The 144,179-nt window shown below is 38.9% G+C and overlaps 2 protein-coding genes across 3 annotated transcripts in view; one reads left to right on the top strand and one right to left on the bottom strand.

The window, feature by feature from the left end:
* Positions 1-52,539: 52,539 nt before the first annotated feature.
* HTR7 (5-hydroxytryptamine receptor 7) lies at positions 52,540-133,354 on the bottom strand. 2 transcript variants are annotated; one of them, XM_088791959.1, is made up of 3 exons: positions 132,185-133,354; positions 61,625-62,388; positions 52,540-54,226 (listed from the first exon to the last, which is right to left on the bottom strand). In XM_088791959.1, exons 1-2 carry the CDS (start codon positions 132,727-132,729, stop codon positions 61,626-61,628), a joined length of 1,308 nt encoding a protein of 435 aa, XP_088648085.1. In that variant the 5' UTR covers positions 132,730-133,354; the 3' UTR covers positions 52,540-54,226; position 61,625. The 2 variants fall into 2 exon arrangements, with proteins under 2 accessions (XP_088648085.1, XP_019594676.3); XM_019739117.3 differs by having other exon boundaries at positions 61,630-62,388; positions 132,185-133,353.
* An 8,261-nt stretch (positions 133,355-141,615) lies between these two features.
* The window catches only part of RPP30 (ribonuclease P/MRP subunit p30), a 26,725-nt gene continuing 24,161 nt past the window's right edge, over positions 141,616-144,179 (top strand). The window contains exon 1 of the mRNA XM_019739136.3: positions 141,616-141,757. Within this exon, the coding sequence (XP_019594695.3) occupies positions 141,676-141,757 (82 nt within the window). The 5' untranslated portion in view covers positions 141,616-141,675. The remainder of the gene's footprint in view (positions 141,758-144,179) is intronic.

Here is a 144,179-nt window from a genome sequence, read left to right as displayed (position 1 = left end):
AAAATGCTGGCAACACAATACACTGTAGAGTATGTGTTGTTTTCCCTCATGACCACATGGCTGGCTGGGAGCTGCGGCTTGCTACCGCTGCCCGGCATTATGAGATAGTATCATACTGCATATCATTAGCCCAGGAAAAGATCAAAATTTGAAGTACGGTTTCTACTGAAATGCTTATCACTTTTGCACCATTGTAAAGTCAAAAATTCCTAAGTCGAACCATTGTAAGTCGGGGACTGTCTGTAGTTACTCTGCAGCCTTGGTTAGTTTCCTCCATTTCCCTGTATCCTGTTTAACCCTGACCAGTTTAATTCTGTACTGGAGGCAGGAACCTACATTCAACTCTGATATTTTAACGCACCACTCTTAGGTAACACTTCTCCCCTCCTAAGTCAAAAGCCTCTTTGTCAAGGTTTCTGCTGCATCCTTGTGGGGCCCTGGGCAGGGGGAGTTCGATGCTTCTGGTCCCTTCTTAGGGTAGCAATGTTTCTCCTGCGGTTTCTGATATTTCTGAGTTAGCCTTAGAGGACTGTCAATGCCAGAACTTCGGGAGATAAGGGAGGTGGGGTGAACCTAGAACCTCTCCACCAAGACTGTTGCAGTGTATGCAGCAATAGGCGCTAATTCAAGGGCTGCCAGAACACGAGGTGGAGGAGGCAGTCCTCAGTGCTGAGTGTTCGTGCGTGAGATGCTTGCTGGCCAGCTGACTCGCCAGTTTTCTTTATTCTCCTGAGGAAAACAGGACTTCCTCTCCCTCTGCCATGCCGCTATTGTTAGGACCCCGAACCTCAATGCGGCTGGGACAAGAAGGGGGGAAAAAAGGATGTTTGATCCCTTTCTATGAAGCCTCAGTTATAAGGAGAAGGGAGCCCACTTCCTTCTGATTCCATTAAACAAAATATGGCTCAGCAGTTTGCTCAATCTGAATACATCCTGGGAATTTTCTCAGCTATTTTACCACTTTAGTCTTCCAACCATCCTTTCAAGACAGGTGTGACAGGAACAGTGCAACCTGTGTGTCTCTCCAGTAACAATAAGTAGAGAATTATGATAGATACAGGAGAGGCATGCTTTGTATGTGTCCCTATTGTGTTTCTGAATTTCTAAAGTTAAGATCCTCGTCTAAAATCTCAAGCAGTGTACATAACAGCCTACATTGGTTTTCTAGTGCCATTCCAAACACTTGTGGGAATAAGCGATGCTGATAAGTAAAACAAATCATTCAGTTAGTTTTTCTTGGTGTGTGAGAGATGTTCTCCATCACTTAATAGGTTTAAAAATAAAAGGTCAGCCCTTCACAGACTGACCCCTCTCTCAAAGGCCTACGTCTACAGCTGGTGTGTTGGCCAGACCAAGTAGGTCCCCATTTGGTGTGAGTAACTGAGAAAAATGAGATAAAGTTTACTTCCATGCTTCTTGATGAGTTTTCTCTTCAGAAAAATCATTGGAATAATAATGTATTTAGTTATCTAAACAGTGTTCATTAAGCATAACTATATAACAGCAATAAAAGCAAATACTTTTAGACTACTTACTATGAGCAAGCAGGTATTATTCTAAGCATGTTACACATATCAATTCATTTAATCCCGACAAAACCCCATACAATACATGCTACTATTAATCTCATTTTACATATGAGGAAACTAAGGCACTTAGAGATAAGTAATTTGCCTATAGTCCCAGAGTAAGTACATTGAAAAAGTATTGAAATAAAGACAGGTGACATATAGTACCTGTGGTCACATTTATTTCCATCACCACTTAATTAAACCTTGGCTCAGGAAAAAAAAATTTTTTCTCAAAAAAGAAAAAACTTCCTTGCCTTAAGCCAGGCCTCCCCTCCTAGCTATTTGCAATTTGCATATTTTAACACAAGGCCAGTTCTAACTAGTCATGCCAAAGGTAAAGGGAAGTAGTCTCTGTTCATGTGGACTGTGTTACCTGTGGTGATTCCACACTCTTTCCACATCAGAAATAGAAAAACTGAGACTTCTGAAATCCCCAAGAGTTTCACCAAAATGGTCATTGTGGCCGTTATCAGTTCCCAACCTAAAAAATGTATTAAGGAACCAAGCTGCTAGTTTATTCAAATAGCCATCCGCCCCTTCCCAAGGAGTTCTTGCTGCAGAACTTGATTCTGTGCTTAGCAAAGAATTCCTTACTGGGACCTTGCCCCTGGAACATTTAAAAGCACCATTGAGGAAGAACGGTAGCTTGTAAATACAGTTGCGGTACATACTGCTTCCCTCCTTAGGTGCAAGTGTCTTGTGAATTTAAAGTGAGCCTTTTACCTAAACCAATTATACAGACCACAGTCTCCAAAATAAAATTTGCTGCATTTTAAATCCTAAGCAAATTCAAGGTAATAAGTGGCCTCAGGTTCCCATATGTACAAAAAGGAAAATGTATATCTCCTCAGCTTATGTTTTTAGTTCCTACTTTCCTCCCCAAATGATGAGGCTAATTTATTTAAAGACTCTAGATACCCAAAGCTTTTAAAGCAATGGCTCATATAGTGCTGGCAACAGGAAACAACACACACCATTACTCTCCCTTTCCCCACCCCCACCCCCACCCCCACCTGCCCCTTGATCCTGAGGATGGGAACGTCTTACAGACAATCCCCTGGTGGGTTAAGGAATAGAGCAGGTCAGAGAATTCTCAGACTAATCTTAAGGACATGGCTTATTGAAGGGACCCACAGCACAGGTATTTGTCTAGGAGGATGCATTAAAGAGAAAAGTCAGGATGATCAGAAGTTTCACAACATAATGAACGAAACCCATAACCAATGACAGCTAACTTGGATTGAATGCTCACCTTTCTAAATGCCTTACTTGTTTTGACTCACTTATTCTTCATAGGGAAACGATGAGATAGGTACTATCCTAACCATCCACAGATAACATGAGAAAATTGAAGCACAAAGAAGTTAAGTAACTTACCCAGTTTATACAACTAGTTAGAGGCAGAGCTAAACATTTGAACCCAGGCATTCCAGCTTCAGAATCCCTGAGCTTAACCACGATATTCCAGTTGCCTCTGAGAGTAGAAGTTTTATGCTCACTGTCCTCCTTTCCCTGGCCTCAGAGATAAACAGTCAGCAATTTACCTGGGGGGTTCGTAGAAGAGGGTGGATTTTAGAGAACCCTATTTTGGGGGGGGGGTTGTTTTATTTTTAAGGGACCCATTGTTTCTGATACTGAAAAAGACTCCTTATAATAATTATCATAATGTTTTCCTATTCTTTGGACACATTTATCTGACTTTCCAGGGCAGAAGTAAACAACAGTTAAGGCCCTCATTTGTACTTATAGCTGTGACACTGTAAGAATGGCTTATCGGGGGATCACTTCGTAAGTCATATAAACGTCTAACCACTATGCTGTACACCTGAAACTAATATAATATTGAATGTCAACTGTAATTGAAAATTTAAAAAAAAATTTTTTGTTGTTGAAAGAATCCAGTGAATACCGAAAGCACCAACACGGGTCACGAATGATGTAAGTACAGCAGCATCCCTAGCGGGTAAGTGATTTCTGAGCCTGTGTTAATCCCACTACAGCCAATCATTATAAATTGGTTGATAGAAACATTTCAGTTTCAACCTTTTCAATATTCCTAACATTTTCCTGGACTCGAGGAACAAAGAGGACATTTCAGTGTAGTCTGTAAACATAAACATGTCATTGCATCATCTCCACTGCAGAGTTTCAAACTAGCAACCTCTTCCTCTTCGGAAATTTAGGACGATTCTGGAGCTTTCAGAGCCTCGAATATAAACCAGGATATAAAGAGAGCCTGAACCTTATTTATCTTGTCCCCTAATGTTTTGCAGGTGTCTAGAAGGGTACCTCCTGCAGAGAGCAGGCACTGAATTCACTAAATGAAAGTTGGCGAATGGGTGAGTTGGGCCAACAGAGCTCTCTTACAAGTCTGGTTCCATTCCTGCTTTGAGGGAACCAGGTAAGACCCTCGTTCAAATTTATTCTAGAACTCCTTCTGCAGGATTTGCAACTGAAACATAGCAGACAAGGAAAATTTTTGTTCAAACTTATACCTCTTAGACAATTTGAGTAGCCCCAGGAGGTGTTGACTATAATACCAGTATCTGACCACTGGTTGACAGTAAGGGCCTTCATCCACCCTAAGCATGTACCTCAAACTCACTTGCAAAGTGATATAGTATAACGGTGAAGACCTTGGTCTTTGGGATCAGACCTCAATTTAAATCTGAACTCCGTCATTTATCAGCTACATTTTGAACCTCTCTTAACCTCTGTTTTCTCATCTTTAAGATCAAGGTAATAGTGTCTACCAGAGCTGTTGTAAGTATTATATACCCTGAAGATTTCAATCTAATGTGTTATTCTAATGTTAACATGTAGAGAAGCCTGTTAAGACTCGCGTAGTCCCATTCAGGAATTTTGCTTCTTATGCTGAGGGAATTTGAGTTAGTCACAGAAAATATTTGTGCTTATTTGGTGATATGAGCCATAAAATATAAAAAACATGTGTTCCCTATAATAACATTTAATTAGCTTAAAATGATTATTGTTATCACTAGCAATGGGATCCTAAGAGAAGTAGACTGTTGGATTCAAGATGGAAAGGCAGGAAATAAAGCTACTATTTTAAAATTCATACAATGTACCAGAAGCTAGGGTATTTAACAACCAGTATTTAGTGACCTTAACATGTGCCAAGCTCTGTGCTAAGCACTTTTATGCCCACGCTCTCTGATTTAATCATCACACCTGTTCTTTGACATTGGTAAAACAGATCCATTTTCCAACTGGGAAAGCTGTATCACTAAAGGGCTAGCTTGCCCAAAGTTCCTTATCTACGAAGTGGTGAGTTAAGAACTTAAACCCTAAAATCTGGATCCAAAGTCTAAGATTTCTTACACTACCACCACATATTCTCTACAGTTGACTTAAGCAGATGGTAAAATCTTGACCCACATAATTAGAGCAAGTAGGGGTATAGGATCTAACTTTCTGACTAATATACAGCAACAGATACTATCACATAGGAGTACAACTTTATGGCTTCCCTATACCATCGAGATGAAGATACACCCCAAATTCTCTGTCAAATGAGAAGTAAGCTAGATCTTGATCTCTCCAGAGACCAACTGGTTGTAACCAAATTCTGAAATTCTGGAGTCTCCACGTATGATTTTGTTGTTTGTATTATGGTCCAATTTCAGATGAGCGGTTATGTGAAGTAAGTTTTCCTCACTCACTCACCAACTTCTCCTAGCTCATGGCTTTTCCTCCAAAACCTTTTCTGTGTATTTTCATAAATAGATTTCATAATCAGAAATATAAAGAAAATCATAGCAATGCCAATTCCACCCCCGGGACTGGCTCCTGAAGGCTTGCTTCAGACCCTTCACTTGCTTTTCAGACAAGAGTGGAAATAATTGGGCTGCACTAGTTCTATTTTTATGAAATTATTCTGAAGAACAGTCATTATGTTGGGAAAATTTTATCTTAACCATCTCCATGGGTCTGCTAAATGAGGACAGTGGTTTGTGAAAAAGAAGTTGTAAGCTTTTAAAATCACCACTTTTCATACAGTAGTTGGTTCCTTACATACTTCAGTGGGCATAGTCTCGAAGCCCAAACTTAAAAAATATATATCCATCAGTAGCTCTAATTTAATAACAATTCTTCTCTATAATGGCCAGAATTGTATTACCTATTCAGGGAATGAACTATCTTTATAAACATAAAAATTCACGTCGTAAAAACAACGTCATGATTATTAAACTATGGGCTAGTCATAGTTTATGGGATAAACTATGGGATTATTAAACTGGTAGATATTTGTTTTTATGATGGGTCCTTAAACTGTTTTCAAGTGGGAGGTGGACTTGTGCAGCATATGGTTTCCCAACAGAGCTCTTCTGTATTCTGAGATTTGCAGAGTTACTTCATTAGCTTCCACATATGCAAGTGGTTTCAGGCAACTGGAAGAGTTTCCAGACCAGAGATGTTGGCTCTAATCCTGGTCCTACTGGTAGAATTCACTGCACTTAAATAAATCTCCTCGTCTCCAAAAATATGTGGATTAGACTGGATGATTTCTAAGGTCCTCCAGAAGCCTCAAGACCTAGAGACTCCTTTTCTTCCTCCCTCCACCCCCTCCACACACAGGCTCCTTCACTTCTTCCTCTCCCACTGCAAACACAACTGGAAGCCGGGGTGACTATTCAGGTTGGTCTGATTGTCAGAACCCAGGACATCGATGAGGGCATTTTCAGTACTGGGCAGGTTTCCTGTGCAGTGGACTGCACACTTGGGAGTGAAATGCACTTGGAAGTGGTTCTCTTTTCTTGCTCTCATCCATGCAGCTGAAGTGGAAAGTTGGCCTAAGGTTTATTTTCTGCACCACTTTGCCCTCTCTTCTCTGCCAACAGCCAAGCCTGAGCCCATGGCTCCAGTTGCAGCCTAGGTCATCTTAGGCTTTGAGTTGGAAACAGTTGCATTCTTTCTTACTTACAATCTCCATGTCCTTCTCCCTCTCTCTGTAGTTCCATTCCCTTGCAGCCGGCTGGTAGGAAAAACGATTATGCTCATCCAGTGCGGTTAGTTTTACTGGAGCTCTATGGACTGGGACCTCAAGCCCAAACCCAACTGTCAAACATGTAGCTTTTTCTGTGTGTTCCATAAGGGTGTACCTGCCCAGAGAATGTTCCAGGGAGGATAGGATAGGAACAGGACCTTGGTGGGAGGCAGATGTTCTGAATTCCTTGCCTCTAACACTCTATTGTCACTAACAATGCCATAGCCATGAGATAGTTTGGAGAATACTCTTTGATTTCAATAACAAACAACAGTTTTATCAGAAGTTAGCTTATACCCTAATTAGTGTATCATCTGCATAAAATATAAGCTCTTACCTGACAAGTGTGTAGCGAAAATTCATTTGTCTGAATTTGTTCACATGAAGCCCAGATCTCTCTCTCTTAGAGTATCTCTAGCTCTCTCACTTTCTGTCACTGTGTTTCTCTCTCCCATACACACAGACACACACACACCAGTATGACCATGTAGGTACATCACTGTATCACACTGTCCACAGCCCACATACACACACAACCCCAACACACACAGCATCTGGCTTACACCTAGTGTTTTCCCACCCACTGGGAGCTGTGCTCTTCAAGTAAGTTACTGCAACTGGACAGTGAATTCTCAAGGACATACTCTCCGCTCTGAGAAAATGTGCGTGCAAGAAGCGGCTACCCTCTAACCCAGTGGAGCTCAGAATCAAACTGAACTCCCTCTGGCTTTTCCTTGAGGGCAGTGACTTACAAACAATGAAACTTTCCAGGTCTTTAGCCTCCATCCTTTCATGAGTGTCTTATCATTTTCATACCATTGACCGGAGCCTAAATGCTGCTTTGGGTATAGGAGGAAAAACCAAAATTGAAAGACTATTTAGCAGTGACCTCCTTAGGCAGTTATGAACACTCAGCTGAAAGGATTATGTCTGGCTTCTCAGAGAAGAAAGGAGAAGGAGGAAAGACAAAAACATTCAAGAATTGTCAAATTCCAGAGTGTTTTCAGTGAGTACTTTCCTTCCATAGAGTTGACAAATGCAGGCTATGTCAAAGATTTTTCGTTTTTTCCTAACACTCCCTGAGCAATTCTCAAACTCTTGCCATTAAGTGAGTCTAATATTTTCTAATGCACAAGCACATTTTATAAAAATGAGACATGGGATGCTTCTGAACGTTCCAGAAACTTAATGTTGGAGCCTCGTAGAGGAAGTTATGGCAGTCGTCTCAGTTACATTGGCTACTCTGCTGCACCGTCTTTTTTTTCAAGAGGAAGGTGAGACCTGGGGTACGATGATAGGCTTGCGACAAACCCAGGAGCAGAGCTGGCTCCCCAAAGAGCCCAGAGAGCTGTGCCAGGAACTGCCCTCTGCACTGCACCATAGCAGGGGAGAGAGCTCTGGGGAGGGAAAGTGGGAGAGAAGAGGAAAGATGGGAATGGAACTGTGTTCTTTATAGGCTTTCCTGTTTCACCTCAGGGCTGACCAAAGGTGACAGTGCATTCCTTAGGGTGGCATGAGGTTAAGAAGTCCTTCTTTCTGGAAAGATCACATGTGCTCCTTACCCTCTTCTGGCTTCCTCAACCTCCCGGCACACACAAATACCTAGACTTCCGACATATAATTTGCTGCCCTAGTGAAGACTGGAATCCCAAAGATTACATTTGTTATATATTGTAAACATATTACGTATTCAGAGTAAAATCTTTAGTTGCACAAAATGATGTATGGTAAATGGCAAAATTCCTCTCCTTGTTACCTGATGCCCTATGTGCTCTCACCACAGGTAACCATACTCCACAGTTTATTTTATATCCTTCAGGAAATAATTTATACATATGCCACTGAATCTATATATAATACTTTTTAAAATATTCAGATGGGAATCACACAAAGCATACTGTTCCATCACTTGCTTTTTTAAACTTCATGTATCTGGACATTTTTCCAGATCAGTACACTCAGATCTAACTTGTTCTTTTTAAGAACTGAATATTGTTTGGGCAGACCATAATTCATCAATCCTCTCAGAAGTGATCACTAGGTAACTTCCAGTTGTTTATTATAAGCCATGCTCCAGTGAAATTATTTGTACATATATCTTTGTATATCTGTGCAAGCATATCTTAGAAGTGGGATCCTTGGCTTAAAAAGTATGCAAAATTTACATTGTAAATTTTGATAGATGAAATCAGCTTGCACTCAGCAATAATTGAAATTAAAGTGTTTGCTATACCACATTCTTGCCAACACCCAGCATTCACCAACATGTGAAAATGGTATTTTATTGTTTTAATTTCCATTTCCTTGATTATGAATAAAATTGGAATATACCCACTCATAAATCCCAAGTGTGCATTTATAATGCTCTATTTGTACACACAGAGATACACACACAGAAACACATTTTCTCTATGAACTACTTATTCAGATGCTTTACTTTTTCTTTTTCTAGTGTTCATTTTTTCTTGATTTGTAAGAATATATACATATATATGAAATTACTATATATTTATCATATATGTTCACATTTTTCCTACTTTGTCCTTTGAATTTTTTTACTTTGTTTATAGTATTATTATAATACTGAAGTTTATACATTTAAAAAAAAGAGAACAACCCAACTTGTCAACCTTTTGCTTTATAACTTCTGGGTTTAACCTAAGAGCTTCCCCACTACAAAATTATTTTTTAAATTATTGGTATTTTCTTCTAACACTTTTATTACTTAATCCTTTAAGTATAAATGTTTTAATCATTTGGAATTTATTTAGGTGTAAGACCTGAGGTAAGGCTCTAGATACATATTGTTCCCAAATTTCCAGTTGTCCAAACATAATTTATTACCTAATCTAATCTTTGCTGATTTCAAATACCATTCTGCATGTCAAATTACAAAACATATGCAGGTCTATTTCTAGACTCCATAATCTGTTTCACTGATTTTCTATTTCTACCTTGATTATAAACTGAATTACTCTAATTTTATTATGTATTTTAGTATCTCGTAGGGCTAGTCTTTCCTCATAATTTTCAAGCAGCAAAATTTGCAAGCAGACGCTTGCTTCAAGGGTGACGGCTTGGGCTTGCCTGAAGGATGACTGTTCTTTAGTTCTGTGAAAAGCCACGAGTGGGTTCTATGGTTATGCAATACCCACCCACACTCTGGGGAAGACCTAAATGTAAGCGCAGATGCAATCTGTTCCATGCAAGCCAAGAGTTTTGTTTCAAAATGGAAATTGGGCAGATCTTTTAACAGATCTATGTTTCTACAGTTTATATAGCCAATAGAGAAATGTTTCTTCCCTAAGTGTTAATTTATGTCCTACTTATATATGAGTACATGTGGCAGAGTGATGTATGTCTCTGTCAGCATTTGTGTCCAAGAGTTGCAGAGATGGGATAGAAGAGCCAGCATCAGAGAGAGGCCTGTATGGAGTCCTAATGTTCTCTTCACCCTATAGAGCAAGAGAATGTAAAAAGAAATTGGCTGGGACTGGTGCAGCCCATCCTGGGCCTGGGCTCTTTATTCCACAATTGGGGTCACGAACAACTGAACACTCCGAATTAGGAAAATGTCTATTGTTAACCTTCAGAGTTCTGATTTATTCTAGAGCCTTCAGAGAAAACCTATTCTTGTGGCCTTTTTCCTTCAGGGAATGACTGTTCCCAGTAATCCTGGAAGGGGAATGGGGAACGTGAGTGTTTGGAGTCCTTTATGGTGTGGGAGCCTAGACTCCAGATAAGAGAGATGTGCTCCAGGGCTCAGATGGAGGGGCTTTGAATGCTGCAATATTTGGAATCCTTTTTGCATTCTCTCTGCTGTGGTTCCCTTCTGAATCCCCAAACCTTCATAATGTCTTGGACCATCTAACAGGCAATTATGTGGGATTAGGGGAAGTGGCTGTGCCCACCTGGGGGAAAACAGTCAAGGGACATCAGCTGAAAGATGAAGAGAGCTGGGAAGCAGCAGGCTGAGGGTGCGTGGGCAGGAAATGAACAGACGGAGGGCAGAGCCACAGCTAGATGGCTGAGGCAGCCACACACACCATGAGCAATATCTGTAATGTGAGCATTTCCCGGGGAATCCCAGAAATCCTCAGGCAGGAAAACCTGGAATACCCTGGAATGTCTACAGGCAGTCAAATTTGGTGACAAAGGGGAAATGTGACCTCACACCTGTTGAAGAAGGGTCATTTCTGTAACGAACGTTTAACTTTTTATAAATTTTAGTTTCATTGCTTAAGGTGAGGTAGCCTTTTACGCATTAAACTAAGTTTTTCAAATAGGCCGAGCTTCAATGTAGGCCTCACCTAACGGACACAGTTTTCAAATAGTCCAGGAAATCCTATCAAGGCAGGAAGATTCTTTACCCTAAACAAACACATGAACAAACAAAAATTAAAACCCAGCTTGTCCAGGTAGTTACCTCAACTCTAATCTTACCAGACTGAAGACTCCGAGATCCCTCTTGGTTGCAATCTTTGCTGGTGAGCAGGGAGAGGCCTCCAGGGATGGGCAGCTCTGACATTTTCTTATGGATATGGGGAAGGACTTGCTTTTGCAGGAATTGCTAAGTAAAATAATTAAAAATTGAGATTCCCCTGAGCCCACACTATCCTTTCCCTCCTACCCCTCCTCTACCTAGGTGAGCAGATCTAACCTCCCACCCTTCCATGCTGCCCTGAGACTATCTTCTGAGTCCTTATTTCAATACAAGTTTCCTTTGATACTCCTTTGAACTCAATTAAGACCAGACATTAATTTAGATTTGGGGATATTCTTTTATCCCCTACAGACTACTTTATAATGTGATTCTCACTCAAAGTTCACCCAGTCCTTACACAGTCATGAAAAACCATCATTTGACTCAAGTGCCATTAGTCTCTATGAGTTCACTCATCCATGTAATGAGCACTTATTAAACATGTGCTTATTGCATTCACAACTCTATATCATGGAAAATAAAGACGTTGATGGTAGTATTAGCTTTTATTTTCACAAAGTTGCTATTTTTAAAATAATTTCCAAATGCATTACTTCATCTAATCCTAAGTAAAAGAAATGCCTGGGCCTTCAAAGAAATTTAGATTTCTTGGGAAACAATACGTTCCATGCCGATGTAAAAATATAATAAACTCTATACTTTCCGTTATATTTTACAAAATATGAAAATTAACATAAGGTCATCTTAACTTTAGGGAGATTCTTGGAGGGTATTGACTCAGAGTAACTTTTTTTGTAATTTTGGGATGAATACAAGTGAATTTTTTTTAAGTTATTTTTATGTAACCAGAGCATGAAAATTTTGGAAAAAAGAAAAATAAAGCACCACTATCCTAATTGATATTAACACGCATAGGGAAAAAATGGAATGGAGTATATACTAGAGTATTTCTTTCCATTAATTTTCTCTTATATGCTATATATACAAATGTATGTATATCTTTCTATATATGTGTGTGTGTGTGTGTGTATACACACACATGTATATGTGTGCATATATATATATATATATATATATATATATATATATATAAAATTTAATATCCTGATTTTTAACATTAGGGCATAAATATTTATATGCTACTGCTTAATGTTTATAACCATCACTTTAATATTTATATCATATTACAGTGAGTGACTGTATGATAATATTTCATATAAACATTGCCCCATTACTAGATATACAAAGTTTTCCAACGTTCCAACTATTTTGTGCAAAATAGTCTTTCCATTTTGTTGTTTTCTTAAGATAGTTACCTACAGGAACCTACTTTAAATAATCTATATCTTCTTTTGAGTTTGGGCTTTCTTGCTGGAACTATGGACAAGTTCTTGCAAAATTAAAATGATTAAAACCTTCATAAAGATTTTTGCTGCAATTTTCATTTATTTTAATCTATACCCATTCTTGAGTGACTAGTCTTTCTCCACAGACAGTTTTTCTGACTGCTTGGTGCCTCTGCAAGGCAAATAACATATTTTTGTCAACTTTTTGTTATACAGATGTGGAACCATTAACATCAATAAGACACTAATTAAAATAAAAGCTGTGGTATCTTTAAGAACTAAACATAAAACATGAATCAGTAGCAATATCAAGTGTTGTCTCTGGGTTGAATTAAATAAGAAAATATTTTGGCCCCGTGGAATCACTCCTGTGCACTGAGGACAGATTTAGGAACACATTTTCCTAGGTAATACAGTGGATTTTCTTCTGCTTCTATGTATTTTCTCTTTTTCCCCTAAGCCTGTTTGCATGAAAACAAGAAATGTTCCTGATTTCCCACCTGTATAATACTGGGTAATACCATTCTGGTATTCCTTTAATTGATCAGTCCTCTTGAAATCACCTTTTATATTCCTCCCACATTGTTCTAATTCTACCCAGTGCTTTGCTAGCATCCCATTGGTGGTAGATTTTATAACAGAAAGCAAATCAACACTTCTGTTACCTTTAAAGTTTCACATCCAGAGATGTTCCCTGTGGGTTCCCTGCAATAACTTAGACGTGATTTTCTTGCAGGGACTTTCAATGCAGATCATTTAAAACATGGAGAAATATGCAGTTATTACAACTGTAGGACCAAATTCCTCCAGCCAAAAATATAAGAAGTCCACAGGACACATGCCTTTTTTAATGTCTTTACATACATCTCAGGATATGATATATAACTAGGAGCACTTCATAAGGTTGATTAGCTATTTAAGCTTTATATACATAGAAGATTGGAGAAATTACAAACAAAAAACGTTAAAGTCTTTTTTATGTTCAATGTTGTTACCAAAGAAATGCATGTATGTTCACCGTAAAAATTCTCAGAAAAGCACAATGAAGAAAATAAAATCCACCAGTAATCCTTTACGTCGAAAGAACCACAGTTAATATGATAGTATTTTTTAAATAAAATTAGAATCACGCTTTACATCCTGATCTACAATCAGGCTTTTTTTTCAATTAACTGTATACTGTGAATAACTTCCTGTGTTATTAGTCTCCTAAACCATGATTTTTGTCATATTTTATATATGACTATACCACAGATTATTTAATTCCTGGTTTTTAATGGTTGTAGCGGTTTTTTTCTATTATGAGTAACCGTCATTTTTGACTTTACATACATTGCACATTTCTTGTTATTTCCTTAGGAGAGATATCTGGAAAAATTCCTCATTTTGCTGGTCAAAAAATGTGAACAATTTTAAAGATTTTCAGTAAACATTGTTGAGTTGCCCATGAAGGACATTGCATTTTTGATCTATGAAAATGTACTGCATTTATTGCTTCCCACATTTAAATTTTTAAAAATCAGGTGTGATATTGTTAACCAACTTCTAAAATAATCTGTGTGCCTATGTATCCCTCCTTCAGTGCATTTATACATTTAATCCTTTCGTTTCTGTAAAAATTATGTAACTAGAGAAAAATGGCATTTTTTCCCATCATGCCTATACTTGGGAGAGACCTACAGTTTACTTCAACCTTAATGTTTATTCTCTTCAACCAAAGATGGTGCTCTCCCAGGAAGGGATTTATTAAGATTAAAATCATTCTTCTGATGAAAAAAAAGTCCTAAAGACGTTTAGACTCTAGGGTGGGTACCTAATGTTTTAGCTGCCCAGCATCCCTTCCTTTCTTGGTCATTTATTATTTTTGGTGGGAGAACGAGAGTCCCAACACATGCTCCATTCTATCTGATTACAGAGCAGTTGCCAATTAGCGTCCTGCTCCTGGTCACAGACATCCGGTCATCCCTTCAATAATTATTCATTGAGCATCTGCTTTGTGTCATGCATTCTTTTAGGATCTTGGAATTCGGTAGTAAGCAAAAGTGAAAACGCCCTCCTCTCTTGAAGTTCAGATCCTAGTTGGGGAAGTTGGCCAACTTAGACCAATTGGAATTATTTTCTAGGATTTTAGATTCAGATAATGAGAAAAAGACTCTTTCTTTGATTGAGAGCTATAATGATTATTCTAGAACTCCCAGCAGCCATGTCCTCTGCCAGGTGAGGGCGCCACAGGCATGAGGCAAAACTATTGTAGAAACTGAGACAGAAAGCTGGAAATCAGAGGAGAGCCACAGTCTTTATGCTGTTTTGCACCCCCAGACCTATCTCTGTGTTTCCCAGTGACAAGAGATAGCATTGTGCCCCCTCCCTTTTTGTCCTTACCCTATTTGTCTAACACAGACTCTGGTCCCACACTGGTAAGTGCCTTGTTTTCTTTTCTTCTGTCTTAGAAGATGGGATCTAAGAGTGCTAGAACCAGGAGACAGGAGAGGAGATGGTAAGCTTATGTTTATGTTTTTATGTTTCTTTCCTCTACTGTCTCTGTCTCTAGTACTAGATCTAATTAAATCTCATTCATTCATACATTTCATTCACTCAAGAAATATTTATTGAGCAACTACTCTGCACCGCATAGTCTTTGAGGTACTAAGGACACAGCTGTAAACAAAATGCATGAAAATCCCTATTTTTTAGAGTGGAGCCAGACAGACAATAATCAAACTAACAAATAAAATGAAGGTAAGAAAAAATAAGCAGGAGAGGAGAACAGGGAGTGCTGAGAAAGGGGAGGTAAGGGGTTGTTATTTTATAAAGAACAGCCTGCGAAGGCCTTGCTTTTCAAGGGGAGGTTTGAATAGAGACCTGAAGGAGAGGAGGGAGCAAACCACAGGAGAGTTGTGGGGGTGTGATTCGGAAACAGAGACAGCAGCTCAGGGATGCTGTGACGCTGCACAGATAAGTCACCTCTGGGTGCCTAGTCCCTGGGAAGAATCCTTGATTCTAAGACAAGAATTAATTTTAAGTAAGAAGGAAGGTGAGGGGGAAAAAGGAAAAGGTGTTAAAGGATATTGTAGATTTAGTTTACATTGAAAGCTTTTATTTTTTTTAATATCACCTTTAAAGGAAAAGTTTATGAAATATTATTGAAATTCCTGTTCTTTTGATAAAGAGGGAAAATTCTATAATTAAGGGTGGGATATCAAAATTATCCTTTTGGCATATTTAATAAGAGCTCCCCATCCAAGTCTCTGATGTTGTCCAATCCACCTTCCCCCACAACTGTCCTTGCCTACAATCAGTAAGGGGTGAAAAAATCTAGTTTACACTAGATTGAAATCAAGAGTGGTGAGTCCTCAGCTTAGATGACAAGAGATACTAATGCCACAAAATCAGGCAACATCCACAAGTTCAGGGGCAGACATTATTAGGCTATATTCTAACATGTATGTATATGTTAGTATATATATAGGCAACATACATTATATATATATATACATATATATATATATATATGTATATATGTATGTATATATATATATATATATATATAGAGAGAGAGAGAGAGAGAGAGCTAAAAAAATGTATACACATTTTAAGAAACGAAAAAACTGTATTAAAATTGTAACACTTGTTGGAAGTAAAATTGATCATTCCCAAAAACATCTTTTGAGCGAACATCATTTCGTGTTTCCCCACAAGTAAGACCTAGCCGGACCATCAGCTCTAATGTGTCTTTTGGAGCAAAAAGTAATATAAGACCCAGTCTTATTTTAATATAACATAAGACCAGTCTTATATAATATATAGGACAGGGTCTTATAGTCTTTTTGCTCCAAAAGACGCATTAGAGCTAATGTTCCGGCTAAGTCTTATTTTGGGGGAAACACGGTACTACCCATTGCTACCATAATTCAATTCAACTTCAAAAAGTAATACATAGATAACATCTCTTAAAATGTGGGTATATTTTTTTGGCACTCCAGTATATATATGTGTGTGTATATATATATATATATATATATATATATATATATATATATATGTTTATATATATATGTTTAAATATGTTTATATATGTATATGTTTATATATATATGTATGTATATATGTACATATATGTTTAAAAACAAAATTCGACTGAATAAATTTTAAAGATCTTATAGGCTTTATTCAACAACTCACGAATCAGCCAGCATCCCATCTAGCAAGTCAAAAGGATCTCCGAGGAGCAGAAGGGAGCAGGAACAAGGAAGTTGTATTGGGCAAAAAAGTGGGTCAGTTATTGCAAAGTTACTTTCCTTTGGGAGATGTCAGGGGTCTGTCAGGCAGATGTCCTAACTCAGCTGACCAGGTGATTCAAGACTGACTTGTTTAAGATCCCATTTCTGGGAGAGCTGAAACTATACGTCTTGCATTGGAAACGTGGGGTTTAGCATAAGCGACTCCACTTTGGGCCTTTTTTGTTTGTGTGTGTGTGTGTGTGTGTGTGTGTGTGTGTGTGTGTGTGTACTAGCATGTGTGTATACTAGCACTGAGATCCAGGATAAACTGAAACAACGTTCCTTTCTCTGTCCAGAAGAAACAATTCCATTACTAATTGAAACCCCAACCTACTCCCTTCAAAAAAAGAAATGAGTCATGAATGTGCCAGAATTTTTGCCCTCCCCTTCTCTGCATCACATTTTTATGAAACAAAAAGGAGGTCAAATTATAGTGCTCAGAGAGCCATCAAGAGATACCTGGATTTAAAACCCTGGAGAATCTCAGAACCAACCCGTGCAGTGATATGTCTTATCGTATGGGCCAGCAGACCCTGTGAAGGCAAGCCTGTGAGACTGGTTAATCAGAGAATCATAAGAGCCTTTTGAAACTTAACCTCTCTTCCTTTCTTCCTATTTGGAGTCTCCTCTATTCATGTGCACCCAATACCCTCTTATTCGCCATTTCATGCTTGGCCTTCATTTCCTCACTTATAAAATATTGGATCAGATTTTCATAAGGACCCTTTCAGCTTGGAGCAATAAATTCGTTTGCTCTTCAGTACCATGAACAAAACGATCACCCCGTAAGGAAAACTACACTCCACAAATACTAAAGACTGACTGTGCTTGAGGGGAGCTCAAAAGAGCTCCCTAGTCTATAAACAATACTTTTTAAAGCTCTTTCTACTTCATTTGAAATTTTATGTGTTCAGAAGACAGAAATCCAGTCTCCTTTTAAAAAAATCTTCTAGTGAGAGGAAAGAGGAACCATTTTTTACAATATCGGGAAATTGTGATGTAAGATTAGAAATCCTGTGGTAAATGATAAGCTACCACTCCCTCTGTGATGGACTTGTGGATAAAATACCAGGAAATCCAGAGACGAAGTAAAAATAGCCCACACCACAGAGGTTTGGAACGTGATCAACATCTGTTCCTTAGGGTAGGCTAATGGGGAGTGGTCCTGAATGACAGTTTCAGAGCCAGGCAGGAGAGCCATGCCCTGAGGTGCATGGAGAACTGATAGAGCCCAAAGGGTACTATCTGTTATTCTACTTCAAGCTACTTATGGTAGTTCTTGTTTCTAAGGTAAAGTTCAAGAGACTAATTTTGTTCTTTTTAAAAAAATACGTAACATTTTACATAAAAGGCACAAGGTAGCAGATTATATTCTTGCCCCCTCAAACATTTCTATCCCATAGAAGCCTAATGCAGACCTAGGTTTTACACAGAGGATACACAAACGGTCTGAGAAGAGAAGTAATGCTGGGAGGGAACATCTTCACTCTGGTGAGCTTAGCCTTTCATCTCTAACTTGCCCCACAGTTCTCCAGGGGGTGGCATAAAATGAAGACTGACAACTCCACATAGACCTACTGACTCAGAATGACTGCGGGCAGGGCCCAGGAACTTACACTGCAGTAAGCAGGCTAGGTCAGCCTTACACACACACAACTGAGAATGACTGCATTGACTGACAGCAGAATCATATCATAGGAAGTATCCAAATAGAGGCCATGACATCTAGGTTCTCGCCCAGGTTGTCACTGTTAGGTGTGGATTTAGGGAAATCACTATTACGAAGGAACCTCTGGTTCGATTTTCTACACAATGGATTTGAACATCTTTATGGTCACTTATACTTCTATTGTTATTTGACATTTAAAGACCAAATCTTAATGGGATAATGACTCTCTTGGGAGAACATTTATTATATTCACGGCATAGTTCCAGGCATTTAGAGCTAGCAGGAGGAAGAGGTCACCTGCTTGCCCCTGAATCATGTCACATGGACAGCCACTTTGTATAATAGGGCAGGCGTGGATCCAGCTGTCAGGCCCTCACCGCCACCTCTTTCTTGACTGTCTAAAAGTTCTAGAATCAGCCAGCACCTGGGTGTGCAGTAGGGTTACCTCTGAAAAGAGGCAATTAAGGTAACTTGTCTGGAATATGTGCTGAGTCTTATTTTTTTTCTCATTCTTGCATGTTTTAAGTGCCCGTTACGTGAAAGAACCTGTAAGAGTTACTGGAGACACCAAGTCAAATAAGACATAGCTTTTTCCTTTCCTTCAAGAATCTGCAGTTTAGCAGGAAAGACAGACAAGTTCACAGGTGAGTAAAGTACTAGGTCACATGAGCTGTAGGATAAGTGAGGACGGAAGACAACTGGAAGCGATGGCACCTAAGCCAGGGAGGGAAGAGGCAGAGAAAGCTCCCTAGAGAAAAGCATGCTTCCTCTGAGCTGTGGGGATGTAGAATAGCCCGCTAGGTGAATTAGGTGGATAACAATATCAGATACACAGAACCGCAAATATATGAAGGTCAAAGGCAGAAAATACCATGGCACCTTCAGACAACTGCAAGTGATTTAGTTTGGCTGGACAAAGAGTACCTAAGTGAAAAATGAGCCTATGGAGGAGGTAAGAGCCCACATCTGGAAAGTCTTCCATGCTAAACTACTGAAAAGTAGAAGGGGACTCTGAAAGAGTCTACATATGGAGTGCCATGATTAGAACTGTATTTTAGAACAATCCCACTTAGCACTATAAAGGGTAGGTTGAAGGGGGACCAAAATGGAGGCAGAGAAACCACTTAGCAAGTTGATAGATGGATGTATCTGAGAATTGCACAAGCTTGAACCAGGGCAATGGCAGTGGGATCACAGAGCAGAATGGAGACACATTATTGAAAATATGGGCCATACAGGGCTTGTGATAGGTTGGATACGGCAGTTGAAAAAGAGAAGCACACATTATTAAAAAAAAAAACTTCAATAAAATTTAAAGAAAACAAGAAACTTTGGGTCCAAACATGTTAAATCAACAGTTTGATGAATCGCATAGAGCTGTCTTCTGTTGCCACCCTGAACCTCTCTACTGGACAAGTCCTAAATCTATGTTTCAGGAAGCTAATCTCTTGGACATGGACCTGCATGGCAAAACCTGGAGGGGGCTTAGAAAAGCGGCTCACAAGAGTGCTCAGGGCTTCATACAAGTGAAAGAAAAGCTGCCAGACACTCATGTCACGTTGCTGAGGTTTCTTCCAGAAACGCGATTGGCCACTTCACTGTACTCCAGGCCTAAGCAGCCATAAAGAAAGAGTGAAATGACTCCCTCGACTACATCAACCACCGTCATCCATGTCAACCAAGAGCAGGATCAGAAAAGAAAACAAGAAACGGGAAGAATATTCCAGAGAACTTCTTATCACTGAGAAGCAAGGAAACAAGATTAACTTGATTAGTAACAACAGAAATCAACAAAAGATCAAAGAATAAATTCCCAAAGCATCATGCCCTCTCACTTTTTCAATCCCTCCATTCATTGTCCTCACCAAATACTTTGTGGTAAAAGGTATTGGTGTATTTTGTTTTATTCCAAAATAATTGATGCTTATGGTATTGGTTAAGCACACAGAGTTTACGATAACATGAGAAACCCCAGGAAAGTCATTAATGCAAAAGTGTCAGGAAATTGTGCCACAGACCACATCAAGGGCATGTGGGCAAGATCCCAGCTCTGTTTTGTTTAGACTCTCTAGCAACAGTAAGACTCCTGCCCAGTGACTACACTGGTATAGGGACAGGGTACTGTTAGACCATATTTAGGCCAGGAACAGGAACCTTCTTATCTTAAAAGCCATCTTGTCTTGCTTTGTACCTTGTACCTGCTCGCTTATGTTTGCCTTAGGCCTGGAGAAACTGCCTGGAATGTAGAAACCATCTTATCCTGTCCTGTTTTGTACTTTGTCTCCTCAGGGCTTGTGATCAGTGGGCCTGGGCAGCCCTGGGTGGTCCGCACAGAGGCCTGGGGGCCAGGATTTGGAGCCAGAGAGCTTGGTCATGCCCCGAAACCCTTGGTTGCTAGAGACTAATGCAACGAAAACCCCCTGAAGCATTGAAGGGGGAACAACCTCATTTATTCCCTCCTATAAAACTCCATAGCCCTTTTTGCTCAGAGTGGTTATGGTCTTTTCTAGCCTGACTCCCCGAAGCTCAGACACGCCAAATAAATTCTAATAGGCCAATTTTGGTCTCCCGTGACTCATTCCTCTGGCTGTGCCTAACCGGTACTCCACTGAGAGACAGAATAGTGGGCACTCAGTCTCAGCTGTGTCTTGCAATCTCTCTAAGCCTTGGTTTTCCCTAATTTGTGAAAGGAGAAATTCATAATTCTTGCCTTGTCAACTTTAAGGGGCTCTTGGGAGGATCACAATAAGATAAGGTAAATAAGAAACCTCTTTGTAAATTATAAAACACAACAGTAACATAAGCTTGTTTAATTATTATTCCTCTTATTATTGTCATCAGATGAGGTGGGTAATTTAGACCAAATCTATCTTCATTCCTGATCAATCCCCAAACTCTCTTAAAGTGAATCACTATTGTCTGTCATTTTCATGTAAGAAGGATGATATACGTGGAAACCAGTGAGAGCTCAGAACAGTAACAAATTTGTTCTAGAGCTCATTATGCTTTGTTGACCTCAGATGGATGTTACTGAAGATGTTTCAATTTTATATCAGCTTGTAAAACAAATGGAACAATAAATGCAATGGGCCACGCTACTATAAACTTGGCACAGCTCATTATTTAGAAACTGTCTGAACAAAATTCTCGGAAGAAGCTTGGTTTATCCATAAGAACTAATGTGTTTGCTTCTATTTTCTCCTAGTTTATGGTACTTCTCAATATGTCAGTAAGTCATCTGAATGCAAAGGCCAAAAATAAAGCTCTTGGAAGATAATGTAGGAGAATATCTTCAGGGAAAGACTTCTTAAACCACATACACAAAGCAACAGCTATCAAGGAAAATTAATTAAATTTAATTTTAATTTGTATTTTTCGGATGACATACAATGTGGAACATCTTTTGATATGCTTATTTGCCATCTGTATATCTTTCGTGAAGTGCCTGTTCAGATATTTTCCCATTTTTTAAATTGGTTGTTTGTTTTCTTATTGTTGAGTTTTAAGAATTCTTTGTATATTTGGATACAGGTCCTCTATCAAAATATGTGTTTTGCACATGTTTTCTTCCAGTCTGTGGCTTGCTTTTTAAAATTTTCTTAACAGTGTCTTTTTTTTTAAAGTTTTTGAATAAAAAAAGGACGCCTAGAATATTTGAACATTAAAACTTCATATTCAGGTTGAACAACGAGTGAGAAGCACAAGGAAAGAATTAGTGACTAGAAGTTAGATGTGAAGCAATTAGCCAGGATGCAACACAAAAAGATAAAAACACGGAAACGTAGGAAAGAGGCAAGAAAGAAAGCATGAGATCCAAAATATGTCTATTAGGAATTCTTGAAAGAGAAGGCAGAGTCAAGAAAGAAGAAACACTATTTTTAAGACACAATGTTTTAAGAACTTTCCAGAAGAGATAAAATATACCAATCCTCAGATTCAAAAAGCCTAGTAGGATAGACACACCTTGGCGTAACATGAATAAAGTGCAGATTCCAAAGACAACGAGATCTTAAAGCCATCAAGAAAAAGGCAACATTGCCTAGAAGTGACTAATAATTAGACCATTTCCCAGCAACAATGATAGAGGTCCTATCACTATTGAACATTTCAGAGTGCTGATAGACATACGAGGTCTGACAATTTAGTTTGTGAACTTGTTGCAACGATGTTGCTAAGCTTTTTTGATATCAGAGGGATTATTCATTATGAATTTGTACCAACTGGACAAACAGTTAACCAAGTTTACTATTTGGAAGCACTGAAAAGGCTGCATGAAAAAGTTAGACGATCTGAACTTTTCACCAACAATTCATGGCTCTTGCATCACGACAATGCACCAGCTCACTCGGCACTGTCTGTGAGGGAGTTTTTAGCCAGTAAACAAATATCTGTACTGGAACACCTTCCCTACTCACCTGATTTGGCCCCAGTGACTTCTTTCTTTACCCAAAGATAAAGGAAATATTGAAAGGAAGACATATTGATGACATTCAGGATATCAAGGGTAATACGACGATACCTCTGATGGCCATTCCAGAAAGAGTTCCACAATTGCTTTGAAGGGTGCACTAGGCACTGGCATCAATGCATAGCTTCTCAAGGGGAGTACTTTGAAGGTGACTGTAGTGATATTCAGCAATGAGGTGTGTAGCACCTTTTCTAGGATGAGTTCGCAAACTTAATTGTCAAATCTCATAACTGTCAGCCTAGAATGTTATATCTAAAAAAACATTTTATCAACAATTAGGGTGAAACCAAGACATTGCTAAACAGACAAAAACTGAGAATTTTCCATTAATTCATTTTCACACATAAAAAAAGCTTAGGATGACAAGAGGAAAGGTCACTAAAATAAACCAATGCCTTCATTGCACATCTTTTTGCTGTTTTGTCAATTATTCATCAGTGGTTGTTAACATTGTAAAATAGTCAGATTGGGATACACAAGTAATGTGTTCCAGATCATTCAATTCCAAAATATTGCTATTCATTTTCAGAAAAATTGGAGTCTAATCTATGGCATTTGAATATTCTGCATCGAAAAAATTCAGGACTAAAGCCTGAACAGTAGGGATAAGGCATGTTGGATCACATGTAATGAAGTGCTGGACGGCTTCCCTGAGTTGATTTTCAGGAGAATGATTTATTTGCTTGCTTGCTTATTTTTACTGTAGACTGAAAAAGTTGGTCTTTTCCTAAGTGCCTCAGAGGAAAGACTAGGAAAATAGGGCCACAACATGTTGTCTCAAATCTGGTCCTCTTTTCCCCGGGCAATGTCTACACCTGAGATAAGGATCTTTGCTAGTATTCCAGGGAATTTATTTGTCATTCCTATTTGGACAGAGGTATTAGCAGCAACAGTCATAGAGAAGTCTCTCTTTCAAGGGGCTTCCTGGGCAGCAAACACTGATGAGAGTCCGGACAGAAGATACGGGAGAGTTTACAAGCACATGGAGAATACCCTGGGAATTCTCAAAAAAAATGGGAGAAGGACTCTGTCAACAGCAGACAGATCCTGCATAAACAGAGGGGGCCGAAGTCAGTGACGTACAGTAACACCTCTGCAAATGCACCTGCACACAGAGGGCACCTGTAAGAGAAAGCACCTACAGGGTACTCCAGCTGGTGACTTCATGTGCCACTGGTCATTGGACCAGCTCACACAGGCTTCCCTCCCTCATCTTGTACTTTGTAGCTTCTACTAAAGATGCTTTCAATTATTCCTGATAACCAAGAGCAAGGAGGTCTGTCGGGAAGAGACTGACTCTGGTGGCATAGTCCACTGTATTAGTCCTTCCTGGGCAAAATGACAGGCTTTCCTTAGGAGTGAGGGTGAATGGCCCCATCGCATGAGTGAGAAAATAGAAGGAAAAGTCCAAGAGGAATAAATTGAAGGCAGAGCATGGAAAGCAGGGCGCCACACAAAGGGCAGGGAGTAGTGGGGGGAGGAAAGAAGCAGAGAGCAGAAAAAAACAAAAAATAACAACAAAGGGGAAGAAAGTGAGGGAACAAAGAGAACAAATGAATAGAAAGCTGATCATGAGACAGAATATTTCCTAGTGAGAGGAGGTCGCCTCTAGGACTACAGCCCAACGAGCAACAAGAATAGTGACTCTAGGAAATCAGAGCCAGCCAGCTCCATAGGAGAAACCAGCTGAATTGGCTAACAGATGAGGAGCTGGAGCGCAGAGACCAAGACCCACTTCCTTGGTTAATCAGCTGTTGCCAGCTCCTTAGTGATGTAGGTACGAAATTCAGTGTTTCTGCAGGTCTGCCTATAGATAGAATGGCACAACACATTAGGAGTCAATTTTGTATAATTCTTTATATGTAAAGAGTAGAAAAAAATGATGATTAATTTTATGAAATTATACATTCTCACAAAACAATTCTAGGAATATCGAATAGAAAAAATCAATAAAAAAGTACCCAAATCCTACCTACCAGAGATTAGCATTGTTACTACATGGTAGACATTTCAGATAAATCTCCTCTCTCTCTCTCTCTGTCTCTGTCTCTCTCTCTCTCTCTCTCTCTGTCTTTCTCTCTCTCTCTCTCTCTCTCTCTCTCTCTCTCTCTCTCTCTCCATATATAGTATATATACACATATGCACATATTATATATAAAGACTATATAATGACATAATATGTATATACATGTGTAAATGTGTACATACATACATACACATGTATACATACAAGCACATGCACCTCTAAATACACACACACATTTATATTTGTCACACACATAAAGGTAGGCATGGTTGGATGAACAGAAGGATGTACTGAGTGATATACAAATAAATGATAGGAAAACAGGAAGGAAGGAAAGGAGAAAGGAAGGAAGGGAGGGAGGGAGAAAGAAAGAAGATGGATGACAGGCTTTTTCAAAATGGACTTACACTGTCTACAATTTTTAATAAAAATATTTTAGTGAAGTCACATTACCTTAAGCATTTATTTAACTCACACATATACAATCACACACTTATATAAAGAGACAGAGGAAAGGTAAAAATGTATATAGTGCAGACAATTCAACTTACATTCCCCACACACATGAGCAAGAGAGGAGATTTCCATCTGCTGTTCCTCATTCACTTTCAATGACAATGTACCTCTTGTCGGTTCGAAAACTGGCCACACTGTACAAGAGGGCAAGAAGAGACCAAAGAAAGGGAGGCCACACCAGATTTGTACGTGGCAGTTTTAATAAGGTTTAATAAGCAAGGGAACTTACTTACCAGGCTTGTCTTGACGCCGCAAGATCGGCAAGTCTCTGCACCCACCTGCCAGAATCTTAAAAGTTTAGAGGCCTTCATGGGGTTCAGTCAGGTATTCAGTCCAGACAGTCTCAACAACGCCTTACTCTCTCAAGGCTGAGCCTTTGGAAAGCTCTGAGCTGTGTGAACAGTGGGCACAGCATACTTTCAAGGACTGGGAGAGGGTGAGGAACCTCCCTTTGATGGGATCCAGCTCGCAGGTCAACCAGCAGTTACGTCCTAGGATGACGTCCTCCATTACTTCTTGTAGTGCAAGCATCTCGCTGCACTGAGTTTGTGCTTTGGTATTAAAAAAGAGGTATCCTTTGCAGAATATGGTTCCAACACAAACTTAGCACCTTACCTAGTACAGTAACTCTTCACTTAACATCATCCATAGGTTCTGTGACTTTAAGTCAAACGATGTATAAGGAAACCAATTTCAGCACAGGCTAATTGATATGAACAAGAGTTAAGTTCCTAGGGGATATTTCCGGTCACAAAAACATCAGCCAACTTCTAAATAAAGACCCAAAACGCTTCTAATATTAAACATTGAAATAAATGTGAGCTACATATACATTTAAGAAAGATTAATAAAATATGAACATTTTTTTCCCAATCCATCTATTCCAGTTCAGGGTCACAGTGGCCCGGCAGCTCAGGGCACAAGGCAGGACCCAACCCTGGACAGGATGCCCTTCCATCACAGGACACACTCACAACCACACCCACACTCAGACTGGGACGACATAGACACACCACTCACCTCACGTGCTCATCTCTGGGAGTCCCAGAGAGAACTCACACAGATGAGGGAGAATGGGAAAACTCCACACAGGCAATGGTTCCAGCCGGGAAATTGATTTTTTCTTCTTCTCATCGACATTAAAACAAAAGGACATTGAACGAAACAATGTTATTCGAGGACCTACCATACACACACAGAGTAAACAGTGATCTCCACAGCTGAAAATTGAATTGACTATGTTGAACTTAAATACTAAGCAAAAGTGACCTTCTCCACACCATGCACTTTTTGAGGAGAACTTCACAGAAAATTTTGACTAGATGTAATATTCACATTGTGGGATCATTTTAAAGTCTATATCTTAAGCAAGAGTCCATGTTTTCACTTTAGATTTAGGTTTTTTAATTTACCAGAAGGTTCTGAAGAGCAACAGAAAAATCACTAAATCTCAAATTACTATACATTTACAAGAGATTTCATTTATAAAAAGTGTCCCAAAACAAAAGACATGGAGCTATTTAAAAAAAAAAACACAAAAAAACGATGCTTAGAATGCATTTTTAATTACCTATGTTAACTTTAGTTAATATTTATTTTTTTAATTCCTTTCTTTGAAAGATATGGAAATCAATGCTATACTTTCTCCCATCATCCCTCCCTCAATTTTCACTTTCTATTAGTCATAGAATTATTTCACATTGTCAAGATTAAACACAGCCTGTTCTATAGACATAATGTCCACTGTCATTTGTTCTCTATTTCCCTGGGTTCCACAACTACTCCACACATCACAATATCAGCATTCATCTCGTGATGAACTAAATTTTGTCATGGAGTAGATTTTTCAAGATTGGCTCACAGCGAACACATAATTTAGAAAGGCTGTTTTATAGCTTTTCACTTGCATAACAAAACCACCAGATATTGGTAGATACCACTCCATTGTCTTTAGGCACAGAGTGCTACTATTAAGAAGCATGGGGCCAAACACATTTTTCCCTTATATAAGATCTTTCTCTTATGAAATGGGTGGGAGGGGAGTCAAAAGAGAAAATAAATAAAAAGGAGGCAATCTTCATAAGGTCAAGACAGAAGCACTTCCCAGTCCTTTGTACAATTTTCAGTGAGTTTTAAGATAAAACAACTCATTCAGATCTAAAACAGACTGCAAATTAAATGCCTGTAGGCAGATAACTCAAATGCAAAACACAGAACATGTTTCAAAAAGTCCAAGTACCAGAAATATAATCTCAGCATAAGCAGTTAGCAAAATAAAATGGAAGGAATACTGAATGCTACAGTTTTAATCATAGGAATATTTAATTCTTAAAATGTTTCTTACATGACGTTACTGCTTTGATTTGTACTCTGAAACCTGACATATTTCTATGGCACCAAAATTTTAAATTCAGGAATAATTCCAGTTTTTGATCCGCTAACTTGGAGCAATATTTATTTTTAAGCAGTTTCTCAGTTGAAAAGAATGGTACACAAACATTGGTACTTATTAGCAATGGGTAATATCTCAGCATAATTTGTACTTTTCGGAAAACAACTCCTAAGATATTTGTGGAATTCTGGTTTCTAATATTATCCCATTTAATTTAAGTACAATGTAGTCCTAGAAAAAAAATTTTCATTTCTTATCCTTAGAATTTTTTATTCCTAAAATTTAGTAATTTTCCCAAGATATGTCAGAATTTCAATTATTCTATATCAAGGTGGTGGTTGTTGTTTTCTTTCTAGGATAAACTATGTCTTCTTATTTGCAGTTTCATGTTTTTATTTAGTTCAAGCAAGTTGTCTTTTATGTTTTTATATAATACTTTTTCCCCTATGTCTAGAGTTACATAATAGGTATACAATAAATATTCCTTGAATGCATAAATATGTTTGAATATTTTTGTTTCATTTATTGTTCTTTTCTTCAGAAAATCAATTATACTTATATTGATTACGCTTACTCTGTCTCCCAGTTTGATCACTTTATTATACTCTTTTTAATATCTTTGTATTTTCCATTTTGTTTTTGTGATTCCTCAAACCTGTCCAGCACTCATATTTCTGGCTGTGTTTTCAGCATTGTTTATTTTTGTTGCTTCTAAAGTGTTCCATGTCTGTACTGATTTTATTTTCTTGCATTTCTTTCCTAAGTTCTACTGACACTACTTGATGTTCATTTTCTACTTGATGTATTATAGTTTCAGGATCCTTTGAGCTCCCTTTAACAAAACACATTGCCATTTTTTAAAAAATATACAGACTTATTTGTTTGAACTCTTCCTATGTTTTGGGATGATTCTTTTTGTGATGTTTTCTTTCTACTTTTAAAATGAAACAGTGATTCCTCTTTACATGGAGAATAAATTTGGGGGGGGAGTGATTTACAGCACTGCACAGTGTAATTTCAGGTGTATGGCTCTGGACAGTCTCACCGAGTCTGTCAGGACCTGCTACAAACTCTGGTGTATATGCTAAGCTAACAGCTTTACTCAGAATAAAAGGAAACAGCCATCTGGAGCTCTTCATCCACTTCAAAAGGGTGCCCATCTCCAACATTCCTTGCTAATAACACACATAAATAACAAAAGCGATTGGAATATGTACAGCCCCTCATGTGGATCCATCACCCACATCAGACAGAGCCCTCTCTTTTTCCAGCCTTCCATAGGAGTAAAAGGCCCTGAAGGTAACACTTCTGCTTAGTGTTGTTCAGCATCACAGTGGAATATTTCCTCCTCCCCAGTGAACGAAGACAGTTGGTAATGAAGACAGTTGGTGAATAATAAAACCAGGGCAAAACTGGTTAGACCCAAAAGATGTATAACTGAAAGGGATGCTTGGGAGAGGGAGAAAGGGGATGACTCATACTCAGAATTATGCAGGAGGCAGAATTAAATGTATAAAACATTCTAATATTGGGATTTAGAGTTCGAATATTGCAGAATGTCAGAACCAATCTGCACCACTAGACAATCAATTAAGCTCTGATTACCCCTTTAACCTAAAAATGAAAGGCCAAAGCAAGAGGCAGCAAGCATTTATTTAAGATCCAAAAGAATAGCTATTCAGGAAGCACTGGTTTGGACAGAAACCCCAATAGTGTTCCAATTAGGGGGTGAATGCAAGGGGTTTTTATGAGAAAGGGAAGGAAAATAATTATTTGAATACAAGGAAAAATTTCTATTGGTCTTAGTAAGTCAAGGAAGGAAATTCTGTACGTGCAAAAAGCTAAGTTATTTTTTAGGTATATGTGGTAGTGCTAGTTCTAAAGAATGTCTTTAATTTTCAGTTCAGTAGTCACAATATCTACTTTCCTGTGAGCTTTGCACAGTTGTTTGGAACACAATTGGGCTTTGACCCAGTCCAAAGTTGGTTTTGCCCAGTTTAAACATTCCAAAGATTTGAGGAGTAACATGTGCAAGGCAGTTCCTCTGGGATGACAGCTCCAACTCTATTTTGAAGTGGCTCCATTTATGTAATTTTTCACAACCCACATTCATCCTCCTGACTTACATTTCCAGTACCTACATGGAAAAGCCAAAAGCTGAACAAATATTAAAATCACAACCCTGACTGTTCTGCTCCTTCCCAAGTGCCTACTCTTGCCATTCCTGCAGAACTAGGAATTGAGAAGCCTTGGATGAGTCAGACCAGGAGCTGAGAAGCCTCAGGGAGGGCAAAGTGGGGTGGAGAGAGAGGACTGATGAGGCTGCTGAATTCTGCCAGAGGTCAAGTTCAGAGGCAGGACACCAAATGCTTTCCCCTGGAATCTGTCTCCTTTGTCTCTGGAAGCTTAATACAGCTGTCAATCAAGTCCTTTCCAGGTTGTGAGTAGATGAACACCATTCCCCTGCTCCCCTTTATCCTGCTGCTAGTCAGAGGGATTTAGACAACAACTACAGTGTCAGTGAGGTTTCTCTTTCAGAGATGCCTCCCTGCCATTAAGAATTATTAATCTGGGTCTCCACAGGGGCATCCCCACTCAGTGACCTGGGTCCTGTTCCACAAACATGCTATGAAGCTGAAGAATTGTAGGATGGATCTTTAGGTCTGGGACATTTGAGGGAAACCTGGCTCAGCTCTCAGGTCCCTCTTTGGGTCCAGAATACAGTTTGGTAGAGAAATGCCTCATAGATTGCAGGGTGGAGTGTGACCATTTTATTGTTTGAATATGAAAGGTTCCCCCCCCCCCCGTTTTCCATTCTTTTTGTTGCTTTTGATGAGTTTTAAGTGAGAAAAGAGGAGTAAAAATGTTTTTATGAGGACATTTAACCATACACTCTATAAGTTTGATTAAAATATTTAGCACATTTTGATTACAAATCACAGTGTACATGCAGAGGAAGTTTGGTGGCTTAGATCATGGAGTTTCGAGTTGGTTTAAATCCTGTCTGTATCACTTATGAGATCTTGGACCAGTGATTTAATCTCTTTATGCTTCAGTTGCACCATTTGGAAAAAAAAATATGGAGATAATATAATCTTAATGATAAGGTTATTTTCAGGCTTAAACAAAATAACCCATTTTAAACATTAAGCATATAGTAGGGGCACAAAAAAATGCTACTATTTTTATAAATTTTCCTTAAAGTGCCAATTTAAAAAAAACTAGGAGGCTTTGGCTGATCTGTCATACTTAAACCTAGGTAGACACTATTAATCATCAAATATTTATACTTATGTCTAAATAAGAAAATGCCAGACCAACGAAATAGAATCGAAAACTCAGAAATAAACCTACACAAATATGGACAAATAATTTTCAACAAAGGTGCCAAAAAAATACAATGGAGAAAAGAAAGCCTCTTCAATAAATGGTACTGGGAAAATTGGAAAGCCACGTGCAAAAGAATGAAACTAGACTGTTATGTGTCAACATATACCAAAATTAACTCAAAATGGATCAAAGACCTAAATGTAAAACCTGAAACAATAAACTGCATAAAAGAAAGCATAGGTACTAAACTTAGGGACCTTGGGTTCAAAGAGGATTTTATGAATTTGACCTCAAAGGCAAGGGAAGTAAAAGCTAAAATAAATGAATGGGACTATATCAAACCAAAAAGTTTCTGCACAGCAAAAGAAACCATCAACAAAATAAAGAGGCAAACAATCGAATGGGAGAAGGTATTTGCAAACAATGCCTCCGATAAGGGGTTAATATCCAAAATACAGAGGGTGACAAAAAAATGCATACACATTTTAAGAAAGGAAAAAAAACTGTATTAAAATTGCAATACTCAATACATACCAATAACAAAAGATGAATACAAGTCCTGTGTATACACTTTTTGGCACTTCAGTATATAAGGAACTCATACAACTCAACAACAAAAAGACCAACGATCCAATTAAAAAATAGGCAGAGGACATGAACAGAAACTTCTCCCAAGAAAACATATAAATGGCCAACAGATATATGAAAAAAATGCTCATCTTTACTACCTGTTAGGGAAATGCAAATCAAAACCACAATGAGATATCACCTCACACCTGTCAGACTGGTTATCATCAACAAGATAAATAATAATGAGTGCTGGAGAGGCTGTGGAGAAAAAGGAACCCTCATACACGGTTGGTGGGAATGTAGATTGGTACAGCCTCTATGAAAGGCAGTGTGGAGCTTCCTCAAAAAATTAAAAATATTATTCCCATATGACCCAGCAATCCCTCTCCTGTGTATATACCCCAAAAATATGAAAACATTTATCTGTAAAGATATATGTACTCTGATGTTCACTGCAGCTTTATTTACAGTGGCCAAAACATTTCAACAACTAATGTGTCCTTCAATTGGATAAAGAAGATGTGGTATAGTGGTATATATGTATATATATATATATATATATATATATATATATATATATATATATATATATATATATATATATATAGTAAAATACCACTCTGCCATAAGAAACGATGAAATACTGCCATTTGCAACAACATGGTTGGATCTTGAGATTGTTATTCTAAGCGAAATAAATCACAGAGAAAAAGTCGAGAACCATGTATCTTCACTCATATGTGGGATATAAAACTGAAAGCAACAAAGGAACAAGACAAACAAAGAAAGAAACAAAAACTCATAGACACAGACAACAGTTTAGTGTTTACCAGAGGGTAAGGGGGAGGGAAGATGGTAGAAGAGGGTAAAGGGGGTCAAATACATGGTGATGGAAGGAGAACTGACTCTGGGTGGCGAGCATACTTGTATAGATGATGTATGATAGAATTGTACACTTGAAACCTATGTCATTTTACTAACCATTGTCACCCCAATAAATTTAATTTAAAAAAACCCTTTTTTTAAAAGAAAATGCAACATTCTTTTCCCTGAAGGAAAGATATGCAACACTTTCTTCTATTTTTATCCCACAAATATATCAGTGGAATATACTACCAACTCTTGATAAAAGTATGGCACTTCACAAGGCACGTGTATAGTCATTATTATCTTTGATGCTTCAGTAACACTCTGAGACAGATATATTATAACTCCTATTACGTAGATAAGAAGTAGAAGTGACTTGCACAAGATCTCATAGTAAGGATCCCAATTTAGGACTTCTCTTTTCCGGTCCTCACTATGACACATGAACTCTAATCAGAGAAGAGCAGAGGTGGTGAAGGAGCATGAGTCATCCTCTGCTTCCCTAAGGTATTGGCAGAAATAATGTACCGAAATAAACAGAACCAGCACACCTCTCCTCTTTTTAGCCATGCAGCTTAGGAAAGCTTGGAAATTTTCTCAAATCCGATATGGAATTAGGGAAGGAAGGAGGGAGGGAGGAAAGGAAGGAACCTATCTCTGCTCTAAAAAAAACCTGACAGCCAGGGCCCCCGCCTGGTGGCTCAGGCAGTTAGAGCTCCATGCTCCTAACTCCAAAGGCTGCCGGTTCGATTCGCACATGGGCCAGTGGGCTCTCAACCACAAAGTTGCCAGTTCAATTCCCCAAGTCCCGCAAGGGATGGTGGGCAGCGACCCCTGCAACTAAGATTGAACACGGCACCTTGAGTTGAGCTGTCGCTGAGCTCCCGGATGGCTCAGGTGGTGGAAGCATGTCCTCTCAACCACAATGTTGCCGGTTCAACTCCCCCAAGGGATGGTGGGCTGCGCCCCCTGCAACTAGCAACGGCAACTGGACCTGGAGCTGAGCTGCGCCCTCCACAACTAAGACTGAAAGGATAACAACTTGAAGCTGAACGGCACCCTCCACAACTAAGATTGAAAGGACAACAACTTGACTTGGGAAAAAAGTCCTGGAAGTACACACTGTTCCCCAATAAAATCCTATTCCCCTTCCCCAATAAAATCTTAAAAAATAAAAATAAAAAAAATAAAACCTGACAGCCAATCTTATACTTTCATAGATCTGAATAATATATTTTCAGAATTTTATTTCTATAATCTCTGTGGAAGCAATTTAAAGCCATGCCTGACAGTACAAATTGATTTAAAACTTAACTTCCCCCTGGTATCTGAAAAAAAAAAGGATGAAGCTTGACGAGATGAGAAATTAGAAATGTAAGCCTACAAATTGTTCAACATCAGCCTATCACTGGAAACTGAGAACTATTCCACTAATGGATAGCAGCCAAGACTGGCTAGGGCAGCGCTGCTCATGAGTTTAAAAAAAGAAAAATGCTTTATAACTGTCCTTTCCACTTTGGACTCCAAAAATCTTAACGTCTATAGTCAGTGGGTTTCACTCAGAGTAGATAATCTGTCTGTCACAATAAATGGAAGCGTTCTTTAATACATGCCTTTACAAAAATGCCAACAATTTTATTAGAATGACTGATCCCAACTTCTAACGAGATCCATGTACAGTTCTGCAATACAGTCAATAAGCACACGAACATGCAGATGATATTTAAATGGGTTTCCCACCAAAAAAAGGCGCTCCCTCTAGCTCTCTTATCAATTTTTAGCCCATGTTCCTGCTCTTATTCATTTTACAGCACAAAGAAAGGTTTCATCTTTTAGTTTTGGAGCAAGAAGCATAACTTTCAGATTGAGTTTGAGTTGAAAACAGCAGTGGCTGTTGAACATCCTCCCTGGAGGTCAGCACTTTAAATGGGTAACTGTCCATTAACCATGCTCTTTAATCAGGAAGACTAACTATAGACCGTTTTAAGAGCTACAGACAAAATAAGGGTCCCCAGTAAGGAAGATCCGTTTAGGATACCTAAGGACACCTTTGTTGGGGACTTCTCTTAAAACAACTAAGGAAATGAGCTACAGACACATTGCCAATAATATTTAATTAGCCAAATATTTCTTTTAATTGAATCTTTTTTTGTCTTTACCTTTTTATCTCTTAAACTAAGTGAACAATGTCTCAGAAAATAATTAGGCATAGGCACCATGAAGTTATTCATCTTTAAAACGTCTGCCTGGCAATTTGATACAGTGTCAAGACAATTTCAGTATCTTAATATCCTTCATATAGCAATCACTTAACAATTAAAACAAATTTTTAAGTCATATCCTTCCTTATTTATTCATAATTATCCCATCAATTGAAGTACTTTCTTGTAACTTCAATCATAATATAATAAGTGCTTTAATCAGATAAGTTTAAAGTTTAATCAACTCAGACTTCCATATCTATGGTAATGTTTTAGTAATCTAAATTAAAATCACCTCCGATAATTCACTCACTCTTCTCAGTGGTATTTGGTAGTTGAAGGAGGGAACTCATGTTACGGGGTTAGCATTCAATGGCTTTGTACTGCATTAAGCAAAAGTCATTTCCTTTCAGCGTAATGTAAATTGCATTTTAATAACTCTATAGATTTCCGTATTGACAAGAGGAAAGCACAGCATATTTACTATATAAATTTGAATGGAATTGTCCAGTGTTATTAATGTTCTCAATTCCATATTTTAAGGATCTGAGTTTGCTTGCTTAAAAATGATCTGATAAAATTCTAGTGCTTGTATTTTGAAAGACAGGTAAACTCGATTTCATTAGAGTCCATAGTGACATAGTCAAGGTAAGCATATGCAATTGTTTGTGCTTTGGAAATAATCTACTCTATTGTAAAGAAATGCAATTATAATATGTATATTCTACATTCAAACACAGATATACATATACATGTATATCTATAGAGCTATTGGAGGCCAAATTCTATGAAATCAAGGAGCCACTGCGGCAGACAGTCTCTCAGTACACAATATCAAATACTGTGAATTGATTAATGACTTTTTTCCAATTATGCATTATATTGGCATTTGGAAAATGCAGGAAATTGTAAGGAAAGGGACAACAATAATCGGTAAATCCCATTTAATATTCAAAATGTACTTACCATTTTGAAAATACAGAAAAGTACAAAATCGAAAATATAGAAAAAGTATAAAAACATTTTTAAAATACAGAAAAGTGTAAAAATCACCTGTAATGTCAACATCCAGAGATAACCACTTTTAACAGTTTGATATGCACACATACACAAATAAGCACACATGCAAAGACTTACATATACATTTTTTTTTAATTGGGATTTTACTACTACGAATGCAGCTTCTTACCAGAAGTTTTTCACTCAAAACGGTGCCATCAGTTTTCTTTTCATATTATTAACTATATTTCTCCAACATGTTTCTTGTTAATGGCTGTAAAATATTCCCATTAGACTGTAAACTCCATGAGCACAAGGAGTAAGTCTATCTTAGTCATGTAACCAGTAACGCGTATACCATCATTGAACCATTTTCTTATTGCTTGGCATTTTAAGTGGTTTTCTAATTTTCACTGCTACCAATGTTATAATACTATTAATATATTAATTTTCCCAGACTTCCGCCATTGCCTGACAGCTATTTAGTGTCTATCTCTCTCTCACCCGCAGAGAGGAGTTCTCCCATTTTGCTGGCTGATCCTTTGAGTTTTTGTGATGCAGATTTGGAAGGAAAGAGGTGAAGCTGAAGTTGAAGAATAAGAAACATGTGAGCTAGGACTGGAAGAAGGATTGTCTGAGAATTTTGGAGGACAAGACATGGGCATAGCTACGTGAGGGAATTAGATGGGAGATGAAAAGTACTGCAATAGTCTATGTAACTGCTTCACTGTGTTTTTTAAATGTAACTACACAAACGAAAGTGGAACCAAGTGTTTTGTTTTTCAGTTTTTGCCTGCCTGATATTCATCCTTGAGTTTTAAGGCAGCCTTACTGCGGAAACAAAAATTCCCCCAAATCTCGGTGGCTTAATTAACATCATTAACGTTTGTTTCTCACTCATGTCATGTCCAATGGGGTGTTCAGTGGGTGGCCTTCGTGTGGTGACGTAGGAACTCAGCTCCTTCCATCTGGTGGATTTGACATCTCCTAGGGGCTCTGAGTCTTGCACTGGTCCTTCCACATTCTTCCTGAAGATGGGGAAACAGAGAGCATAGAGGACTTGGCAGGAGTTTTAATGGGCCAGACCCAGTGGTGGTGACCATCACTTTCACACCATTCCACTGCCCAAAACTCAGTCACATAGTCCCCACCTGGCTGCAAGGGAAGTTGGGAACATAGTTTACTGTGTCCCAGAGATGGCCAATCTCTGCTATCACTCCCTATTCTCTAAAGTCTTGGTAAAACTTTTACTCGCGGTATCTGTGTTCCCCTGACCAAATGGTGGACACAGGGCCCAAGCAAGGCTATTTGTAATCTCTTTCCGAAGTATTTGTATCTCGAGTAAAATGACAAAAGAATGGAAAACTGGGGCTGGTTTATCCTCACGGTGGTGACCTGTAATGACCACTCATTTCTTCCTGCAAGTGGGAACCTCACCACAGCTTGGACCCATCTTTTACAAGAACCAGATATTCAACTTTTCCTTCACATCCATGGTCTACCCACACCTTCCAACAAATTCCTTTGTTGCCTAGTTAGCCAGAGTTGTTTTTTATTGTGTGTAATCAAAGGACCCCAACTAATACAAAACTTGAATTATTTTGGGATTCTATTCAGTTATTATTGTTATTAATCTGTGTTTCTTTGATCATATCACCACTTTTGGATGATGGCATTTTAAAGGTCACAGAAATAATGTTGAGATAAACTGATTTGTACATAAACCTTTACGTTATCTCTTACCTTATTTTCCTAAGCCAAATGCTTAGTTCAAATATATTTTTAAAAGCATTTTAATACTAACTATGTATTTCAGTCATTTAAATTTCAACACAAAATCTTTTTATATCATAAACATTCCATTTTGGCTTTAGAACATTATGTTTTCATCATTGTAAGTAATAGCAAACACAAGAAAGCAGTCACCACACAGTCTAGGGTTAAAGTTAGATTATGAATATAATCATTAGTGAGGAAACTCTGGATACAATATGAACTTTCCTAGAAAGCTGTGCCCTTGGTTGCAAGAGGAAGGTGGGGAAAGCATGACTATATCATCATTGCAACCATCTGCTGCTTGTTTGATTCTGGTTGTGGTCAATTCAGATCTTAGTTTCAGTGAAAGCCATTCCTTGTCCCCAGTCATTCTTATTCTTGTCTCTTTTTCTCTATACTGTGATGTCTTTTAGCCTCCATCAGTCCACTAGAGGTTCTGCCACATCAGTCAGGTTTTCATAAAATTACCCATGAGGTATGTTATTGCATGAAGACAAATTCGTTCAGAGAGGATTGGTTTGTTTTCTTGGCTTAGGAAAGAAAATGGAAATTTTTGTGACACAAATATTCATGTATCCCAAAAATGGAAATAGGGAAAAAGCTATTTAAAAAAAAAAAAATTCCTAAAAGAGGAAAAGCTTTTTGAGCCCTGCATATCTAAGGCAATTCTTATATAATAACATTCAACTATAAAATTGGAGTAGCTGCCATTGGTTTAAATTTACCTCAAGTGTGGTCAACCAGCCAAGTATTTTGTTGTCCAACTTGTACTGCTTGGAAAATACGTTCTTTATCAAAATATAAGCAAAAAATGTTTAATTAGTATTTAACCCAAAATATAATATATATTTAAAGAAAAACAAACAAAATTAACTATAACAGAGCAATGCAAAAGTATGAGTAAATACTTTTAATAAAATTAGATTGAACAAAGTCTTTCTTAACTTGAAAACAAGGCCAGAAAAAAATTTAAAAAGCTACCTAGAAAAAGACCTGGTAGGATTTTACAAGCAAGTTTAAAAAATCTATATGGCATAAATTTCTCTACTGATCCCTGGAACAGTTTTTTTTTTTTTTTTTTAAAGAAATATTCCAAATTTATGTTATAAGCAACATGACACTACTGCCAAATCTTACTAAAAGAAAAAAAAAGAAAGCTACTAACCAGTCTCACTTACGAATACTGACCAAAAAAATCCTAAACAAAATATTAGGAAATAGAATTGAATGAGACACTGAAATGATAGTAGATTGTGAATAACTATAATTCATTCTACACTCTAAGGAGAATTGGATATCAGTAAATAAATTAACATAATATACTCTCTTAGCTGCCCAAAACATTTAATTCCAAATGTATTTCTGATTTTAAAAATTGTAATGTATAATTGAATGGATACTGCCTGAATAGTATAAAACAATTCATATTGTAAATGTAAGGCCAGTATTAAGCTTAATAGATAAATAATGGAAGTATTTCCATTAAAGTCAGAAATAAGATAAGGACATCTTAGATCATCACAATTATTTAATATTGCGCTGAACATTCAAGACAATGCAGTTAATCAAGAAAATGAAAGAAGAGGTACACATATTTGAAGGGAGGAAGAAAAATTATCATTATTTCCAGCTAATATAATTTTATACCTGTGAACCCCAGGAAAACAAACTGCAGAACTTGTGGAACTGTTAAGAGAATCAGTAAGGCAGTTAGATTCAAAATAAATATTCAAAAATGCAATTGGTCTTTCTACATACCAACAATAACTAGTGAGAAAACTACCACATTTACAATAGTAACTAGCAACCAAAAAAAAAAAACACCAAATAGAAAAAAACTAAAAAGAGATACATAGTAATAAATATTATAAAACTCTACCAAGAAATACAAAAGAATTATTGAATGAATAAAAAGACATACCTGTTTCTGGACAGAAAGATTTGGTATTGGAAATATGTAAATTCTCTTTAAAATAGGTGATCAATTACATGTCATCCCAATCAAAATCCCAATAGGATTATTGTAGAATTTAACAAAATTTATCTTAAAATTCATCTGCCAAGACCACAACAACAATTATGAAAGGGGTAGGAGAGAAGGGACACACGCTTTTCCTATTAAATAGCAACATCATGGATTTAACCATTCTGGTAATAACAACAAAATGCATGATACTAGCATAGGAAAAAAAAATGGACTGCCAAGGGGCAGTGTAGAAACAGAAACAGGCTCAAGTATTATGAGAATTTAGTGTATGATAAATGTTGCATTTCAAATCACAGGGGAAAGATCTGTTTTTCACTAAGTAATTTGTGGCAACTGGCTAGCCACTTTTGGGGGGAAATTAAATTTCATAAATTAAATTCCAGGTAGAGTACATTTTTTCATAAATGTAAAAAGTGAAACAAATATAAGTAAACACTCCTAATAATAATAGAGTGAAACAAGTCTTTCTTAACTTGATACCAAAGTCAAAAACCATAGAAGAAAATGAATTTTCATAGAAATGAAGTATTTCCTGGCAACAAAAATAAAAACAAAATATCACAATTCTTGAAAGATTTAGGAAAAACTATTTAGTAACATACATGATGGAAGAAGAATTACGACTACTACTGTATGAAGAGCTCTTACAAATCAATTATAAAAAGAAAATGGTCAAAGTTATCAATTCATAAAAGAAGAAATTAAAATGGACAAAATATATGAAGACATGTTCAGTTTCGTGATTTTCTAAAATGAAAATAAAAACAACAACAAAAAAAATAAATTATTTTAAGCCATAGATTGGCATTAGATGAATGACAAAAACCAAATGTTACTGTAGGCGAGGCAAATTTTTATCTCTGCCCTCGTAAGAGCTTTGCCGGGGCCTGAGAATTAAACTGACATAAAACAAATTAACAAAAGAGCATGTACATTTACAAGTTTTACATGACACAGGAGCCCTTATAAGGAATGAAAACCCAAAGAAGTAGGTGTTTATGTTTGCTTCTTTATTTGTTTACTGTATACAGAGCATGGTGCTTGAAAAAATATTAATGGGAATTCTTTGAAGACGAGGCTTAATATGTCTTCCTCCAAAGAGGATTTGCATCTGATTCTTCCAGGTGCCTGTAAGCATTATAATTCACTCTGAATCACCTCAAGTTAAATTAAAAAGTGTGGGGTTCCTTAGACTACAATTAAGCTTTTCCCCCCTTTTTCTCCCTTCTCACCAACGTAAAGCAACCTCATCTGAAGACAGTAGGGGTATTGAAGTACGCAGAGCCCCATGGGAACTGAGGTACGGGCTCACTGTATAAAGCAGATTCTGATTCAGTCGGGGATGGAACTTGAGGTTCTACTTTTCTAACACGATTCTATGTAATGACAACACTGCTGGTTCCTGGACCACACTTCGAGTAGCCACAGCTTGGGGAATTCTGAAGTAGGAAGTAAGAAGCCTGGCTGAAACAACTCTTCACAGCAAGGCGAGAAGAAAGAGCATTTTTCTTGGGTGAGGAGTTTATACTCCTAGCATTTGTTATGGCCGAGATGTGTGAGATTGATCTTGGGCAAAGTAGATGACGCAGGAGCAGGTAAGCTTGAGTTCCCTGGAATGTCTCACCCAGGACTGCACACCAGAACCAGAAGAACACCAGCAGTAACAGGTTGTGCAGTGGCCACGGGGGCAGGAACTGAGGGTCTTAGGACATTATCTAGAGAGCACAGAAGCTACATCAGAATGGCTATGTCCAAAAACATGACCCAGTAAACAGCCAGCACCCAGACACCTGCCATATCAGACAACCACAAATGATACCAGCTAAGCAAAAAGACTGTTGTCTCTTCGCTTTGTGTCTTCCTTCCTTATCCTCTCACCCTCCCTCTCTTTTCAATCAGAGAAAAGACAAAGGATGAGAAGTGTAAACCCAGAGACCACACCCTCTTTCCCACAGAAGGTCTTTGAGTTACAGACCTCAGGTTAGCACTGAGCTAGGGGGAAGAGAAGATGCAAACTGGATTTAGGATTAAAGGTTTCAGCTGGATCAGAGTGAACTCTTTAACACATTAAAGTAAATCCTAATCATGGAAAAGAAATTTTCGTATCACTGCAAGTTAACTAGAAAGTGTCCAGCTTGGTTGATATCCAGGGACCAGGAAGAGAGATCTGATCATCAAACTGAGAGTGGTAGAAGGAAAATTAAGGCCATTTTCTGTATCACCCATGAGGTTCAGCCCATTTCATAAACCAGTTATTTTTCAATGGCTCAATTTATGCCCACAGCCCTGGCCTAATTAGCTCCTAAGCCAGGGATTGCCTGTATTTCAAATAATTACTCAATACCTCAAGAGGGAACCCTTTTCCTAAACAACTTCATGTTTAAAATCAAATCTTATTAAACCAATAAACATGACCCTAGATTTTTAGTAAGGTGACAAGTTGCCTTTATTTTATTTTTTCATTTGTTTTGTTACCTGTATATTTTAGCCATTTGAAAATATATATGATTCTCATCATGTAGTCAGAAGTTGTCCACATAGTTCAATGCTTTATATGGGAAGAAAAATCGGCAGTTAATTCCTATAGTGAAAACCCTCTAGTAACAGAGCAAAAAACATCAACACTTTGTTAAAGAAAATATTTTTGGCTAATTAAGAACTAGGTTGAGAATTAGGAGAGTAAAATAAGTTTAAAGGTGTTTTCCCCAAAATAAGCACAAAAGTCAACATGCTGTAAAAAATAGTTCCCTACATTACAAATATGTGCATTAACAGTTGAAACATAGGCAAAGATATGAAAAGGTATTCAACAGAAGAAGAAATACAGATGGCTAGGTAAGCAACACATGAAAGCAAGTTCAACCTTACCAGTAACCAGGGAAATGCAAACTTAAAACTACAAAGTGATAGCAATTTACACCCCTTCCTGGCAAAACCTTAAAAGTTGACAATACTAAGTGTTTGAGAAAATATGAGAATTCTCATACACTGCTAGTGGGAGTGTAAAATGGGGTAACCACTTAGAATTTGGCAAAATCTACTTCAGGATATACACACCCTCCTCCACAGCAATTCCACTTTGGGTGTATCATAGAGCTGTTGGGCATCTACATTTTTTGTGCGTGTACTCTATACAATAATTTTGAGAAACTATGCAGCCACTTGCAAAGTTTTAGATATGTAAGTTTCTAAATCATAAATACAAATAGCTGCAAAAGGTGTAATTATGCAATTGTCATAAATACCGACATTTAAAAAATGAAACTGTGAAGTCATTATTTTACGAGGTCTGACAATTAAGTTTGCGAAACTGTTGCAACGACGTTGCTAACCTTTTTTGGTATCAGAGGGATTATTCATTATGAATTTGTACCAACTGGACAAAAGTTAAACAAGTTTACTATCTGGAAGTGCTGAAAAGGCTGCATGAAAAAGTTAGACGACCTGAACTTTTCACCAACAATTCATGGCTCTTGCATCACAACAATGCACCAGCTCACACGGCATTGCCTGTGAGGGAGTTTTTAGCCAGTAAACAAATAACTGCATTGGAACACTCTTCCCACTCACCTGATCTGGCCCCCAATGACTTCTTTCTTTACCCGAAGATAAAGGAAATACTGAAAGGAAGACATTTTGATGATATTCAGGACATCAAGGGTAATATGACAACAGCTCTGATGGTCATTCCAGGAAAAGGGTTCCAAAATTGCTTTGAAGGGTGGACTAGGAGCTGGAATCAGTGCACAGCTTCCCAAGGAGAGTACTTCGAAGGTGACTGTAGTGATACTCAATAATGAGGTATGTAGGACTTTTTCTAGGATGAGTTCACGAAGTTAACTGTCAGACCTTCTATTCAAAAGTGGCATCAGATAGCCAATAGGACCTATTTTTGAAATTACACAGACAGCTCTTCTTTAACATTTGGAAATTTTGCCTTTTTTTTTTTATTAACGTGTATTTCCATTCCACATCACCACTGAAGTTTATCTTAATGTAATATGTTTTTATGCTTGAATGTCTTTTATTAATCACGCTATTAATTTCTGTTACAGAAATGCGTATGGAATGGTAAATTTTAAGATTCTTTTTGTGCCTTCAAGACCGAGGGTTAAATGAAATAGGCCTCGTAAACTAACAACAAAATAAAAGGAACAAGGCCAGTAGTAGTGCAAAGTTTACCAACAGTATATTAATGACTAAGTGCATTTTTATAATAAATTTCACAAAATGCACCTAATAATTATATAAATCTAATAAACACATGAGAAGAATGAACAAATAAGCTGAGAACTGGTTGACAGATGACAATCAGCAGGAAATGTGAGTCCAAATGAAGAGTGTATATGGACTTAGAATATCCAATCATCTTTTTGCAAAGGTAGTGGAAATGTTTCTTCTACAAGTCTGAATAAATATTCAAGAAAACATAAAACACTAACTTATTTCCAACATAAGTTTCTCTTATTAAAATGTGTAATGTTGATCTCTAGGACATAAACACGTAAGTGTTAACCTCCTTCCCCCTTTAGTCATGCACGTAATGCAGGTGAGCCAAGACTGAGCCCTGGTGAAGAAGCCTTGTCTCCAAACTCTCTCCTTCTAAGAATGAGAAATGCAGGCTGTGCTTCTAACAGAGAAGTGTTTCCCAGCATGCTTTTTACAACTCCCAAACATTCTTCGTCTAATACAGATGGATAAAGACCTAGGAGTTGCCATGAGTTTACTGTCCCAATGAAATAAGACACAATGGCCTCTGTATGTCTCACCTGTTGTCCTCTCACAGGAGTCCCCTTCAGGAGTGATGTGTTTTTTTTTTGACAATCAGGAGAAGGAAGAAGAGATACCATTAAACAAAATGTGTTCAGCCATCCCACTCTACAATACATCTAAATCCAGAGCATCCCTTCATGGGTCATAAAACCACCTCTAACTCCACTAGGTTTGCCAAATTTAGCAAATGCTCACTCATTCACATACACTGAGGACAACCAGTTAAATTTGAGTTTCAGTGAACAAATAATTTTTAAATATTAGTAGGCTCCCATGGCACATATTGAGACATATTACTTCAGGACATACTTATACTAAAAATAATACAGAATTACTTGTTTATCTGAAATGCAAATTTAACTGGACATCTGTATTTGATATAAATTTTAAATTCCACCCAAGTTTTTGCCTTTAACAGAAATATGTGCAAGGAAAGACATGAAACTTTATTGCAGATTTATAGGCCTTCAATTAAAGGTGACTATGTGGACCTCAATATTTTGAATAGTCACTTTGGGGCACAGTGCTATATTAAAATCCTGGGTGGGTAAAGACCTTTTCTTTTGTAAAATTGGATAAGGAGATGGTGAATGAAGAGATGGAAACTTGCCTGTGGCGCTCTGGCAGTTCAAGTTTAGGATCTGGACGTCCACTGCTTTAATAACCATTCATATTGGGAAAGTCCGTGTGTGTGTGTGTGTGTGTGTGTGTGTGTGTGTGTGTGTTTATTACACTTCATCCATTTCCACTTTTTTTGAAATCTCAAATTTAAAAGCTCTGCTTTATTTTTTCAGAAGCTCAAACTTAGAATCTAAGTTCATTCTAAGATCATTCTAAAGATCATTCTAAAACTCTGGTTATGATTTCTTTCAAGAAAATATGTCTTTTTCTCAACAATGCTCACCAATGATACATAAATTAAATAAATTAGTGTCTTATTTTCTATTTGCTGTGGTGAAATGGAAACAAAAACATTTTACATCAGTCTATATTCGATAGTATTGCATAAACCTGCATGGCCCACTACAATTCATGTTATAATATTTAAGGGATGGTTTTCATCCAAAAAATATCTGTGCTTTGCATGATCCAAATGGATAAATGGGAATTAGGCCAAAATTTCCCTTAATTGATTTAACTAACTACATCTTTTATTTTTGCAGGTATGTTAAAAGCCAATATTTAAAAGCTTGCTAAATTAAATTCCTAAGAGCCAAGAGAATAAGCAGTACAAAGAGTAATTTTTGATTAATGCACCCAGAAATAGTTTCAGGTGTTAATTTTATCTTCGCTTCCAAAATACATTCTAACATTTCCTACAGAGCCACGGATGAGGAAGTTGATAGACTAACGAGGATGACAGTAAATATTCTTCACCGGAATTGCTCTCTTAGCTGAAAGAGCAGCTGAAGATGTCTCATAGATCACCACAAAAACCAGAATCAGGGGCAACTGGCCAAATCTCCCTGACAAATTTCAACTGTTACCTGATTCTCCTCATTTGTGTTTGATTTTAAAAGCTAGGATTTCCTTAGTTAGTGGTTCCAACGTGGACAGGAGAGAGACTTGGCCTACGTCCTATAGATGGATTTGGATAACAACATGCTTTCAGCTGCAGTGACCCCTAAGGGGGTCTGTACATAAACAGCTGTAGGGTTCACGGAATCCTAGCCAATGAAGGAGGCACACAAAGTGTGATTTGACCTGCTGTCACCACCACCAACTTGTCACACTGTCTGAGGTTTCTATCAACACTTTCTCAGGTTCAGACATTGATCCAAGGGGTCACTTGCCCCAATGTAACTATGTACCTTGTAAGAAGAGGACATTGCCCCTCAATAATAGATTAGTGTGTCTGATTAGCTGGCTGGCATTTAAGAGACAGCAAAAGATGAGAGAATGGGACATAGGACAGATAAGGTTTAATGAAGAGAATATAGAAAGGTACACATTATAGGGTGATAGCAGTTAGGGCAGTGTATTAGTCAGGGTTCTCCAGAGAAACAAATAAGTTATTATATAATAACCTGTTGGTTATTATACATATTATATAAGGATATGTATGATATATATGATATATGTATATATCATATATATATGTATATATCATATATATATGTACCGTGTTTCCCCGAAAATAAGACCTAGCCAGACAATCAGCTCTAATGCGTCTTTTGGATCAAAAATTAATTTAAGACCAGGCCTTATTTTACTATAACATAAGGCCAGGTCTTTAATATAATATAATATAATATAATATAATATAATATAATATAATATAATATAATATAATATAATACCGGGTATAATACAATATAATATCACGTCTTACATTAATTTTTGCTCCCAAAGACGCATTAGAGCTGATTGTCCGGCTAGGTCTTATTTTTGGGGAAACACAGTATATGTATCATATATATCTTCACATGCATATAAACTAATGCCTTGTTGGTTTACGTATTATAGAGTGGTATATGCATAAAGAAATTTATTATGAAGAATTGCTCACGTGATTATAGAGGCTCAGAAGTCCGATGATCTGCCATCTGCAAGCTGGAGACTCAGAAAAGCCAGTGGTGTAGTTCATTCCTAGTTCAAAGGCCTGAGAACCAGAGGTCCGACGGTCCCAGTCCAAGGGGAGGAGAAGATTGATGTCCCATCTGAGCTGTTGGGCAGAAAGTGAAATCTCCCTCCACCTTTTCGCTCTATTCAAAACCTCAAGCGCCGGCCCAGTGGCTCAGGCGGTTGGAGCTCCGTGCTCCCAACTCTGAAGGCTGCCAGTTCGATTCCCACATGGGCCAGTGGGCTCTCAACCACAAGATTGCCAGTTCAATTCCTCGAGTCCCGCAAGGGATGGTGGGCAGTGCCCCCTACAACTAAGAATGGCAACTGGACCTGGAGCTGAGCTGCACCCTCCACAACTAAAACTAAAAGAACAACTTGAAGCTGAACAGCACCCTCCACAACTAAGATTGAAAGGACAACAATTTGACTTGGAAAAAAGTCCTGGAAGTACACACTGTTCCCCAATAAAGTCCTGTTCCCCTTCCCCAATTTAAAAAAAAAAAAAAAAAAAAATCCTCAAAAGTTTGGATAAAGCCCACCCACATTGGGGAGGGCAATCTGCTTTACTCAATCTATGGATTCAAATGCTAGTCTCCTTCAGAACACTCTCACAGACACACCCAGAAATAATGTTTAGCCAAACATCAAGGCACCCCTTGATACAGTCAAATTGACACATAAAATTTACCATCACAGACAGGTTGCAACAGAAATGCATAACCAGGAGAAAACATCGAGATACTAAGTACCTGGAAATGGAGGAATACAAGAGTAGGATTAGGAAGCAGGAAACACCCCTTCTGCTCCTCCTCACAATTATCTAGGATTTAACCTTAAATAACTGCCTTGGAGGATTCAGTGTAAGAGGTATTTGACGAACGAAGCGTAAGTCCCCTTAGAGCTCAGCTTCATATTTCCAGGTCCACAAAACCAGTCAGTAACCAATGAGATGCATTATGTGGGAAAAAAGGACATAAGGACAAGTACCCATCAGCTGGTGAGCTCAGTTCTGCTACTTACAAGTCAATATCCTAGAGCTCTGGAAGCCTCAGTACCCTCACCCATAAAATGGAGATGACAGTTTAGGGTTGTTGTGAGGACTATCAGAATGGCTGATGAGTAATAAACACTCAATTAACATGAGCTGTATTAATCACTGCCATAATATATACACACACATGGTGAAAGCGTGAACCTTGGCCAAGGTCAACCCCTCATTCTCAGTGGATAATAGTCAACACATTTCACAAAGATCTACTCATTGTTTTGTTGACAAGCATTTGATCAACTGCTTGACCATGGGGACAGAAATATGATGCATTCATTCTCAGCTAAGCCTGTGCTAGCTCAATAATGTAGGAATTAGCCAGCTCTGCTCTGAAACCTAAGCATCCATATATCTTTGAAGACTTTATAAATATAAAGTTAAAATATTAACTTTATAAATATGAAGTTAAAATGTTAACTTTATATATATATAAAGTTAAAAACTAAGGTGATTTGTGGATTATTTTCTCCCACGAGCTTGCTGGATTTTGGGTACCAACAGTAAATGCTGAGTACAAAATGGAATGTAAGAATTTGTGAGCATGCTGTATGTGTCTCTGACAAGATTCTATAACTATATACAAATGCTTTAGATATTATTTCATATTAATCATGCCTTTCTACACTAATAGCACAGAATCAGCCAGATAATTCACTTTGCCAGCATGTTTCGTAACAGCAATTCTCCACATTTGGGACCCCGATCAGCTGTATCAGAATCATGCAGGCTGGTTAAAAAGCCCTTTTCGCCCCCCCACCCCCCACGCTAGGACAAAATGAATTTCTAGAAATAGGGCCCAGGCATCGTCACATTTAACAAGTTCCTTAGATAAGTCTTATTCAGAGTGTCTTTAGAAAACACTGATTTTAAGACAGAAGGTGGTATGGTTACTGGATAGACTATCACAACCTTTCACCTTCAAGCTCTGACACTGTCAAAATGTAGTCTCTTTGCCTTAAGAACCATTTAGTTAATGTAATCATTCTAAAAATGAAATGCCTTTCGGGGCCTCCAGGTCAGCATCCTGGATTCCATTTAATTGTAGATAACTGAAGAACAGAAACACAGGGGGCAAGTTCAGTTATTTAAAAGGCTCCGATTCATGACTGCCAGGAACTTCTCTGCACACTACTGCTTCAGGTGTAGTTCCCAGAGACAAGCTGTTCCTACAGTCAGTCCTCACCCTCCCTATCTACATCACGCTCATCACAGCATGCTGGGGAAGAGCCTAGCATGCGTGTAGTCCGGCACATGTAATGATTATGCCCCAGTCCTTTCTCAGCCGGGGAACTGCTAGGTTTTCCCTAATAAACAGCACACCCTTGGTGGACAACAGTCAGCGTTTTGTGATTCTTTTCTTTTTCTACATGTTATGTTTGTCCTGACCATATTTATTGAAATGTAATTTTATGTCTATTGAACCTAATAAGAAAAAAAAAACTGGACTTACATTTTGTACGTTTTTTTCACTTTTCTTATAATTCATTTTTATTATATTTTCCAAAGACATAGCTAGCTATGCAACAGATTAAAAAAAAAAATCTTCACCAAAGATAGTTTGCAAACACTGCTCTATATCACACTCCTTTAAACAAATTCAAATAAAACAGAGCTCTAATTTAGCATCTTTTCACCTGCTAAACAACAGAGGGCTGTACTAGATCATCCATGAAATTCTCTAGCTCTGTTAATTCTCCATGGATACAGTGCCACCTCTTTCTTACATGTGAATTATTCACTTTGCAAATTATCCAGGACAAAATTTTGTATTTACAGCTTACGTTCTGCTGCCTCTCATTGTAGCTCTGCACCGTCTCTCCCACTGTGAGACAGTGTGGGGTTGAAGAATAAAAAGCATTTTAATAATAGCCTAATCAAAATGTAATTAAGAAAAGTAATTTGGCACCAAATACATTACATAATACACATCAAAGATAAACTCTAGATATTCTTTACCATCTGCTATTTTGGATCATCACGGTCTCCTCTGCTGAGATTTAAACATTTATATTTGTATCAATATATTGAAGCGTGCGTTTCTGAACTTCCTTGTGCTTGCCTCATTAACATATATCACATCTTATTATAATCATTTGTGTAATGTTCAGCTGCCTTGCTAGACTTTTAGCTTCACAAGAATGGAGATCATTTCTGTGTTACTCACCACTGGGTTGTAGTGTTTTAGTCTTTGATATAAAGATATTTGTTTGAATTAATGAGTGAATAGATGAATCAGTGAAATTCTTAGAGGAAGAAGCATGAATTAGGTTTTCATTGCGTTACAATTGCTTTGCAATAGCTTGACTATTCCTTGTCCATTAGCTTACTATTGTTCCATAATTTCTGAGCATAATTCTATAGTTTGAATAGAATCTAAGATTTCATGTGTGTCTGTCCAGGAAGCCATAGTTACAAGATGTCTTAATTCCTTCAGTTCAGATTTTTTTTTTAAAAAAAAGCCAAATGCCCAACATAACTGTTATGTACAAATCGATTTCTGACAGTTGTCAACTTTTCTCCCTTTCTGCTTCAGATTAGCCACAGTAAATTTTGCTTTTACATTTTTATTCACATCACATCACATCTCTTACTTGTATTGCCTAAGCAGGGTTTTGTTTTGTGTATTTTATTTTTTTAGCCAGCAGGAGCCTGAAAAGCAAAATACTTTAAGAAATTACCTTCTTTCTCCAGAGAAAGTATAGACAAAGCAAGTTTAAAAAAAGATCCAATTAAATAAGCGTCTGTCTCTGGGAACTAGATCCCCTGAGTTGGTGCTCAAGGTCTGCATGTTTCACACGTATTATCTAACAAGGTCTCCCAGTTTTGATTTACACTGCTTACTGTAAGGAATGACATCACAATATGCATCACTCCTAGTGGTTTCAAAATGTGCTGACCCTCTGAAAGTTTCCAAATGGATTCTTTGTGTGCTGTTAGGGACCATCTGGCTAGCTGTAGATAAACAAGTTTCAGCATATGGGCCATAACACATACACAGCTCTGCTCCACTAGTGCAGAAAATTAAGAAAAGGTTGTTCTCTTGATATGAGAAACTCATGCAAAAGTAGCGGCACTGTGGAGTGGAGGGCCTGCCCTAAGGGCATGCAGGAGAGCTTAATTCCTACTCCGTCCGTCTCTCCCACTCATTGCACGTGTCACTTCATCAATCCAAGTCTCCTCAATTTCCTCATCTGAAAATTAGAAAGGGTGTCAAGTCAACGCTGGCCTTCCTCCTTCCCTTTCCAAGTCCTTCCATCCCTCCCTCCTTCTTTCCTTTCTCCCCTCTTATTAAAAAATATTTATTATACACCTACTATATGAGGTGTGAGGTGCTGAACATATTGGTGAGGAAAGCAGACATGGTCCCTGCCCCTGAAGAATTCCTAAACAATGATGAAGACATACATTAAACAAATAACTGAGAACAGGAAGAATATTCCAGGCAGTAAGGGAAAGCATGTGAAGGTCCTGAGATGGGAAGGGGCATGGACTGTTTAAAAATGCAGGATTTGTAAACAATTATGTCCATTAAATTGAGAATTCGGTTGACAATCAAAATGCTGAAAGGAAAATTCTCACCATCTCCAGATGGCAATTCAGAATATTATATTAGCATAAACTATTTGAAAAATTGCCTGAATTTTCTATCCTTATTACTAATCTCATGACTGAAATTGATGATCTAATAAAATTGCATGAAAACATAATCACCAAAAACATATATAAGCATCTCAAGCACATGACACCATGTTAAATGCTTTAAGAATTACAAAAGTTTCCAGAAAACCTAGGAACTCTATGAGTGCCTCTGGTTTAATATTTACAGACTAAAACTAAACAACAAGGCAACAGTCATTAGCTCTTACAAATACTTTACTCCCTAAACATGGTTTCCAAATACTCAGCCTTTCCAGAAAATGATAGCTAACATCCTAGATTGAGATGAGACATTAGTCATAATAGTCATTCTTGATGAACAGACAGAAAATATATGTAAAATGTTTATTTCAGTGATTTTCCCAATTCTTAGTTAAAACAAAAGCTGTCCCTTTGCCACAATTTATGCCATATGTGAAATGGTATTATAAATTGTTTGATATTTTTCTCATTCAATTTCTACCTTTTCCTTTCATTTGGCTGTCACACATGTAAAGAGCAGTGAACAGTGCCCAGCCCTGGTAGCCAGAATGGACCTGAGTTCCATAATCAGGTATTCAAATCAGGTGGGATAAAGACCCAATTTGAATAACTAAGGTCCTAATAAAATAATTTGAAAAATACATTTGGAAACCTTGATCAATCCAATTAACCATAATGCCTGACTTTTGAACAGGGAAAAAAAAAATTGTCCCTCTTTGCAAACTGCTATGACACTTACTACACTATATGGAGAAATGTCTGCCTTGTACCTGAAGGCAAACTCCTTAAAAGTAAGAATTTGCTTTACCCCTCTTGGTTCCTTCGTTGTCCACAGTGCTGAATATAGCAGGAGTTCAATAAACGTTCATCAATCAGAAATGAATGCTCATTCTTAAAAAATTTACAAAACGGATGAATCCTCACAGTGAAATGCAATTAATTACAGAACTGTCTTGATTACCTGTTAGAATTTAGCAAATATATAAAGCTTGCCCTTCTGCCATTCTACATAGCCAACATTTATGACACCAGACCTTCAATTAAAAATCATTACTTACGTTGCTTTATTACAGCTATAAATAAACTTTATTTGATGTAAAGTAATAAAACATTTTCAAATTTAACAACATTTATCTGACCAGAATTAACCATTTAAATTATGAGTATAAGTATATACAGTCACTTTTGCAAATCTGCGGTTCAGGAATTTGTACAAGCTTTGTCTCAAAGGACAGGCCCACCTCCCCTTTCAGGAAAGGCAGACCCTTCCCTGTATCTGATAAGAAGCAATGTCAGCGAAAGTTGGAAAAAATCCATAATCCACATTGGAATTCCACGTTATCCTGTGAGGGAACATCTACATTTATGGTAGGAAAATAGTATTCTCTTTCAGTTCTCTTTTATCAAATGAAGGTTTGCGTTCATTTTTTCCCCCTTAGAGGTACTCTTCTTTTCTCATCTCCTGTCTTCCTGTCTCCTTAGCTCATAACATTACACAGTTCAACTGAAAAAAAAAAAAAATGCTGTCCTCTTCTGTTTCCTCGTCTGCCCTAATGCCTACCACTTTGGGGAGGGAGAGGGGAGGAGAACAGAATTGCCCAGGCACACATTTGATTTAAGATACAGAGAACACAACAATGAGTCTTCCAGAAGGAACAGAATGGTATTCGGGAGTGTTTACCAAGAGTGGCCCAGGTGACCTCCGGTTCACACAATTCAGTTGAACACAGTGCTACTCAACAAGAACTGACGTACTGATGCTTCACCTCCAGAAGTATCGCCTTTCATGGAAAGCCCACTATTCCCCTACTTCCTCCCCCAGACACACAGTAATGAGCCAGCCTGTGCGCCCACTGCACCCGGGGGGAATGAGAGTCCGTTTAGTGCCGACACCCACGTTAGCCTACAGAGCAGGAAGGTGGCACTCACTCTTCATCCTGGTAGAAATCCTCAGGGAAGGAATCTCTCTCACGTCTCAGGACTGCTTGGAAGAAGTGTGAGCCCAAGAAAAGCTTTATTCCAGTTTTATGATCGTCTCCATCCTGAGATCTGTTCCTGAGTTATACCATAACAGTAAGTGAGTTAACAAAGAAAGTACGTTGGTGGGAAAGTCACAGGGACCCTGCAGAAAAGCCAAACTGTTTGACAGAAGCTTAAAACAGACACTGCTCTGGGAAATCATTTGTATGAGCTGATGGCGGGATTCTGTTTTCTAACACAGACATGCAACATATTCAACACTATGCTGACTGCAGTTAGCTTAGAAAAACACCCTTCTGTCCTACAACAAAAGAAATTCTGCCTCATGAACGATTCCTGGATATTCACCACAATGCCTAGACTTGGAAGCATGGGAAGCGCACACTGGAACTCACTGCCACTTGCATGGACTTGGACATACGCAAAGCACCAGAAACGGTTTGCTTTCTGGCATTCAGCCCTGTTCGACTGCTTACAGCTGAGCTGATCTGGCTGTCTTTAACTGAGGGCTATTTTCAATTGCACACAATAGCACTGATCCACAGGAAAAAAAGGAGGTCACCATCTCCCTCATAATATACTTTGTACAAGAGGTCACCCTGCTTGTCACATCTGAGCCCTCCCAAGAAAGGACAGAAGCCACGTTCCATAGTTTCAGCAAATGATTTCCTTCTGTCGCCAACTCTGTCTTGCCTTGTTTTTGTTGTCTCCACGATTTCGCTTTTGATCATGAATCATGACTTTTTTTTCTACAGTAGTCAGAGTTTTGTCTATAAAGAGAGAGAAAGAAGACAAAAAAATGCTTTAGCAGAACCATAAATGTTGAGTGTTTTGAGGTGGGTGGATTTAATTTTGACAGCATTTAGTAATTTGAATCATTTGTGGCTCCTAAGGGGTTACGAGCATCTCTAAAGGGAAAGAAAAAGGGCTGTGACTTTTTTTCGTAGATTTTATAACTTTTACAAGTTGCCAGGGCCTTCATTTATTTGCAAATCTGCCCCAGATACCCCATTTAGAAATTCGCTTGTATAAATACAGCTGTAGCCAAAAATGGCTCCACTCTCAAAAATCCTTGCAAACTACTACTGCACTTGCCCTCCTTGAAAAGAATAATGGTGACTACTAATGACAAATGGTCTCTCCTGGAAACCTTGAGGTTGCATTATAGTAAGCCATGTGCGCAGAGACCAGGAAACACCACCACCCACACTTCCTTCCTCCCAGATTCACAGAAGTAGCATGAGTCATGGGTGGAGTCATGGGTGAAGTCTTGACCAACGGCTGAGACCAACGGAAGAGCCTTTTTCTCCCTGGTGTAGAGCACCTTCCATCTACCATGTTTCCCTGAAAATAGACTGGGTCTTATATTAATTTTTGCTCTAAAAAATGCATTAGAGCTTCTGTTCAAGGAATGTCATCCTGAAAAATCATGCTAGGGCTTATTTTCCGGTTAGGTCTTATTTTCGTGGAAAGACAGTAGATCCACACTCCCCTAACTCTGTACCTTCACAGGACTCAACTTACCAAACCATGGTACATGCTTATACTTGACAGCTAGGTCTATGAGGTTCCAGGGCCTGCCACTACACCCCCAGCCTCTGCCTCCCCATCCCATTGAAAGTGCCCCCTCATTTGGCTACGAAGACTCCAAAAACGGGTTTTCCCGATAACAGGATCGGTTTCTCCACCAGACACCATCTCTCGCTTTGTCCCTCACCTCACACAATGACGCCTGAGGCCACGTCTCAGCTCAGGTCCACGGCTCCAGGCTCCTGGGTATCTGAGAGCAGGTTCTGAAAACGGGTTGTGTCGCCGACAGCGCTCCACACTAATTCCTAGCAGGGGCCCTGCCTCTTCTCAGCACAGAGGAGACCGTACTTCATCTGCAGCTCTCAGCAGCCCAGGCACTGTACTGAATCCCTCAGGCCTCGAGCCACAGGGCCACCTCGGACGTCTCCCTTTCCTCACCACCCACCTGCTAGTCAACTTCCAAACGTCCAGACATCCTTGGCCTCTTTCCAAGTCTCGATGCCACCCTCCAGGGTGGGCCTTCCTGACAGGAAACCTTACTTTCACATTGGTCTCCTAACCCATCTCCCTTCTCCCGCTGTGAACCCTTATTTACACTGCAGTCCTGGTCTCACTCCGGCTCAAAGGCCTTCATCTCTCCTCCCACCCACACAGCCACCTGGCCCTCTGTGATGACCCCCACTCGACCCAGCTTCCAAGTTCTGCTGGAGACATGCCCCAGGTTCCTTACCTACCGCATCCAAACCTGTGTGCTGCCGTCCATACTCTCACCTTTGCTTTGACAAACCCCAACCCCACCTCCGTCCCTCACATCCCTTATTAAAATTCTACTCTTTATTCAAGACCCACCCCAATGATCACCTCCTTCATGATGTCCACCACAGATATTTTCTTCCTGAGACATCCCCCCAAGGCTTATTTTTCTTCTATACCCATCTGTACTGCTTGATTTTACTTTGTGCTATGTGTATTTACTCTCTACTTAGAAAACAAAAACAATTTTTTTTTTGAAAACTCACGAGAGGTTAATTGCCTGTCGTTTAACGAGATGTCACAAAATTAAAATATAGAGAACTGTAAAGCATGAAGTAAAAAAGCTATTATTATTACGCATTGATTATTTAATAAAAATAAAGTGCAAATTCCGGCTAGTTAAGGATGAGGAAAATACTACTGTGGGGGTGAAATCATCGATGAAATAGCAAACTTTTTGGTATATTTCTGTCTTTAAGGCAACATCCCACCACAGAAACCTAAAGTTTCAGGGGCCTTGATACTTCTTCCCAGTTCCTACTGGGACCCATTTCGTTTGATTTTTCTAATCACTGGTTTCCATAAAGAAAAGGTAGAATGTCCCTGAACTCCAAAGCTTCAGCACAAACCCTGGAGCAGTATGTTGACAGAATTCACGGCAGGAACCCAAGGTTACTCCGCTATGATTAACCACTGTGATCGACAGGGATCATAAGAGGCTCTTGGAAGAGAAAGACAATACATCACCAAAGAGAAGAAGGGAGCAGGAAAGGAAGAGCTACTTCAAAACAATTTCATGAAAGTCTTTTATATGGAAGTAGTTTAGAAACTGCTTTTCAATATTGCTCACAATATGGTGTCAAAGAACGAAAGTCATCAAAATATGACATTTAATAGCAATTTAGGCAATTCAAAAAAAAATCCATAAAGTCAACAAAAAGGAAAAAAAATCCCTGCTTATATCACATTTGATTTTATATTATCGGTATTTGAATACTTGTGAAAAGAGGACAAAGGTTAAAGATAGTGGATTAAAATTACCAGTGAAGTAGTCATGGCCTTTGCCCTCTAGTCCTTCCGTATCCCAGGGAAGATTCCTAAGCACCTGCTAGACACCTGAGCCTCTTGCTGATAAAGAAAATGGGAAGAAGTGGGTAAATATTTGGAAGTAGCAATACACAGTCTAGTAGACTGTTTATACAGGAAGAAAACTATGATGCAGGAGAAAAACACTAGAGCCAAGAATGCAGTTGGGGGGAAAGAAAAAGAGACTAGAACCTAAGCATCCAGAGTGGGAGAACAGGGCTGGTGAGATTCGCAGGAAGAGCGCTTTGTGTCTAGGATGGCCCAAGAAATATGAGCATCGGAGAGATGGGTGGGGAACAAAGGCTTCTATGAAGGTTTGCTGTGAGCAATGGGTTGGACACCGTGTCATTTTTTTAGAGACTCCAGTCGAGTTACGAGTTGTTTGGGGTTACCCAACTCGTGTTTACTTAAATGTAACTGTGCAAAGTGTGAACTGTGTGTGGTATTTTGGTCACTAGTCTTTTACTAGCTACCACCAGACCACATCTACTGCCATCTCGGCCCACTGGACCATGCGATTCCAGAGGCAAGAACTGTCACTTATTCATCTTTCCATCCCTGGCCATGCCTGGCACCGTGCCTTGTACATAGTAGGCCCTCAAATGTTTCTGGAGAAAACTAGCCATTGAAGACAGTCTACGTCCAGCCTCCAACTTCTGATTCGTCCCACATGGTGCCACTGAATCAGTCTTCATCGCTTCAATAATTCCATTCTCCTATTTGCAGAGAATCAATGGATTACTACTGTCCACACTAGCGTTTCTCAACTTTAGCATTATAGACATTTTGGGCCAGGTAATTCTTTTGTGGGGAGCTGTCTGTGTATTACAGGGCATTTAGCAGCATCCCCAGCTTCTTCCCACTATATGCCAGTAGGTACTCCCCTCCCCCAGCTGTAATAACCAAAAACATTTCCAGACTTGTCAAATGTTCCTTGGGGGCAAAATCACCCCTGGTTGAGAACAACTTGTCTACACTAAAATCTCAAATTCTTGAGGCTGGAATAGAAGACCCTTCATAATTTAATTTTATTCTACCTTTCCATTGTGATATCCAAATCTTCCCCCACCCAATACTTAGCTTCAGCCAGACTCTCCGTTGCATAAGGGTGCCTCTACGTGAAATGTCCCCTTCACCTGGAGAACCATTTCTACACTCCTTTCGTTACAAATGCTTTGACCACCTTCACAGACATATCCTTCAGGAAGTCTTCCTGGATCGGGTGAGGGTAAGCTCCGAATTACTTTCCTCTCCTTTGAATCGTAGAGCCTTTCCTGTCTTCCCCTTCCATTTGCTCTCATTACAAAAAGGGTGAATGTGCATATGTGTGTGTTTGTGTACGGTCTGTCCATTAGGAATATGTGCACTAGGACAGAAAAGGCAGCGTGCATTTTCTGCATCCTCCTCAATGATGGCACAGTTATGAACAAGAATTTAAAAAGGCGTCTTCCCACATTGGAACTGACTGGAAAGCTTCCTGGTATAGAATGTTTTAAATAGCACCTATTGCAACTCTCTCTTAGAAATTTCTTAAAAGTTAATGGGTATTTAGGCCAATCATCTGAAATGATTTTAATATTCTATAATTTTAAGTACAATCAATAACTATAAATTCAAACACAGAGAGATGTAATGACGGGACAGTCATTTTCTTAGACCAGAGGATAGCAAACATGACCTGTAGGCCAAATCCAGCTGTCCACCTGTTTTTGTAAACAAAGTCTTACGTACTCATTTGGTGATTGCTTTCTCACTACTAAGACAGAGTGAGGAGTTTCAATAGAGACCTACAGCCATCAACGCCTGAAGTATTTACTATCTGGCCCTTCACAGCTTAACAGTTTGCTGTCTTAGACTAACCGGAAAACAATACCCAAGTGTCCACACTAGCTAAAGACACAGAGGTAAATATCCTTGTAAGCTACGTTAGCTGATTTACTTTTATAAAAGACACAGTAGCACGGAAGTTAAACGCACTTCTCAACACACAGATTTCCTGGGTCAAATCCAGCTCTATCACTCTCTATATGTATGACTTTGGGAAAATTATTTGAGCTCCCAAGCCCTTGTTTTGTCATCTTCAGAACAGAGATGAAGAAAACCAACTTCTCATAGTTTTAAGGATTAAGTGATATAATTCACATGAAGTCTCAGCATAGTGCCCGAGAGTGAATCTTCAATACATGGGGCATATTATTATTTTAAACTGGAGAACCTATTTGTGTGACATTTGAACATTTTGTATTTTGTGAACTATCTGAATTGTGTGAAATATTATCTAAAAAAATCAATAAAATTACTCTCCAGTTCTGTGACTGTATAGGAGGCGTACAAAACAGGGGTGTTCTCTAGTTCAAGATCTCCTTTGTTCCTTCCTAGTTTCTACACTGGCTGCTTAACTGGACTCTCTGCCATGAGACTTTCTATTTTAACTGCCCTTCCCACTGCTGCCAGACAGACTTTCCTCAACCCACGTCTCAGCATGTTACTCCTGAGAACCGAAACCAACATGCTCTCCTGTTCCTGTGCTAAACAGCTCTGGGACTAGGCAGAATCATCCAGCTATTTATCCCAGGAAATAGTTGCTTCCAAAAGAAGACTCCACACCAACAGTACAGCTTACTTTGCAAGACTAATAGTTTGCTTGCTAATCCTGGTTTTAAGGCCCTCACTGAGCTGCGCCCACCAATCCGAAGCTACTATATCATAAACACTGCCCAGTCCTCTCCAGCTCCCCACCCTCACGTCACCCAGCACAAGCCCTAAAACTCTATGAATATACTTTCCTTACTTCCTCCATCTGAGAAACTACCAAAACTCTGTCAAGAAGGTGTCCTGCCACACACCACTAAGTCTAACAAACTTAACTTACTTCTACTAACAGATTTTTGTAATGGTCTTTTTAGACAGCTGATGGCTACAATTCCCAGCCAGCTCAAAAACATTCCATAGTTCTTCACTGACTACAGACTGAAATCATTGGACAAATACAGTTGCACTGGGGTAATTTGTACATCTACCACTTAGGGGCTATGTGACCTTAGGTAAGTTACTTTATGTCCCTGAGCTTCAGTTATTCTTCAGAAAATTGGGGATGCTAGAAGCACCTAACATTGCAAGTAGAATGGTGTATAACATGTGAAAGGTGTTTAATAATTGTTAGCCATTATCACTTTTATTTATCATCTATTGTGTGCCAGTCACTGTACTAGATCTGTAAATAGAAATCTAACTAAGACACAGCTCCTTCTCTGAAGGAACTTACAATCTGGTGAGCAAACACTAGTGGTCAATTCAGTAACAATCTTATAGTCCTGGAAAGATCTCTGGGGATACAGGTTTGCCATAGTGCATATTCTAGAAGCAAAAATTGTATTCTTCAAAAAAAATTGTTTTTAACATTTTTATTTGAACACTTTCATTATGTACAAAAGAGGATAGCTAACAGATGTAAAAATGAATACCTGTGAAGCTACACCCAGGTTCAAGAACTAGCATTATCTGTAGTCCCACAACTTGGAGTTCCCAGGCCAAAAAACAATCTCTGGTTTCCCTCATCCCTGCTAGGGGATGTTTCTGCCTGCTTCATTCTAGTGAAGTTAGCGAACAGGATGAGTTCCTAGAAGTGTTCAGAGCCATTTGGGGGAGTAGCCTACATTTGGAGCCTCTGGAGTCTATTGTAATCCCTGAGGGTACTTTGGTGCTCTCCTTGAGCAGGGCTGTTCCCAAGATACCTGGGAGCACAGAGGTGACCTTGCCACCTTTATTACACACAAAGGAGTCTAATGCATGAAAACAAGATAGAAGTAAGATTCAGATGATGTGGAATCTAGACCTAGCTACTGGTGCCACGAGCTTACAGGGCCATCTCACTTCTGTCAAATGAAGGGTCTGGCTGGACAAGATGACTGGGAAGGTCCCTGTCAGCTACAGTGGTCCATGGTTCTCTGGTCCATTCCCTCCTGCCAGGTGTAGTGAAGAGGACTGCCGTCTCCTCTCACATGCCCAACACTAATGGGCTCTCTCTCACCAGCACCTTCCATCTTCTCATTCCAGTGTCTTTCCCCTCAGCTTTCCATCACGACGATGTCTCCTCTACCTCAAATTTAAAGCAAAATCTTCATCTGACCTGCTAACAACTCTAATTACTATACTGTCTCCTACCTTCTTTACAATGTTAAAGTCATTACAGTGGGTTACATGGGAAGGGTCCATTTCCTTACCACCACTGGCCCTTTGCACTCTTTTTTCAGATCCCAACACCCTATTGCAACTGCTTCCTGGAAAGTCATTAATGCCTCCTAGACAAACTCAACAACTCTCTACCAGTTCTCAACTCCCAAGAAAGCAGGCAGCACTTCCTAAAAGCTCTGTAGCTTCCAATCTGTGTGAACTGCTTTCTTTATCAGTAAGGGTTGAGGCCATCAAAAAAAGTTTTACTGGATGTAAGAGTAATAGCAACGAAAATTATAATGTTACAGTAATTAGAAATATACGGACATCATTTGGATGTTATTAATGGAGAAAGGATGGGAAACATCATTTTCTTTGTCGTCAAGCGTATTAACTGCAGCTCATCGGCACATCAGTCTCGGCTTCCAAACCAACTAAGTACCTATCTTTGGCTTTCAGAATGCTGTTGGGTAGAGGACTGGAATCCATAGAATTCTAAATTCAAGTCTAATATGCTTAGTAGAATATAAGGCAGCTACAAATGCAGGAAGCTTTCTGAGACATGTTTCATTCAAGACGTTCTAGAGAACAGTTGGGGGGATGAAAGGAAAATAGTGATAAATGACCTTACAGCACAAGCTCGGGCCTGTCTGGCCTCTCGGCAAGCTTCAGGGCCTCATGCATGCCTGCAGCCGAGAGCTTCCGGTTGATATTCCGGTACTGGCACTGGAGCAGGCTGCGATAGGTGGTCCTCAGGTCCCGGTTGAAGAAGGCATATATAAAAGGGTTAATGAGAGAGTTTGCATAGCCCAGCCACAGAAATGTCCTCTCCACCCACAGCGGGATACAGCTGCAGGCAGTGCCACAGATGAAGGGTCTGGCTGTGGAGAGGAGGAAAAACGGCAGCCAGCACACGGTGAAGGCCCCGACAATGATCCCCAAGGTGGTGGCCGCTTTCTGTTCCCTCTTAAAGATGGAGATGTTTTTTCTTTCGTGTTTGAGGAGTCTCGAAAGGTTGGCACACTCCTCCACCTCCTTCTGGAGCTTCACCATGCCGTTCAGGGAGATGATGCTGTCCGGCTCCTGCAGGCGTGGGAAGCCAGGGAACTTGTGTTTGGCAGCGCTCTTCCTGGCGGCCTTGTAAATCTGGTAGTACATGAAAAGCATGACGGACATGGGGATATAAAATGCCACTGCGGTGGAATAAATCGTGTAGCCAAAATCCTGGCTGATCAGGCACACCTTGTCGTCATTTACATTCTGAGCCCATCCAAAGAGTGGGGGTAAAGTGATGGAGGCGGAAAGAAGCCAGACGGAGAGGATCATTTTTGCCATGCATTTTCCATTCTGCCGCACAGGATACGTCAGTGGCCTCGTGATCCCAAGGTACCTAGGGGAGAAATGGAAATAGAACGTGTGACTACAGTGACCACAACTCATCAACTAGCAAGTACCTCCAGCTACGTGCTAGCCTTTATACCTAGTAGCTCCATTCCTCACAATAGCCCTTCTAGGTAGGCATCATTATTCCCATTTTTCAGAAAGGTAAACCAAGGCTCTGAGAAGTTACTTATTGTATTCCTGGTCACACAATTAGCTAGAGGTGCTACCAGGATTCAGTAAGAGCACTGTGCCTGTAATACTAGTTCATGCTCTTTTCACACCGGGTAACTTCTCACATTGCATGTAGTCAATGAACTGAAGATTAAACATCCGCCCTCCTATGACCACTGCCACCGAAATGAGCCAGGAACAAAATGTGAAGCCTGATGTGGGATGTTGTGACACATCCTCACCAACTAACTAAGGTCTACCACAGTCTGATATTACACACCCACTGATCTGCTCAGCTGTCTTAATTCAGTTCAGCTTTTAACTCATTTTAATGGCTCTGCATTGCAGTGAAAGCACTTCTTTAAGATCACAGAGATTTGTGAGATATTTAGGAAACCCTCTGGTTTTGGAATAGACAATAGCAAGTGACCCTTGTTTTACCCCCAGAAGATTCTCACACGAGAGTAATGTCGGAGAAACACTCTCTCCTCTCTTGAGAAGGCTCACAAGAAAGGGTACAGGTCTAAAAAATATTAGGTAAACACATTTTTTCTGTGCTTAGTTCTATATAGAGAATAAACATTTCTCCGTCTGTTATCAAGGATTTATAATGCAAAAGAGACTCAGCAAACAGAAAACATACAGTAAGACATTTGCCAAATGCTTGTCATTTTCAGTTTTCCAAATCTGTTTTCTCCTCTGTATTTAATGGTCTTGGCTTTTATTTTGGGGAGGATGCAAAGAGCACTTGAGAAGTTAAGGTAAAAGCTGGTCATTTTGTTGTTTTTATACTTCATGTATGTATATAAAAGATACACTCTTGAAACATGAAAAGGAAAGGTACAGAGAGTCCCCAATTTACCAACAGGTTATTTTCTGAAAGTCTGTCAGCTAGTAGGTTGAAATTTTGAAAATAATTATTTTTGTGCTAGAAATAGCCTCATGTCTTATGCTTAAATCGTCCCCAAAAGTCAAAAACCATGCCTTCACCATGAAAATTAGCATCATTGCAAACTTACAAGGTATAACTGAAATACAGTAAAAAGGAATAAGCCAGATTGGATTATTAATCAAGATTATTTATTCATTCCTTCAACAAACATTAATAGAGCTCCTTCTAGATGCCAGGTGCTATTTTAAATGCTGGGGATATGGCAGCGAATAAAACACACAAAACTCTTGAATGCAGGCACGGGAAAATCATGTCCGGGTTGAACAAGAAGACAGCCTCATGGTAATGCTGAAAGGACTCCTGATCCCGTCCAAGGATGCCTGTTCTTCGCTTCCCAACCTCTGCTTTCCCTTTGCCTCGATAATACTGACCCACAAGCACCATCCTTAGGCTTATCAGCTGTAACTCGGATTATGTTTTGGCTCCCCAATAGAATGATGAGAAAGAGAGAGGTTTTCCTGAGAACGCAAGAGTAAGAGCTGAAAAGGAAGAGAAAAGAGAAAAGGAGGTCAGAAGGAGGGAGGAAGGGAGGAAGAGGAAAGAGAGAGGGAAAGTGAAAAGAGAAAGCAAGAGAAGGATAATGTGAAGTAGCCTTTGCCTTATGTGGCATTTTCTAAAATTGTCTGAGTTTTTAGCTATGGGAGGAAATTTTTAAGGGAAAAAAAAAGAAAGTACCACGGAAACCCCTGAAAAAAGGTGTTCAAATTGACTGGAAGACCACACTTAAGCTGATCCCTGCCCCAACACTGAATGCAGATGGTTCACTAAGGGAAAAACAAAAGTCTCCCTTTCTTTGCTTTGGTTCAGGAGCTCTCTCTCTAGCCGGAAGTCCTTTGCAGACCTCTCCTTTTGGACCTAGTCCTTAACTGTCTATCAGCTCCTGTAGATGTAGACATTGGCTCCTTCCTTGTTTCCCAGCTCACCGAGGCCAAATTTGTTAGGACTGGGACTTCGATTATCTTCTCTTTTGCTGTAGCCACAGGCATAAGCTGGCTTATTCCCAAACCAGGATCTGGCCTCCAAGATACCAACCCAGGCTGCAGGTCCAACAGGAAAAGATTTGTTCATACAGTTCCCCAGGTAGCCACCAGATGGCAATGTCAGACCATCTTACACCTACTGAACTAGGGGGTCAGGATGGTGGGTAGTTATTATAGAACAGGTGTTTGTTGGAAGGAGGAAATAGGATTACTCACGACAAGAAAACAAGTTACATTTCATTTGTGAAGTTATACCAAAAAAAAATTAGCCGGTCTAAAATTCATAACCTGGTGAACTCTATTTTTGAAGAAATCAGTTCAGTTCTCCCTTCCATCCTTCACGTTTTCCTTACTCAAATATTATCATCAGGCTTAATTAAATCCAGCCTTTCTCCAGTTCACATGAATAATATAGAATTCATAAAGATTAATCCTGAGAGATGAATTAATTGAGATTAAGGACATCTCAGAATATTAAATAATCTCATAAGAACAGCATGGTTCATTCTAACATACTTAGTCTGACTTATATTACATTTCAGTGATGTGGGATTGGCCCATATTTGGTCCTTTCTGAATGTACAGATTATATTCCATAAACTTCTATTTTATGCCAAGTTCTCTAATGATCTCAAGTCATATTCTCCAGTAAGGGAGCTATATCTGCTTCTTCAGTCTCCTGGGTACCTCTTAATGAGTGAAGGCTAAAGTCAACCAAGAGACGATTAGAAAAAATGAGTGCTTATTAAAGTGTCTGGAAATAAAATAAATAAACAAAACTCAATAGTTTTTTTAAAAAAATTAACAATTAGAAAATATTATAAAAGTAAATAATTCTATGCACAACAAAAATCAAAAAATTAAAATATCTAGAAAAATCTATTAAAATGGCTAAGCTTATAGGAAGCAAACATAAAATGCTACTGAAAGACCTAAGAGAATGCTTGGACCCATGGGGGAAATACTTTTTTTAAAATAAGAAAACCTGGTATTATAAAAGTGCCAATTTTTCCTTAATTAATCTAGAAATATTGTATAACTCCAGTTGAAAACCCAGGAAGGATGTTGGTTAGTGTGATCAAGTGATTTTTAATTTCATCAAGTAAATATGCAAAAATAGACAGAAAACCTGAAAAAGAAAAAAATTAAGGGATACTTATCCTATAAATAGTAAAACGCCACAGGAAAAAAAATCTCAATAAGAATTATCCAGAAATAGACAGATCAATAGAATAGAACAGATCCAAATATATCAGGAAATTTAATGTAAGAAAATGAGTCATTTTAAATCAGTAATAAAAGAGACATTCATGAAGCCTAACAACTGGCTAGCAATTAGGATAAAAATAAAACTGGCTTATCTTTCTTCCTACTCAAAAATAAATGCCATACTATCAGACAGAGAAATTAAGAAAACAATCCCATTTACAATTGCATCAGAAAGAATAATACACCTAGCAATAAATTTAAACAGGAAGTAAAAGATCTGTACTCTGAAAACTATTGACTGATAGAAGAAATTAAGGAGGACACAAATAAATGAAAGGATATACCATGCTCATAAATTAGAAGAATGAATTAAAATGTTCATACTATCCAAAGCAATCTACAGATTCAATGCAAATCCTATTAAAATGTCAATGGCATTTTTCACAGAACTAGAGCATATAATCCTCACATTTATATGGAGTCACAAAAGACTCCAAATAGCCAAAGCAATCTTGAGAAAGAAGAACAAAGTTAGAGGTATCACACTCCCTGATTTCAAACTATACTACAAAGCTATACTAATCAAAATAATATGTTACTGGCACAAAAACAGAAACATATGTAGATCAATGGAATAGAATAGAGAGCCCAGAAACAAACCCTCACTTACTTATATGGTCAATTAATTAATCTATGACAAAAGAGGCAAGAATATACAATGAGAAAAAGACAGTCTCTTCAATAAATGGTGCTGGGGAAACTGGACAGATACATGCACAAAAATAAAACTAGGCCACTTTCTTACACCATACACAAAAATAAACTCACAATGGATTAAAGACGTAAAGGTAAGACGTGAAACCATAAAACTCCTATAAGAAAACATAGGCAGTAAACTCTTTGACATCAGTCTTAGCAATTTTTTTTGGATATGTCTCTTCAGGCAAACAAAGGCAACCAAAGCAAAAATAAACAAATGGGACTAACTCAAACTAAAATTTTTGCACAGTGAAGGAAACCATCAACAAGACAAAAAGGCAACCAACAGAATGGGAGAAGATATTTGCAAATGATATATCCAAAGAGCAAACTTATGGTTGCCAGAGGGAGGGAGGTGGGGGAATGAGTGGAAATAAGGAAGGGAATTAAGAAGTACAAACTTCCAGTTATAAAGTAAGTCATGGGGATGTAATGTATAGCATAGGGATTATAATCAATAATATCGAAATAAGTATGTACCATGACATATGGTTATTAGACTTATTATGGTGATCATTACATAAGGTATGTAAATATTGAAACTAATGTAATATTGTACGTCGACTATGATTAAAAAGAAATTTAAAAAAAAAAAGAAAAAAATGCTAAGAATTGGAAAGAGGTGATGCAAGGGCCCTGTGATAGAGTTAGAGTTTGGAATAAAAAGTTTAGTGTAAAAAAATAATAAATCGATCCCAGGCGGATCAAAGATTACCATGTAAAAACATTAAAACCTAAAATTATTTTCAGGAAATATGGGTATTTATGCAATCCTGAAAGGACAAAGGTCTTTCTTAACCATGATACAAAAGCCTAAAACTATATAATGACATAGTGATACATTTTTGACAAAAATTTTATACACAAAAACAAAAAATAAATGGCATTTACTTTAAAAATCACTATTTACAGAGTTAAAAGTCAAATGACAAATGTGGAGTCCAAATAACAATATCCCAATATTGAAAGGACTCCTTTCAATAAAAAACAACTATCCCACAGGTCAATAAAAAACAACTATCCCAATAAAAATACTGAAGCAATTAATCAAAGAAGAAATAAGGATAGCCAATAAGCACTTAGAAATATGTACAACTTCACTAACAATCAAAGAGATGCAAATTTTTAAATAATGACATACTTTTCGGTCATTTGTCAATGTTTAAGAAATCCAATATAAGGGAGGTGTGGGGGGAAAAAGCACTCTATCATCCTGCTGGTGAGAGAGTCAAATCAGGTAACAGGACTAGAGGGCAGTTTGGCAATTAATACACATTTACCTTCAGGCTGAGCAATCAAGACTTCTAGAAATTTGTCTTGAGAATATAAACATACAGGTGCAAAATGATTCACGTGCAAGGATGTTAACTAAACACATAAGCGAGGGGAAAAAAGATCCAATCTTAATATCTATCAATAGGATATCAGTTTAAAAATATGTGTCATGTAACCTATGATGTATATATCTATTTACTGATACGAAAACCAAAACAACAAACAAGTGGACAGAAAATAATGCCTAGCCGTAAAACACAAGTAATAGTGTCATATATTAATATTTTTAATGTAAAACTAGGTGTTTGTATGAGTGTGTGTGTGTGTGTGTGTGTGTGTGTGTGTGTAGCGGGTGGACTGAGATGTCTAAAAAAATATAATATCTACCAGAATATTAATAGCAATTTTATGAGTTGTAGAGATTTTACTAGTTTAAAACTTTTTCTTTGTACTTTTTTATGCTTGTTAAAAAAACTGTGAGTACATAAAACATGAAAAAAAAACACATCATTTTCATTCTAAGAACAAAATCAAAGATTTCAGAGGAGTCTGTGATTCCTAAGTCATGTAAGTGATTTTGGCAATAGAGACAATCTGGTTCATAAAATGTATAAAAAGCTGATAATTAAATCTTAGATTGTTTTATTTGATTAGCTTTTCAAAAGTGTTTTATTATATTCATAAATTCATACAAATGAAACAAAACTAATTGGCATTTAAAAATCCCATAATTACTACATTAAGTAATACTGGTATTCAGGGAAGTATTTGTCCAAATTGTACATTCATTCTCCCAAATCTTGCAGAGTATAAATCTTACCTTGGAGGGACAGGGAAAAAAGCAGCCTAGATTGATTCTGAATATTCCCTGTTATGCATGGTTAATATTTATCACACTAACATTTTATGTTCACTGTTAATTAGGAAGTGGGGTGCATAGAAAGCCTTCAGAATTTAACTTTAAAATGCACACAAATGTTAAAATACAGTGAGTCTCAGACAAAGGCACCAATGTATTATATAATTGAGAAATGTATGCAACTCACATTAGGAGTTCCATTAAAGAAGGGGTTTGGAGGAAAAGGATTAGGGAGTTATAATCTATATAGAGAGGGATTAGAAAGCAAATTAACTCCACTGCCTGTCACCCCAATACACTTTAATTTAAAAAAAAAGAAATGATAGATAATGGTTCTTTAATTAAATGACTTCCCCTGAGTTGTGTTGCTATAGAATAATTGAAGGCGTAAAAGAAAGTAGGTAGAATTATTCTGAAATGCACTGCATTTGGAGTGTTAGGCTTAAAAAAAGGTTTGTATGCTTAGCATTCCTCTCATGGGAGACCTCCTCCCTCACAGTAGGTGAAACCCATTGGCATCTCCAGCCTACATCACTGGTTCTCAAAGTTGTCAGATTATCACCGAGAAGCTTTTGAAACATATAAATTCCTGGGCCACCATCCACAGATTTTTTTTTTTCAAGAAGGTATGTAGACCCAGGGCTTTGTATTTAGGACTGACTGTTCTAGTTCTTGATCCCATGTACTGCCATTAGAATAGCCTTCTCTTATAGAATTACAAAAACTTTATACTTATTGTATAAGGACCTTAGCTTTACTTTACCTACATCCTAATGGTTTGCCTCCAGTTTGGCCTAACAAAATATCATGACTCATGTTTACATTATCTTAGGTATTTGTTCTATCTCCCAGTACTGTGCCAAATACAATTGAGGTAAAGCATGGTTTTTATGTCTTAAATTATACATTTTTTAAAAATGCATAATACACAACAGGGTTTTGTAAACCTTTTTGACAATAAGAATAAGTATTTCTCACAATAAGAAATATATTTTCCACAGTCACTCAGTAAAAACACTTGTATTTATGTATATACATAAGAAATAGAGGCCTACAAATGTATGTACATATATAAGTACATAGATACAGATATGCTTATATTTACGCATATATGAAATTGAAAAAACAGTTTCACAATACTAAGACCATTATAACTTGAATTCACTCTCTCCTATTATATGCTATTCTACTTTAGATTTTTTTAAATGCCGGTTTTCTAGAGGGTATTATGCTAAGTGAAATAAGTCAGAGAAAGACAAATACCATATGATTTCACTTATATGTGGAATCTAAAAAACAAAATAAATGAACAAACAAAACAGAAACAAACTCGTAGACATAGAAAACAAACTGATGGTTGCCAGGTGAGAGGGTTGTGGAGAGCTGGGTAAAAAAAAAAAAAAAAAAAAGAAAAAAAAAAGAAGGGATTAAGAAGTACCAATTCGCAGTTACAAATAGTCACAGGGATGTAAAGTACAGCATAGAAAATTTAGTCGATAATATTGTAATAACTATGTATGGTGTCAGCAAAGGGTTACTACACTTATCAGGGTGATGACTTTGTAAGTTATATAAATGTCTAACCACTATGCAGTACACCTGAAACTAACACTAAATGTCAACTGTAATTGAAAACTATTTTAAAGCATTTTTTTAAATGTTGGTCTTAATGCACTAAATTGATTTCATAACCCAAAGCCTGGAAATAGGATTTCATATAAGTGCAATGGAGAAACATAAAGCAGGGGAGGGGCATAGAGAGTAGAGGCTGGGGTTCGGAGCAAGTTGCACTATAGATTTGCACTGTGATCAGGACCTCAAAGCCCTTTCATCTCTACCTTTCACAGTAGGTGTTTAGACCTCAGTTTTTCCTTAAACCTTGAAATTGGCTTGTGTCTTTAGGTTGTAGATCTCCACTATCTCAAGCAATAGATTTCTACCCACGTCTTATTCGACAGAACCCAAACCATCCCCCGCAAGGGCACAAAAAGCACTGACTTTGGGCCTATGATTCTTCACTCCTCTACGGCCTCACTTCTAATTCTCTACCTCTCTCTCTCTCACTTTTCAAGTTTACAGGTTTATTCTGGTCCACCTATAGATATACTCGTATGGAAGACTTTCACTCAAATCCCTACCTAACGGACACTTAAAAAAACATAGCCGACTTCCTTCCATCAGAACCCCATTTTAAAGAAAGGAATTGGCAAATTAGGCAGCAACTTGAGTTGATCCAATAGGAGAGTAAGAGGACGGTGATACAAAACATCTGAGAAAGGAAGCAAGACTAGAGGGTGGTTATACCCTACATACAACAGAGCACAGGGGCTTTGAGTAGGTGTTTGTAGAGTTTATTGGTATGAGACCTGGCTGGACTGGAATTGGTGAAGTGGCAGTATGAATGAAAAAAAGAAGACAGAAGCAAAAGATACTGTTGAAACAGAATAGACAGAACTTGGAAGTGGTTTAGCAAGGATGAGGGAAAGGGACAAATACAAAGGAAGAGTTGAAGAAAACTCATCAATGTTTTCAAGCCAAGGTGACTGGGAAGAGGGTGGGCTATTCTCTGAAACACGCAGTGCTCAGTCACTGCAATCCACCTTCCACCCCCAAGAGGCCTCTGGGACAGATCTTGTTGGGGTCACTGATGACCTCTACATTCAGTGAACAGTTCTCCATCCTCATACTTAATAGGTCTGCAGCTCTCGGTCTGCATTCACTGCCTCCTTTTTGAAACTCTTTCCTTGGTTCAATATCACCAGTCTCTGGGTTTTCCCACCCCTCTGCCCACTCTTGCTGGTCTTCTTCGCTGCCTTATCCTCCACTATGGGGCCTTTATGTTTTGCAATTCTTTAAGGCTGGCTCCTCACCCCATTTTTCTTCTAACTCTATATTCCCTGGTTGTTCACATCCATTATCAGTGCTTCAAAAACCTCTATTGGCTGATGATCCCAAAATCTGAATCTCCAGCCCAGATTTCCCCATGAAGCTCAGACCCACAAATCCAACTACCCACTTCACGTCTCTATTTGATATCTCTACAGCATCTAACTCACTCCTTCCTTCAACACCTTCTACAGGTCTGGCACCATCTCAGTATGTCCGAACACATCATCATCTCCACAAACTGAGTCTCCTTCTATTTCCTCAACTCAGTGAATCCACCTAAGGGTGGGGTCCAGAAAACTGGGAGTCATCCATGACTCCTCTTTCTCATTCATCATTCCCTTCCCAGTTATTAACTCAGTCCTGTCTATGGACTTCTGCAATGTCTCTAAAAACTTTCAACTTCTCTGTCTCCATAGCCACTACTCTAGAATCAATCTCTCTCCATGAGTACTGCAATGGCCTCTCAATTGGCCCTCCACATCTATTCGTCTTCTTCCTAATCCATTCTCCTCATGCATCCAGGGTGATCTTTTATTTTATTTTTTTTAATTTTTAAATGAGAATTTATTTCATTGAACCAGTAATATCTTCACATATTTAACATTTAAAATATAATACAGTGTATACTGACAAGTCTTGCATCAAATCCTGTTCCCACCCTCATCACCCACCTCTTGTATGTATCACTTCTATTAGAATCCTGTGTACTCCTCCAGCTTTTCTTGTACAAACGCAAGCAAATGGGAGTAGACGTTCCTAGCTTCCACTTTCTTATACATAAGACAACTATTTTGCACATAGCTTTTTTTCACTGAACAATATGTCCTCGAGATACTTTCACACTGGTGCATCGAGAGTTCCCTCATGCTTTTTTAGAGCGGCATAGCATTCCGTTGTAGGGCTGTGCCATTATTTATTTATCCAGTAATAAATAAATAAATAAGATAAGTAAATTTAAATAATATCTACAACATTCTTACACTCCTATATACCAATCAAGGACTTAAAGAAATCCAGACAGAGGTCATCAAAATGGCGTGAGGTGAGCCTCTGTAAAGCTACCCTGGAATTTACAACTAATCGAACAACAATAACTCCACTAAGGACTCCCTGCACAGCAGACAGGCAAGACGAAGAGGCCCACTACTCAATTCACCTAAAGGTGGGCAAATCGCTCAAGCTGGGGAGGCGGGAAGGGAGAAGTGCGGAGACGGGGCCGTGCGGTTGCCGGACGCAGACCTAGCTCAGTGCTCCGAGCTCGCTGCATCCCGGAACTACCGCAGCTGTCGGAGAGGGAAGAACTCAGACTGCTAGGGCTCCGTTTATGGCCCACAGGGCTGACGGCGCAGCATATAACACGGCTGAACCCAACGCTCATGGCACAGACCTCGGAGAAAAGACTGAGGGAAGAAGGCTGAAACTGGTGGTTTAAGCCCGCACTGCCGAGCAGAGAATGGAAGCCTTAGGCACTGAGACTAGTCGCCCCCTCCCTACCCTCCCAGAGCTCACCCCGCCCCCACCTGCCCAGTGCTGGAGGCGGAGCAGTGGCAGTGTCAGATCAAAGGAGCAGAATATTTGCTGTTCTGAGAACTGTGGACCGCAGACACAGATTCGCAGCCCAACTAGTTCTGGCAAAGGAGAGGGAGCTGTGGAAGCAGGACCAGCTGTTGTGGTGGTCGCAGCCATTGCTCTGGGCCACCTCTCACAACTCACCCCGCCCCTGGCCCCACCTATCTGGGCGGATCCCTGCAGGAGTAAACAGAACTGCTGAAACATACGGGCTCTGAATCTGGTGCAGGAAGAGCTTTGGAACTTCTAAAGCTCTCTGCATACCCACACGGACATTGCGCCTTGTGACCCCGGCGAACTATTAACAGAGGAGAAGCCCGTCTCCCAGGAAGTCCCCCCATTGTGTGAGAAGCTGGAATAGTGCAGAGAAAACATAGCACTACCATGTGACAGAGAAAAAAAGGCTGCAATTGGAGAGAAAATAAAACATTCTACCAACAAGTACTGGAAAACAAAAGAAAGACCTCTTCCTATCAACATGTTGCAGAAGCCACTCCTGTAGATATCTAGGAAGAGAAATAATAAATCAGGAATTGCCATGAATAACCAAGGCAACAAGACAGCTCAGAAAGAAAGTGAAAAGTCTCCAGAAAAGGAACTTAGCGATATTGAAATATGTGACTTAAATGACAGAGAATTCAAGATTGCAGTTCTGAAAAAACTCAACGAGATGCAAGAAAACACAGAAAGGCAGTTTAATGAACTCAGAAACACAATCAAAGAACAACGTGAGCATTTTATGAAAGAGATTGAAATTTTTAAAAAGAACCAAATAGAATTTCTGGAGATTAAGATCTCAGTAGAAGAAATTAACAATGAAATAACCAGCTTAGGTAGTAGAGTTGACCAGATGGAGGAAAGAATCACTGACATCAAAGATAGAAACCTGGAAATTTCACAGATGGAAGACGAAAGTAACTTGAGACTTAAAAGAAATGAAAGAACTCTACAAGAACTTTCTGACTCCATCAGAAAGAGCAATATAAGAATAACGGGCATACCAGAAGGAGAAGAAAGAGAGAAGGGAACAGAGAATATATTCAAACAAATTGTTGATGAGAACTTCCCAAACTTGTGGACAGAACTGGATCCTCGAATCCAAGAAGCAAATAAAACACCTAATTACCTCAATCCCAACAGGCCTTCTCCAAGGCACATTGTATTGAAGCTGTCTAAAATCAACAACAAAGAAAGAACCCTCAAGGCAGCCAGGGAAAAGAAGACGGTAACTTACAAAGGAAAGCCCATAAGATTATCATCAGATTTCTCAGCAGAAACTCTACAAACCAGGAGGGAGTGGAACCAAATATTCAAATTATTGAAAGAGAGAAATCATGAGCCAAGAATAATATATCCAGCAAAGATATCCTTTAGATATGAAGGAGGAATAAAAACCTTTCCAGACATACAGAAGCTGAGGTAATTTTTCTAATACACAACCTGCACTACAACAAATACTAAAGGAGGCTATTCGACCACCATCAACAGGGACAATTTGTGGCAACCAAAACATAAAAAGGGGGAGAGTAAAGGCCTGAACCGGAATATGGGAATGGAGAAGGTAAGCGTGCTGAAGAAAATGGAATACTCTAAATATCAAACTTTCTTTTACATAAACTTAAGGGTAACCACTCAAAAAAAATCCAGAACTGAAATATATACTGTAATAAAAGAAGAAACAGAGGGAAAAATCATAGAATATCAACACACAGAAATAACAGACAACAACAAAAAGGCAAAGAAACAATGGAGACACAGCCTTACCAGAAAACTAAAGATAGAATGACAGGAAATCCTCACATATCAATAATCACCCTAAATGTAAATGGACTGAACTCACCAATAAAAAGGCACAGAGTAGCAGATTGGATCAAAAAACTAAACCCAACCATATGCTGTCTCCAAGAGACACATCTCAGCTACAAGGACAAGCATAGACTCAAAGTGAAAGGGTGGAAATTGACACTCCAAGCAAATGGTACCCAGAGAAAATCAGGTGTAGCCATAATGATATCAGATGAAACAGACTTCAAGGTGAAAAAGATAACAAGAGACAAAGATGGACATTTCATAATGGTGAAGGGGACTATACAACAAGAAGACACAGCAGTCATCAATATTTATGCCCCCAATCAGGGAGCACCAAAATATACCAAGCAACTACTAACAGAACTAAAGGGAGAAACTGACTGACCAAAACAAATTTATTCTAGGGGACCTAAATACATCATTGACAGCTATGGATAGATCATCCAAACAGGAAATAAAGAAAGAAATAGCAGCCCTAAATGACATGTTAGATGAAATGGACATAATTGACATTTATAGAGCACTTCATCCTAAAATATCAGACTACATATTTTTTCTAGTGTACATGGAACATTCTCAAGGCTAGACCATATATTGGGACATAAAATCAGCCTCAGCAAATTTAAGAAGATTGAAATCATACCAAGCATATTCTCTGATCACAAGGCTTTGAAATTGGATATCAACTGCAAAAAGAAAGCAGGAAAAAACACAAATACATGGAGATTAAACAATATACTTTTAAAGAACCACTGGGTCAAAGAAGAAATTAGAGGAGAGCTCAAAAAATACATGGAAACAAATGACAATGAAAATACATCCTACCAAAATTTTTGGGATGCAGCGAAAGCAGTTTTAAGAGGGAAATTTATATCATTACAGGCCTATCTCAAGAAACAAGAAAAATCCCAAATAAATAACCTCATGTTATACCTTAAAGAACTAGAAAGAGAAGAACAAGCGAAACCCAAGGTCAGCAGAAGAAAGGAAATAACAAAAATCAGAGCAGAACTAAATGAAATAGAGAACAAAAAGACAATAGAAAAAATTAATGTGACAAAGAGCTGGTTCTTTGGAAAGATTAACAAAATTGACAAACCCTTGGCTAGACTCACTAAGATAAAAAGAGAGAAGACACTAATTAACAAAATTGGAAATGAAAAAGGGGAAGTTATCACGGACACCACAGAAATACAAAGGATCATCCAAGAATACTATGAAGGACTATATGCCACCAAATTCAATAACCTAGAAGAAATGGACAAGTTCTTAGAAACATATAGCCTTCCAAGGCTGAACCATGAAGAACTGGAAAATCTAAACAGACCGATCACCAGTAAGAAAATTGAATCAGTCATCCAAAACCTTCCCAAAAGCAAAAGTCCGGGACCAGATGGCTTCACTAGTGAATTCTACCAAACCTTCAAAGAGGATCTAATACCAATCCTGCTCAAACTTTTGCAAAAAATTGAGAAAGAGACAGTACTCCCTAACTCATTTTATGAGGCCAACATCACCCTGATACCAAAACCTGGTAAGGACAACACAAAAAAAGAAAACTATAGACCAATATCTCTGATGAATACAGATGCAAAAATCCTAAACAAAATTCTAGCAAATCGAATACAACAATGCATTAAAAAGATTATTCATCACGACCAAGTGGGGATCATCCCCGGGGCACAAGGATGGTTCAACATACGCAAATCCATCAATGTGATACATCACATAAACAAAATAAAGGACAAAAATTATATGATTACATCAATTGATGCAGAAAAAGCATTTGACAAGATACAACATCCATTTATGATTAGACCACTAAATAAAATAGGTATAGAAGGAAAATACCTTAACATAATAAAGGCCATATATGACAAGCCCTCAGCTAATCTCATAATTAACAGTGAGAAACTGAAGCCCTTTGCTCTACGTTCAGGAACATGACAAGGCTGTCCCCTATCACCTCTGTTTTTCAACATAGTGTTGGAAGTCCTTGCCAGAGCAATCAGGCAAGAGAAAGAAATAAAAGGCATCCAAATTGGAAATGAAGAAGTTAAATTATCACTCTTTGCAGACGACATGATGCTATATATAGAAAACCCTAAAGACTCCACCAAAAAGCTATTAGAAACAATCAATGAATACATAAAGTTGCTGGCTACAAAATCAACGTACAAAAGTCCATTGCATTCCTATATACTACCAATGAAATCTCAGAAAAAGAAATACAAAAAACAATTCCTTTTGCAATTGTAGCAAAAAGAATAAAATACCTAGGAATAAACTTAACCAAGGATGTGAAGGACCTAAATGCTGAAAACTATAAAACATTTTTGAAAGAAATTGAAGAAGACACAAAGAAATGGAAAGACATTCCATGCTCATGGATTGGAAGAATCAACATAGTTAAAATGGCCATATTACACAAAGCAATATACAGATTTAATGCAATCCCTATCAAAATCCCAATGGCATTTTTTAAAGACATAGAACAAAAAATCATCAGATTTGTTTGGAACCACAAAAGACCCCGAATAGCCAAAGCAATCTTAAGAAAAAAGAACAATACTGGAAGTATCACACTCCCTGACTTTAGCTTGTACTACAGGACTACAATAATCAAAACAGCATGGTATTGGCAGAAAAACATACACATAGACCAATGGAATAGAACTGAGAACCCAGAAATAAAACCACATAAATATGGACAGATAATTTTTGACAAAGAAGCTAAAAACATGCAATGGAGGAAAGACAGCCTCTTCAATAAATGGTACTGGGAGAATTGGATAGCCAACATGCAAAAGAATGAAACTGGACTGCTATCTGTCACCATGTACCAAAATTAATTCAAAATGGATCAAAGACTTAATACCTGACACAATAAACTGCATAGAAGAAAACATAGGTACTAAACTTATGGACCTTGGGTTCAAAGAGCATTTTATGAATTTGACTCCAAAGGCAATGGAAGTAAAAGCTAAAATAAACAAATGGGACTATATGAAACTTAAAAGCTTCTGCACAGCAAAAGAAACCATCGACAAAATAAAGAGGCAACCAACTGAATGGGAGAAGGTTTTTTGCAAACAGTGCCTCCAATAAGGGGCTAATATCCAAAATATACAAGGAACTCATGAAACTCAACAACAAAAAAACAAACAACCCAATTGAAAAATGGGCAGAGGACCTGAAGAGACATTTCTCCAAAGAGGACATACAAATGGCAAATAGACATATGAAAAAATGCTCAACATCACTAATCATCAGAGAAATGCAAATAAAAACCACAATGAGATATCACTTCACCCCAGTCAGAATGGCTATCATCAACAAGACAAATAGTAACAAGTGTTGGAGAGGCTGTGGACAAAAAGGAACCCTGATACACTGTTGGTGGGAATGCAGACTGGTGCAACCACTATGGAAGGCAGTGTGGAGGTTCCTCAAAAAATTACGAATAGAATTACCATATGATCCCAGCAATCCCTCTCCTGGGTATCTACCCAAAACATCTGAAAACATTTATCCATAAAGACACGTGTGCTCCAATGTTCATTGCAGCTTTGTTTACGGTGGCCAAGACATGGAAACAACCAAAATGTCCTTTGATAGATGAATGGATAAAGAAGTTGTGATATATATACACAATGGAATACTATTCGGCGGTAAGAAAAGATGATATAGGAACATTTGTGACAACATGGATGGATCTTGAGAGTATGATGCTAAACAAAATAAGTCAGACAGAAAAAGCAGAGAACCATACGATTTCACTGATATGTGGTATATAAACCAAAAACAACAAAAGAACAAGACAAAGAAATGAGAAACAAAAACTCATAGACACAGACAATAGTTTAGTGGTTACCAGAGGGTAAGGGGGGTGGGGGGTGGGAGATGAGGGTAAGGGGGATCAAATATATGGTGATGGAAGGAGAACTGACTCTGGGTGGTGAACACACAATGGGATTTATAGATGATGTAATACAGAATCGTACACCTGAAATCTACGTAATTTTACTAACCATTGTCACCCCAATAAATTTTTTAAAAAAAGAAAAAGAAAGAAATCCACACTTCAGATGTAAACAATCAGGCACATAAAGAATGAAACAACCCAACACCTTCCTTGGTGATGTGAACTCTAAAACTGATTGGCTACCTGTCCTTTGGTTGGCCTTTCAAGAAAAGGAATGATATTGTTGGCCAACGCTGGTTTCCAGCTACTGAAGGTCCCACTGACGCAGAACAGGATCGGTATTTCCTCCCATTAGCCAAGAACATTCTCATTAACTGGAGTCCAGGTCCTAGTTCACAAAAACCCTGCAATTCCCGGGGATGCATGTCCTTGAGCCATCCTTGTAGAAGAGACAAGAAAACAAGTTTCCTCAACATACCTCAAGTTGCTGCACTGTTTGGATTTAAATTATTTAAAGTTTAAAATAGGATTTTTTACTTCTACGTTAAGAATAGCAAAAATAATGACCACTGCAGTATACACCTGAAACAGAATAATACTGAATGCCGACTATAATTTTATACATATATGGTCATAGGATATGGAGTACAGCATAGGGAATAGAGTCAATGGAATTGTAACAGCTATATACAATGTCAGAGGGTTGTAGATTGGGGGGGGTTATCACTTTGTTAGGGGTGTAGATGTCTAACTATTACTAATAAATAAATAAATAAATAAATAAGAATAGCATGCATTGTAGTCTAAACCCATAATTATTCAATCGTTTAAGTACATAAAAATATGGCCCCTCTAGCTTTAGGTAAAACACTTGTCTCTGTACTTAATACTTTGATAGCACCACTTCCCTTTCTTAAGTGAACTATATGGAAAGTTATGAATTAAATTTACCCTATCCTCTCTTTTCTATTCATTACTGTTTATAATTGTTAATTAATTTGCCCATTTCTATTAATCGTCCCCCAAAACAATCAACTAGCAAATATATTAAATCTTGAAATGCATATTATGTATGTGTATACGCCCAGTTTCAATCTGTTCTCCTTCTAAACTAAATTGTTTATCTCATCTAGGGCTATCACAAATGTTTGATATATTTCCACTGAAATAAAGTAGAATAGAAATTAGCATATACTTACCAAATGCATTTTCGAACTTAAAGTTTTAAACATAATAAGCTTTAGACCTTACAACTAACTATAACCAAATACATATTTTAAAACAACTATGAGAACAAATGAACAAAAGAATTTTTAGATTTAGAAAACAGATGATATGATATATTCCAACCTAGAAAAGAATTTAAAAAATTGGATTCTGAAAACCAAAGCAAAAATAAAACAGCAACAGCAAACACAGTTGGCACAATAACAAACATCAATAGTTAGTTCTTTAAAATGAATAAAACCAAAAATTCTCTTTATAGATTGACATGACAAAGAGATGAAAAGAGGAAAGAAATAAAAAGAGAAGGATCATAATTTTCAAAGTAAATTAAAACATAACAAAGAATTTATTGAAAAGCTTTTTGGGAAAAACTACATTATATCATCATATGTATAAAAGTCAATATTTAGGAAGACATTGCAATTGAAAACTGAAGACAGTTACCATAAAATAATTAAACCTTTAAATTCAGATAGTATTAAAATGAATTCCTAAAAACAAAACCCCAGGTCATAGCACCGTAAATTTTACTCTTATCTACTTAATACTTTAAGAAAACAATTAGCATCAGGTATTTAGCTGGTTATTCTCTTCTTTCATTCTAATCCTTTATTGTCATATCCTTTTAAAATTTTTCCAATGGCACTATTTTACTAGTTTGAAATAATATTCAGTAGTAGTAGTAGTGTACGTGAGCCATAGTTACAGAATTTAATAACTTAGATGTCTTCCTTTTCTGTGAAACACAAAATGTATCAATAAGAATGGGAGATTATTCTCCTCTTCCTTCCCCTCTAGCACATTAACCACTGAAAAACCACCACAACTTGAGTCCAGAGGCTGTTTCTATTCTTCTCTTCTTCCCTTATTCCCTTTTTACTTATCTTTATACTAAAGCAAAAATATTCCAGAATTTAAAATTGTAGCTGATAAAACTTACTTTCCACTTGTTTGGGGGGAAAAATTATATTCCTTTTACACATGTGTCTACCCAGAAGCCCAACCTGCTTTGTGTAAGTTTAATGAAATATGGCATGTAATTTTTTCCTTTTATCCCCAGAATGACTATGCTAAAAGAACAGGAAGAGCAAAAATAAGTCTGCCTCATGTATTCTTAGCATTTGAATAACACTAGCTAACATTTCCTTCTAATTTAGTTTAGAAGGAAAACACATTGAAACTGGGCATATACACATACATAATATGCATAAAGCATGCCAGGCTCTGTCATAAATGCTTATATGCAGCACTGGATTCAGTCCTTATAACCCCATCGGGCTGGTAGGTTATCCCCATTTTACAAATGGATCAGAGAGATTAATTTACTCTCCCAATGTCACGTAGCTAATCAAGTTCAAAACTGAGTTTCAAACATGGGTTTTCCTGCCTCCAGAGCCTTCTCTTAACCAATTCACACCTGTCTACTTAATCATTCATAAAGCACATCCATATACATGCTCTCATATAATCCCTGTTTTCCATTTATGTTGGAGAACCACTGAGTGTAGTTGAAAAAGTTTAGAAGCCCCAACTCTAACTCAATCTAGAAATTTCCATTTAGAGCATCTCCTGTTTTGGGTTAAACTCATACATTGACAGAGAAGTCATAGCTACTTGAGCACCCAGTACACTGTTTGGACAGTCCCAAGAGTTAGTCTGCAACCTCCTCAGGAGTTTCCTGGGTATAATCTGAAATTGCCTCCATATTTGGGAGGCAGAGAAAGACCAAAGAAAAAGCAGACCACTACAGATATGTAGATGGCAAGTTTAACTAGCAGGCGAATTTACTTATGAGGCCTGTCTTGGGTAGCTGCGGGATGAGTAGATTTCTGCATCCACCTGCCAGAATCTTTAAAGTTTACACAGAGGCCTTAACTGGGTTCAGTTATGCACACAGGGGCTTTAACTGGGTTTAGTCACATACCCAGTCCAGATAGTCTCATCACCACATTGCTATCTCAAGGCTGTGTCCTTGGGGCAACTTCTGGACGTGGGGAAGGCAAGCAAAGCACGTATTCCAAAAACGGGTGGGAGAAGGGAGCCTCCAATTAACCGGTTCCAACTCTCGGATCTACTGGTAGTCACATCTTCTTGATGACCTCCTCCAACCCCAAGTGTTTAAAAGTTCCAAATTATGTCAAATATAAATGTGCCTTTTAATGGATTCCCTTCCGTGGGTGTCACTCTTCAGAGATACTGACATACGCGTATGACAACTATTCCAATGCTTGCAGACATTTATGGTCCTTTCATATCTTTTATTCAATTAGGTCATTTCCACTGGAGATGACACAACCCTGAGCTCAAACAGGACAAACAAAAAGGCAAATGCAATAGCTTGTGAATGGAAAAAAAAAAAAAAAAAAAGCTGAGATTATATGCTTCAGGAGTGTCTTGATCCAGGGTCTCCAAATGATGTCATCAGAATCTAGGTTCTCTCCAATTCTCATGTCTGTACTTGTTGACATGCTTAATTCTCCAGCTCAATTTATGGCAATATGGCTGTCAATAGCTCCAGAGTTATATTTTACAAAGTTCAACCTGATTCAAAAGTGTATGCTCTCTCCCAGCAGACCCAGAAAATATCTTATTGCATTTTACTGGTTTTGATTGGTTCACACGCCCATCCCTGAACCAAGCATGCAGGCCAGGAAAAAAATGACCTTTCTACCCGACACCCCAGACGAGGGTGGCATCCACTCTATCCAAAACACATGGCATAAGAATAGTGGTAGTGACAGTTTCCCAGATGAAAATCAGATCACGAGACAATTACGGGCAGCAAAAATAGTAGTTGTCCCATGCACCTTCCCTGTTGTCAGTAGAATCTGTAGGTGATCTTATAACCCGACCACAGAATTAAACTCAGGACTCCCAATGCGTCTGAATCAGCACAGATTCCATGAAAAGGGGAATAGTTTTTCTACTTTTCTGTGGTATATTTATAATTTAAGTTTATATAATTATATTGATAATTCAATGTATTTCTTCTTTTTGGGGGTTGTACTGAGCATTCATTTTGTGCTAATTGTGTCCCTAAGTCTATTCCTTGGGAGAAATACTATTCTATAACATTTTCTCTTATTATGACTTCTGTACTTTTATCTGACAGGTTTATAATTTGGAGGCTGTTTCACTTGAGTTTTGTTGTAACATAGAATCAGTTAGATATATTTAGCTGGAAAAAATTTCAAAAACCCAGCTCAAAATGTCCTTAGCAATGAGAATTATTTATTATCTCCCAAAACAGGAAGTCTCAAAGTAGGACAGCTCTGAGATAGCTCATTTGTCATCCCAACAACATTATCAGGGATCAGATTTCCTCCCATTTTTTTCATTCTGCCATCCTCAGTATTTGGACTCAGCAGTTCCATGGACATTCCAAGTTTCATACATAAACCAAGTCCAGGAGAACTCTGACAAACTCTTTCTTTATAAGCATGCTTTTCAGCAATGAAACCTTTCCTAGCTGACCTTGGCAGCTCTTTGCTCACAGCTCACCAGCAAGAAATACATCACATACCTCTTCACAGATAGAAATATGAGACAACCATGTGTCGTTTAGAGAAACCATGAATAGACGAGGTAGTTCCTGAACAAAATAAGATACGATTAACAAGGAAGAAGAGGGGACATGGTTGGGTACGTACCGGAAAAAAACAAAAATCATGCATACGCACATCACTCAGAGATAGGTCTTATTAACATTTTGGTGTTTTTCCTTCCAAAGTTTCTTTTTTTTTTTTCCTTCTTTGGTCACTTCACTTAAAATTACTTCATTCATTCATTTGCTTGACAAATATTTATTGAGGACCTACCGTGTTCCACTACTGTTCTAGGCAATGGAGATACAGTGGTGATAAAGGCAAGGAAACAAATAACTATTCATGGGTTTTTTCAGGCAGTGCAAGGTGCCATGTAATCAATTTAAAAAGGTACAGGGACAGAGAAGGAGGAGGGCACAGCAGGGCAAGATGAGGTACTGAAGGGAAAGGGGGCCTACCTAGCAGAGTCCCAAGAGAGGCGAGAGCGTGAGTCACATGAGGATCCAGAGAAAGTGGATATGCAAGGTCCTAAGAGAAGCACATGGCCATGTTCAAAAGCCATCAAAAGGGCCCGAGCAGCTAGCATGGAATGAGCGAGAAGGAGATGTAAGTGATGACTTTGCCACGTGGTCAGGAACCAAGCCTTACGGGGCCTGGCAGGCCCTTGTGAGGCTTTGGGTTTTCCTCTGGGTGAGATGAGCAGCCCTGGAGGGCGGAGCAGGGAGACAGGGCCTGACTTAACGTTTGTGATGCTCACTCAGGCTGCTCTATGGAGAACACGCTCTGTGGAGACACGATTCTGGGGAGCAGATTTTTCAAGAAGCTCTGACAGCTTTTTAATTGCATTGTTTTCCCTCAATAACAAGAACAATGTTTTCCATTCACTAGCTTTCTCCTGTATTTCTGAGTCTGTTACTTGTTTTAGACCAGCAGTTGTCCAAAAGAAATATAATTTGAGCCACATGTGTAATTTAAAGTTTCTAGTAAAAATAAACAGGTGAACTTAATTTTAATAAGATATTTAGTCCATATATCCTAAATATTATAATTTCCATATGCAATCAATATAAACATTTTAATGAGATATTTTAATCTTTTCCCCACATAAAGTCTTTGAACGCTAACGTATATTTGACACATGCAGCACATCATAACTCTCACCACATTTCAAGTACTCAGTAGCCATAGGCGGCTACTGATTACCATATTGGACCTGAAAGTTTGAGACAATAGTTTCCACCTATTCTTTATTCCTTATAATGTGTTCCTTTTGTTATTCCCTGCCTTAAAAATATTTGAGAACTTAATTTCATGAGTATTTTAATTATAAAAGGTCTAACTTTAAGATCCAGTATCATTCAAATCTGTTGGATGGACATTGCCTCATTCTATGGTCTCTTTACATTAATATTTATTTTCAAAGACTTTAATTCAAATACACACTCACACATATATACGCTGGCCAGCTCTAGTTCAGGACATTTATTTGAAAAAGCAGAATGATTGAAATCTTTATATTCTCTAATTAACTGGATTCTGTTAACCTTAGGAAAGATGTAGGGCTTAACTGTTTTTTCTGTCTCTCAAGTTTAGGACCTAAATTTGACTTAGTTATATAAGTAATTTCAAAAACTTCGTATCTCACACTTCACGCAGGTTGAAAGAACATAACTCTATTGATCAATTTTAAAATCAACACTTAAACAGAATAAAATTAAATTTTCAGTTATAAAAATGCTGATGAACCAGAATACTTAGGGAATACGATGATTTTATTAACTGAATTCTGAAGTCAATGTTCTTCATTGTGAAAAAACTTTCTAAAATATATTAGGCAGATTTCCACTTAAGTAAGGAAAGTCTACTAGCTATAATGGAATTTTCTTTGATGATTCCAGAAGTTGTACAGCTTCAGTTTTATTAGTTTGAATAGCCATCCACGTACAGAGACACAAAGGAAGAAAATCCAATTACTTAAGGTCTTAGTTTAGCTGAGGTCTGGCCAGAATTCCCTATGGCCTGGCAAATGAGAACAATTATTTTATAGAGTAAGTAAAGGTGTACCCGTTAGGAATGCTTCTGGGTGAACGTAATAGCCTCACCAAAGTGGCTGAACCAAATTACGGACTTGTTTTCCTCTGGAGGGCAGGAGTGTTGAACAGATATGGTGACTCTACAATGCCATCTGAGAACTCTTCTTCTAAATTACCATTCTTAACAGACTTATCATAAGTGACCTTCAGATGGTTCTTACAAAAAGAAGCGGCCGCCCATGTTCCGGGCAAGAAGACAGGAGAAAAGGCCAAAATACAAAAGGTAAAGCCAACCACATCTATCAATTTTTAAGGACTTCGCCAGGAGCTGCTCCCAAGAACTTTCATCTCAGTCTCATTGGCCAGGACTATGCAATCTGACCACCATAGCACCAAAAGAGGTTGAGAGGCAAGTATATTAACGGAAATATGGCTATCCTAAACAAAACCAGAGCTTTTAATAAAGAAAAATACAAGAATGGATTTGGAGACAGCCACCAGCAGTTGTACCCAGGGAATTATACCACAATTGTGTGAAACAGAGTTGGCTCCTGAATTCCGTTTCATGGCAGCTGAAGTGGAAGTGAGAGCAGATAGGATCAGTACAAGAGAACACAATTGGTGTCAACAAGTAACAACGCCAACTATCCACCCACCACCCCAAGTCTCACATGCCTCTTCATCTCTTCCACCTCAGTCAATGTTGAAAAGTCCTCTATGGCCGTTTCCAATAATGTATTTTCCTACTGTCCTTTCATTTCCCCTGAAGTTGATTTTAGCTAGCTGAAGCATGGGTCCCAAAGGATAAGGATGATTACTATCCCCATGCCAGCCATTTCAGCTAACAGGGTAGACCACTGGCCATGCTGAGGTTCTTGATAACCCTAAAACAGAGACTGTGATAAACTGAAAAAAAAAAAAAAAGTCTCAATGTTTGGCTGCTCAAACATGGCTTCTTCAAATGAACCGGGGTACCCCGCAAAGCCATAGCCCTCCTCTGCAATTAAGCTGGGCCACTTCCCACTTGTCTGAACCCACTGCCTCCCACACTGGGCTTCTGGGTTTCTTCCACTGTCCAAACACGGCTCCATGCCTGGCCAGCCATTGTCCACTTGGTCCTCTCCTACCTGCCTCTCCTGACTCCATTCCAAACTTGATTTTTCAAGTTCAAGGTTTGACTCCAACATCCCTCCAGACATCGAAACACTCTCCCTCCAGCCTCAAGCACCCTGACCTTTGCCTTGTTCCTAGATGACCCCTCCGCTGGTATTGGCCCACCTATCAGAGAGATCAGGCCCCCCTCTAACTTTCCACACAGTGCTCTGATGGGGGGAGTCAGCCACTCACGAGCAAGGGAATTGCTGCTCTGATTCTGGCTGTGAACACTGGTGAAGGACCAGTGGGAGGGAACATTTTAAATATGCCACCTCTTGGTAGTGTTTTCTTGCACAGCCCCCAAACATAGTCCTGAAAAAATGTGGGTGTCTCTTGAAGATTTTTAAAAAGAATTCTAGCACAGGTAAGCTCTCTCCCTCCTTCCTCCCCTTGGGAGCAGAGAATGCTAGAACATGGGAGAATTAGGACAGAGTAAGAGAGAACATCATCATCAGGAATGACAAAATAAAACTCTCCACATTTCTAAATATGCTAATAAAATCTGCTGTGACTGCGGGAAGCAGAGTTTTATCCCAGTTAGGAAACAGCAAGAGACAGGCCCTCCATGAGCTACCTTTGCCTTTCGTTTTCACCTCACTGAAGGCCACTCCCTCCCTCTACCTGCTTTTTGTTTCTCACATACCGTATTGGTTCAAACAAGCGGGGTTATATTTTGATCAAAAATAACTCCAAGGTCGTAACAAATGCTTATTTTTCACTCATGTCACATCTTCTATGAGTCCAGGCAATGTGGTTCAGGCCAGTTTCCATAACCCCCATGGCAGGGAAGAGTGTGCTGGAGACCCCACACCCACAGGTGAATGCTTCTACCCAGAAAGAATACTTGTCACTTCCACTCCCACTCCTTTGGCTATAGTGTATTGCACAGCCTTGACTAACCACAGCGGAACAGGGGACATCTATCTGCCACACATCCAGGAGGAGGACAGATGAAACTATTGGTGAGCATCATGAATACCTGCCACACATTCCCTGCTATCTTTCACTTCCATACTTTATCTCCTCAGAGTGGCCTCTCTCCTTAGGATGCCCCACTCTCCAACCTTCATCCTGGTTAACTTCTATTCCCATCAGTTAGTCTTCATCCTCCAGCCCTGCATCCGGGCCGTTAGAACTCTGTTGATATCATTACACTTGTCACATCGTGTTATTATTTGTGTATCTCACTTACAAAATTATACTTCTAAAGGCATATTACTTGTCTTTTTAAAATTCAAGTATGGAGTTCAGTGTGTAGTACATGGTAAGGGATACATCACTGTATGATAAGTGATTAAACGAATAAACATGTAGAAGCACAAGGAACGGTGAGAGGTACCACGCCACAGGGAAATGGAACACACCCACATTCGGTATGAAGGTCAACCATCATCACAAACGATAAAATCAAACTCTCTACATTTGTAAATCTGTTAAGAAGGAAAATCCAGTGGGACTATGGGAAGGGGTCTGATGTTGTGCTTTGTTTTGTCCCAGCAAGAGACAGACATAGCCCAGTATCTAGAATATTATAGGATTCCATATGTCTTCATTTCCTATGCCTCCTAAGAGTTGCATTGGCTTGAAGAAGAAAATACAAACAAAACTCCCTTGCAAGGTATAAGTGTTTATATCTGTGCCATATATGGCTTAAAATGTAAAATTTTGAAACATTTTTCATGTATGACTCACAGCAAAAATTTCAAATAATACAAAATGGTATAAATTTAAAAGTGAAAGTCTCCTCCCCATTTCTACCTTAGATCTCCAAAACCACTTTAGAAGTAATCACTGATAACTACATTCTTCCAGATATTCTCCATGTATATTGTATTCCTATATAATGATATGCAACCTGTGCATATAAATGATTCATTCTCTACATATTCTATAACTTGTTTTCACTGTACATATTACGTATCAGACATCTTCCTATCAATACATATTCATTCATTTTAAAGCTGAATAGTAAGAATAAGAAATTTAACCCTAATCAATAAGTGACAACTTTTTGGAGTTCTACTTTTATTTTTAATTGAAGTTTATTGGGGTGACAATTGTTAGTAAAGTTACACAGATTTCAGGTGCACAATTCTGTATTACATCATCTATATCTCACATTGTGTGTTCACACCCAGAGTCAGTTCTCTTTCCATCACCGTATATTAGAGCCCATTTACCCTCTTCTAGCTCCCCCCTTGCCCTCTGGTAACGCCTAAACTATTGTCTATGTCTATGAGTTTTTGTTCCTTCATTTGTTTGTCTTGTTCTTTTGTTGTTTTCAGTTTTATATACCACATATCAGTGAAATCATACGGTTCTCAACTTTTTCTGTCTGACTTATTTCGCTTAGCATTGTAATCTCATGATCCATCCATGTTGTCACAAATGGTACTATGTCATCTTTTCTTACTGCCAAATAGTATTCCACTGTGTATATAAGACATGGAAACAAGCAAAATGTCTTTCAATAGATGAATGGATAAAGAAGTTGGAGTTTTACCCTTAAATACATCTTTCAAAGAGGAAAAGAGTGTTTAAACATTTTCCTCTGGATACAATGAGAAAACTGAGTTCATAATCCACAGAAAATCCTAAAGACATCAGAAGGGTAACATGTGCTCAACATGATGCAATTATTTGTCTTTTAACTGAAGATGAGAATCTGAGAAAGTAAATACTTTACTTCCCCTTGAAAATACTCTGTTTCTACCAGAAAAAAAAAAACCTGATCTCAAACGTCCTTATTTCAAACATTTTGTCTTGTTACATAACAGGGCCTCTTCTTTTTATTTTCTCATAAGCAGAGAATCAGAATGAAAGGCCTTTTTCCTCCATCAACTTAAAGAAATATTCATGTGTCAGAGTTTCTGCATGAAAAGCCCTGACTCTGCTGTTCTTTGACCATTATGACGTTCCTGGCACACCCCTGCCTGTGGCTCCAGTGAGTGCAGGCAGCAGTCAAGCTACACTCTGCATCTGACTCGAGAATTACTCCCCCAGACTGCTCCTCGCTCTGGGCACTTTCTCCTTGGGCTCCAGACTTGGGCTCTCTCACCCCTCTGCTTGGGTTGGATCGGGCTGGACTCCAGGATGAGGCATTGACCTCTGGCTGTGCTATGGTTCTCCCTGGGGAAGCTAATTCCTGTCATGAATACGACATCACAGACACAAGAGGAGTGCTCCATCCCTCATCCTGGAGAGGCTCCCGGATATTGCCCTAGCTAGGTCCACAGAACCTCCAATTCCACAGTCACGGGCAAGAGACAATGCATCCAATGCCCCCACTGGAAGTTTCCAGAGGCACTAATGTTCAGGAATGTGACTGGGTTCCCACCCAACTTCTAACTTGTAAGCTTGAGTGAGCCACTTAATCTCTCTAAGACTTCATTGCCTCATTTGTAACACAGGGTTAACAATAGGACTTACATAAAAAGAATAAATAAAGTAAATTTTTATTTAATAAGATTAAATAGTCCATATGTGCTAAGCGCCATGCACAAAGCACAGTACGTACTTAGTAAGTGTTCCTGGAGACGATGATGATGACGATGATGACGACGATGAGGCTAGACCGCTCCAGTCTTTGGACTTCCTGACTTCCTTGAGCAATTAGCTCCCTAGAAGCAAGTCCCATCACCTTTCCTGTATCTCAAGAAATGAGACACCCTGCATCCTTCCAGAGGAAAGGCACTTTGAAAAAGCTATGACAGTGCCCTTAAATGGCCAACTAGACTCAACAGATCCTCCAAAACAAGGTGACCCCTTGTCCCGTGCGATGTCCCCAAGGCACCCCAAGAGTTCAGCGGAGGCTTGTACAATGGTCTAACATCCATCCTGGAGCCTTGTTTTTCTCCTTCACACAAATCTTCCTGGTCGTTGTAAGTATTTTTGTTCCTTGCTCCTATTTTTGATTCCATCTTTTATCTCTTTAAGTGCAGTAAAGGTGGGTATTTCATGTTCAGTATTTGGTAACTGTATCTCAGATTTGATAATGATATCACAGATCCAATTGGGCTGTGCGTAGTTTTTGCTAGTGGAGCCTGGTTTCCCGAGGAGCTCTAGGATCTGGTGATTGTGAGCCCATGCTTCCCAGAACTTTAACTGTGGAAATTCTCTTGGGTCTGTATCGAGTGTGTGTCTCTCCACAGACAATTTGCATCCACTTTTGCCTGGCCAGGCAGCACTGTCAATCTAGGATTGCTTTAAACCAAATTCTAGTTTAAATTTTGTTTGTTTGTTTGTTTGTTTGCTTGTTTGTTTGTTTTTCCTGGGCCTCAGGAGTAGTATGACGTCAACCCCAAACCCTATGAGTGCCTGCTTATGGTTATACATTTTCAAGGGAGACTTTGAACTCCTGAGTGTCAGGGTTAAGAGAGGCAGTTTCCATGAAAACTGGCTTGCAAGCCCCCCCTCCTCCCAGGTGACTTGGGTGGCACTTTCAGTCTCACTCTCCACTTTGTAAAACCCCTGGGTTTATTTCTTGCCTCCAGAAGACAGCCTTGATAGACAAGGCTCTAGGTCACCAGGAATCAGTAGCCATCCCCAAGGGACGACACCAGCTTCCACACTGGTTTCACCTCTCTCACTGCTTGCCTTCTCTCCAATGTAGGCCTCTGAGGATTCCTCTTACTTCCCTACCAGATCAGTCATGCCATTAAAATGTATATATTGTTTAAATTTTATCCAGCATTTTTAGTACTTTGCATTAGATGAATTTTTTAGAACATCTAGTCCCTCTGTAATACTATCGGAAATAGCTTAGATTTTTATTTGATGTTAAAATTTACTCAGTGTTTTCTTTACCTCATTATTTGAATGGTTCGTGTTTGCCTCTCCCTGTCATCTGCTTCAATAATCATGAAGTTCCGGCTACACTCTAGCGCTCCCAACTCACCTCTGCCTGAGCTTTCTCTTATTTTCTCCTCTCATTTTCCATGAAGCTAGGGTGCTTTGTCATGAATTTTTCCCACTAGGTCTGCCCTTAGGAGAAAGATTACTGCATAATTATTATTTTTATTCTGTAAATTCAAGCAAGATTTCTGGAAAATTTAGTTCCTGACAGGTACAATAAATTCCACAAAGAAAGCTGGAGATTAATTACATTCTCACTAAGATGAGTCCTATGGGAATAGTACAGCATTTGTATACATTATCTGTCATAAAATACACCACACATCAAAGTCTCTCATCATGTTGCCAACAGGAAATTTAACCGTCTATCCCCTAAAATTCTTCATTATCTTAAAGTTCATCACAAAGGACTTTGAAAAGATTCAGGAATAGTTCCTCTATCGCATACTATACATTCACATGTTCTCCGAAGCTCAAGCACTGGGGCTCTGTGCCCAGCCTCTGAGACAAACATCCTGGGTTTGAATCCCTGCTGCAAACCTTAGAAGGTGACAGTCCTGAGAGCCTCTTGGAGCCTCTGGTACTCATTTGCATAACAGGGATAACAGCTCCGCTCTTACAGGACCCTGTCAGGGTTTAAATAAGGCGGTCTGTAAAAACCTTGGTACAATGCCTGGAACATAGGTTGTCTTCGATCAATGGCAGCTATTAAGAACAAATTCTATTAACATCTAGTTTTTAAAAAAATGTTCACCCAGCATTATCATAGATGGATTGGTGGTCACTGAGCCAGTATCAGGAGAGTGTAAGGAAGCCAAGAAATTTACTTTAAAAATGGGAATTAACGTGTACTGACCTGACCACCTCTTCTACTTGGTCCTCTGTGGAGCCCACCCACTCTCCAAGACAGTCAGTCAGGATCAAGCCTGATGTTTCTTGTCTTGATTCAGAACATGTAATAGTTGACCACATGACTCAGCATCATTGGCACCAGTACATACAGCTCTGTATTACTGCCCAGTTCATCCATCAGCCATTCATGCTCTTGACCATTCTGGGAAAGACTCAAGCTCCCGGCCATTGCACAGGCTGCTTCTCTGCCTGGAACATCCCATAGTCTTTATTGGGCTAAGTCCTATTCATTCATTAGATATCAGCTTGGATGCCACTTCCTCCAGAAAGAGTCTCCATCCAGTCTCACGGAGTGCCCTGCTCTGAGTTCCTAGGGCATCTCTTCATCATAGCATCGACTGCGCGGGACTACGGCTACCAGCTTATTTGTTTGGATCTTCAGTAAGGTAAGATGCATTAGGGCAGGAACCATGTTTTTCCTTGTTCGGCACTAAATCCAAATCCTAGTACAACAGCTGTTATGACTGGCATTAAATAAATATTACTTGAATGAATGAATGAATGAATGAAACATACAGAGAACTGTAGCAAAATACTTATTTATCCCATAGACATCACTTAGAAGCATTAGAAATATCAAAGATGCTTGATCACTCACCTAAATATCTAACTGAGATAATCAAACTGAAGAAGGGGCAGAGACATACACATGAAACACTGTCTTCTTGGTGAAAGCCAAGAACAGTCTACGGGATCTTTACATCCTGCATGCAAATTCCTTTGTTACCTATGTAATGTCCCCCATCTGTCTGTCTGTCCCTCTCTCTCTGATACATGACTGCGTGCACACACACTCTTCTCCATAGAGTACATGATTTGGTACCTTGCACATAGGCACTAAATTAGTATCTGAATAACTGAGCGATACCCCTGAATTCTCCCCCCACAAATCCAAGAACCAGCATTGGGTTTCCAGCAATCTAGCTCCAGCCTCCACTTTGTGGTCCATTGTAAATAACACTCTGATTCATTCTTATCCTTACTTAGTCCTTAAGATTGTGATCCTGCCCCCCAAACATGCCTTACCACTCCCCAGACTGCATCATACATAACGCCTGACGATGAGGACTGAGCACAGAATGCAAGGCTGCACCACGTCCCACAGCCCGCGGGCACCCCTTTGCAGGACAGCCAGGGAGCAGTCACTGCTGCCTGCTCAGCCGCCCCACATGGCAATGTATCTGCCCCTGGAGTGTGCGTTCACTCCTAACTTCATGTGACCATAGGGATGTGGCCTTCCTGCCAGGTGCTTTCGCACCACCTAGCTTCCATCTTCAATACTGCTCATTCCAGACATTTCTGGGAAGGAAACTTCCTCAGCACATTACACCTAGGTTTGTCTCTAACCTGTGTTTTCATTAAAAACACGAAATTTAGAAGAGCAGCCGGGTTAACACTTCCCGCTTGCTCAACATTCACCCACACATCCCACAAGCAGAATAACCGCCATGGGGGCATTAACAAACTGCCCCCTGGCCAAGGGGAGGCCTAGGCGACGGGCGGTTCATCCACTCCATCGGCCGGAAACTACTTGTGATACGTGCTTACTGCTCAGCTGTTCCTGTTTCTCTATGCACGTCAGTGGTTTTTTACTACACACATTCTCTTAGGAACTTGGAAGCTAGTGAGGTGTCCAGACATGGTGCTTGGGCTGACTTTTCCATGTGTGCCTGTTTCTGCTATCGGGGTACGTAACATAGGAACAAGCTAAGAAATGCTCAAACGGATGGAAAAGTGATGAGACAAGGAAAGAGTGAGAAAACCTGACAGAGTTTAATGTCCCTTATTCTTGGTCATTACCTGCACTTTTATTTTTGAACACAAAGCCTTGAAATTCATGAATAATACAGGAAATCTGTAAAATGCCACTTTTCTGGAATAAGGAGGACATTAAAATGCAAATTGCAGTTCCACACACAGCTGTACTCGATGTGACAAATTAAGGTCTTCTTCCTAGTCTTGACATTTGCCTTCAAGATGTTTGTTCAATGTAGACAGAAAGAGGGAGGGAGAAGCAGGCAAAAGGAGTGGCTACAGCCGTCACCAGGAGGCACCCCCATCAGATGTCCCCAGGGCGTGAAAGGTTACCCCAGGAGCTCTCCTTCCGTTCCAGCAGAATGAATCTATGGGGAAAAACCATCTTCTGCATTATTGCATCTGCTCAGGAAGACTTTCTTATAAAAATGGCATTAACGATCAAGATACCGCTTTAGAATACATGCAGGACAGAAATCTAGAAGACACTGATTAAACTAGAAAGCTTGTGAGTCCCTGTAAGACCCAAAGTTCCACACTTACTCAGCTAGATTCCCAAAGCCTATCCTCAAACTCACCCTTATTATTCAATGTATTTATTCAGGAGGAGTGCCAGCTGTGTGGCTGGCAAGCTTAGGAACTCTCAGCAAATAATGTTCACTGTCTTCAGTGGGCTTACATGCCAGCAGCTGGGGGGTGAAGAGCCAACACTTACATCAGCTGCAGAGCTAAGTACTTTATATATTCAGCTCCTGTAATCCCCTAGCAGCCCTACGAGGGAGGTACTACTATTATACACACTTTAAGGTAAGGAAGCAGAGGCACAGAGAGGTTAAGTAATTTAGCTGGTGAACTAGTTAGTGGACGAGCTGGGATGCCAACCAGACACTCTGGATCCACCATCAGCTGTCTGACCACTTCATTAGACTGCCTCGCTCTTATGGCCTTGTCCACTTGCTACCTTACTAACTGTGTCCAACAGTGAGTGTATCCTCCCCAGGGCAGGGTCTGCATCCTAGGTGTCTTTGGAATCTACCACTCACAACCCCTCTAGAGTTTGGTTCATGTGTATTCAATAATATTTACTGAATAAATAATGCACCATTTATTACTAAATTACCCTGGGCTGGAGCAGCAACAGCAAATATTAGCACCATCTAGTGGAGAAAGGCCTGGCACAGGAAACACTACCACTGCCAAATGGCTGACAGTGCAAAGGCAGCCAGAGGTTACAGCAATACCTGGATGATTCAGGTGAATGTGTGCAGGTAGGTGCTTTGCCATCACTCGACAGACCTGACACTTGATTTGATGACCAAAACTAGTCACTTAGTGTATAAAGTTAACAATATTACAAACTCCAAACAGATCAAGCCCCTTGGTATTCTTAAGGGATCAAACAAAGCAGAACATTTTAAGCTGAGCTCTTCTGGAAAACCCATGGGGAAGATCTCAAATTCTTAAAGGGAAGGCCTACATAGATGTATCTACACGTAACTGCACCAGTCTTGTGAAAGCAGATAGAACCAGTCATTTGGAGACCAAGAATTAGACTGAGTCGCGATATAAAGCCTGAAAGAATGATTATTCCTGATCTCCACTTCTACAGGAACTTAACTCTCTTTGCACATTCTTTTACTAAATACTAATTGTGATATCAATGTATTAGTATGACATAAAAATAAAGGTTCTACCTATACTTTGTTTAAAGTGAAACAAAACAAAACAAATTGAGTTAACCTTTTCTTTAAAGACGTCTTATCAAAACTAACAGGAAATTCGGCGGTAAGAAAAGATGAAATAGGACCATTTGTGACAACATGGATGGATCTTGAGATTATAATGCTAAGTGAAATAAGTCAGGCAGAAAAAGCAGAGAACCATATGATTTCACTGATATGTGGTATATAAACCAAAAACAACAAAAGAACAAGACAAACAAATGAGAAACAAAAACTCATAGACAGAAACAATAGTTTAGTGGTTACCAGAGGGCAAGGGGGGAGGGGGTGGTAGATGAGGGTAAAGGGGATCAAATACATGGTGATGGAAGGAGAACTGACTCTGGGTGGTGAACACACAACGTGATTTATAGATAATGTAATACAGATTTGTACACCTGAAATCTATGTAACTTTACTAACAAGTGTCAACCCAATAAACTTTAATTTAAAAAAATAATAATAACAGGAAAAATCCAAGAGGGGTTTATTCTAATTAGTCATTTTCAGTTGCTTTTCTCCTTTGACATAAAGATAAAAAGAGAAGAGGTAGATGAAAAAATGCAAGGAAACTCAGTAATAGGCTCAAGTGGAGAAGTCAGTAAGTCTGCACTTCTGGTCCCTATTTCCTAACCTGGCAAACTCCTATTCATCCTTCAAGATCTTGCTCAAGTGTCACCTCTACAGTGAAGTTCTGCTCTGTGCCCCACTCCCAGACACTTACTCCCATTACTGAGATCCTATAGCACATGATATGCGACACCATGACATAATATAATACCATATGATAACTATGCACTGACTTGTCTTTCTTCTCCAGACACTGAGGCTTTTCTTCTGAAGTTTCTCAGCACATCTGCCAGCTAAATGACTACTGAAACCAGAAGTAAGTAACGATCATTTGAAATGAATATCATTTCCTTCTTCCTAAGCTATACTTAGTATTGTTACACAACAAAAAGCTTTAAAAAAAAATAGCATAAAGACCCAGCAATTCTCAAGGCCTTTGCTTTGACTCTTGTGATTTTTTTTTTTCCTATTTGGTCTTCAAAACTAGTCCTCCCAAGCTACAAAATCAACAATCACTGAAATGTAAAGTAGAAAAAATAACCAAGGACTTTAGTTTTCAATGTTATTTTCATCTGTTCTGCTCAAGATAAAACTGTGTCAGGAGAGACACACCACATATATCAGTGCATCCACCTGACCTGAAAAAGAAAAATGTGGAAAGGCTCACCGGGAACGTCAGACCCAGACCCACTTTATAAACCCAAGTAGATCCCAGACAGGATCTATTCCTTTAAATGCTGTTGGCAAATGTACTGCTGAAGGTTAACATGCAATTAAGAATCACTGTAGTTCCGTGAAAATGACAAACAAGACAGAAAGATCAGCCTTGCATGGTTGTATAAGATCAGCTACATCCAACAAAACTAAATCACTAGGAAAAGCAGTGTACTTGCTAAACGCATCTGTTGGTATAGTGTAATGGTCACAGAGCCAGAATTCAAATCAATGCTCTTCCATGTATAAGCTAGGCAACTTGGAACGTGTTACTTCATCTCTTTATGCCTCAGTTTTCTTAACTGTAAAATGGGAATACTAACAGTACACTCCTGGGTTTACTATGAGCACTTAGCAGAGTGTCTGGCCTATAGTAAACATTCGGTAAATATTAACAGTTTTCATTCTTTTTTCTCATTTTATTCATTATTTCAAGAAAATAAATATTTTGGGCTGGAGACTTTCACACACATCATCACAGTTCCCATCTGGAAAAATGAAAGGGATACACACAATAAACCTTTCTAATCCAACATCCTTTTATCCCAGTCATGTGGTAGTCAAACTATTTCTAGGGTTCTGCAAACATTTGATTCAAATTTCCTTGTTAAAATATAGTAATCATTTTAAAAACAGTAATATAAAGCATTACCCACACACATTTGTGTTCTCTATCAAATTTAACACAAAGGAGACCCCCAGCCCCCAAAATTAATCTGTTCTGCCTGGTTAATTCTGTTTTTTTCTTTCTGGAGCCCTCACAATAAAGCTTCCTTGAGGATATATTTGAATTTCTTGGGAAGGTGACACTGATTAAGAAGATTGCAGGTCTTGTTTTGTTTGCTTTGTTTTATTTTTTTATTTTTTTATTAGTTTCAGGTGTAAATAACAATGTAATAGACATTTATCATTTATATCCCTCACACAGTGATAACCCCCCTCCCCCAATCTGCTACACCTGACATCACATAGTTTGCTTTGTTTTAAATTCAGAACTGAACAAGTCTACTCACATAAAAATTGTACAAGCAAATACAATCCACTCAATTAAATGACAAGATACAGTCCTATGGTATTTTCTGCCAAATGGTGACAAATTAAATGGCTGAGGAACCTATTAATTGACTCTTTAAACTGCACATTTAGCAATTAATAACTGCACGCACTTATTCCTTGCTACAATGTTAATTTGAAACAAGTATTTCCTACTCTGTTTAGCTACTGTATCGGTTAAATTAAAGAGCAAGCTATTAAAAAATACTATTATTTGCATCTACTAATCTATGTGAATCCAGATTTTCTTGATACCATGTAAAAAAGGTATGTGTGTGTATGTATGTATGAGAGAGAAAAATAGATACAGAGAGAGAAAATTAAATTGGATGTTTAGATTGATATGACTGGAATTGTCTTCCATGAACACAAATTTTATTAGAAGTTTATTAAATCAGCCTCATTGTTCTTTTGGATGACTTTATAATAATCAAATGTCATAAATTTGAATTAACCAATTTATACCAATAAAATAACCCCTTTAGTCTATTCTACGTAGTTGAATCCTACAGGATACTTCATTTAAAAGGTGGGGGGTGGGGGAGGGTGTCAGAAAACTGTTCAAAGCCATTGTCTTTAGTGAGCAATTACCACAGGCTGGTAACTATTCTAGTTTCTAGGTGGAACACAAAGAAAAATATCACCAACTATCTCTCCACAAGAAGTTCTAAGTCTAGAGAAAACAGACACATACATATTTAGAATAAGCATATTTGGAGAGTGACGCAAAAGTGTGTGTGCGTGTGTGTGTGTGTATTATATACATAATACCTAAAGGAGTTAGGAGATAGACAGGGAGATGATGAATTTCAACTGGGAAGTTAAAGGAAGGTTATATAAATAGTAAGTATTTAAGTCACATACTGAATACTCAATAGAATTCAATAGGAGGATTAAATTAAAAATACCAAGGAAAGATTCAGAGGTAGAAGATTCAGGAAATGCTCAAAAAAGATGAGTTGTCCACGTGTACGTGTGTATGTTTTTGTTCATGTACAATACAGGGGGACGTGGGGGAAGGAGTCCAACAGAAAATAAGGCCGGCCTAAGTTACAACATATCATAACCCCTAAAACTGTACCTGGAATAAAGATGTACATTTTGTATATTCTATGTGTAATGAGCCCAAGAGAAGAATGTTTAAAGTTAACCCTGTTGATATTCCCTTCCAGTTAAGTCTCATGCAAGACACCATTATAATGTCCAGTAAGCTGAAGCTTGATAATCCTCCCAGTTCTGCTCTTTCCTAACAATTTCTCACAAACATGAAACTTATTCCAGTATTTGACAGGAGTTTTGGGTCTTCAAATTTGAAGTATCTGGTCACAGTTGCTCCTTCTATTGCTTTGGTATTTACCTGGGAATCTCCAAATCTCTTTTCAGTATAGTTTACAAGCAGACATCAGGGAATTAAAATTTTTTTAAAGATGGAAGAAATGATAAAAATCATGTAACTCAAACTCATTTTCAGAGGCATCTATGACCCATGAAGTCAAAGATGACTCTGTTGAAAGGATGAAATGCAACAGAATGTGAAACCACTCTAACTCAAAAACCACACACACAAAAAAATCTTAAATGCCACACAAGCTCTCGGTACTAGCGACATCACCATGATATCAAACTTGCAAATTTCTTGACTTGCAGTCCAATCTTATCTTCAGGCAGGATACAATGGGGGATTAAAAATAAAACAACACCAACTCCCTGGTTCTAAGACTTCAATGTCTACTGCAGGAGATGAAAAGATAAAGTCTATAAATAGAAGGAGGGGTTTTTTTTTCGGTTTTGGGTTTTTTTGTGTTTTTGTTTTGTTTTGTTTTTGGCTATAGCCATACCAGACGGAAATAATGATAATTCTTGGTTTATAACACATTACCAACATTGCTCCATGCATGGCCCTCTTTTTACTTATTTTATTTATCTTTAAAAATAACACAGTGAACACCGTGAAATGCACTATCCATCCCAAGAACCAGAATGCAGACAATCGTATCTACCCACGGGTGCTTTCCCCGTCCCTTTCTCTGTTTTCCCTCGCACAGGAAGAGAAGTCCACTCCTATGATGATAGGGGAAGACTCACTGGAGTTAGTCAGATTTGCACCAAGGCAGATCAGCAGTATTTGTATAGATGGAAAAGAATATCCAAATGTGAAAAAGCTTGAACAAAGTTCAAACATAAAAAACTACAAGGCATGTTGGGGGAGGAAGTAGGGGGAATACAATGATCAATTCAGCTGGAATAATAATGTGTGTGAGGGCTTAATGATAGATGCTACAGGATATATTTATGGGTAGAAAACTCTAAATGCCACGCAATGTATCTTAAGTTTATTCGGAAGACAACAGGGAGGCTCTCAACAGGGAAATGAGTGTCAAAGTTGTGCTGTGGGAAAATCAACAGGAAGGAAGAGAGGGAAACAAAAATCAATAGGTTGAAGAGGGAAACAAAAATTAGAAAGTTCAGTTCAGAGTTGTATAAGAAAATGTCACTAAAAATGACATCTGACATCAACATTTCAGTAGTAGCCATTCCCCACTTCCCACAAAAACACCCACCCTTCATGAAAAAAAACAAAAACATAAGAAACTATAAAATCACTTAAAAGAATAATCTAACTATTAACAAGGACCCTCAGATTAGCTTTAAAAATATTCGACAAGATAGAGCTTAAAATAAATATACCTATTAACATCACAGAGAGTTAAAGGATAAATAGATTCATTGGGCAAACACTAAATAAAAAACCAAAAGCACCGATGGCCATATTAATTTCAGGTAAAGCAGGGTGTATAATTCAGCTGCCTTGAAATGTCTATGGGAAAATATAAATTTCCCAAACTGACCCCAAAAGAAGTAGACAATGTAAATAGACCAATAATAAAGAAGGAAACTGAAAGATTAAAGAAAATAAAAAGGTTCTAGAACTAAATGTTCTAATACAGACAAAAAGATGCAAATCCACCCAATTCATTTTATGCATCTAATATAATTGTAATATCTGAAAAAACTAGCTCCAGATAAGAACAAACTGCCAAAATTATCTACAGACCAGTCCCATGTGTTTAATTCTAATATGTATTATATAGAGCCTGTTATCTACGAGGCACTATGTGAAAACACAAGAAAAAAAACATGGTCTCTGTCTTCCAGATACTTACCAGAGTCTAGCCATTAAACAAGCAATTATAGGTGTGATGGGTTAGATATGTGATATATGAAAAATCACAACAAAATGCTGACAAACAGAATTTCAAAATAAACTAAAAGAATCATTCATAATGACCACAGCAGAGGTTAATCCCATGAATGCAAGCATAATTTAATGTCAGGAAATTTATTTATATAATATAGTAGTACATCAATCTATTAAAAAATATGTATTCATGAATACATAAATAGTGAAAAGAAATTTAACTATGTAAAAAACCAATTTTTTTAAAACCTCCCAAAAAACAAAAAAATAAGATCAGCTCAGAATTATAGACCAGTGTATATGGCAGCATAGACCCCCTATACACCAATTCCTTGATGTGTAAAGAGAGTTTTTAAAAAAACCATAACAGTACTGGAAAGAAAGAAGGGGTGCCTTTCAACAAACCAAAACTCATATGGTATCCCTTAAATACAGAAAATAGACTGGATCAGATTAAAAGAGGAACCACAGTCCAAAATGCTCAGAGAAAATGACTTCTGAAACGTGGGACAGAGCCTCTGGGTGTGCACTAAACCTATTACAATGAAAATAACTAAAAAACTAAAAGTTTTTTTTTTTTTTTTAATCCATGAAATATTTGAAATAAATTACAAATACCTAAATTGTCAAAGTATAAACAAAGACATCTTAAGCACAAAAGCAATGTAAGAAATACAAGAAAATAGATTTGAGTATATTAAAAATATCATAAAAATTACAAAACAAATGATAAACCTTGGCGTTAGGAGCACAACGCTCCAACCACCTGAGCCACCAGGCCGGCCCAAACGTAATGTTCTTATAATCAGAAACAAAAGATATTTCTAAATCAGCAAAATGAAAATGAACACAAAAGACAATTCACACAACAAAAGAAATACAAGATCAGCCAATATAAAGTCGGACATCTCTAACCCAAATTACAAACCAAAATTGGATGCTATTTTTGTTTCTTAAATTGTCAAAGTTTAAAAACAAATTTTTTTTCTAATGATACTATTCAGTATTGGCACGAACGCAATGAAACAGATATTCTCACACACACTTGGTATAGGAGCATAAATTCATATAACCTTTCTTTGAAGAAAGTGGCAATATGTGCCATAAATATTAAAAATCCACCAACTCTTTTAATTTCCACTTATAAGAAATTATCCAGATAAAATAATCAGAGAAGCAAATAAGTATTTTCATCATATTCTTAGTAATAGTAAAAAAACTAGAAACAACCTAAATATCAAAATCGAGGGAAATTACTAAATAAATTATGGTAGAAAATTATGCTGAAAGTCACCAAAAGTCATAATTTTGAAAAATGACTTAATGGTGTGGCAATTGCTCTCAACATAATTTTAAGTGAAAAACAGCAAGATATAAAATTCTGTCTACAGTGGGAATGTAAAATGGGACAGCTGCTGTGGAAAAGAGTGTGGTAATTTCTCAAAAAATTAAATACAGAATGAGGATACAACCCAGTAATTCCCCTTCTGGATATATACCCAGGAGAACAGGAAGCAGGGTCTCAAAGAGATTATTTACACTTCGACGTTCACTGCAGCATTATTCACAAGAGCCAAAGGTGGAAGTGACCAAGTGTCCATCAAAAGATGAACGGATAAGCAAGATGTGGTGCATCTATACAATGGAATATTATTCAACCTTAAAAAGGAAGGAAATTCTGACACATGCTACAACATGGATGAACTTTGCGGACATTATACTAAGTGGAAAAAGACAAAAATGATGTATGATCTTCATTTATATGAGAAACCTAGAGTAGTCAAATTCATAGAGACAGAAAATAGGATGGTGGTTACCAGGGGTTGATGGGAGAAGGGGATGGGAAGTTGTTTCCTAGTTATAGAGTTTCAGTTTTGCAAGATAAAAAGAGTTCTGGAGATTGGCTGAACAACAATGTGAATGTACTTAACACCACTGAACTGTACTTGAAAATGGTAAGATTGTAAATTTTATATTAGTGTAGTTCCCCACAATTTTTTAAATGGAAAAAAAACTAAGTATGAATCCACTTTTGAAAGACATTTATATGTAAGAGAAAAACATAATCACCTCCGTCTAACACCTGCACCATCACTATCTTCTAAGGGGAACAATGATAGGAACACAAATGTTTAAAGGTCCTCTGAATAATTAATAACAAATGATATATCAGAAATCTAGGGAAAAACTAGGAGGAAGAAGACAGGAGCTAACAAGATAGAGAGAAGTCCACAAAAGAGAGGGGAAAATTAAAAGAGAAACCCAAAACTCCATTGCCAAATAAAATTTACAATATTGTATAAATTCTTATAAACGTTTTTATACAAGTGTTTTCTTGTATAAAGATTCTTCTGGGGAAGCTCAGGAGGGTGGGTGGCAGCTGACATCTGGGTTATATAAGAAATGTCAGGATCAAATATATGGTGATGGAAGGAGAACTGACTCAGGGTGATGAACACACAATGTGATATACAGATGATATATTACAAAATTGTACACTTGAAACCTATGTAACTTTACTAACCATTGTCACCCCAATGAACTTTAATTAAAAAAGAAATGTCTAAGAAAAAAAGACTGGAAGGACATACCCTAAAATGTCAACATTGGTTATTTCTGGATAATGGGACTCTCCTGGTGATCTTTTTTTCCTTTTCCTGTGTATTCACTTACGTATTTTCCAAATTTTCTACCGCCAGCAAGTGGCATTTTATTTATTAGTGGTGGTTTTAGAGTGCAGTGAAAAAAACAGGGTACTGGTGATGGGAATGGAAAGACAGATAACCAAGAAGCATTGCCTTGTCAAACACAAATCTACAGGATTTAGAAGCAGGACCAATGAGCAACTTTCTTCACATAGTTCATTCATTCTCTGATTCATTGATGTAACACACATGTTCTGAGACCCAAAGGATACCAAAATGAAGGAGACCCAAATCCTTGCCCTTAAGAAGCCACACAAGACTCTAACAGCTCACCATAAAACCATGTGAGAAGCGCTATACAAAGGCTGGGTGCTATAGATACACTGTAGAAGAACTAGAAATCTTGTCAAAGTGCTAACTGCAAACTAAGATGGAATAATTCTTTGAATTAGTATAAAGTGATATATAGATGCAAGATATTGTCACAACTATCCAAATTAGTCTATCAAGGAACAAAAACCCCATAAAACAATGAAATAAGTTATCAAAGATGTCCCACTAAGTAAATTTCCCAAACAGTACATGCTTAAGTAGCAAACATTTTGATAAGCATTTTTGAGTGAAATCTTTCAAAAGCAATTTGCGTGCTTTTTGCATTCTGAAACAAAATGTAATGTTTTCCTGATGACTCAATGTCGTCATCGAAAGCATCAAGTATTGCACTGTCTATGATACAGTTATGCCCTCAGGAGCTACTGAGTTCTCTAGGATTATTTCCCCACACACTGGGTCCAGATTTCTAGGGTTTTTTCATTCTTACATGTTCTTCGGCAGCTTTTTATAGCTTTTATCTTAAACATACTGAATTTTAGAGCTGGAAGAGCCCTCAGAGATTAACCAGTTCAACCCACTCATCTTACAGAGGAGGAGACTATTTTCCTTCTCTACTGTGAGGCTCTGGCGTCAACATTTTGCTGTTTTAATGCACCTACAATGAGCAACTCTCCTCCCTGGCCTAATTTTCTGCTTCTAATCTGACAACTGGGAAACCAGATAAGCAACCTCATTAGAATTATACCATGATCTAAATGAAAAGATATTCTAAGGATACAAAGTATGAATTTTAATGTGGTTCTCTTGGGCCATACATTGTGGTAACGTGGAGGCCTCTTTTCCATTCTTCAGGTTTGGGGAAAGTGTTTACAATATAATACTAAGGTTTCCAGGACTGTCACATAAAGAACGCTAATCCTCCGAGAAAGAGGAACACTTTGCCTTACGAACTATGGGATTTGGGGTAAACTGTAAAGGGGTTCAGAACAGCTCTCCCCAAGATGTGCAACTCTGGCATGTGAATGATTTCGAGCTGAAGGCAATGGAGACCCTGATGGCTCACAAGAAATGTTCACATCTCCCTTAAAGAATTTACATCAGGGCTTTGCCCAGAATAAGTGTTATCACCAGAAATACCTTCTTATGACCCATCTATCGGGCAAGGCAAACTTGTAATTACTGAACATCTGCTCTAATCAGCCTGCGAATGATCTTCCTCCCCTGAAGCCCTGAGGCATCTTGCCCCATCCTTAGCTCAGAACACCTTAGCCATACACACCACATGTTAACTTTCTGTCTCTGAATCTCTCCTATACTTAGGGTCTCTGACTCTCTCATGTATGTGAGGTTCCCATATGTACATATGTAATTCAATTTGGTTCCTTTCTCCTGTTACTCTGTCTCATGTCGACTGGATTGTTAGACCAGCTGAACAAACCTTGAAGAGTAGAGAGAATGTGTTCCTCCCCTACAGATGGTGCTGCGAGGACACCTCACCACTGGCTGGTCCCTGTCACCTGAAGCTGTGGGAGCAGAAGGATCCTGAGACTTCTAACATGAGCCAACGAAGGTAAGAATGTTTGCCCAGTCAGACTCCCAGGACTCTCCCTGCAGAGTTTGGTGGAAGCAGAGCGGTGAGAGTCCTTTTTTTTGTGCTAAATTTAGATTAGCCAGAGAAAATACTTGTGGAACTGCCTTCTTAGGCTTTGCAACTCTTGGTTATTTGGTATGAGTACTCACAGGTTTTGTTAATTCTGTTTTTCTCCATCTCTGTCTGGTGTCTTTCCTGTCATCTTGTTACATGTCCTGAGAGCTTGGCCTCTGCGATCAGTGCCCAGGTGCACCTTGGCAGTCAGTCAATTAGACTGGGGATTCCAGGAAACTGTATCCGGCAGGACAGAAGCACAGGAATGCACTTGGGGCTTGCAACTGGGTCAGCCATTGACAGTAGGTTAGAAGCATAAGGTTTCGCCTGTCTTTATATCTTTGTCTTTCTGTCCAACTGTGTCAAGCTCTCAAACGAGTTTTTAACTTTATCTTGTGAGGGCTGCATCTTTTTGCACTCTCCTTTGGGGATGTCTCTTGCATCCCCAGTGAAGTCATAAAAAGATTTACTGGTTGAGTCACTATTAAGATCCTATTCATCAAGGCCAAACAGTGGGTTCTTTAAATTGGAAAAACTTCTAAATTGAAAAGAAAAACAAAATTTTAGAGAGAGCTCATATTGTTATAATAGGTAGGCATTAAGAGTCCCTTAATAGAACGGAAGGACAGAAATTAGAACAAAAATCAAAGTTCACTCAGACTCCTTCTTATTTGTCTTTAGACATTTGCAGATGTTAAAATAAACAAAGAAACAAACAAATAAATCAGGACATCAGAAGTACAACTGACCTGTACTTAAGAAGAAAAAGGAAAGGGAAAAAAATGGCAAAATCTTACTAAAAGCCAACCTAAATGTTAGTTTGGAAACTCCAAAATATGGCCCGACAGAAATGTAGGCTAAACTCCACTCGTGGCTAGGGTCCTACCAAACTGCTTCCAAGCCCTTAATGAAACTATAACCTAAAATTACAATGGCAATTATGAGAAACATTTCATTAATCAGATCACTTAAAAGTACACTTAAAAGCAATGGCTTCCAAATCAAATAAACAGAACAAGATACCTATTTTTAATTGGTATGCAAGAGCCTCCGTTAGGCTTCAAAAATTCTAAAATAGCTTCATTGAACAACTTATTGCATAAGGTTAATGAAAAATCACAGAGATAAAAGGTACCTAAAATAAGAGACTATGTAAGACTGACAAGCGATCCTCCTCTGCTATCTCACACTCCTTGGTCTAAGGCCAATCTAAGGGCCATAATTAGAGAATTTCTTAAATCCAGGGAGGATCTTCAAAAGTTTTTGTAAATGGATTACTTCCTGAGCCCAGTAGGGGAAATAAAATGTTACACTGTCATTTCCTTCACAAATCCAAACCAACTGGTTATTGATCCTTTCTCTCCCAGGGATACAGCTATTGCCTGTGTCCTAAGGGCCTGGCTTGGCTTCCTGCCTGCCTGGGACATGCAGGCTGTCAGTTTTGTTTTGTTGTTTTGTTTCGGTAGGTTGGGTTTTTTTTTGTTGTTTTTTGTTTTTTGGCTATCAAACAGAATGACTTGTGGAAGTGAATAACTGTGGGAACAGAGTCCCAGAGAGCAGTTTCCAGGCTCTCGGCCTCACGTGGGGAGGTGCTAGCTCGGGGAGTGAATGACCATCAGCTGTGATTGGTTGCCTGTCAGCTGAAACCAGTTGGCCAACTGGCTACTGATGCAGCTGCGGGGCTGCGTTGCTTGGTTGGTTGGTTGGTTGGCAGGCAGAGAAGTGAATGGCGGACTGCGGATCGTGTGGCTACTACTGCGTGTGTCTCCCCCGGCTGCCAGAGAAAACATAGTAGTATGACTCCCCTATCTATGGCTCCATGGGTGTTCATTTTTGGCCTCACCATGTCCTGCGTTCTTATGTGGGGAGCAGGACCCCCAGAGTGGCCCTGCAGGCCATTCTGCATGACAGATGGTGGAGTGAGCATGGTCTCCAGCAGGACAATAACCCTTCTACCCTCTTGAGTCCATGGAATTGTTTAATACTGCCAGAAGTATTTACTATTTGTTCCAGATAAAACCTGACATGACATTGGAAAGGATCAGAAATTTAGCCAAATTAGCAGCTGAGATTCAGAGCCTGATAGGAATTTTTAAAATCTTCCTCCCCTAAGCTAAAATAAAACTATGTGCCCAGAGGAAAAGAAGCAAATTAGGGATGATGTAGTTGGATGGTGTGGGGACAGAGCCCCAGAGAGCAGTTTCCAGGCTCTCGGCCTCACATAGAAAGGTGCTGGTTCAGCTAGTAAATGGCCATCAACTGTGACTGGCTGGACATCAGCTGTGGCTAGTTGGCCATCAGCTATAACCAGTGAGCCACTGGCCACTAATGTAACTGCCATGGCTACGCTAGCAGGAAATGGAGGCTGGCAAGAAGACAGTGGCTGAGCTAGCAAGAGCGGATTGCAGCTAGCAAGTGAGGTTGGTTGGCAGAGACAAGTGGACAGTGGGTTGCGGACAGTGTGGCTCCTGTTTCCTGTGTCTCCAACCAAGCCGTCAGTGAGAGTATAGTGGTATGACTCCCCTACCTATGGCTCTGTGGTGTTCCTTTCTGGCCTCACCATATCCTGAGTTCTTATGTGGGGAGCGGGAGCAGAGACCCCGCAGGCCGCCCTGCGCGACAGATGGGTAGGTCAACCTATGATGTCACTTAAGTTACAACCCAATTCTTTGGTATTAAAAATTGAGAGAAACTGTCCTTGTCTTAAAAATCTTTGCAAAACCATAAATGGAGCTCTAGAAGCAGTTTAAAGTCCACCTGTCTTTACCATCACCAATTCCAAACACTGGGGAGGGGGAGGGGGGGATGCAGTTTTAAAAAAAAAAATACAAATATTTATAGAAAAACTCTTGCCCAAAATCTAGCTCAAAGCTTCGATAAGATTGTGTCTTCTCCACAAATATTGATAAGGAAAAGCCTTAACCATCTGAGTATATAAAGTTAACTTATTACTTGTCTCATGGCAGTGATTTTATTTTTTTAAGGCAAAAAGAGATTTTATTAATTGAATTAGTAAATTAAACAGTAAAACGTAGTTGTTGTCAATATTTTTAAAGACTTTTATTAAAATATAGCTAACATACAATATTATGTTCGTTTCAGGGGTACACCATAGTTATTCAACATTTATAGACCTAAAGATGTGATCACCATAAGTCCAGCAACCATGTGACACTGTACCTGCTATCACAATATTATTGACTATATTCCCTATGCTGTACATTACATCCCCATGACTTATTTATTTTATACCTGGAAATCTAAACCTCTTATTTCCCTTCACCTTTACCCCCACCTTTTTTAATTTTTCAATTACAGTTGACATTCAATATTATTTTATACTAGTTTCAAGTGTACAGCATAGTGGTTAGGCATTTATATAATTTATAAAGTGATCCCCCTGACTAGCCTAGTACTCACTGGGCACTATACATAATTATTTTAAAACAAAGGCTGGGAGGTCTCTGTTTACATCTGTCTATATGTTCATGTGTGTTGTGTGATACTTTCTACCTCTGAATGGTATTGCTAATTTGTAAAAGAGCTCTATTTAATTGGCTTAAACAAACAAACACTTATATTAAAATTCTCAAAAATATAATAGAAACTAACCCAAATGCTTTTCAGGATCATGTGATCTGGGAAGATACTTTATATTAAAGCTGGTTGGAATTTGGTTTGGTTAAATAGACATGTCTTCAGAGTTATAAGGATTAAATGTAATACTTTCATTCTATCTAGCTTTATTGGTTGAATAAGATCATGTTACCAAGAAAAAAATAACAAGGTGGTGGTTACCTGTTTTAATGTCTCATAAAATTTTCATCAGCAGTCTAACTATGATTGTTTCACCAGAGATGCCCCTTCTTAAATACCTGATTACTTCCACCATTGGCCTAACTTTGGGGGCCCACCTGCATCACCACCTCCTGAAATGAGACACAACTCTTTAACTGAACTGACCTATGCTCAAGACTGAAACTGGTTCAATGACATATGGAACAATCTATCAACCCAACCTCTGGAATGTGAAACTTCTCAGGAAGTTTCAAAGGTGGGACCGAAGGAGTTCAGAACAGGCCTCCCTACGATGTGCTGCTTTGGCATGTGAATTATATAGAGCTGAAGGCAGTCGAGACCCTGTGGGATCATGAGAAACTTTTACCTTTCCCTTAAAGAATTTAAATTTGAGGCCTTGCCCATAAAATGAATTATTACCAGAAATAACTTTTTATGACCTACCTATAGGGTCAGGCAAACTTGTAAATTACTAAACATCTGCTCTTATCCTGTGAATAACCTTGCCTCACTCTGACGCCCCAAGACGTCTTACCTCATCTTTAGCTCAGAATACCATATATACCTTATTTTAACTTTCTGTCTCTGAACCTCTCATGTAGGTAGGGTCTCTGATTCTCTCATGTATGTGGGTTTCCCATACATATGTCACTAAATTTTGTTATTTCCTGTTGTTACTCTGCCTCATGTAGACTTAATTATTAGACCAACTGGAAGAACCCAAAAGGGTAGAGGAAAACTTCTTCCTCCCCCACAACCATAATCATTCTGAGCTTCAGTTTTCTCACATGTAAACAGGGAATAAAATCTACCTAGGACAACAAAATAAGATTAAATAAGGTCATGTGCCTTAAACAGTGCTCAAAAAATGGAAGCTGATTTTGCTGTTTCTTTCCACTTTTCCTCAAGCAGCACAAGAAAGTATGTTTGCAAAAGCTAACATAGTATCTTCATTTTGCATAGCACCGTCAGGACTGGGTACAATCCTGCTCAAAGCAATATTGGGTTCTCAAATGCAGATGTCATTAGACACACCTAGAGGCTTTTAAAACTCTAGCTGCCTATGCCCCACCTGCATATATTTCGATTTAATTGGCCTCAGTTGGGGCCAAGTATATAGTAGGTACTTTTTAAGAGATCCCCAGGTGATTCATAGGAGCCCAGGTTGCAAGCTAATGCTCTAGAGAAATAAATACCTTAAGCCTTGCTGAGCCTGCACACCTGTCTACATCAGACCAGGACCCTAAACAACCCCACTGTTCTCTGGCAAAATTGATTTCTTCTTGGTTCTTCCATACTGAGAACTCTGGGATTCTCCCCAACTCAACTCCTATTTCCCTTAAATTTCTTGACAATATCTGGTGTAAGTCTGATCACATATCAGGTATATATACACTGGTATGACTCTGTCAGTTAAAATATTATAATACTTTCATACTAGCTGGCAGACTGCTGCTTCCCTAAGCTCCCAGGGTAGCCCCCACCTCTCCATCACCCAGCCCTATGACCCACATCCGCTGTGATTGGTCAGTGGCAGTAGTTAAATTGTTCAATATCATCCCTGGTATTCATGGCCTAGACCTTTGCTCCAGAACACTGAAATTTAGATGGTGGAAACATTTTAGGTAATGATTTTTAAAGATTATGGATGAGACCTTTTGTATACAGTCATATAGCTTGCACCATAATCTTATTCAGATCTTTGTTCAAACGTCCTCATACAGAATACGCCAGACCACTCTATATAAAACAGCACTTTTTTGCCTTGCTTTACCATATTTTATTTTGCTGCACAGCAGGAATTACTCCCTATTACATTTTTTTTTTATGTGTTGTTTACCTCCCTCCATTAGATCTAAGGTTCTGTGAGAGAGAGGATTTGGTCTGCTTTGTTCACTCTCTATTCCCGCTGCGTTAAACAGTATCCATTCCATAGTAAGTGCTAATAAATACTTGCCAGCAATAAATGAATAAAACAATTCACATACTACTAAAAACAGATTATGGATGGAATAAAATATCTGAAAATCATATATGTGATAAAGGATTTGTATCTAGAATATATAAAGAACTCCTACAACTCAATAATAAAACCACAAACAACCTAGTTAAAAAGTAAGGGGAAATTTTAAACAGACATCTCACCAAAGAGGATACACAGTTGGCTGATAAGATGCTCAACATCAGTCAGTAGGAAAACGCAAATTTAAATGACAACAAAATTCCACTAAACACCCACTAGAGTAACTATAATAAAAAAGATTGGCAAAACCAAGTACTGGTGTGTGGGGACAGAGCCCCAGAAAGTAGTTTACAGGCTCTCGGCCTCACGTGGAGGAGTGCTGGCTTGGGTAGTTGATGGCCGTCAGCTGTGGCTGATTGGCCGTCAGCTGTAGCCAGTTAGCCAATTAGCCGCTAATATAACTGCTGTGGCTACGCTAGGAGAGAGAGAGAGAGAAGAGAAGGAGAGGGAAGAACGGGGGCTAGCAAGAAGATGGCAGCTGGGCTGGCAAGTGTGGATGGCGGTTTGCGGACAGTGTGGATCCAGCCTCCAGTGAGAGTATAGTGCCGCCAGAGAGAATATAGTGGTATGACTCCCCTACCTATGGCTCCATGGGTGTTCCTTTTTGGCCTGGCCATATCCTGCGTTCTTATGTGGGGAGCGGGAGCAGAGACCCGGCAGGCCTCCCCGCACGACATGGTGTTAATGTGAAGAAACTGGACTCCCAGGCACTGCTTTTGGAGATGTACAACCACTTTGGAAACCAGGCAGTATCGTAGAAAAGCATATACTTATAGTTATCTACCCAAGGGAAATAAAAACAATGTCCACACAAAGACTTGCATACAAATGTTCATAACACAGCTATTCATAGTAACCAGAAAAGTGGAAACATTCCAAACGTCCTTGAACTAATAAAAAAAAATGTGGTATATCCATACAATAGAATGCTATTCAGCAAAAAACTAAAAATCAATGAGCTACTGATACACACTACGATGTGGAAGAACCTCAGAAATAAGCCAAGTGAAAGAAGCAAGACACAAAACACCACCTATTATACTATTCTCTTCATGTGAAATTTCCAAAAAGGGCAAATCTATAGAGACGAAAAGCAGAAGAGTGGTTTCCTGGGACTGGGGTATGGGAATGGCTATAGACTAATGGGCACAGAGCATTTTGGGGGGTATTGGAAATGTTCCAGAGCTGGATGGTGGTGATAGATACACCACTCTGTTCATTCACTCAGAATCATTGATCTGTATACTTACAGTGGATGAATTTTATGATATGTAAATTATACTTCACTAAAGCTATTCAACAACAAAAATATGAAATAAAAACCGTCATGGAAATGTGTTTCCATACTGTGTTGTGGAACCATGTGAAAATGAACAACTGTGTTCATTTGGACCCCTTCCCAGAAAATCTCTCTTCCTTTTTTACCACTAATACTGTTTCTTTATCCACTATGGCAAGCAAGGAAGCCTAGGGATGGGGACCCAAAGTCAATAGGAATTTTCTAGGTTTGAGACCCTCTGTTTAAACAGCGTATACCATCCCCCCCTTACGTTCTCCCACATATCCACTGATTTGTGAATAATTTAGTTACAACCTAAGTTGCCCCATGAAGGCTTAACCTGCTATCTAGTTTCTACTCCTAGGGTCTTCCAACGCCCAACTATCCTCTTCAGTGAGTTCCCGACCTCACTTTTGCTCTAGACACTAGCTTTAGTTCAGCCTTATTCCTCAATGCATAAACCTGAAACAAAAACCCTAAATACCAAGGATTTTAGACCCCAGGCCAAGGACCTCATTCAGATTGGCACCAGCTAGCTTCCCACTAGGTCTGAGGAGGGGTGGAGTTCAGGCAGCATTTCCCAAGCTAACAGGTACACCCTAGGGATTCTCATCCTTCTTCAAAAATGAGGACCCCTTTTAAATGTCAAAACATTTTTCAAACCCATACTTCATAGTAATGGTACTTTTAGTATAAGTTGATTGAAAAAATACAGAATGACAAAAAACTACTGTGATGGCTTATGCTCTTAAGTAAATTTGCATTTTATTAATCATAACCACATCTACATTTATTGGAAAGGAAAATCTGCTATTTTTTTAAGAGCTGCTTCTGCATTCTGGGAAAGTACAGATTTCACCTTGGGGGGAAAAAGTCATTCTTTTGCTCAAGATGACACGGGTCTGAAACGGAAGGTTCTAGGGTAATCGGATGAGAGAAACAGAGGCTGAACGGAAATAAATTGTTCTGCATAATAAAATAACAAAGATCTTTTAAGTTGTTTCAGGGCAGCGTTCAGATTTTGTTTATGTTGTGTGGGCGAGTGAGGTAGGCAAAAGGGGAGGAAGGACCCCCAACACATTGAAAGAGGTGCTGGGGGAAAAAGTTCTGACGGGAAGAGGAGTTGAATGTAAACACAGACCACCATTACTACTTGGAGCAGCGACCTGGAGGTTGTCAGAACTCCTAGCCCACAAGACAGGGGTATCTGCTGTAGGAAATGTGTTTCCTGAGAATTTCTTTGAGTTATCTCTGCAGAATCATAACTACAAGCGAGTGTTACAGATACTGGGAGAAGATCCCAAGCATATGAACTCGGACAGCACACGAGCAAAATGTTAACAGAGGCCCCAGAGGACGACAGTCCTACCATGTCTGTCGATTCCAAGGACCGATGTAATGCACTAATACTACAGGAAAGGCAATAATCTCTACAACTTACGAAAAAAGCACTTTTGCATTTATATTTTTATTTTTTATTTAACCACCAAAATACTCCATGCAAAGGGTATTATCAACCTAACTTTATAGTGTGGAAATTGGGGCTCCAAAAAAGTGAAATGATGTCTTACAGCTGTTAACCTAAAAATAAAAGGCCAAAGTAAGAGGCAACAAGCATTTATTTGAGATCCAAAAGAATAGCTATTCTGGAAGCACTGACTCAGGCAGAAATTCAAATAGTGTTCTGATTAGGAGGTGAAGGCAGGGACTATTTATGAGAAAGGGAAGGGGGATAATTACATGAATAGAAGGAACGGAGGAGAAAGGAAGAAGTTACAGGACCCAAAAGAAAGGAGTCCTGTATGCAGCAAGGGCCACCTTGAGAGGAGCAGTGACTTCCAGTCAAGGGGCACAGTCAGGGAAAGGTGACCCTACAGGAAGTGTATCTATAGAAAACAGCAAAGTCCCCCAAGTTTTTTAAAAATAGGGTTATGTGGTCATAAAAAGACAGCAGCCAAAAGAAAGCCTTTTGAGAAGAATCCAAGTTTCCTTTTTCTAAATTATGTTTTTCAAATGGAATTATGTGATGATTGATTTTTATTTTATTTAAATTTGATTTTATTTTCAATGTGTAAGGTTCCTGGTTTCAAAATGAACAATTTTTCCACTGAACGCTATTAATTTCACCTTGCCTATGGTGATAACTCTTCAAACAAATTCATTTCATGTGTAGAGTCAGTAAAACCCGATGGGTGGTTGGCATTTTGGGGAACCCTAGAAAGTCATGTGAAGGAATCCTTCAGAGTCAGAATGAAGAAAAAGGAAAGAACTCAGGTAAAAGACATTAACAACTCCGCAAGAAATTTTGGATAAATAAATGCCCAGTGAAGGACTAAACATATGCTCTGTCAGTCAGACCCTGTGCTACATGCTGACCATTTCACTGAATCTTCCCAACAGTCTCATGCAGTAGGTTCTATTATCCCCATTTTACAAATGAGGAAAGGCTTAGAGTTTAACCTGGTTAGCCAGGGTCAGAACCTAGAATCAAACCGGGGTATGTCCGATTTCAGAGCTCGCGTCTTAACTCTTATGTTTCACAGAGAAAGGAATGGAAAATACGGTCTATTCCTGATATCCTGATAGATTATGTATCTTCTTCTAAAGATGAAGATCAAATAACATCTGGACACTTGAGGTTCAGCTAGGGGCATGATATCAGCACCTTGAAATATTCTATACGGTGATAGATAGGACAGGGTCTATGTTGGTCCCTATCCATTCTCAATTGCCCAGAAGTTCCAGTTGTGGCATGCCAGAGGTCAAGTGAGGTCAAAGTTCCCCCCAAATTACCAGCCAAACAGAATCCGAGAATGTTTAAACTGGAAGGGACCTGCACATCTCCAGTTCACATCTGCAGGTCTACTCTCTACCCTTCCCCACTCTGTTCTCTTCCCTGGGAAACTGATATGCTGCTCTCTGGCTTCTGGTTGGGTTCAGTCAATGGCACATCCAGGGAAGGATATCAAAGGGAGATCCTACCCTTCCCAAGTTTACCAGACTCACTTATTCATCCAGGAATATTTTTGCATCCTAACTACTGTACAGGAGCCTGTACATGGTGAATCAGACATGGTGTCAGCCTAAAGTGCTTCTACTCCAGGAAAATATTCATTAATTCATCCATCCATTCAACTAATATGATTAAGTACCTACTGTGTGCCAGGAACTTTGTAAGTGTTAGGAAGTAGAAGTGAAAAATGAAGGCAAAGTTCCTGCCCATTCTAATGGAATTTAAGACATGCACATAAATAATTATCAGTAGGGTAGGGTACAATGCAGCAGATAATAGGGCTAGAATCTAGGTTTCCTGACTCCCAGGTGAGTAGCTATCAGCAAAACTTCTTGAAAGTTGCTTCTAGTCACTGTCTCTGCTTCTTTCCTCTAGCTTTTGTTTGCTTTTTGTTTTTTTATATAGTTTTATTTTTCAATCACAGTTGACATACAATATTATTTTCGTTTCAGATATACAAATAGTGATTAAGCATTTGTGTAATTTATGAAGTGATCACCCCCAATTAAGTCTAGTACCGCCCTGGCACTGTACATAGTTATTACAATATTATTGACTATATTCTCTATGCTGTACTTTACATCCCTGTGACTTTTTATAACTGGCTATTTGCACATCTTAATCCCCTCCCCTTTTTCACCTAGTCCCCCAAACCACCTCCCATCTGTCAGCCACCAAAATGTTCTCCTTATCTACGAGTTTCTATTTTGTTTGTTTGTTTGTTAATTTTATTGGTTTCAGGTACACAAGACAAAGCAATACTTAGACGTTTATCATTTAAATCCCTCACACGGCGTGAACCCCCCTCCCTCCACCCACTATCCCTCTGACATCGCACAGAGCCATTACATTTCCACTGTCTCTATTCCTAACGCTGTACTCCACTTCCTGTAACCATATACATACATATATATGTGTATATATATATATAATTATAGTTGGCATTCATTATTGTTCAGCTTCAAGTGTACAGTGCAGAGATCAGGCATCTACATTATCCCTGAGGTGGTCTCCCTAATGGGACACATGTCCATCGGATACCCTACAAAATCTTTACATTATTGATTACATTCCCCAAATTAATTTTCAAAACCCCGTGGCTATCTTGTGGTGTTTGTTTGTTTGTTTTAGATTCCACATATAAGTGAAATCATACGGTATTTGTCTATTTGTCTTTAGCTAACTTATTTCACTTAGCATAATCCCCTCTAGGTCCATTCTCTCATTCTTTCATCACCTCATTCCACCTGGGCTTCTATTCCACTGTTTCACTGAAAATGCTCTTCTCAAGATCACCCGTGACTTTAAGGTCATCAAGTTGATTGGTCATTTTTCTAGCCTTATCTTACAAAGCGTTTAATATAGTTGATATTTTATCTTTGTCAAAGAACATTTCTCTTGAATGCAAATCAAAACTACAATGAGATACCACCTTGCACCTGTTAGAATGACTATTATCAACAAAAAATAACAAGTTTTGGAGAGGCTGTGGAAGACAGCAACCCTCATACACTGCTGAAGGGAATGTAAATTGGTGCAGCCGCTATGGAATACAGTACGGAGGCTCCTCAAAAAATTAAGAATAGAGTTAGCATATGACCCAGTAATCCCTCTTCTGAGTATCTACCCCCAAAATTTAAAAATATTTACTCATAAAGATATATGTACCCCTGTGTTCACTGAAGCATTCATTATTGACGGTGGTCAAGACATAGAAACATCCTTTGACAGATAATTGGATAAAGAAGATGTGGTACATATATACAATGGAATATTACTCCGCCATAAGGAAAGATGGAATACTGCCATTTGTGACAACATGGACGGTTATTGAGAATATTATGCTAAGCAAAATAAGTCAGATGGAAAAAGTTAAGAACCATATGATTTCACTTACATGTGGACGATAAAACTGAAAGTAACAAACGAACAAACAAGAGAAACAAACAAAAACTCATAGATACAGACAACAGTAGGGTGGTTACCAGAGGAAAGGGTGTGGGAGGAAGTAGAAGAAGGTAAAGGGGGTCAAATATATGGTGACAGAAGGAGACTTGACTTTGGGTGGTGAACACAGTGCACTATATAGATGATGTATTAGAGAACTGTACACTTGAAATCTATATAATTTTATTAACCAATATTACCCCAACAAATTTAATAAAATTTAAAAAAAAACACACATTTCCGTTAATCTCCTTGACAGTATACTCTCCAGGTGTTCCTCATATTTCACTGACCATGCCTTTTAAACTTTTAAGCTCATCCTTTCTCTTGACTTCTAAATATTTTGTCTCCCTAAGGCTTGGCACTGGATCCTTTTCCCTATCTCTTATCTGTCACCTTATGACTTTAAATACTATCTTCAATGACACTCAAATTTGCATCTCTAGTCCTGACTTCTGGCTGGAATTCTAGACTCTTACTTCCAAATGTCTACTGATATCAAACGTACCACTCAAATGTGAACTCATTTTACCAGCAGTGCCACTGCTCCCCAATTCAGTAAACAGCATCACCATCGACTAAGTTGCTTGAGCCAATGCACAAGAGTCATCCTTTATTTTCTGCCCTTACTTCCCACATCCAATCGATCAGTTAGTCTTGCCAATGCACCTCGAAGACCTACCTTGAATCCTTCTATTTTTCTCCATCTTCACTACTCCCAATTATTTCTTACCTTGACTACTGTGGAAGCTTTTTAATTGGTCTCCCAGCTTTCACTCTCACCCCTTTCCATTTCATTCTCCACCAAGTAACCACATGAACTATTGAAACCATAAATCAGATCATGTCACTCTAAACTTCAAACTCTCCAATGGCTCCACTGCACTTAGAATAAAATCCACTCTTTACCTGGCCTAAATCCCAATATGATTTGTGACCACTGCTCTGCTCTCATTTCCTTCTACTCCAATAGAAGGAAATGATCCCTCTCTACTCCAGTCACACTGGCCCAGGTCCTTTGCACAAGCTGCTGCCCTCTCCTGGAATGTTCGTCCTCCTGATCTTCATAGAGCCAGTTCCATCATTTCACTTACATTTCATTGTATATGTCATCTACTCAGAAAGACATTCCATGGTCACCCACTCTAACACATTGCTCCATTTTAATTCTCCTTGTGGCACTTATTATAATGAATTAGTGTGTGTGTATGTGTGTTTTAATTTATCTGTTTCTTGCCTATTTCTTCTTACTAGAATGTAAGATTTCAAGAAAGCAAAGACTTCATTTGCCTTGTTTTGGATATGAAAGTATAACCAATAAAGTTTAAATAATCAATAAATGTTGAAGAAGTGAATAGATGAATCCCTATGACTCCCATAAGAAGAAAAGGCAATTCTGATATGTTAAGAAGTTGCTAATAAAGGACTATCACCTTTGTAACCCAGAAAGGAAGCCAGAGTGGTAGGGGCCTGCAGTATCCAGAAAACGATCAAATATGAAACTGCAAGGCAATCTATTCATCAAAATGGAAGAACTTTCAAAGACATTTATTGAGTTTATCAGAGGTTTTTTCAAACCAAACATACAAAATATACATTTCCCTAAAATATTCAGGCAGCTAAACCAGATTTGTTATAGATGGGTTGGAGCATGCCATTTAAGTCTCCCTATGTTTAACCATAAATATTGATAGGCCCTTTTAGGTGGATGGTTCTGCCTGATGTTCCAGATGAAAGAACCACTTGGAAGGAAGAAAGCTGTCCAGCTTTAAAAGAGTGGAAAGTACCAGAAAAATATGAGTACGATGCGTATAATTTGAATCAGAACAGAGGCCATGGTAAAAGTGAGGATGCAGACTGGCTAAGTGGGCCAAAATAAAGCTCCCCAAAGAAATGCACTAGAGATGTTCCCGCAAAGGCCCACGGCGGCTCAGCCCCCAGAGACTGACGGCCTGTACTTCAACATATAACAACAGAAGAGTGAGCACTTAGGAGGCATCATTTCACAGCAGTCCTTAGCAAGAATTCTCCGAGCAAGGCTGCTCAAAAACAGACCACAGAGTACCTGGGTTTTTATTGATGGAAGTGCTCAAACAACCCAACTGTTTGCAGCCAGAAGCTAAATGACTCATAAACTCCTTCAAGAAAGGTCATATCACACAGAGATTGACTGCAAAGCAATATGTATAACCTAACTTTTTAACGATCCAAATTTTCTGATATATGAATAAAATAATCTTAATTTATGATCAGCAAGATAACCTCTTCAAGACGGGCCTGTGTCTTTATTCACCTTTGTATCCCCAGTGCTTATACGTCTAGAAGAAAAATAACAAGTTTGTTTATTAAATAAATCTCACCACCATCTCCTCTAGCTTGCTCATACATACAACCTCTCTCTCTCTCTCTCTCTCTCTCTCTCTCACACACACACACACACACACCCTCACTTAGCTTCTGTGTTAGGGCCCGGGGCTCAGATCCTATCTTAAAACTGTGAAGGAGTGGATCTCGATATTCTATAATGACCTCACCTTCACCCTAACCCAAAAGCTAACAGACAGACTGCAGTGAGGGAATGCCCTGGATGAACACTGGGGTGAGTGCTGGGAGGAAAAATGCAGGGAGTTATAAAACTGTTTAAGATAGTCTGCGGATTCTAGTAATACTTCCATGAGACAGTAACATCTAATCAAGGATCTATCTGAATAGTGACAAAAATTAACCAGCCAAGGAGGTGGAAAAGTGTGCTGGGGAGTGGAGGATTGAGGGAATAAAAAGACTTGTGAAGGCCCTGAACATCAAAATGTCAAGGAACGGAAAGAAGACCAGAGTTGCCAAAAAACTGGGGGAGGACAGTGGGAGGGCGAAAGATATTTGGTAGACTGATAAACAGATCACAGAATTGAATGGGATCTTAGGCAGAAGTCGGCAAACTCCAGCAGGTCAAATCTGGCCCCTGCCTGTTTTTCTACAGCCCTCCAGCTAAGAATGGTTTTCATATTTTAAAATAGTTGAAAAACATTGAAAAGAAGAATATTTAATGATGTATGAAAATTATGTGAAATTCAAATTTCAGTATTCACAAATAAAGTTTTATTAGAACACAGTGATGCCCATATATTTACATATTGTCTATGTGCTTTCATGCTACAATGGCAGAGCTGAGTAGTTGCAACAGATATCACAGACCACACAAGCCTAAAACATTTACTGTCTAGCCCTTTACAGACGAAAGTTCACCAACCCCTGATCTAATAAAATAGGGATGGTCAGATTATACAATCTTTCAGAACAATCAAAGATATAGGATCTTATCCCAAGAGCAGGGGAACTTATTAACCCATTGAAGAGTTTGAAGCAGAAGAACAGTATAATCCAATAGTGCCCAAACCTGTCTATACATTGGACTAACCCAGGGAACATCCAAAATACATATGCCTGAGTCCCACCCCGAGACAGTGCATTTGTTGGGTTTGCATGTGGCCTGGGTATGGGCTTTGGTATTTTTTTTAAGATTTCTAGGTGATTCTAATATGCAGGTAAGTTTGGGAACCATGGATAAATCTACATTTTCATTTTTTAAAGATCACCCTAACTCAGGGGTTCTCCCTCTGACTACACATTAGAATCACCTGGGGGATATTTTCAAACATGCTGAGAGTCCCACCCAGACCAATTAAATCAGGATCTCTGCATGTGTAGTTCAAGCATTGGTCTTTTTTTAATTGCCCAGGTGATTCTAATGTGCAGTGAGGGTTACATACCGTGTTTCCCCGAAAATAAGACCTAGCTGGACAATCAGCTCTAATGCGTCTTTTGGAGCAAAAATTAATATAAGACCCGGCCTTATTTCACTATAATATAAGATCGGCTCTGATATGATATGATATGATATGATATGATATGATATGATATGATATGATATGATATGATATGATATGATATGATATAATATAATACTGTGTCTTATATTAATTATGCTCCAAAAGACACATTAGAGCTGACTGCCCAGCTAGCTAGATCTTATTTTGGGGGAAACAGTGTACTCTGCATTAACAAGGGGCAAGGGTAGATACAGGGACACCCTTGGGAGGCTATTCTGAATGGTCCAAATGCAAGATGATCGGGGCACAGGTTGAGCTGCTGGAGCCAGAACGGGGAAAGAAGGAAGTGGAGGGACAAGGAGCAGGACTTGGTGATGATCTGGTGAGAGCAAGGGGCTGGTGAAAAGTCTCAAAGAGGGTATCAAAATGGCTAGTAAAGCCGGTGTGTGCGGACTGATGCCATTTATTGGAATGGGAACCTTCAAAAAGGAACAAGTTTGTGGGGGAGGGTAAGTGCATTAGTCCTGACATATTGTTTAGAAAGAGAGTACCTATGATGGAGTTAGTCAGATTAAGCCTATGAGGGAGGCTGGAGTCAAATTATAAAGGGCCTTGAATGTTGTATCCTAACACTCTTCTCATGTAGCGGACAATAGCTACAATGATGTGTGGGGGGACACACATGGCTTTTGATTCAGACGCCGTTCCTGCCACATAGAGTGTGTGTTTCCTCAGTTTCCTCATCTACAGAATGAGGTTAAAAATAGTCACACTCTGTCTTGTTCACCTTTGGCTAGAAGAGACACTCAATGACAGACACTCAATGAACAGCCTTACAAGGGTGTTATGAAGATTAAATTAGGTATCAAGTGTAAAGTCTCTAAGAATTCATATAGCATAACAAGCCCTCAAAAATGATAGTTGTTATTCCTGAAAGGTTTCCAGAGGAGAATGACACAATGACAACCTCACGATGATGAATTGGGAAGTGCATGTGCACGTAAGTGAGAGGGATGAGCACGTGGGGTAAGAAACTGGGCCTGAGGTTTAGCACTTGGGACTGAGTTCAGCTGCATGTGACAGACAACACAGTGGTATCTGTTCCTTATAGTAAGAAGTCAGGGTTCCAGTGCTCCTTGTGGCGTACCCAATACCCCATATTCAGGCTACCCTTCCAGCACACTGGTCCTCCTTCCTAAGTGTGGCCTTGGTTGTCCATTTTGACCAAGATGATGGCCAGAGTTCTAGCCACCATACTTACATTCCAGGCAACAAGATGGAGGAAAGGACCAAAAAAAAAAAGAGGACGAGGTCACATACCAACTGTCCTGAAGGAAATTTCCAAGACACCAAAACACATTACTTGGGTCAAAATTTAGTAACATGCCACCCCTACCTGCAGGGAAGACTAGGAAATTTAGTCTTTATTCTGGGCAGCCATACGCCCAGGTAAAAACAGGAATTCCCATAACTAAGGAGGAAAGGGAGAATGGGGGCTGGGATGGGAAACCAGCAGCATTTGCCCCAAGAGGTGAAGACTGATGGACTTGGGCTTTTCCTATGCTATTCCCTCACTTGGAATGCCTCCCTGCTCCCTATCTATAATTTCACTCACAGAGTGACTCACGGCCTCCATGCTCTTGGCATCTGCTACTCCCCTTGCGTGGAAACTCTCGTAGCTTTTTATCACCTAATTCTACATTACTTTTAAGACCTAAGTCAGGATTTATCTCCTATATTGTAGCCCATGTCTAAACTTTTACTATTTTCCTTAAATATACATACATACTCATAAATACATAGCACTGGTTCCACCCATACAAACTGTGTGTCCTTGGACAAGTCACTTCCCTGCTCCTGTTCCTCCTACATTAAGTAGGGAATAATATTGCCCACCTCACAATGTTGTAGGGAGGATCAAAAAAGATTTCTATACCGGCAAAGTGGTCTGTGAACAATAAAGCACTAAACAGCTTTTAGCTGCCAGTTTTTCTACCCTGAGGTGTTACTTCCTGTTAATGAACATAAGAAGAAGCAGAAGTAGCTTGTGGGAAGTGTTACCTCATGAGAGGACACAGCAGGCCTGTTTTGTCCCCCTCACTCTCACCTTCCCATCTCAAATCTAGAAGAGGATTCTATCAACTCTTAAAGTGTATCTACGAGCTGAAAATTAATTGTAGAGATGAATAAGGATGACTTCCTTCAAAGAGAAAGGCGATCGGAGAATCCAGAATGCACCCTGCACTGCTGATGGCAGCAGAACTAAAGCCAAAAGCAGAATTCAGATCATCGAAGCAAATGAGTCATAGTACCTGGCCAGGAAGCAAGGCTTCAGCCACACACCAGTCAGAACTAAACATTACAGCTCTCGCAAATAAGCCAGATGAGTTCCTGTAACCATAAAGAACCTAAAGATGACCCTGTCTACACACATGAAGCTAAAAACTAACGGCTGCTGATAGCATTAAAACAGCAACTGCATCTGCTCAGACTAATCATACATCTAATGTACATCCAAATACACCTCACAAGATGTCCCTTTTATTATAAAACACTATGTAGGAAAGTGCCTAAAATATGCATGGATACTTCAATAGTCATTTAAAAAGTGAACACTGGTGCAACTACCACTACAGACAGTCATGACAGAAAACATTACAGCACCTCAGAAGCACACCTCTCTGATCACAACCCCCTCCTTCCCACCTAGAAGAAATCATCATTCTCGTTTTCGTGATATGTATTTCCTTTTCTTTACAATATTTTCACTTATGTATGTCTCTAAACAGTGTTATTTGTGTATTTCAATTTTTCTTTATGAATAGAATCACATTATACATATTCTTTTGTACTCTGCTTCATCCTGCTCAGCATTATGTTTGTGACCCGAAGTATTTATGAGTGAAATGACATGACCTCTGCAATTTGACTTAAAACATTGCGAAGATGGAGGAGTTGCAAAGTATATGTTGACTATATTGGCCATAAATTAATCACTGTTGATGCTAGGTTACAGATACGCTAGCTCTTTGTACTATATTCTTGACTTTTAAATATTGTTCAAAATTTTTATAATAAAAAATTGTTTAAATTACTTTGTCAGATTCATTTTAGCTACAGTTTGTTCATTTTAATTGCTTTATAGCAACAGTTCTCTAAGTCAGGTCTTCAAACCAGGAGCATCAGAATCATCTGGAGGCTTGTTTGAAATGCAGATTATTGGGCTCCACCCCAGATTCTCTAAATTAGAAACTCCTGGGGTGGGGCCTAATAAAGTGTGTTGTAATAAACTCTCCAGAGAGTTGTGATGCATGCTCAAGTTTGATAAGCACTACTGAACAGTGTTCTAGTGTGTGAATGCACAATATATTTATCCATCCTGCTCCCGATACACATATGTATTATCTCAAGTTTGGGGATTTCAAGTTTCTGGATATTATAAATAGTCTTGTATAAGACTTTTGGTGACAAGAGTCTCTCTTATATACCTAGTGGTAAAATAATAGAATCATAAGGTGTATGCATCTTCAACATTACATGATAATGCAAGCTATTTTCAAAGGGGTTCACCAATTCACAATTCCACAAATAATGTGCGAAAGCTCCCTTGGCTCTACATCCTTGACAATACTTGGTATTTTTAAGACATTTTAATTGTTGCCATTCTAGAGGGTTAATTAAACACTTTTAAGCTTTCCAACTTGTGATCAAAAAACATGTATTAGGGAATAGAACTAACATGAAATTATAGTTTTGTAAATATATTAGTTGGTGGGTTTGCATGGAATTGGCCTGATGCAGGAAAGAATTTGGCATGATGGAGAAATTAAAAAGGTCAACATGACGATACTACAGAAAGCAAGAAGGAATATGGTACAAAACGTTGTTGGGGAGTAAGGCAGGAACAGATCAGGGAACACGTAGGTGTGCTAAAGAGTGAATTTTATTCCAATGAAGTGAAAAGCCAAAGAAGTGTTTTAAGCAGAAAATTTACACTATCCCATTTCTATATTTGTACGTATCTAAAATAGTTAAGGCACACATCCACTCCTAGCTATGATGGGGTTGCCTGATGCTTCAGACCAACGCTTCTGATGAAAACAACTAGAAAAGCTGGATAAAGCACAAATACACACACACACACACACACACACACACACACACCCCTGCTGAAAGGCATCACAGAGTTGTTGAGACAACCAGGAGTTGAGGGGACAAAATCCTGGAGAAGAGAAAACCACAGAAAAGTGACCCAAAATTCTGTAGCCACTCTTTCCCTTGGGACACTTTTCAAAACGAGCTGAAGGGTAAGGCACTGAGGATCCAGGTAAAGTGCCTCAGCAAAGTTTCTTAAGAGGCAAAAATACCAGAAGAAATTTTGGTGTCCTCTTGAGGATAGAAAGACAAAACTTAGACACCTGAGTGGCCAAAATCCCAGTAAGAAGGAAGGAGCAGAAAACTAAGGCCAACACTTGGCTGGTATCCCCATCAAAACATTTGCTGAATACTGATACAGAAGCTGTACAGGGCAGGACGCTAAGAAGCCAAAAAGAAAGTTCCCACAAAGCTTTCAGTGGGAGTTCTGACAGTATCACAGTGCTGAGGAGAGAAAAATTAGAGTTCTGAACTAACCAATGGGAGAAGTCATCCAGAACACCCAAGTTCTTAGCTGAAATCCCAAGACCGCTACACCGTGGAATGAGGCATCAGCCAGAGGCATCAGACAGACAGAGCTCATCAAAACTAAAACATAGTATACAATCAGCTCAGTCCCTAATCGGATTACAATAATCAGTACCCCAATATGCCTGCCTACCAGCTATTTTCTCTGGATGAAAATAACATTATCTACAATATTTATAATTTTTCATACAAGATGCTGAGTACACAATCAAAATTTACTAGGCATACCAAGACACAGAACCAAAACCGAGAGGTAAGGGGAAGAGCTCACACACAAAGAAACTACAATTGATTCAGATACTGGAGTTGTAGAAAAAAACTTAATTATGATTAATATACCCAAAAATATAATAACAAGGTAGAGAAATTAGGTAAAAAAAAAACACAGAGGATTTCACCAGAGAATTAGAATCAATAAAAAGGATCGAATGCAAAACAACAACAAAAAGAATCAAATGAAATTTCTAGGACTGAAATTAAGAACTCATTAGATAAGGATGAACAACAGACATAGCAGAAGAGATGATTAATAAATTGGATGGCAGGTCAAAATTTTTCAAAACTGAAGCACAGGGAAAAACGCAAAATGGAAAATAAAGAAAAGAGTGTAAGAAATGTGCTAGAGTAAAAAGGTCTAAATTTGAAGACAGAAGAATAAAGAATGGAACAATAAAAGTATAAAGAGATAACAGACTGATCAGAGATATCAATACACAAATACAAAAATTACTAAGAACTCTAGCAGGATTTATAACAACAACAACAAAAATAATAATAATCAATAATGCCAGACCTAGAGACATCATAGAAAAGCGGACAAAAACTAAAGACAAAGAGAAAATTCTAAAAGCAGCCAGAGGAAAAAAAGACACATTATCTTCAAAGGAGTGATAATAATGTTGGTTAATGGCTGATTTTTCAATAGAAGTGATGGAAGCCTGAAGACAGCAGAATAATGTTTTAAAGTGCTGAAAAACCATCAAATATAGAAATCCATACTCAGAGAAAATATCATTCAAAAATGATGGTAAAATTAAGATATTTCTGGGCAAGTGAAAACTAAGATTTGTCACCAGCACTCACTTTTGAAAAATGTAATGAAAGTCTAAGAGAGCAGAAGAAAATGATCCTGGATGAAAGCATGGTAATGTAGGGAAACATAAAGAGCAATGGAAAAGGTAAACATATGCATAAGAAAGAATACTGATTGTTTAAAATAATAAAAATAACATCTAATAGGTTTTTAAAACGTGGATTTAAATGCATGACAACGGTAACACAAATGGTATGAGGAGGCAAATAGGATTAAAATGCAATAGCTACCTTATTATCCAGCATTTTATTTACCCCAAAGAAATGAAAACATGTCCACCAAATAACTTGCATATAAATAAATGTTTATAGAATCACTATTAGTAATATCCTGAAACTGGAAACAATTCAAATGTCCATCAACAGGTGAACTGATAAATAATTTAAATGGAATACTAAGGAAAAGAAAATAAATAAATAAAATACTGACAGGGTAAAAACTATGAATGTTTCACACAGACATTACATTGAGCAAAAGCAGTCAGATTTCAGAGTACATAATATACTATTCCATTTATATGAGGTTCTGACCAAGCAGGACTAATTTATGATGCTGAAAGTCAGGACAATGGTTATCTTTGGGAGTATTAGAAACTGAGAAGGCGTAGGAGAGGACCTCTGGGAGGTTGGTAATGTTCAATTTCTTGATCTACGTAGTTGCAGATTACACCAATGTGTTTGTTCACTTGTGAACACAGGTATAGTACAGTATACTTTTCTATACGTATTTCCCCCTCCCCCAAAAAAGTGTAAAAATATATTTCAGACATACAGAAAGTTATACAAAAAATAACAAGACTATCAACCACTAAAATTAAAAACAACATATTACCATTACCAATATAGTTGACATGTATGCTACTTGTAGATTACACCTCCACCCACCCTACCAGAAATAACCTCTCGCGGGAATTTGGTGTTCACCATTCCTCTGCCTCATACTTTTACTGCTTATACTGGGGGTGCCAAAAACATGTATACACATGACTTGTATTCATCATCTGCTATCGGTATATATTGAGTAATTACAATTTTAATACAATTTTTTCCTTTCTTAAAATGTGTATACATTTTTTTGGCACCCTCTGTATAAGTTCACCTAATTAACATATATAACTGTTTTGCATGTTTTTAAACTGTATATGAAAGGTAATTTGATTTCTATTTTTAAAAGATCATCCTAAAAGGGGCACGAGAGAAATTTCTGGGATGGCAAAATATTCTATATCTTGATGGGAGTTGTGGTTACATGGGTATATACATTTGTCAAAACTCACCAAATTGTATATTTAATATCTGTGCATTTCATGATTGGTAAATGTTATCTCATTAAAACAAAAAAAATAAAAAACAACTCTTTCTAGCTTATCCATAGGCAATAAAAGAGGGGTGGACAGAAGTGAAATCAGGAAGGCCAGTTAAAACATTGCAGTGGATTTAGTGAGTATCAACCTCATCTATTTGGAGTAAGGAAGTAAAGAGAGGTTGTGGGCATGGGTTTGAGCAGCTTAACTGTGAAGTGGAACAGTGCCTGGAGAGAGAATGAGTTCTTAAAAATAGAAGATCAAGCTTGACCCAGCTGAGAGGAAACAACGAAGACAAAGAAGAAATGAGGGATCAAGGGAGGAAGGAACAAAGTTCTCAAGAAGGTGAAAGGGGGTGGGAGGTGTAGTGCAGGTGGTCTGGTCTTTGCCGGGACACAATGTTCTCTTGCTTTTTAACTAGAAGGAAATCAAAAGGGTACAGATGCAGGAAAGACTGTTTGGTGGTGGAAAGATAAGGGAGTTCTCATCCAATGGCTGCTACTTTTTCAAAGATCATGAGTCATAACCTGAAAAGGGTGGGTATGGGAGTGTGGAAACCTGTGAAGAAAAATGGCATCAACTGTATTGGAAAAGGTGGGAAAAGCACCTTGGTATGGTGGGAGTGGTTAAGAAAAATCAAAGGTTCCATTAACCAAAGTTTAAATGCCCAACAGAAATCCAAACTCTCACAATATAGTATGAACTCAAAAGCAGGATTATTATTCATCTTTGATTATGCTGCACAAAGCACAGCATAACCTGTATTAGGTACTCAAAAGGGAATGAATAAACATGAACGAAGATTAGTTTTTTCCATATTTTCTTAGCACATTTTCTTAGCACATAATAGCTAAGAAAATATGGAATAAAATGGTCATATTCTACAATGGAAGTGAAGAAAAATCTTTTCAAAAATAATTCACCTTAGATGTCAAATGCATTTTCCTTTTCCCATTTTTCAGTTCTGTGCGTTCTTGGAAGAAAAGCAATCTGTGCTTCCAATGTTATCAAGTCTTCACTTTATCTAAAAAAATGAGATGTTCATCTTCTACAATAATGTTTAAGCAGAATTCATCAAGGGGACAATTCTTACAGGAAATGAGACAGAATCGATATCCCTATATTCCCACAATTTCTGACACATAAGGATATAGTTGATGAAGAAATTAGAAGCTCTTGCCAGGGAGAATTAACCTCTTCTCTGTCTGTATTCAAGATATTACTGCTGCTGCTGCTAAGTCATACATGCACACTAAGTGAAGAAAGCCTTTAGCTCATGGACAGGAATCTCAAGGTGGTCCCAGCCACACCTGAATGTGCCCAAAAGAACAGAAGTACTGGATGTCTTAGGAGACACGTTAGCACACTGTGTTGTTTATTTATCATTTATCAATCATAAAATGAAAAGAAAAAGATTATAAATGTATTACTTGCAGCATAAATGATTTGTTTTACTACACTAAGCTACATTTAAAAAAGACTCCATTCATACAAGAAGCACCGTTTGGGTTGGCTGAGCCGTCAGATTTTTGCACTTATAATTCATGTTTATATTTATTATGTATAATGAGTGCATTCTCCTAGTTCCTGTTGCCACAGCCAGACTGTAAATGCATGTTTCTGTCATTCTTAACTACAGTAATTCAAAACTTCAGCTGTGAAGTTTGGAACTAATATTCTCATATATGCAGTTCATGTTCTACTATTAAAAACAATACCTTGTTTGCTGTCAGAAGCTCCAAACATAATACACATAAAAAAGGACCAACTTTTAAAAAATACTCGGTCTTTAACTAAATGCAGCTAAAATGTATTTTTTCCTTGAAAATATCCGCTTTCCTTTATTCATTCCCTTTATTCAGTAATTATAAATCCTGGTCAAGGAGCAAAATAGCAGAAGATGTTAAATATCAACAAACCACAAGTAGCAGTGTTTACAGGGAGGAAATGGAGGAAAATCTCAGTTTCGTGCTAGACCATCCTTTGAGGCACTGTCATTTTAAGTGTGGAGGCATCAATTATTTCTCCTATGCTGAAAGGTCTATATATTTAAAGCTTCTGTGGGTCCACAAAGAAAATAAGCAACCGTTTCTCTGAATCATTAAACACAACAGGATACCAGTCCTGGGCTGGTTTTAAAATACCAGCAGAATTCTGAGCGTGAATGTTAAGGTTTAATATTTGTTTCAAGAGAAGCAGAGTTGTTCTGTGGCCAATAGGCATTGGGACCATACTTCAAGTTGTCATTGCACAATATTTCTAGGGCCAAAGACCAGCTCCATTGCAGAATCCTGTAATCCTGGAATCTGAAGAAACCCTGGTGACTTCCTAGTCCAATCTGATACTCAAGACAAATTTTTTCCCCAGCATCCCTAACAGATGGTCAGCCTCTATTTTCAATTACTCCAGTGGCAGAGTTCTCAAGAGAAGATTCCCAAGGGATGAATATGATGAAAGGCTAGAACCAACCCTTCACACAGGGAGTAAAGGCTCCAGTCAGTAAGACTGCAGGATGCAAACAGCGTTGCCAAACACTAAAATCAGACTTCCAAAACAATGAGATTCAGAATCTGCAATCATAGGGTTGCAACATTAAGACATGTAGACCCCCCACATCTGGGACCATCCTAGGTCTTTTCATTGTTCTAGGGAGTAGCTCTTACAATAAGGGATGCAAAGTGGTTTTCCTCCACTGATTTCTTCAAGTAATAATTGACTCTTTCGGCTCACAGCAAGGGTTTGTCAAGCTCAGAGAGGATCAAATTCCTTCCTCCTGAAAATCAAGACAAGGGACCCCCTGGTGGACCTGCTAATGCTTGAAATAATCTTAACTTTGGTCTTAAAATCCTCACTACAGTAAACCAGAATATTTCGGGCTCTTCTTTTAGAAGTGTATATAGGCTTTACTGTAACTGAAGTTGGTTGGTGTAGGGTTGATGTGTGGGGGCTGTTTAAGTGCAGCCCTTCATCCCGCGGAGAAGTCTGGTTTATCCTCCCAGGAAAGGCGAGCGCGCAGGGCTGAGCTACCAGAAAGCACATGCCCAGCCGGACCCCGGGAAGGGGCGGCCGGCACCCTTACCTGTCGATGCTGATCACGCACAGGGTCATGATCGAGGCAGTGCAGCACATGACGTCCATGGCGATGAAGACGTTGCAGAAGAACTGGCCAAAGATCCACTTGCCCCCGATGAGGTCGGTGACGCTGACGAAGGGCATGACCGCCACGGCCACCGAGAGGTCGGCCAATGCCAGGGACACGATCAGGTAGTTGGAAGGCTGGCGGAGCTTCTTAACGAAGCACACCGAGATCACTACCAGGCAGTTGCCGGCGATCGTCAGCAGCGTGATGAGCGTCAGGATGGAGCCGATCACAACTTTCTCGACTCTGCCGTAGTTGATCTGCTCCCCGCAGCCGGAAGCATTGTCCGGGGGTACGTCCCAGGTGGGCACGGGGCTGGCGGTCACCTCTGGGACCCCGCGCAGCAGGTGCGGAGCCCAGGAGCCCGCGACCCGGCCGGCGCCGTCGGGGCTCAGGTCCGGCAGCCCACGCCCCACCTCTGGCAGGAGGAAAGAGCGCAGGTGTCCGTAGAGGTCCGGGCGGCCGCTGCTGTTAACGTCCATCATCGTGCCGCTGTGCGCTGCTGCCCATGGAGCCGGCGCCCCAGCCACACGTTCCGGCTGCCGGCCCAGGGGCTTCACCTCGCTGGTTCCGCTCTGCGCGGTCCAGCCATGGGGCTCACGCCGGCCGCTGGGGGGCGCCCGGCTCGGCCTCTCGACCCCGCACGTCTCGGGTCCCCAGCCGCTGCGGACACGCGGGAGTACAGCCGCGCGGGGACTCCCTTCAGGAGTCGCCTCGGGCACCCGACGGACGCCGGGGTCGCGCGGGTTCGCGTGCCGGCGGACGGGGCTCTGCTGGCCGCACGGCAGCCTGCAGCCCGCAACCCGCAGCCGCCGTGCGGCTCGGCCGAGAGCGCCCGGGAGGCAACGGCTGAAGTTGCGGAGTGCGCCCCGCCCCTCGCGCCCGCCGCCGCCGCCGCCGCCGGCGCTCCCCTGCGGCAGCCGCGTCGCGTCCCCGCCGCCACCGCCGCCTGCCCGCTGCCGGCGCCCCTCGGGCTCCCGGGATGGGCTTCCCCCGCTCGTCAGAGGCCGCCACCTCCCCACAGGGCGGGGGGCTGCGCTCCACGCGCTTCCGTGGACGCCGAGCCGGCTCGCTCGCAGATTTTGCCTTGCATCGGGAGGTTCAGACCCTCTCCGACAGAGCCAAACCTCCTCTCAGTAGTAAACGACCATTCGGTGGGGGAGGACTAGGGCTGGTTGACGTTGGGACTCATTGCTAAATGAAGAACCTGGAGAGGAATTCTTTCCCCCTTAATTAAAATAGCCTTTTCGAGCACTACACCAAGCAACAAATAGATACTTCCGTTTCCTATTTTGACCACTTATGGGAAAAAGCGAAGAGGAAAGGGAAAAGCATTCGAATGGGGTAGAGGGGAGAGCTCAGAAGAAGAAGAAAACCAGGGAGAGTAAGGGATGCCATCAGGTCCTGGCACCAAGGAGAAGCGGGAGGGGGGGGACTTAAGGGGCAAGGGCCTGGAGGGGGCTTAAATCCATTCTGATTAACCCTCCAGGCGTCTAGAAACAAGCCTGAAAATAGACCCTGTGTACTCTTATATTCAGACTTCAAACCCTAGCATTGAAATGAGGGTTAATTTTCCCATGGCATTCTGGAAATCTTGCACAGAAGGGAAGAAATGACCAGTTCTAATGTTGTGCAGAAGAATCCTGGAGGTGTATGTTGATTTAACGCCTATTACCTAAAATCCTCTTGTTATTCAAACCTTGTCAGAAGGGCTGATTTGTAGTATTTGTGAGACTTCCTTCATTTTGCAAGCCTTTCTGTAGTCTAAGGCTAAAAATCAAATCTGTTTTCTATTTAGGCCCTAGCAGATTATAAAGAAAAAGAAAAAGAACAGAAACCTCTTCAAGGTGGGAATAGCCCAATTTTTCCAGGTAAGAAAACGTTTCTATTGCCAACAACTGGGAAGTAATACCAATAGGTTTGAAAGTCAGGTTTTTCTCATTACTACTGTATTTTCCCGAAAATAAGACCAGGTCTTATATTAATTTTTGCTCCAAAAGACGCATCAGGGGGATGTCTTTCAGGGGATGTCTTATTTTTTCATGTACAACAATCTACATTTATTCAAATACAGTCGTGTCATCTTCTGGAACATCATCATAACGTACTAAATGTGTCCGTCTGGCTGACAATCTTAACGGGCTTATTTTCAGGGTAGGTCTTATTTTCGAGGAAACACGGTATGTCCATATTCTTCCCTCTACACATTAAAAAAAAACAAAACATTTTTTTGAGTAGGAAAAAAAATCCCTAGATGGTGGACCACTGTTCATTATGAAAATGTCAGAGGCTCTCTTCGGCCTGGGATAAATAGATCAATACATTGAGTCAGAGGAAGAGTAGAAGATAATATTTAGGCCACAAAGCAATACTGTTTAATAGTGAAGAAGATGGATGAGGAAATTTCTTCAACCTTACTTACATTAGTTTTAACATAATTTCAGACGAAAAACTAGTTTATAGTTGGAAGGCATTTAAGAAACGGTCTGTTGACCCTTCAATACAGAGAAGGAAATAGAAACAGGGAGAAGTTGAATGCCTTGTCCAAGATCATGACCGCATTGAAATGTCTCCATTTTTGGTTTTGCTGTTTAGAATACTCTCAAAACCTCTTAAAAATTCCTTAAGGTAGTAAATTTCACAAGCTAATTCTGACTTTTCTTATTTTTTTTCCTGGAGTACTCTATCTAATCAGGTCAGCTTACATTCTGTCGTGGTTCTTTTAAATAACATTCCACATTATTTAATCATATAAAGAATTTGAGAAGTAATAGTTTTACTTTTATTTGAATCTGCAGTTAATACAATTTGCACCTACACTCTTACCAGCCTTTACCCAACCAACTTATATTTCATAGCAGCTTCTAATTGCAGGTCATATAAACTCACCAAATAAACAGTAAAATGCTACTTTCAAACTTACTTCCTCTTCCATTTCAATAGAGCATCAGATCCAAACTCCTTGTTTTATAGAGCAGGCACCTCTATTGTATTATCCCTGGTGATGGCTGAGTGTATTTCCTAAGAGTTCTAGGTTTTTAATTTATAAGCTGTCACAATGCATAAACATAGTTATTGAAAAATCTCAGCTTCTGCAGCATTATCTTGCTTATGTTGAGTTTACATTTCATCTATCATTGTATTATTCCAAACTCCTGGCGGAACAATCTGGAATTCTTTCAGTTTCCTTCTAACCTTGACAAATAATCATAAAAATGCTAAAATCTTGTGTGTACTTTTCCATAATTTTCTCAGAAAGAAAAGCTAAAGATACAGTTTCATAAAATATTTATAAAATACCTAAACAGTCATCTAAATTTGTTATTTGTTTTGCCCTTGTTTTCCTGGTGTTTTAAAATCCATATCAAGGTGTTTCTTCCTTCAACTCCCTCCTCCACCACCTGCCCACTCTTTGGCACTTATGCTGCAGGTAATAAGAGAAGTGTTGGCATCTAAGTCGAGTTGTCTTTAGTTTTTAATATCTTTTATTTATTTTATTTAAAAAATAACTGCTGCATTAAAAAGTACCAAACCTTGTCCAGTCTCTCATTGCTTGTAACACCATTCTCATTAAATTGTCAATGAGCGCACCTGAGACTACGGCTTTGTGATATAATCTCCCAGTTGGCAATCTCCCACTCTCAAAACTGCTCTGGGGCAGTACAAAAGAGTAGCCAAGTCCTACAACAGGAATTATGCCTTTGTATAAGCCTTTTTTCCCTCTAGATACTCATCTAGCTCATCTAAATTCATGTACTTAATCATATCTATGCAGAACCACACATACCCATCCATAGGACGGAAGCTTTATTTTCCCATAACCAGCATACTTGGACAATCTAGATTTATTTAAGAAACACAAGTAAAATAAAGGCTTCTATGCCATAGGATTCATTAGCAACTTACTAGTCAGTTAAGCATATTAACGTCATGCTGACTGGGGTTCCAGTAATTTCCAACGCCAATACAGCTGATTTCATAAAGGGCCATTCTTTCACTTCTCCAAAGCTTTTCAGCTGCTCACTTTTATATCCCATTGACACACTCAACTAAACTAATTGTCTGGGTGTCCCTTGAACCTGGACTTAGTTGATAAAAGAGTAGAAAACCAGAATGCTTAGACAGGTGTAGTGCTAAGATCATTGTATATAAATATGCAGACACTACCCTGTGGCTGCCAGTAGAGCTATAAAGCAGTAGCACAGAGACAGAACACACAACTTAGTGACAAGAACTGAAATCTGTTGACAGAAACACTGGGGAGGCCCAACTAGGATAAAAGCAGTTAGTGTAGGAAAAAGGAATGTCTCTTCTGTGACAATCCCCCCCTCACCATAGCTAATCTCAGCCTTTCTAGGTTCCTAAAGCATTGTTTTTTTAATCTTTATACAGCATTCACTGTAAATGTAAAGCATTAGGCTTTACATTTACATGACTGTCTTCTCCATTAGATTATGAACTCCCCAAAGGCAGGGATATTTTCTTGTTCCTGCCACATATTAGGTGTTTAATAAACATTTGTCGAAACAATTTATTGTAGAAGAATGCCTGTAACCAAGAGTCATTCATGATTTAAAATAATTAATCAGCTTAAAAGTGAATTGTGAGCTTTGTTTTAATATAGATGTATGTGTCCTTTAATTATGCTACTTTCATTTACATTATCCCTTAACACTGACTACAAAAATGTACTTTTTTTCCCTTTGGCTCCTACCATTTAGAAAAATTTAATTCTCTTTGCGAAATAAATGTAACCTTTAAAAATGTCATTTAAAAAAGATGAATAGAAAATTAGATAACAGATCCAAGAATACTTGTTTACTTTTTTATTTTTCCTACTAACCATTTTGAAATATAAGTGGTGCATGCACACCCCCTAGTGGGAAATCTATTCCTCTACAAAGAGAACTTCCGTGGAAAGTTTAATAAATGAATATCATTCAGCAGTTCAGAATTTCTTCAGTATCCACTGCCTCCACAACAGCTATTTGGAACGTGAACTGTATGAGGGGGCATGGTTAATTACCATGGCTATTATTTGTATAGTTTTTACATTTAGAGTTCTAGGTGGTCAATAGTATAATAAATTGGCTAAAATTTGGTGTGTTGGCAAAATCTTGTCACATTGTGCTTATGTTGCATAAGTTTGATGTTAACACTGACCCCTGCAGGAGTCAGTGTTAGTTATGGTTACCAATTCTGACAAGTCTACTTTAAAATTCTCGAAATTCTCCATACACAAAAATTAGCCACTTCCTAATGGTGTGTCTATTTTGTGCACCATTTCCAAAAGATATTTAGGCAAGTCAAAACTCTCAACAATTAAAATAGCTTTTATAAATCTTCTTGTTTATCAGCTTCCATAGAAAATACCAGAAATAATTTCATTTCTGCATGCAATTTATCCTGCAAGTTCCTAGCTATATCCCCAACATAGTGAGCAATAGAATTTATAGTTATTACATTTGCAAATGCTAGTTTCTGTTTAGGACCTATTCTTTCCATTGCCTTCAATACATATTATTTGTAAACTTGCCTTCAATAAAAAGTTTTAGTTCTCTGAGCAATTTTTTTTCCATTTAATATGCAACAATTTCAAGGCAGCATCACCGTGATGGTTAATTTTACCTGTCATCTTGACTGGGCCGTGGGGTACCCAGATATTTGGTTAAACATTATTCTGGGTGTGTGTATGATGTTTTTTCTGGATGAGATTAGTATTTGAAACAGTAAACTGAGTAAAGCATGTTAACCTCCCTAATATAGGTGGACTTCATCCAATCTGTTGAAGGCCTGAATAAAACAAAAGGGCTGACCTTTCTTCGAATAAAGCAGGATTCCTCCTGCCTCCCTGCCTACTTTCAAATTGGGACAATGGCTTTTTCCTGTCATTGGACTCAAAGTGAAATATCAGCTCTTCCTGCATCTTGAACCTGCCTGCTTTCGTACTTAAACTACACCATCAGCTCTCCTGGGCCCACAGCTTGCCAGCTGATTTGGAACTTGTCAGCCTCCATAGTCATGTAAACCAATTCATATATATGTATATATATACACACACACACACATATATGTATGTGTGTGTGTGTGTGTATATATACATGTATATATATATATATACATGGTTCTCTGGAGAACCATGATTAATACAATCATTTGTTCTACTTGCATTAAAAAACCAACCTGTTGAAATTTCAGTCCTTTTCTTTCCATTTGTTAAGTTTATCATCAAATATCATTTCTGTATACGTCATAATTCTTCCTTTGATTTCTTTCCTAATGACTTCTTAAGTTGTATTCTTTTGTCGTGGGTATATATTACATCTTAAAGACATAAGAATACTCTTTATTTTCACACTGCTGATTTTTATAATATACAAGCCTTCAACATCTGTCTTTCATTTTCAAACTTTTGATGGAAACATAGATACAAAATATATTTCACTTTCATATTAATTGAACTTGAAAAAAACAAAACACCTAACATTGCAAGCAGCGATAGACTACCCCAACTCAGAAAATGGACAAATTCTCATGATATCAGGTCAGTAATGGGAGTTTCTGGGGGAAAGCAAGAAGAGGAGGGAGGGATTATTGAGAGAGACTTCCTGGATTGGTGATGTCCTGTCAAGTCCCATTAGAGTTCGAGGTTTAGCAATTAACTCCTCTAGGATGCTTTATCAGAGCCTCTGGGGGAAAACTGGGCAGCGGTTTACTGCACAAACCTACCAGGCATGTGGTAAATAGGGTCAAATGCAAATCTGCCTGGAGGAAGGGCATCTTTTTGACCTGTCTAGTAGTACCTGTAAGTGCTTCATCATTGGAAATAAGAAAGGGGGTTCTGTTTGAGTTGCTGGTATATCATGCGAGTGTACAACATGCACAGTTCAATGAATTTTTTGGCGAACGTGTTTTCAGTGAATGTGTTTGGATACATCCAACAATGCTATAATTGTGTTGATGTGGGTTCAATCATTCATTCTGCCACTTTTGACTGAGTACCACCTACTTTGGGCCAATTCTGGACACACCCCAGACAAATTCAAATATTACTTCTACAGGAAATTGTCCTTTATCCTCTCCAAATCTTTTAAACTCCCCTCAATCTGGGGGAGAAGACCCTGCCAGATGCTCCTGTCACATCTGTGTAAATTATGTACCTCGCTTTCTTGCCTTGCCCCACCTCAGCCTTAAGCTGCCAGAGGACAGGGGCCTGGTGGCATGTTTCTCAGCTCACGCAAGAGAGGGAAACCAAGTTAAAAGAGGTTCAGATCAAAGACTAACTGAACACACACTGACTTTTATTGTAGGTCCCAGCCCGAGAAAGAGAAGACTTTGGGGAGACTGAGAAGGGCTCAAAGCTTGCTTTGAATGCCAAACCCACCCTCTTTCTAAGTTTCCCAAGGAAGAAGCAATGACTTGAATCACCCCCTCGGAACCCAGGACTCCTTCTTGATATAATAGGAACAACAGTATTTCTCTCATCAGCTGGTTGTGAGGATGAGGATTAAATCATAATGGAAACAAAGTACTTAGAGTAGTTAGACAGTACTATTATTCTCTAGTCAGAAATGTCCATGGTCTTCTTCAAACTGCAGAAGAAGTTTGCTTGCTGCCTCAGCTACTCTCCAAGCCAGCATCAGCCCCTCTTCCTTGTTCCCTATTCTGACTTATCTTTTCCCTCTTCTCACGCTTCCCTCTTCCACTCCTTCCTCTCTGTCCTCTTTCCCTACTTCCTCTTTCCTTTTCCTCCAGCCCTCCATTCTTTTCTTCCTTTCCCTCCTCTTCTCTCTCTCCTTTCCAAGCCTCCAACTCTCCTTTCTGCTTGCTTTGCCTGGGAGAGACCATATCTGAAATGAGAACTGAACCACATCTCCTGGGACCACATGTAGTTCAATCACTGTTATCCAAGCCTTAGATTTCTCCAATGTAAAATGTATTTGTTGCTAAAAAACAAACAAACAAAAAAAAAAAAACAGTACTTAACTCACAGTTGCTTTGAATAAGATATGTGGGTGAGTACTTAGCAAATTATAGTTCTACAATTTTATGTTGTTGGAGAATTGATTTATCGACCTTTGAGAGTTCATTTATATGAAGTCCAAAAATGTGGAAACATTAAATGTGTGGGATCCATACCACTGTTGACCCGGAGAAGGAATATACCTGTCAAAAAGGACTCCTTGTGGTTAATTGGGCCCAAATTCATAATCAGAGTCTAGCAACCATTGTTTACAGAGGCCTCTAAAGCTCACAGCATTTCAGGAAAAAGCAAGAGACTGGGTTGCCAAGTCTTCTATACTCCTATACTGTGTTCCTGCTATTTGAGTCAACCCTTGTAAAGGAGTTCCTGGATCATATTTCAACCAACAGGCTGAAACTTGCAGCTATATCCTCATTTGCATCGTTACTGACCAATCAGAACTGCTCCATACAAACAATCAGAATGCATGATTCTGACTAAACCAGACCATGCTATTCGGATAGAATTGTGTAAATTTGGATTCCTCATGTGCATGAAAATTGACCAATCAGGGCCCAGAGTGGACACTTTTCTCTGTATAAATAGGTCTCCCCTTTGTCTCAGGGGATCCTACTTTCTATTTCCTCCAGAGGCTGTGCTGTGTTTCCCAAGTGCAAACCTGAGTAAAGTTTTTCCTTTACCACACCCCAAATTGGGACTCCTGTTGGCATTGGATTAGTGGCAGTGAACTTTGGTTGACACCACCGTCTACATTTCTCAGCTGGAAAATTGTAAAACATTTCCGTTTTGCAACTCCCTTATCCAATCTGTCTCTGGCTAAAGCAGTGTTGGAGCTAACTGCTCATCCTAGGAAGAGCCCCGACATATTGTGGTTGAAGATGTTGTTAAGTGTGATAGAGAGCAGCATGCTGCATCACCACCAGTTCTGATTGGGCAAGAAGACGCTTTCCTTTTCTTGGGGAGTCCTCTTTCCTCCTTTGAGGTCTTCAGGTCAGATTCCCCCTCTTCCCATTAAGCCCATTTTAAACAACGGAATGAAGTTCAGGGGAAGGAAAGAAGATTGAATTCTTTATGAGTTTTTGAAAAGCATTTCCAGACCTTAGCGAAAGTGTCTGGTTCATGATAGGCGCTCAATGAATGCCGTATGCATGCATTTTGAAATCACTTTCTACACTATTTTATAGGGGGAATGGTGGGAGATTTGAACCCCGGTGTGAGAAACAGAACGTTCTCATTCAAAAGAAGACAACAAAGGATTGAAGTGAAGCTGTTGGTTTCAATACACTAATATTTGCTGGTACTTGAAAGTAAGGCTAGTGCCTGCGAACCTCAAATAGTCAACTAAAGGGAGTGACCTATCGTTCAGGTAAACTACAATTCCCAGCATGCCTCAAGGCATGCCCAGCCCCGGCACAAACGGACGTGCGGGTGGTCATGTGACTTAAGCATGGCGGTATTTGCAGATTTGGACCTGAGAGCGGGTTCGGACTTGAAGGCGCTGCATGGGCTCGTGGAGAACGCCGCTCACCGTGAGTTGCCCCGGTTTCGCGGGTCGTGGTGCCTGCCCAGCTTTGTTGCCCTCCAGACGGTCGGGCTACGTTCGGGAGTGTCCCGGCCGGGCCGGTCCTCGTTCGTGTCTCTGGGACGTCCCTGGAAACTGATGCCCACCGCGTTGTTGCTCGGATACCGAGCGCTGGAAACTCAAAGGCACTGGAGAGCTGTTGCCGAATCTAGCTCCTTCTTTCCTGCAAATTGAGGAAATTGGGGCCCTGAGAAGGTCGGGGGATTTGCATAAGTCCCCACAGCTGATGGATGGCAGAAGCCAGGGCTTCCAAGTGTAGTCTCTCACCCAGTGCTTTAAATATCACCCTTTTCTGCCTCTCATGACAGTGTCAGAGCAAATGCGGGAAGCTGGTGCAGACTGGGAGTACTGTGTGGGCTTAGAGAAGGGGGAGGGACATGGGGGTGCGAGTGTTGGAATAATATTTAGAGGGAGGGTAGGTAGGGGAGAACTTACTAGGATGGGGCAAGAAAGCAGCATGGCCAAAGTGCTAGAATGGTGCTCATATTTGAATCCAAGGTAAGTGGATCCTTGAGAGATAAGAGCCTGTTTTAATTATTGGAATTAATTGTGACTGCTGTTTTCTTCCTTCACTGTGGAGATAGAAAAGTTTAAACAAAGAAGTTTTTGCAGTAAGATCCATTCCTCAGTTCTCAGCTCTGTGAGAGCTGGTAATGATAAGCTTCATAGATGGTGCTAGATAAAGCCACTCCTTTGGCAAAGTGGATTACACCATTTCTTTTTGTCCCCTTTGTTAAGTGTCCCGAGGGAATTGACAGGGAATTGACGGTCTCTTTCCATTGCAGCCACGAATTAGCATTGTCTCTAAGAATACTTTCCTCACAAGTAGAAAGGAGGAGGGTAGACATTTTGATCTGGATAGTTTAGCCCTACTATTCTTTGATGGTTCCTTTAAAAAACAATTTTGTAATTTAATTTCTCTTGTATTACTTCCTCAGTGAAGCTTTTCCTGATGCCATTCCCTTGCTGCCTGAATAATGATTTTTTTTTAGAGAGAGGCCATGTCTTTCTATTTATTCTTTTATTTATTTCCTGTGCTCAGCAGTCACTCAGCAGACCTGTCGCATGGTAGTTACTCGGTTAATGCTTATGGAATGAATTAATAAACTGAACACCTTTTACAAAATACACAAAAGTTATAATATTTTGTTTAAAAAATTGCCCCTATGTAAAATGTGGTGGAAGAAGATACATTAAGGTGTATATACATTGTTACCTAGTATGTTTCTTTACAAATTAAATGAAAGTCATGACATGATAGAAAGTCACTCCTACTTATAAGTCAAAGGTAAAGGACTGCTGTTTGGTGAGTGGAAATTTTCAGAGAATAATGAAGGCAGAGCCCTGGTTCTTAGTTTATGATCTGATATAAGAAACCAATGACAAGCTTTAGAAATATGCTATATAGATAAAAATTTCACCAGAGGTTGATTGGGGAAGTACTCTTAAGATGCCAGATGAGTAGTCTAGGAAAAGTTGTGGAGAAATTGAATCTAGTTGATATTTCTGAAGGACAGTAGAGACATTGTTTAGTGGCCAGAAGGGGGAGTTATATACAAGTTATATATAAGTTATATACAAGTGTGTTATATACAAGTGTGTATAACACGAAAGCTTAGAGAAGACTTGGGAGTATGGTAAAGAAGAATGGTGGTGGCGGGGGGTCAAGTGCGGGTTGGTTGATTTGACTGAGTGAGTGAAAGATGAAGCCCAAAGTACTGTACAGGCAAATTTCTCTTACCTTCTGGTTTTTCTGTATGCTCAACATCTAGCACAGGGCCTGATAAGCAATGAACACTCAATAAATATTTGAGTGAGGAAGAAAAGAAGGAAGTTGGACAAACTGATGAGAAGGAGAACCACTATTTTGGCATTAATATACATTATATTTTAATATCCTGTCACCCCCATTGTCTAAATAACTTACAGATCGGAGTCATGATTTTGACATTTTTGGTAGTCAAGGTGTACAAAACAGTGATCTGTGTTGAGGCTAATAAAGCAAGACCTTGGCCTCAAAGAGTTCCCAATCTTGATGGTGAGTAGCTCGAAAGGGGAAGTGAAGAGTGGTGTCAGGGAGTCATTACTCCATTTCTCCTTAGGAGAAGGGCCTCTGAAGGAAGTAGGGAGGGTAAAAAGCAAAAGAAATGAGTGAGAATAAAGGTGACAGTGAAAAGGTATAAAGTTGATGGTACGAAAATGAAAAAAGGAACTTGAAAGAGAATGGTGGTTGGGAAGGAGACACACAAAGTGAAGGGTGTTTAGTATCATGCTAATACTACATCACGAAGTCAAACAAAGCCTTAAAACTTTGTGCCAGGCACTGTTCTAAAACACCCAAGTGTATTATCTCATTTAATTCTCATAAC

Source organism: Rhinolophus sinicus, chromosome 15 (assembly GCF_057876585.1).
Source record: "Rhinolophus sinicus isolate RSI-liver-muscle chromosome 15, RSI-T2T, whole genome shotgun sequence".
Lineage (NCBI taxonomy): Eukaryota > Metazoa > Chordata > Mammalia > Chiroptera > Rhinolophidae > Rhinolophus > Rhinolophus sinicus.
The sequence above is the reverse complement of the archived record's forward strand: the minus strand, read 5'-3'. Positions and strand labels throughout refer to the sequence as shown.

What these genes read in the sequence shown, in the direction of transcription:
- HTR7 (XM_019739117.3), bottom strand. Translation starts at nt 132,729, where the DNA reads ATGATGGACGTTAACAGCAGCGGCCGCCCGGACCTCTACGGACACCTG. An exon ending in TGCGTGATCAGCATCGACAG is followed by an intron (nt 62,389 to 132,184) that starts GTAAGGGTGCCG and finishes TTTCTCCCCTAG; the next exon opens with GTACCTTGGGATCACGAGGC. An exon ending in GACAGGCCCGAGCTTGTGCT is followed by an intron (nt 54,227 to 61,629) that starts GTAAGGTCATTT and finishes CTCTCTTTATAG; the next exon opens with ACAAAACTCTGACTACTGTA.